The 144179-nt window shown below is 43.6% G+C and overlaps 1 protein-coding gene across 6 annotated transcripts; it reads left to right on the top strand.

Moving 5' to 3' along the window:
* The first annotated feature begins 43878 nt into the window (after nucleotides 1-43878).
* ELOVL5 (ELOVL fatty acid elongase 5) lies at nucleotides 43879-122149 on the top strand. 6 transcript variants are annotated; one of them, XM_053286369.1, is made up of 9 exons: nucleotides 45099-45323; nucleotides 45979-46102; nucleotides 92688-92753; nucleotides 95141-95328; nucleotides 102025-102102; nucleotides 108733-108904; nucleotides 112235-112359; nucleotides 113647-113781; nucleotides 119374-122149. In XM_053286369.1, exons 2-9 carry the CDS (start codon nucleotides 46099-46101, stop codon nucleotides 119503-119505), a joined length of 900 nt encoding a protein of 299 aa, XP_053142344.1. In that variant the 5' UTR covers nucleotides 45099-45323; nucleotides 45979-46098; the 3' UTR covers nucleotides 119506-122149. The 6 variants fall into 6 exon arrangements, with proteins under 6 accessions (XP_053142350.1, XP_053142347.1, XP_053142348.1 ...); XM_053286375.1 differs by lacking the exons at nucleotides 45099-45323; nucleotides 45979-46102 and adding an exon at nucleotides 43879-43897; XM_053286372.1 differs by lacking the exons at nucleotides 45099-45323; nucleotides 45979-46102 and adding an exon at nucleotides 43941-43959.
* The last annotated feature ends 22030 nt before the right edge of the window (nucleotides 122150-144179 follow it).

Raw genomic sequence — 144179 nt, 5'->3', positions numbered from 1 at the left:
GCTGAATATTGTTCTGCAAAAGTAGTGCAACAAACATAATTGTTTGTTTGTTAGATATGGTATCACAGTTTGACTTTGCCTTCCTAATTCTTGCTAAAGGTAGGTCAAGGACCAAAGGTAGGTCATGACCTATGGTAGGTCATTATTTCCTATGTTAATAATGTGTATTTTGAAAGAGCGCCTGACTAATGTTTGTTCAAATACCAACTCTGCTCAAGGTCAGCAAAATAAGAATGATGGTTGTCATTCCAAAAACAATTCCTCGGGGACAGCAGCCAGCCAGCCAGCCAAATAGATGCAGGCTGAAGTCCACATCTGTGCTTGAGAGCACCAAGGTAACAAAAATGAAAAATTGAGACTAATTTGACGTCTCCGTTTTTCAACATTTCCAGACTCTAGACTGCACTCGAAGAAGAGAAGAAATAGGAGGAGACATTAGTATAAAACCTGTCATAGGAAATGAACATTTCCTATAGCCTATGAACATGAAGCCTGAAACATGAATACAAAAATGTAGCAAGAGAATTACTCTTGACAAGCCTGGTTTATTTATTTATTTATTTATTTTAAGGCCAGGACTGAACTCTTTTAGCTGCACTCCTCAGCTCCACCTTTCTTGAATAGTTATGGTTAAAAAAGCTGGATTTGTTCTCGTTTTTCAACGTACAGTAAAAGTGTTCAAGCTCAGCCACTTCACATCTAGCTAGCACTTTGGTAAGGGATAGAGCCAAAGCTCAGTGGCAGAGCATCTGTTTTGCATGCAGAAGTCCCCAAATCCAATCCCTGGCATCTCTAGGTAAGGCTGGGAAAGAATAAACCTGTCTGAAGCACTGCAGAGAGACTACCAGTCAGTGGAAATAGTAGTACTGAGCTAGCTGGACCAATTGCCTGACTTGATACAAGGCAGTTCCTTATGTTCCCATGAGACCAGCTAGAAAACTCATGCATAAACTCCACCACTCTGTGTTTACCACTGAAAGAGCCTGGGAATTTTAAGAATCAGTTCTGTCTCCAACATGAACTTGTAATAAGTGAAAGAAAGGCATTTGGAGCTTATCTGACTTAATGCTGTTGGAGAGCAATAATCAAGAAGGCATATGCCAAGGCTTTAGCGGTGCATCCTGAATGAATCCATGGGCAAGTAGTTAGCAGCAATGGACAAAAAGAGCATTTGTTCAAAGATCTTCGATCCAGAGCTAGTACATTGATTATTCATCATTCAGTTTAGTGCACTGTTATCTCAGGGGAAGAGAACATGTATTCCAGCTTCTCAGTGAAGCAAAGCAGCCACTTGGATTGGCCCATCCTGTGACACAATGCTCTTCAGAGCACAGAGTGATCACAACTACTATAAGGTAGCATTGTGCCTCAAGGATCACATATGTTCAGGCAAACCAGTCATAATTACTCAGGTAAATGGAACTTGCAACTGCTGGAATATATATTTTTAAAAACATTTTCCAGGTAGTGCTTTATATCTAAGCCTATATGGTGGTTCTCTCCTCCACCACCCTGGTGCTCTCCGATAGGGAACCTGCGATGGTGTCCCCAGCTTGTGAGAGATCTATGCCAATTTATTAAAAGGGGGAAAGGCTCACCAAGTAAGAAGATGGAGAAAGATTAGAATTGGGCAGGAGCCCAGGTGTATGTCTGATCAGGAGCGAAGACAGGAAGGAACTGGGGAATTGCACCTGAGCATGCTGGGAGAAGGGGACGGACTTCAGCTACCTGAAAATACCTGAGATTTCCTGTCTACTGAGAGCAAAGGAGTGGAAGTTAACCCTATGTGAGTCATGACCTCCTACTTCGAGGGAGAAAAGGCTGCATATCAATCCTCATTAAAAGTCACCATATCCTTGTGAGAAATCACAATTTTTGTGGATAACATCTCTCTTATTCAGGCCGAACTGGATTCCATGGTTACTCCAGAGTCTATTATGGAGGTGTCCAACAACTCCTCTTACAGGATTATAATGGATCATTTTCAGGTTGTGACTCCTGAGGATGTGAACAAACTGCTTCAGACTATATGTCCTACAATCTGTTCTCTTGACCCTTGCCCAACTTGGCTTATTCCATCTGGTAATTGTACCATCGGAGGGGGCGGCTGTTTACATGACCACACACACACATGCGGTCAGGCCAGCCGTGGAGAGAGGCAAAGTTCAACCTACCTTCCCCCAGATGACCCTTTGCAGCCTGGGCAGTGCGCAAGCTGCGCACCCACATGACCAGCACTGCCAGGAACAGTGCTGATTATTCTCTGTTCCCAGTTGCGCTGGTAAACAGAGGCCAGGACTCATTGTCCATGCACCACGGGATTCCTCCAGGGACTGGGTGCTCTAAGTCCCTATCTCTGTGTCAGCGCAAACTGCAAGCAGATCACACTGATACAGGATCCCAGAGCTGGGGTTAAGGATGTGTTTGCACCCTTAACCTTGGCTAAGAACCAGGCTGCAGCATTGGGTTTGGTGCTGCACCCCCACCACCACCAAGATCCTGGCAGTTCTCATGGGCAACCAAGCCCAGGCTTGGCTGCTCATCAGAACAGCCTCAGGGTCTGGGAAATATTATCAATGCTTCTCCGAGGAAGGATAGGATGCCTCCTTATCTTAAGGAGGCTTTTATTGGGCCTTACTTGAAGAAATCTGCATTGGATCCCTCAGAGTTAGTGAATTACAGACTGTTTACATGACCACACACACATGCGGTGTAATATATACTTGAGTTTCTCTTTCACAACAACCTTGTGAAGTAGGTTAGGCTGAGAGAGAAGTGACTGGCCCAGAGTCACCCAGCTAGTTTCATGGCTGAATGGGGATTTGAACTCGGGTCTTCCCGGTCCTAGTCCAGCACGTTATTCCATTGCTTAATGATGGAGAAATAGGTTTGGGTGTCATCCGCATATTGATAAAACGCTGCACCAAATTGCCTGGTGATCTCTCCCAGCAGTTTCATGTAGATGTTAAAAAGCATTGGAGACAAGATGGACCCTGAGGGCCACCATACAAAAGCTCTTGCTTTGTAGAGCAGCAGTCTTTAAGTAACACCTTCTGAAATCTACCCAAGAGGTATGAGTAGAATCACTGCAAAGCAGTGCCCAGTCCCTCCAGGCGCTCTGGAAGGATTCCATGACTGATGGTATCAAAAGCCACTGAGAGATCCAAAAGGACCAACAGAGTCACACTCCCTCTGTCCATTCTCCAGTAATTCTTTTTTTATTATGATTATGATTATTTTATTATTTATTTACACAGTCAGACAGGTGTTATTGACTGGTTTGTTTTATCCAGACATTGAGTCCTTCCCAAGGACCTGTATCATTATCATTATCATTTTACCATTTTACCATTTTACATTTATTTTATCATTTTACATTTATATTCTGATCTTCCTCCAAGGAGCCCATAGCTGTGTACTGCATACTTAAATTTCTCCTCACAACAACCCTGTGAAGTAGGTTAGGCTGAGAGGGAAGTGACTGGCCCAGAGTCACCTAGCAAGTATCATAGCTAAATGGGGATTTGAACTCAGGTCTCCCCAGTCCTAGTCCAACACTCTTGCTCACAGTGCTCCCACCAAGGTTTTAATTAAGTACAGGGCCTTTGCAGCTGTGCCACTCCCTCCCTTGCTGATGGCTTTATTCCCTCCTGCTTTTTAGCCTACTTTCCAGTAGGCTTATGAGATCTCCCGACATTCTTTGTGTGTGTCCGTGTGTGTCCCCCTATCAACTTCGCAATGCCTGGACCAAAATGAACCAAATCAGGTACAGATAGGGAAACCCCAACGGCATAGTTTGTGATGATGTCACCCACCCCAAACCAAGATGGTGGTTGTGTGGACGTCTGAGGCGCAAGCTGGCTAATTTGTGGACTGCTTAACCCATTTGAACCAAATTGGGTACAGCTGCAGTGAGTGATACACAGGGACACCTCAACGGCATAGTTTGTGATGATGTCATCCACCTGATCCATGATGGCAGACACGTAAACTTTCGAGGCACAAGTGGACTAACTTGTGGACAGTCTAACCGATATCAACCAAATTTGCTGCAGCTGTAGGGACACATAGAGACACCTCAACAGTGAAGATTGTGACGATGTCATCCACCCCAATTCAAGCTGGCAGACACGTAAACTTTTGGGGTGCAAGTGCGCTAACTTGTGGACAGTCTAACCAATTTAAACCAAATTTGCTATAGCTGAATGGACACATAGGAATGCCCCAGTGGTGTAGTTTATGATGATGTCACCCACCCTGATCCAAGATGGCAGATGCATAAACTTTTGAGGCGCAAATGCACTAATTTGAAGACTGTCTAACTGATTTGAACCAAATTTGGAACAGCTGTAGTGAGTGACACACAGGGACACTTCAGTGATGCAGTTTGTAATGACAACATTCACCCCAATCCAAGATGGCAGACACATGAACATTTGAGGCACAAGAGATCTAACTTATCAGCCTTGATTTGCACCAAATTTAGTCCAGATGTAGAGAAAGTGAAAGGAAAGTAGGCTGATTAGTTCTTACTAGAACAACTTGTTATTTCAATAAGATTACAACAGTGCATATAGAATACTCAAGCATAGCAATTCTGTATGTAAGTATAACTGAAAGAAAAGATCCCTTAAGCATAACTTTAACATAATAAAATACAACCTGCCTAGGAAAAAAGAAAGGGAAGGGAAGAAACTCCCCAACTTCTTCTAAGGATATATATCATTATGTTTCAAAGCATAAACAATTCATAAAAATTCGACCAAATAGCTGAAAATTCCTCTTCTTCACCTTTCTGTCAGGGAAAAGAAACAGTTCAAATGCTGACAAGGAACACATGTCAGTTATCCAAAGTTGCAGTTCAGGAATGCATTTGTCCTTCCAGTGCTGTATTATAATCCTTTTGGCGACCCACCAGCCCCAGCACAAAGAATCTAAAATTCTTGATGTAATGCTAGATTCCATATGCTGTAGAGGTACTCCAACAACACATGAATGTCCTTGACAGGCAATGATTGCTGCAATGTCATCTTAACAAACCAAAGTGGAATAATAACTGGACAGGACCAAACCATATACATAAGTGTATGCTCATACAGATTACACCTCCAAAATCTATAAGTCTGCAACCATCCCTTGTCAAACATTCTATGAGGTGTCCAATAAACATAGAATAAAAGTTTCTCCTTCATGGCTTTATGATGGGAGTTGAAAATGCAGCTGTTTGCACAAGCTTTCAATGGACTCTTGTACTCCTTGATTGCATTTTTGCTGCTGTTTTTAAAGCTGTTTCAAAGCTTCCGTTTCATTTTTTTCCCCTGCCACTGCTTATCTTGTTTAAAGTTGAGCATATTTGATTAATTTTATACATCTTTGGTTTTGATTCTTTTATAAATCACCTTGAGCTTTCCCAGACAGCAGGCTTTACTGCGGGTTTTCTGCAAGGCTTTACTGCAAGTTCAAAGTTGCCCAAAGAAACCAACACAAAAAGTGGGTTTTTTAGCTCCATATAAAAATTGGGCTACACTCAGTATGAAGTGCTCCCCAATAGCTTGCAGGGACTTTGGGGTACATTTGGCCAATATGCGAACACACACCCTCCATTCCAGAGGAGATGCAAACTGTAAGCCGGGTGTACTACCTTGGTGTACATAACTTCCTTGGATATTATGATGGAGAGGGAAAGTATACATGGTATAAATATGTTTTTTAAAAGAGAGAGATCACACAGAGATTTTTTACTCTCTGAGAAATGGCCAGTTGTCTCAGACCCTGCCTGTACTCATTGTGTTTCATGTACTTTGTGTGTACATGAAACACAAAGCACTCCTTGAAGCCTCATGGATCAACAAGCAATACCAAGGTCTGGAATTAGCTTGAGGTGCCAAGAAATGAGTGAAGGCACAACTTGGCTCTTTGGGCTGCTGCTAGGGTGACCAGGTAGTCAAGGCTCCCCACACCTGCAATAGCTTTGTAAAAGATCTTCAGGAGGAACTCAGTTCTGCATACCACATAATCCCTCAGAAAATTAGTGCCAACATTGTCAGAACCTCCTCATCTACTGAATAAAATTAACAGCTAGTGTGTGTAGTGTGCATGTGAGATATATGCTGGGAAATTCCCTCCCACAGGACAGGAGGTCCAAACTTCTCCATCCTTCCTGACAGTCACTACCGTTACCGTAACATGATCCATCACCAGAATTACTTGCAAACAAATGAGATTTATTAAAGGTTGGTAACAACAGTATTTACGCCTAACACTCATAGCTTAACAGAACACAATAACTGACATCCATCACCTGAACAACTTAACTGAGCTGCTCTAGTCCCCCATTGAGATTTCATCCTTTTTAAAGAGAAAGTATTCCTTCATGATGATGATTGCACTGGTCTTAATGAGTGTATTGAAAACTCACCTGTTCTTAGTATGTTAAGTGAAATATATTTTAAATAAAAATTTAATAATCAGAATGGGGCCGTTCTGGTAGGGAGATGTGACTGCAAGTCCAAAGGGATTTTATATAGTCTCTGTAATAGTTTGACTGACTTGTTTCAGATATGTTTTTAATTAGTATTTTTATGAATTTTACAATAACAATTGCTGTAACAGGAGATTCATAGATATTAATCTTTACTGCACAGTGTAGTTTATCTTTTAATTTATATCGTTAGGTGCCTTTGGGCCAGTAGGTGAAAGGCAATATTGGGGCTGGCCTGTCTACTAGTCAGCCCTATGCATTAATTCTTGGGGGGGGGGTACCAAGGACATGTCTGACTTGCCGAGAGTACCCATTCACTCTCTTCACCAGAGGGAGAGTGGGGGGCAGGGGGAGAAAGCATGAATGAGCAAAGCCAGCCTTGCCTTTCTTTGCTCCCTCTCCCATTCTAATGAATGAGCAGCCTGCATGGCTCAAGTGAAAGCCGCGGCTCCATACTTCTAGACTGGGGTGGGCATGTCCAAGTCAAGCTTTGCCTAGGGCAGGGGTTCTCAACGTTGGGTCTCCAGATGTTATTGGACTTCAACTCCCACAATCCCGTGCCCCAGTGGCCTTTGGTTGGAGATTGTGGGCATTGAAGTCCAATAACATCTGGGGACCTAACTTTGAGAATCCCTGGCCTAGGGTATCAAAGACCCTAGTAGGAACTCAGAAGTCCACATGTGGCTGCAGCACTAAACCCAGCAGCCTGTGTGCAGCGTGCAAGCGTGTCCCACTGCCATGCGTAGTCTGCTCGGTGATGTGCCGCAGCCACACACGGACTTCTGAGCAGCACGGTGCAGCACCAGGAAATGTGGTGGGGTAGTGGAGGAGCAGGTAAGGACTAGCTTTACTTGTGCTTAAAGGTACCACTCCTCATTGCCCCAATGAAATGGTTCGTGCACATCCCTAGACCCTAGGGCCAGCCCTGGGCGAAATAAAAATGTAAACATAAAGATAAGTTAAGAACTGTGTTTAAGCAGATGCAGCTTTTCTGATCTCTGCATGACGAACGGTACCAGCCAAACATCTCTCTTCTATGCTGATCACAAAAGTACAGAAGCCCCTTTGTCCCCCGTTGTGTCCCATAGCTGCAACTAATGCCACTTTTGCAAGTAGGATTATTTTTTGTCACCAGCTGCTTGCAGCTTTACTCTGTGGCTGGAAGTAATTGAGCACTGAGATTCTTTGGCACATTTGGGGAGCTTCCAGGGCAGGGGACGGGTGTAGATCTAATTTGATCTGCCTGCCTTCTGCCAAGATGCTTCTAGGCAGTGATGGCCCTAAAAGAACCAGTTAGGCCTATTGTTTTGAGGTTATTATCTATGCATACTGGGTCAGTTTCCTCCATTAATTGTTTTCATTCTCACAGGAATGGCCATTTAATGCTTATAATAAGGGATGCATTCCAGAGAGTTGGAATACATCTTCTGTATGAGCTCCTTTTGTTGCAGATGAATTTGCATGCAATCAATAATAAGCCTGTTCCAACTGGAGCTGAAAAACAGCCTTACAATGCCAGGCCCTGAATGGATTCTCTGTTCAGAGCATCAGCCAATGAATCTATAGAGTACATGAGAACTCTGATTGGCTTCCACAGTACTGAACCTATCTGTTGCATTTTCTCATTCACTTTGCCTGCCATGGCCCCACTCTCAAGTTCTGGTGCATGCTCTTGAAGTGTGCTGGCTACAGGGGATAGTATCTAGTCCACTGGCCCTAAACCTTAAGCAACCATAATTAAGTATGTGAAACTTAAATTCCAGCACAACACTTTTGCTTATCTAAATAAGAAGGCACTAAAAGGCTCTGTTGATTATTCTACATTATCAGAAAATTCTACATTATCAGAAAACAAAGTCCAATTTATCTTCTTTATCTCCAGACAGTCTTGGAGGAAACTGATTATCTAGACCCATTTCAGACTAGCTTTCGGGCAGGCTATGGGGTGGAGACTGCCTTGGTTGGCCTGATAGATTATCTCCAATTGGGAATCAACTGAGGGAGTGTGACTCCACTAGTCCTTTTGGATCTCTCGGTGGCTTTTAATACTATCGACCATAATATCTTTCTGGAGCGTCTGAGGGGTTTGGGAGTGGGAGACACTGCTTTGTGGTGGTTCTGCTCCTACATCTTGGGCAAGTTCCAGATGGTGTCCCTTGGAGACTGCTCTTCTTCAAAATCTGAACTTTTGTATGATGTCCCTAAGGGCTCCATATTGTCTCCGATGTTGTTTAATATCTACATGAAACCACTGGGAGAGATCATAATGAGATTTGGTGCAGGGTGCTATCAGTATGCTGATGACATGCAAATCTATTTCTCCATGTCAACATCATTATGGAAAACATAATGATGTTTTGTTAAGGACATTATGTTAAGAACATTATGTTGGAAAAACCCCAACTTCAAGTATACGCTAATGGGATCTGAGCTGTCAGTGACTGACCAGGAGAGGGATCTTGAGGTTGTGGTGGACAACTTGTTGAAAGTGTCGAATCAATGTGCGGCAGCTGTGAAAAAGGCCAATTCCATGCTAGGGATCATTAGGAAGGTGACTGAAAATAAAACTGCTAATATTATAATGCCCTTATACAAAACGATGGTGCGGCCACACCTGGAGTACTGCATACAATTCTGGTCACCACATCTAAAAAAGGACATTGTAGGACTGGAAAACGTGCAGAAGAGAGCAACCAAGGTGATCAGGGGCCTAGAGTAACTTTCATATGAGGCAAGACTACAAAACTTGGGGCTATTTAGTTTAGAAAAAAGATGACTGCGGGGAGAAATGATAGAGGTCTATAAAATCATGCATGGTATGGAGAAAGTGGATAGGGAGAAATTCTTCTCCCTCTAACATAACACTAGAGTCAGGGGTCATCCCATGAAATTGATTGCCAGGAAATCTAGGACCAGCAAACAGAAGTACTTTTTCACACAACACATAATCAACTTGTGGAATTCTCTGCCACGAGATGTGGTGGCAGCCAACAACCTGGTTGGCTTTAAGAGGGGTTTGGATAACTTCATGGAGAAGAGGTCTGTCATCGGCTACTAGTTGGAGGGCTATAGGCCACCTCTAGACTCAAAGGCAGGATGCCTCTGAGTACCAGTTGCAGGAGAGTAACAGCAGGAGAGAGGGCATGCCCTCAACTCCTGCCTGTGGCTTCCAGCGGTATCTGGTAGGCTACTGTGTGAAACAGGATGCTGGACTAGACAGGCCTTGGGCATGATCCAGCAGGGCTGTTCTTATGTTCATGGAGGCGAGGTCTATCAATGGCTGCTAGTCGGAGGGCTATAGGCCACCTCCAGCCTCAAAGGCAGTGTGCCTCTGAGTACCAGTTGCAGGGAAGTAACAGCAGGAGGGAGGGCCTACCTGTAAGCTTCCAGTGGCATCTGGTGGGCAACTGTGTGAAACAGGATGCTGGACTAGATGGGCTCTGGGTCTGATCCAGCAGGGCTGTTCTTATGTTCTTATTAGGAGAGAGAAGGTATAACCTCCCTAAATGCCTGCCTGGAGGTGGTGATGGGCTGGATTAGGGATAACTTATCTGAATCCAGTTAAGACGAAGGTACTCATTGTGCGGGTCGGAACTAGGGAGATGTATTTATTTATTTATTGTTAAATTTATATACCGCCTTTCATTAAAGCAATCCCAAGGCGTGAGTGGACTTCTAGTGACCTGGAGTGAATCTACACTGGGATGACACACCTCTTCTCTGCAGAGTTGTTGATGTCAGGGACAAGAAAACCATCCACTATCATGGGAGTGCATTTCACTATTATCCATAGGAACAATCGCCACTTGCAAGAACATAACGGGTAGCTCGTGAATCTCACTGGGATGAAGGTTAAGCCTGCTCTCAGCTTTTGGTGACCCCAGTTACTGAAAACCAAATCTCTACTATCTCTATAGCCCCATCCTTTCGTGGTCATGCTAGAACAGGCTTGCTCAACTTTGGCCCTCCAGCAGATGCTGGCCTACAATTCCCATAATCCCTGGCTATGGGCTACTGTGGCTGGGGATTATGGGAGCTGTAGTCCAAAAACAGCTGGGGAGGGGTCAAAGTTGAGCAGGCCTGTGCTAGAATCTGATCAAATCTTAAGAGAATGTATTGAGAACTGGCACGGAGCCAGCGTGGTATAGTGGTTAGAGTGCTGGACTAGGACCGAGGAGACCCGAGTTCAAATCCCCATTCAGCCATGATACTAGCTGGGTGACTCTGGGCCAGTCACTTCTCTCTCAGCCTAACCTACTTCACTGGGTTGTTGTGAGGAGAAACCTAAGTATGTAGTACACCACTCTGGGCTGCTTGGAGGATGAGCGGGATATAAAATGTAAATAATAATAATAGAGATAGATAGATAGATTTACAGGGATGATTATTTTGATGACACACATTTTTCAGATTAATTTAATTTCAATTAAGGTGCCAATTAATTGATTTCAATTAATTAAATTGAAGAAGTAAGTCAATTGCAGGTTGGTTTGGACCCAACGTCATTTATAAAGCTCCCCCCACCCCTTTATGTCATCATAAAATCAAATGCTCATTCATGAATATTTCCAAGTGCCCATAGTGACTGACATTCGTGAGACATTTCATATCTGTTCTGCTGTAAGAACAGTGTTGGTGCTGGATTGGCCACTGTTACATTGTTCCTGCTTTTTAAAAAGGGAATTTGTTGTGATGCTATCAGTCTCGCAATGTCCTCCTGACTGGTCCGGGGGTGTAGGCTGGAGGCACGATTTGCTGAGCCAGTGAAGAGCTAGTGAGGATTGAAGGCCTTATGGCTTGCAGGCGCCCAGCCACTTCTTGGACTCTTAGGGCAGCCCTCCTCCCAAGGAAATACCCAGCCTGGTTTCTTCCTCCTAAGGAGACCCATCAGCAGAGGTGCAGCTGACCTAGGTAATTTTTGAGCAGGGGACTAGAGCCACCCCCCCTGCAAGATAAGCATAATCCCCCTACACACACACCGTTTTTACACATGGATTCTTGAGGCCCCAACAGCAACTGAACTCACAAGAATGTAAGGATGTAAAACCAGTATGGATGGATGTTATCAGCTTCTGCCATGCCACCTCTCATCTTCTTCTTCTGGTTTATTTTTACTGTTAAAAGAATCCCTGAACAGTGGCTGAGAGTTGTGCATTGGCGTGCCCATCTCCAGCAGGCCTTGTGCGAATTTCCTGAGCCTTTTGCAGGCGGGCAGAGACACGCTTGGGTGCAGGGGCCCTCTCCCTCTGCTCCAATCCCATTCTGTCCTCCTGCAAGTTTAGAAAAAGGCACAGCACTCCTTTCCCCCCTCCTCTTTCCCCCATTCCATATTTAGGCATCTGCATGATCAAATGGTGGGAGCAGCAAATTGGAGCTCAGAAGCAAAGCATGGCAAAAAAAAAAAAAAGAGGAGGAAAAAGAGCAGGGGCAAGAGGTGGGGGTGGTCAAGCCGGAGGAGGAGAAAGGAGCAGCGCTTTCCAGAAAAAGTATTAGATATTTAATACTTACTAACTTAATTTAAAGTTAATGCTCCACAGCACTTGTCTCCCGCCCCCAACCCCACTGCCTTTGCCCATTGAAAACAACCAGCTTCACTATGAGGTTGTCACCATGTGGCTTTGTTAGCCTTCTTTCTGGGTGCTTCATCATGGGAAAGGCATTCATTCCCCATGTTTCCAGGCAGAGCAACTAACTATGCCAAGAACACCGGCAAGGTGTATCTTGTGGGATTAGTGACAGCCAGTGGTTTGATCTTGTCTAGCCGCCCGGGGAAGAGTCACCCTGCTCCAGTTTTTTAAAGCTGCTGAAAGCAGCAGCATTGCAAAAGTGTATGAATCTTGCATGGGGAGGGGGAGAGAGAGGACGAGCCACAGGCTTGCCAGCAGATGAGGCGAGTCAGGGACAGGCGAGGACTCAGCCACAGCCATTTATTGTCCTCACTGGAGACTGGAGCAGTGGCGACTGATGGACTCAAACCATCACACACGTTCGGGCGATAACTCAGCTCCCCGCCAGACAGAGGCCTGCGGTGCGCTGCGCTACTGCAATGCAGCTGGGGGCGGGACTTGCTCTAGAAATGTGCCTTATGAAATTGACTCTTGCAGCCCCGTGCACGTTTTCTCAAGAGGAGGGCACACAGAGTTCAGTGGGGCATCATCACACAATAGCGTGGTCTCGGTCACCTAGGCTGGTGGTGGCGCGGCCATGCTACGGTGCCCCCGGGACATTTTTAGGAGAATCGGATGGGCAGGGAGTGTGGGCGATGAAACTTCCACCCGAAAGTCTGGGGGGAAGGGCACCTCTGCCTTTAGGAGGGAGGTCCTGAACAACCAGGGGCACACTTTATATTCAGAGCCAGGGCACCACCCTGGGCTGGCATTGCCTCTGTTCCTGGGGACCCAGAGGTGATGGAGGGGACTCTAGGGAAAGGGCTGAAAAACTCCATCGGGGTCACAAGGTGCTTAGTGTCCCAGGAATCCCCAAAGAAAGCGGCTAGCTCAGGCTCCTCTGATTCTAATGGTTCTGTGCGATGCCGGGGACCCGAGTGGGGGAAGACTCCTCCTCTACACCTTCAAATTGGTTTCACCCTCTTCCTCCAAAACTGTTTCCTCTGAGTCAGTGTCCAGGTGAATCCCAACACATGTGCAGACTCTGCAGAGTGTGACACAGTGGCTGCAAAATTTCCCTTAAGGGGCACAAAATCCACATCTTTTAAAAAATATTCTTTGTTGCTTTCACTGCAACAGATTACACGTCTGTCCCAGTGGAGGCTCTTCACTTAGGGCAGGGTGGGCAATGCCCCCCGCAAAGGCCAAAATGTCCAAAGAAACTAATAAAAATGGTCCAAAACCAATAATAATTGTCAGCCATTCTGTCCTCTGCCAGCATTTCAGGTCTGACTGACTCAGTCACTGCAGCCCTGCACTTCCCTGCCTGTAGCTTGCAAGCCCGCAGTGTTGACATATAGTGGGCGCTGGTAGTAAAATTCCTTAAACACCTATAAGAGCCCATGAAACAGTTTGACATAACAGTGTTCATAAGGCAGGAGCCAATCCCAAGGCTTGCCTTTGTTGTCAAAACATGGGCTGAATTCAAATAGCCCTATCAGGAAAGACATCATACTGATTGACAGCTCCCTCTGCCTCTGACTAGCAATCAGTGTGGCTGGGGGCTGTCCTTGTTCTAGTCTTTTGAAGGAAGAGACGGGCAATCGCCACTCACTTGTGGACAGTGTGCTGAGAGAAGAGCTTGCTGAGAGACCATTTATTTTGCTTATTGAGCCTCAGGTTATGTGAGTTAAGTTTATGTAATTGTCAGATTGTGTGCATTTGGGCACCTTTGAGGAACTAATCGACACAAAACGTGTAGGTAGCCCCCTGCCCCTCTCCTCAGGTCTGTACCTGAAGCGATCACTTTGCCCGACCACATGAAAGGGCCACCCCTGCTAAATGCATGCTTTGTTTGCACTTGTATTATCATGAAGTTGCAATAATTACTAATTTCCTGGCAAGTCTGCCATGATTTAAAAACCATCATTTCACAAATTGGGAATCTAATCTTCCCATAGTTGCAGTCTGCCGAGATTTCCTATCATCATTTGGACAGTTTTATTTATAAAACAGAAGGGGTAGCTTAGAAGCTTTTTACACCCGCCCCCCTAGTTACACACTCTGGGGCCCTGCCAAGCCACATCCCCCCCACTCACCCCCCAGCACCCACCAATTTCTTTGTGCGGGACAGCGGAATAGGCATGGCCCCTCCCGCCCCTGGAAAGAGCAAGCTGCAAATGTGAGAAATAATTATAAGCCCCTCATGCCAGTACTATGTGGAAATAACAACTTGGTCTGTGGAGGGTTTGGGTGGGTTTTTTGTTTGTTTTTAGCATTTTTAAATACAGCAAAGCTGCAGAGCCAGACAGATGGTTTTCTAGGCATTCAGGGTTACAAGTAAAAAGAGAGAGGGAAATGATCGATATATATTTTACAACTCTCTGTTAGGCATTTCTGAAATAGTAAGAAGTGACAGGTGGGCCAGGCTTCCAGAGAGGCCTATGCATAGGCCTGGCTGAAGCCTGAAGCTCTCCAAGGCAGGCCTTGGAGATCAGCAGGAGCAGACAGTCAAGAAAGGGTAAACTCTCCTCCCAGCCCTATTGCTTCTCCTGGAGTCTTGTGCTCCTCCCACGCTTGGAATTTGTATGGAACTGCAGAGGCCAAGTAGCTGGCTCTGTTGGACTGAGGGTCTCCCTCCCACCAAGAAGGGAAGTAAAACATTTGCTGTTTGAAAGTAAACCCTTTGCTGTTGGGTGTGTGTGTGTGATTTGTTCCCCTTGGTCAAGCTACCATGTTGCTCTCTCCCCACGAACCATGTGTGTGTTGCACATGGGAGAGAAATCCCATCTTCTCTGTGTGTGTGGTGTGTGTTGTGTGAGAGAGAATTCTTAACCTTTAAAAAAAACAACCAACAAAACATTTCCAAAGTATGCCAAAACATGTACTCATGGCATGTTTTTATAACTGTCTGAAAATGGGTGTCTTTGAGTGCAGAGGCTTTTACAGGTATGTTTCTTGGAATGACATAGCCACCTAATGGCGCAGTGGAGAAGTAACTTGCCTAGGGAGCAAGAGGTGGCTGGTTAGAATCCCCACTGCTATGTTTCCCAGACTCCTATATCAGGCAGCAGTGATATAGGAAGATGCTGAAAGGCATCATCTCATACTGCATGGGAGGAGGCAATAGTAATCCCCTCCTGTATTCTATCAAAGAAAACCACATGGCTCTGTGCTCGCCAGGAGTCAACACCAACCCGATGGCACAACTTTACCTTTTACTTCCTATATGCCCACAGCAGTTAGTGTTGTTTTGTTTTGCTTTTTTGCTCCACCCCTGCGCCACCCACTTTGGCTCTGCCCACTTGCCTGGCACCCACCCAGTCCCAGGAGTCACCAGCCACCACTGGTCTGTCCCAGAAGCTGACAGCTACCCACAGCCTCCCACATTAGCCACAGGAGTATTGTGTAGAAAAGGAGCTGTTAAGAGTTCTTGTACAAGGAGTTTTTTTCTATTAGATTTGCACATTTTGAGGTGCCACTGAAGTTCATTAAGCAAATAACCAAAAGCATTCTTGTAAATAGGTCATTAAAATCCACCTTGATCAAAACATTCCTTGCATTGTTACTCACTTCCTGAGCTTTCAGTATCCTAGCTCCTTTACTAGATGCTAGCTGGCTGCCAGTTGGCACACTACAAAATGTTTTGATTAAATAAGTAATGCAACAGTATAATATTTAAGGCATATGGTTTTATTTGAGGGGCAAACATAGGCAACAAGTGGCAAGTTGAAAATTTGTCTTAATTAATGGCTAAAAAAATACCTATAATGCCACAAACCAAAATGTAATATTTGAATAGTTACGGGTGTTTATTTTTCATTCTGGATATATATGGCAGCTTCCAAACAGACAAACGAGGCAATGATTCATTGGTAATATAAACACTGACGAGGACATGGATTCCCACTTGAGCATTCATCTCTGTGCCAGCCATGGTCATTATCCTGATTCAGTAGCTCCTGTGTGCATATTGAGTTCCCATAATCACAAATAAAGTAGCATCTCTGCACACACTTCCTAATGCACACATAGTGCTGTCTTGCCATTGAACCAAATGTGCAAGCCTCAGCACTGTGTGTGCATCAAAAGTACTGTGTGTGCATCAAAAGTAATCACAGAGCCAGAGGTGTACCCAGGTAATTTTGGAGCCTGGACCTAAAGGCCCTCCCCCCACCCCACTGCAAGTTAAGCATCATCCCCCTATACACACACACACACACCATGAAACACGCAGTATAACACATGGGTTCTTAAGGACACAAACAGCAACTGAACTTACAAGAATGTAAGAATATAAAACAGGTCTATTTATGCAAATTTGCATTAGCAGAAACATTTCAACACACAGCTTAACATATTCCCATCCCACATCTTTCTTTCCCTGTTCCCCCCTCTGTTTCTAAGGCACCTGTCACAGGTCACAATCACACCCAGCCGCCTGGCGCAGTGTGAGCCAGCAGTGACCACACCACCCAGGACAGACTAAAGAGGATTTGGTCCCTGGGTGTGTGGAGGCCCTGGCCTTTGGCCCCAAAGTCCAGGGGTAAGAGAGCCATTGCACAGAGCGCTGGACTGAGGCTATCATTAATAAGATTGCAATGACTTGAGATTTGACTACCCAAATGGCTGTGGGCTCAAGTTTCTTTAGGCCCTTTAGAGGTATAAACAGGATTTATTAACTCCCTCCTTCCCAACCTAAGGTTGGGAACTGGCCCACAGGGCAACAGGGCACATTCCCGGTGCGCCCCACCCACGGGGCGGCCCTGTGCCCCAACTTTTGAGCATTCTGCTCAAAACCCGGCACCCTCCCCACATACATTCCACCGCCCTCTCAGTGCCCCCAGTCCAGCCCTGCACCCATTGTACTGATGACAGGTCTTTCCTTGGAGAGTCTCCTGCACACTCTCTCAACTGCAGCCCTGGTGTAGAAGAGAATCCTTTTTCTGGATCAAGTAACAAGACCGGGATGTGGATAAATCATTAGGGAATGAGGCCATAGAGGTCAAGCATCTGCCTTGAATACACCAAGTCTGGCCTTGGCATCTCAAGGTAGGGCTGGGGGAAACTCCTGTAAGAAATCCTGGAGAGCTGTTGCTAGTCAGTGTAGACAATACTGAGCTAGATGGACCAGTGGGTTGAAGGTATATGACAGTCTCCTATGTATATATGTATTACTAACCTGAGAGAGATTAATATTTTCAGAAGCTGCTAGATTACATACGGGGGGGGGCAAGTTCAGTGTTGGTAGTAGACTGGTTGCACACAGGGGCTTTTCAGCTTCCTCCCATGCCCCTGAAGAGGTGAACATCTAGGGACAGCAGAAGGTTCTCTGGAGCTGCACCCCATGAAATTCAGAGTTGCTGCGAGAAGGAAATGTCTCTTTTCCGGAATGGAAGCACTTTCACTCTCATACTGGATGAAGATATTGGATCCTGGCCACAGAAAAGTGGAGACCCTATTCAACAACAATGAATATACTCATAGGCTTCAATAGGAGCTATAAATAAGTGCCTTATATTATTTCTAAGTGTATCTTGAGTGCATTAAGAATATAAGAAGAGTCCTGCTGGACATGACCATGGCCTATCTGCTTCCCACAGTGGTTAACTAGATGCCCCCCGGCCCCCTGGGAGCCCATAAGCCATGAAGTCCTCTCTCAGTTGATTTGGTGACTAAACTAAAAATGAATACTACTACTACTACTATTCATGGTTGCTCCTCTGCAACTGGTATTCAGTAGGCGTGTGCTTTGGTTTTTGAAACAAATGGGAGCTATGAATGAGCTCAGTTTCCATGTGGTCTGAAATAAATGTGATGTGAAACAAGTGGGGTTCATGTAGGCAAAAACAAACAAAACCCCACCCTGCTGCAGTCTTCTAGGACCCTTTCCTACATGCTGTGAATCTGTGAATCATACAATTGTAATGCAAAGGTTACCAGATGGGGATACATACAGAGAGGCAAATACATAGACATGGTCATCTCACGAGTCATCTTCCCTTTGGAAAGTAGGCTAAAAAACAACCCTGCATTCCTAAATGCTCAGTTACATTAATGATCAAAGTAAAGTGGGTACAGAGAAAGCGGGCCGGCCGAATCCTGCATCCAGAGCGATTAGGGGGTCAGAGATGTATCCTCCTCAGGATATACTTCCTCAGGAATCCCTATAGGCAGATCCTGCCTGGGAGCATGATGGATATATAGGGTTACAGATTAGGTAATGGCTATTTGAACACCCCTTTGTTCGAAGGAATGTTGGCTGATAGTCCAAGAGGCCAGCAGATGTCTCTGGATGGGAGAGTTAATGGCCCTGAAGTATCCTGAATGGGAGAAAGAACAAAGCAGACAGGCCGGGTGTGAAACAGAGGGAGGAATAGACTGAGTTTTGGAGAGGTTAGAATGGAGAAGCTGAGCTGAACTGGCGCACCATTGTATTTCTGGGGATTTAATTTAACTGGTTGCTGACTTGTAGGAATGTTCTGCTATTTCAACTCCATCTTCCCTTGTCACCTCAAATTGGCCCAGTTCTTCAGCCGCTTAACCTGAGAAGCTCAATTCCAGAAAGGGTATATGGTCAGTATCTTCCTCCATGAAGAAAGACGCAAAGAACTCATTCGGCTTCTCTTCAATCTCCTTATCCTCCTTAATAATCCCTTTCACGCCCTCATCACTAAGGGGCCAACCAGCTCCCTGGCAGGTTTTCTGTTTCTGATATATTTAAAGAAGTTTTGTTATTCGCCATGACATTTCTAGCTATACGCTCCTCAAACGCCCTTTCTGCAGCCCTTATTGTCTCCTTGCATTTCCTTTGCCAGAGTTTATGTTCCTTTCTGTTCTCTTCATTTGGGCAGGACTTCCATTTTCTGAAGGAAGTCTTCTTCCCTTTTATAGCTTCCCTGACTCTACTTGTTAGCCATGCTGGCATCCTCCTGAAGTTGGTGGTAGCTTTCCTCCTTCTTGGTCTACATTCCAACTGAGCTTCTAGTATTGTGGTTTTGAATAAATTCCATGCTTTCTGGAGTGATTTGACCCTCCTGACTTTCCCTTTCAACTTCTTTTTTACCAGTCCCCTCATTTTCTAGAAGTTTCCTCTTTTTAAGTCCAACACATCTATATTGGACTTCCTTGACAATTCTCCACTTGCATATATGCTGAATTGGATCACACTATGGTCCATTCACACTACGGCCCTGCCCAATAGTTCTGCAACTCTGACATAGCGCACCAGGTCCTGGGCACCACTCAGGATTAAGTCCAAGGTTGCCATCTCTCTGGTTGGTTCCGCAACTAACTGTTCTAAGGCACAGTCATTTAGCATGTCTAGAAATTTGGCTTCTCTTTCATTACCTGAATGCGAATTTACCCAGTCTATGTATGGGTAGTTGAAGTTACCCATTATTACTGCCCTGTCTCTCTTTGACACCTCTCTTATTTGCTTCTCCAACTCTAGGCCACTCTCAGCGTTGTGATCTGGGGGGCAATAGCACGTCCCTAGTAACACATTTCCTTTCAGTCCTCTTAATGTTACCCATAATGATTCTGTGGAGGACTCTGGTACACCTAGCTGTAAATGAGCTGTAAATGAGCAAAGGACTCTGGTACACCAAAGCTGTAAATGAGCAAAGTCAGGAATGCACTAAAACACCAGTCACAAAGCTAATTGCAGTAAAAGCAGGTAGCAGGTAATCTATGATAATGTCTCGCACATCTTTCTTGAGTCTTGTCTGTTGATCTTTTGATCAGAGTTACTTTTCCTCCTGAACTTGCTGGAGGGAAAAGGTATAGACTGGGAAACTGTCACTTGCCCTTCCGTTACCTAGGAATGATAGAGGAGAAGGTCTCCTTTTCCTTCTGTTTTACCGACCCATTCATGCCTTTGTGGCCTCTGCAGCTATTATACCATTCCCCACTTATTTACATATCTAGCTGAGAATTCAGTACTTAACAGACCTGGATTCCTGGTAGCAGAGTCAAGAATCTCTCTCTCTCTCTCCCGCCCCGCCCGCCCCCCTCAGAAAGAGGGAGAGAGACAGAGAGATGGAAACATGCATAGCTCTGAAAAAGCTGGATTCCATTAATTAGCGAAAACACACTCAGTACCATCTGTATTGTATTTCTGACTGTACAATAAATCACACAAGAAATAAGCTATCTCTGAAAGCAGCCTCATACATTGTAGCTACAGAAAGTCCGATATGCAAGGGAAAGGTATATGCAAGGATGCTGAGCATAAACTGGAACAGAGACTTTCATGTTTCTGTTGAGTAAGCAGTGATTGAGTCTAGAATATACTCTTATTAAAGCAATAAAATGGCGTTCATGCAACTCTCAGCTTGCCTAATTATAGCATTAAGGTAATGTTGTGCTATAATTATGAGTGCCCACTGGTTTTCTTCTATTGTCTAAAAACTGAATGACACCAAGAGAAGTAGTGCGCAGGTGTGATAGCTACCTGCTGTAAATGTTAAATGTTAAATATGTTGTGAATGTGTAAGAATGTGTTATGTTTTCAGTCAGGCACAAAATGCCCAGCACCGCTTCCAACTAGCTCATGATCCCCTGGCCAGTTTGGACGACACGCCGACCCTCAGTTACACTTAACTGAGGTTGGCATTTCTCATTGTCCAAATGTGGGGAAATGCTGCAATGGCATGGTTCTGTTTTTCAGTTGCTTAGCCAGTGCCGGCTTCCCAGCCTGGCTGAGAATACATCTCCCAGCCTTATAAAACAAGGAGAGCTGTTCCTGGCCGCACTGAGAATGCGGCACTGGCCAGAATTGGTTTGCAAATGGGGAACATGGTCCCGCTTATGAGCAAAACCATGGTCCCTGCATCTGACATTAGATGCCGGGGGTGTGGCTGGGATGCCAGGCGTAGCCCCTGAACACAACAGCCTGGGTTCTTTTAACCTCCTTGCATAATGGTGGCTCTGGCCCTGTCCCTCACACATCTAAATAAACTTTTGAACCCACTTTTCAATGCTTTTCCTTGGATGTGAGGGGCTAATATTTGATTATGGATTCAGGTGATCGACACTCATCATGTGGTGGCCCATTTCAATCTCATTGTAGAAAACATGAAAATACATGCAGAGCTGGTCAGGCACCGTGTCCAATTTACCAACCTGCGACTTGCTGGGTCCATGTGATCCCCACCCCATCCCCAAATTTCCCCATGATTATGGATGCCTAGTAAAAGATTATTCACCATTTGGCCAAATGCTATGGATGACTGCCTCCCTCTTTGTTTGTTTGTTTGTTTGTTTGCATGCATCCCACAGTAAGAAGTAACCACCACACAGTCCATGATAGTATTTAGCCACCCCATGATGGAGCATTCAGACTGCTTCGTATAAACAAGTAGCCCAGAAAACATCATTTGTGAGCAGTTTTCCATATGAGGAATGATAGTGTTCAATCAGCTTTCACACAAAACCCATGAGAGAAAATGGAGCCACTGTTTTACCTGAATTATGAAGAAGGAAATAAACCTCCTTAAAAATTATGAGGTGAGTCATGTATGGAGAGGGAAACATTCTTTATTGCTCAAGACTGGCACAGGGAATTTCAAAACAAAACATGTCTGTGGGCATTTAGCATCTGCTTTTTATCTGTGTGGTTGCTGTTCGCCACTGGAATTATGAGCAGGCTATGTTTGTTTTTTAAGGAAACAAACCATGCCACCACTTACAAGAATACTTTCCTTTTGGCTTGTCCAGATTTTTCTGGCATGAATCACTGTTTGTTCCATGCAATGGGATTGCACTGGGTCCCCCGCCCCCTGCACTGGTTGCAGCGAGAGAGAAGCAAAAAGGCTCTGGCTATGATTTTCATCTGCAGAGAGAACGTTGCTGCCACAGTGCAGAATGAAAGTGAACTCTGATTGTGGCAGAAATGCAAAACAAACAAAAAGACCCCAACACGCCCCCCACCAACAAACAACCCCCCACCCCGGATCTTCAACACATAAAATGAAGATTTCTATGGGGCAGTGAATAATGTTTCAGAGCACATAAATCCCAACCCAGCAGTCTTGTGGAAATGCAAGCTCTGATGGACATGTAGGCTCTGGTGGACATATGGAACTCCTTACTTGCAAATGCTTCCATGTTCACCTCAATGGAGTAACCGCTTCTGTGCATGCTGTGGGATGTGCATGAAGAGCTGCCAGCTGTGAACAGGGCAGCCAGCTTGCACATCTGCAGTCCCTGTGGTACAGCAATATTGTTATAATTTTATAATGTTCAAACATTTTACATAAGAGTGATTTACATAGCAAAAGAAAACAGAAGGTAGTTCCCTATCTTAAAAGGGCTCACAATCTTAAAACACACACACAGCACCAGAAACAGCTACTGATGGGGGTGGGCACAAAGCTATGCTGGGCTGAATAGGGACAGACTCACCAGATGGCTGTCGGGGCCAGATTCCGGATCCAGAAACAACCTTCCTAGCGAACCAGTATGATGGACTGCTAAATATAGGAGAGCCAATGGTGCCTTTTAGTCATGATAGCTAACTGGAACCTTCAGATGCTGAAGACCAGTTTCTGGGCAGCAACAGGGGGCAAGGACTCTTGCCTTCATGCCCTGTCCGTGGCTTCCTCAGAGCAGTGAGTTCACCAACATGAGAAACAGGTTGCCAGATTAGACAGACCTTTAGTCTCATCCATCTGGGCTCTTCCTTGATTGCTTTTCTTTATTATGGCCTGAGGCCAGCAAAGAACATATTTGACAGTAATTAATAAATCAAGCTAAATACAAATCTTTAACCATTGTCCGCCACAACCTAGAGACTAAAAAGCAAAGCTTGGCTACATTGTAGTGACCTGGAACTTATAATCTGCTAAAAGACGGGATACATAAAAACCATCAGAGGACCCGGGAGTTCTAGAAAAGGGGAGGTCAAACCATGACGTAATTTGGAATAAAATCTGCAGTATAAAAAGCACACGTGTTATTGACTCAATTTCTCCCGCACCACAGCGACAGTTGTGTAATGGAAATTTTACGATATCTGCCCTCCAGAAGTGCTGAGGGGAGGAGAAACAGGCATTAAATCTTGCTGTCATAAAAGCCCATTGTTAATTGGAATGTGTGAATGTAAATAGGTAAGAGGCCACAGCTATCCCATCTATCTCACCAGGGAGTTATTCACACAGCTTCAGGCTTCAGGGTAAATGTTGAGCGAAGCCACTTCGAAGTACACTCGCGGCATTGAGGGAAGCAGCCCCTCCCCTCTGCTCTCGGTTTTCTTTTGAAACAAGTCCACATGGCAGGCATCAGTGTTTTGCTTCCAGACAATGGGGGCGGGGGGAGCTCCCTGCAGAGATAGATCTGCATTTGTGAAGAGAGTATCCTTCTTATCATGCTAATGATTCCACCTCAGTGCCTCTCTCATTTGCTCTGGCATTTTCAGAAAAAGTAGCTTAAAACCAGCATTTTAAAAACCTGGAAATATGTTGAGATAAGCTAGAATTTGCATCACAAAGCCCAGTTTGTGTGTGGAGTGGATCCAAAAATCTTGAAGGGACTTCAAGGTAAGTTTGGCTGGTGTGTGAACGCACACACTCTCTTCTGAAGGAGATTCGGGGCAGAAGCCTTGTGTGTAAAGCCTCCTGGTATCTTTCAAGAAGTAGGTATCTGACTCAAATTAAACGAGCTTTAAATCTAAAAAGCATTGCACGATTACTTCTTTGGCCTTCTCCCTATTTAGCATACACAAAGTGTCTGGAGATAGGCAACAAGTGAGGATTTTGTGGATGATGCATTTCCGCCAGCTACAGTGAAAAGCATCACTCAGGGTAATAGGAGCTTACAGCCCCACAGGGGGAGAAAGAAAAGATGAGTATGAGGTTAGTTCAGTTACATGTACTTAGGCTTAGTTTTAGAAAGTGATGTGAAGCAATGGTAGTGCCAAAGACTGCATGGAAAAGATAGGTTCTAATGATGGATCTGAAGGATAAGAAACACATCATGTAAGTGTCCCATGAGGGTGTTCCAGGCACAAGGGACAGCCAGGGAGAAAAGGCAATGAAAAACGGGAACAAAATACCATTGAGAGTTGTGCTCAATGTCACTTGGAAAAATCTGTGGATGTATGTTCAGGTATATAGTTTGAAGTGTGTGTAAGTGTGTGTGTGTGTGTGTGTGTGTGTGTGTGTGTGTGTGTGTGTGTGTGTAAACATCACTTATACAACATATTGTTATGTCTGATGACTCACTATTTCTTTTGTTAGGCAGATTATAGGATGCCTGGGTGATATTTCCTCAGTGGGAACTAAGGGTTAGGAGAGATCTGGAGAAATCTCTTGAGTGTCAGCCATCAAAGAAGGTGACTCTCCCAAACTAAGAGGAGGGGATGATATAAAAGGTGTGTGCGTGTGTGCGTGCGGGGGCGCACATGCACGCACACACGTGCACATACAAACAGGAGTTTGAAGTTTCAGCACAGAGAGAACTATGCTAAAATAGACAACTGAAGGCACAGAAGCCTTCGACAATAGAGAACAGAAGGGCACCTGGGAGTGCAAGGCCTCTCTCTGCAGATCTGCTGTGTGGTAGCAGGTCTCCTACCTGGTAGGAGGGCATGCTGTTTGCTTCCACCTGATGCTCTGCTTGCACACTTATAAATAAAACAAATATTATTAAAACATCACATACTTCCAGTGATATCTCCTCCAAGAGATCTCAAAAGAGATAGTATCATCTCCTGGCATGCTCAAGGAAATTGGGACACATATTGTCAGAATTCTCTAAGTGGTATTTAAGCTCCAGTGTCATCCCATTCTTCATGCATTTTAGTACAATTCTTCATACCTGTCAAAAGTGTACAGTGTTGTTGACAGAATAAAGATGTGTTGTCTGCCTCTGAAATGTATGTTAGGCTGCCCAGTCAGTCCTTGGGGGGCTTCTACCAGAAGACAACTCTTGAGAACAGAGGCTGAGCCAACGCTTTCTCCATATGTGATGGTTCCAGTTTGTTGATCTCCCCAGTGCTAGAACTTTGCTGTGATTCAGCACTCTGAGAAACAGGCTGCAATCAACGCTTTAGTTCTAGGACTTGCCTTCACTGATGCTTGCTACAGTTCAAATGTCTATAGTGATTCATTGGTATCTCCACCTTTGTATCTGCTTTTAAAACTGTTGCTGACTTACAAACAAACCCTAGCTTTATACAGCACTAAGTCATCACCTGTCAAACCAGGTTGTCACCTTTGCTGCTGTTATTTTCTTCGCGTATTCTGTTTGGGCAGGAGTTATATTTGTCTGCAGCCCTCTTGGGACAGAACTAAATGATTCAACCATTATACGTAACAAAGCATTGAGGGCCCTTTTTGTTACCAAAAAAGCCACTTTGGGAGGACACAATTTTCAGCAGAGAAGAAAAATAAGGGAGGGGAAGATGCTTAACACTTTCCCTACTCACCATGCTTTTGACACAGTCTCCCCTCCCCCCAAATATCTTTTTCCCCATCTGCAACTTTCATCCTTGCAAACCCATATTTGGAATTCTGTGGACATAGAAGCAAGTGGCCACGTGGGAAGGAAGATGTGATGGGGAAATGGCATGTGGGGTAGGGTTAAGCATTCCTACCAGCAGCTCTTCTCTACTAATTGTTCCTTCCCAAAGCACCTTTTCTCTAACAAATGTGAACAACTGGGTTTTGTTACACTCATTTGCATGTAATGTTTAGTTCTAATTTAGATCATAATTAGTTGTGATAGCTTTTCTTTTAATGAAGGGGGGGGGAACCCTTCACCAGAATTGTACAAATATACTAAGTTCTGGGGGGAAAAACTGAAATACACAGTGGCACAAAACAGTGCAGGGGGAAGGGTAGAAAGGTAGAACATTGGCTTCCTTTTTATGCAGTCAGTTTTTGTGGGTGAACAACAGAAGAGCCATAACAAGGATGCAGGAGTCCCAGACAGTACTCAGCAACCACCATGGCCAAGAGTGAGGTTAATGTGGTATGTATGGGTGATATCCAAGCTAATGGCAGTGCTACTAATACAGGTCTGCTCTACATGACATCAGAGCTGATCGGCCGGTGGTATTAAGAGCACAGAAACAAGCAGAGAGGTGAGAGGATTTCACAAAAGCACAAAAATAGAGCCCTTTGCGAGTTAGAAATATGCTGTGTTGCTATTTTTTGCTGCGCCTTCAGCTAGGACACCAGCACAGAGAGAGTAATTGTTTTTGCCTTCAAAAGTCCATATACTTTAAAAATGCAGTCTCAGTCTTTTAAAGATTCATTCCTTTTTTAACAAGGGGAAAAATCATTATGCTTATGCAATGGTGCATTGTAACAAACATTTAAAGACTTAGCATGTATAGGTTCCAAAATATAAAACTTCCACTTTTCAAAACAAAAGTTCAGACTAAAACAGAGACCAAAATGTGACCTACATGTTCTTTCAGGGAGGAGGACACTGCCTCCCCTTTAGTTACGTGCCATGCCTGACCTTCAGGCTGATGAACCAGAGCTTCTGAGCATCTTCCAGGCTTTCTTTCCCTCTTCCAGGGCCTGTGGGTGGAGTCAGGACAGGACTAGGACATACAGGCAGTCTTGAGCTTGGCAACAATTATTTAGCCTTCAGCTTTGACAGCTCTGTACCAGTGCTTCGGCAGCTCTCTATGTTACTTTGTTTAAAAACAAACGCCCCGATTTAAAATACCAGTTCTTTCGAAACTGTGAATCAAACCCTGGCTGTAGTGATGCAAAGACCAAATTCTAGCTATTAAGTCACTAAAAGAAATCTGGCTGCATGAGTTTTGAATAGAGATGTTGTAACATTCCCATACACCTGTAGTTCCAGCCATCCACATATGTTAGAAACAATAGCCTTCACTGGGGGCCCTCGCATGTCCCACCTCAGATGTGCGTGTTCATGAGCAGGCAGCTGTGTGATCCTTGTACATCACACATTCCATGCAACAGGAATTCTGTTTTTCAGCCAACGATGAACACTCTTTTTATATGCCTCTCCCTACCCACTTCTAGGTTTTTGCCCCATTTCTTTCCCTTGTGGTTTATTGATTCATGTATTCGCTGTTTAAAATGCATATGCCACCTTCACACCTGACAATCGAGCACTATAAAGCCATACAATGAAAAAAGCACCTAGTGAAGCCTGTGTGGAAAGAGGGACTGCAGGGATGTGACAGGTGCCCATGCCCAGCTCCCTTAGCCCCTCTGTATGCATCGCACATACTTCATGAGTCAGGATGTCCAGCAGCATCTTGAATCAATTAACACAATTAAACAAACCCACAGTTAATCAGCAGAGCAACAGAACAAAAACAGAGACACCAATCCGCGACGCACACATCCTTCTTAATCAAGGGATTGTGAACACATCCTTATTCATCAGAAAGAAAGCACGAGACAGGACAGAAAGAGGCGGCATCAGCTGCAGAGGAAGGTATTTCTTCCGTAATACAAGGCAAACGAAGAGCTGGCATGAAGCACCCCTGTTCACCCTGATTGGCTGCCCTGGAATTAGGATGTCCAGAGTCCAGACAACAGCTTTCTACACCTTCTGTTCTGTCCTGTATTGTTAGCAGCTGAATGAGAGGGAGCCATTCAGATGGTGTTGTGTAGCATCCCTGCATGCAGATGCAGAAATGGGGGCAGTTTCACCTCCTGAGTTTCTGTTTGTCAAAAGTACAGGAACACCCTCAGAAAAAAAGATTATAAACTCACAGACACCTACATCTGAGAGCACAGGCAGTCCTGGGGAAAGGCAGCCATCTTTTCTCCTGAGATACCCCACCTTAAGCCAGCTAAAAGAACCATACAGTGTCGCATGGTTCCTCCAGTCAGCTGGGAAAACCTGCAGGAGCTCTGTATAGGATGAAGCCCATGCTTATATCTGCTCCCTAACTGGATGCACTGAAGCCACACATCTGACCCCCTATCTTAAATCACATATTTATAGATATATTGAAAATTGACTGTATACACTATTTTTCTGCATTTAAAAAGATGGATTAGCTAGACCACAGGCTGGGAAAACGGGTTATTCGTCAATTTGTTCTGAGCTGTGCCTTGCAAATCCTTCCACACACTCTGTGAAAAGACAGGCAGCAGAAACATCATCAGTTGACTGTATGATTCTCCCAGATTGAAACAGTTGCAAAATAGCTTTGAGGCCAAAATAACATACTTTCTATCTCATATAACTCTCTTTTGAGAGGAAGCAGGTCCTTATGTTGCACTTGCTTTCTGATGTGATAAAACAGCATAAAATGGAAATAAAATATGCTGCTTGGAAGGAAAAAGGAAATATTTAAATTATTTGACCTGCATTGGTTGCTGGCTGGATGCTAAAGCCTCCTTGCTGTCACATGGCACTACCTGTTCCTTGCCTGGCCCTAGAAGCTGAAGTGAATTCATTGTTCCAATCTAGTGCCTCAACTTTTAGCTAAATATTGCAAGGAGTCTAGTTTCCCCAAAAGGACATTTTCTTTGCTAATGTGAATTAGAGGGGTTGGATCAGAAATTTATAAACAAACAGCAGGACCACAAATGAGAACTGGACCAAAGGATGCTGAACGTAAGCAGGAGTGGGCTGTCAAAGTGGTTCAAACTGGCAATGTCTGTGTGATATGATTCACACGTCAGTTAAACAAATGACGTGTGAAATGTACTGTATAATGCACTCTGTAACAGTCTCTGCTTACAATTTTTTGTCCCTCATATTGATTTAAAGGGACTGTAATGATTCCTATATCCACTGCCACCACTGATCTTCCATAGGCCTCTCCTACAATAGCTAATAACCTCCCAGAGACATAAGTTTTGGGCGGTATAGAAATATGTAAGATAGATAGATAGATAGATAGATAGATAGATAGATAGATAATTGCCCTTGATAGCAGGAGAATGCCATAGACATAGGGTGTAACTCAGGGGCGTAACAAGGTTGGCTTGGGCCCAGAGACAAGATTTTAAAATCCCCCCCCCATCACCACCTTCCTCTCCTTCTCCTGGCCCAATGTAGACTCTGCTAACTATCCCAACTAGTTAAAAGGTGTAAATAACAGCACAGCAAGTCTCAAGATAGGAGAGCTATGCGCACTCCTCTCTATTAAATACATTTCTACATTTCTATTTCTCTTGATATCGATTCACCATCTTGATCACAGAAGTACTTGCACGTCTGAGCCCATTTCCACTTTTGTTATCACTGCTGTTGTGCTAGGAGAAGGCAGGCTGGCATAATTTGACTCAGGGGTCAGCATGTGGTGTGGTGTGATGAACCCAGCCCCAAACCTGAGCACAGTGGGGGAATGTTTCAAGAGGACAGGAAGGAAAGAAAGAAAAAAGGCGCATTTCCTGCTCTGAATAACTTTGCAAGGCAAAGGTTCACCTTCTTGTCTCCCTGGAGCCTTGAGAAGGTGGACTCCTGTTAGGGACAGGAGGGGCATATAGTGCAACATTTTGTTTCAGCTCCCAATCGGCACGCTGTCATTCTGAGCAGACAGATAGCTGAGGCTGCACATGTACAAAGTGCATTTTCCTCACCAGCAGCAGTGGGATGGGAGTAGGTGGTAGGACATAGAGGAGGACATTTCTAGGCAAACTTGAGGCTGAACCACCTCGGTTTCCACACGTTGAAGCTCTTAGTTAACATTCAATCAGTGGATGACGACGTCCTCCTCCTCCTCCTCTCCATCCAGCCAAAGCGCAACCTACCTGGTGAAGACATCAGGGAAGTGGGAGCAGCGGAACTTAAGGCACGCTCCAGCTCCTCCAGCTGGAAGCTGCTGATTCTGAAGGTGGTGTGGTAGCGGCGCTGCTTCCTCTTCAGCTGCCCAGCTGCGAAGGGAGCCTCGACGGCGCCGGCCAGCTGCCGCCCCCTCTCGGGCAGCACTGCAGTTGCTGCTGGTGCCCCACGCTGGTGCCCCGGGGCTCCAGGGCAGGCGTTTCCCAGGGGCCGCCACGAGGTGGGGAATGGCGTCCTCCTGGGAGGGAACGCAGCCCCCCGCCCACACGGGCAGCTTACTTGAGAGAGTAAAAAAAAGAGCAGGACTCCACGGGGCGCTGCCTGTGTCTTTGCTAAAGCCTAGACTAGGAAGGAAAGGAGGATGGAATAATGGCGGCGGCGGCGGGCGACCTCTTCCTTTCTTGCTTGGCAGCACGTGCTAGGCAGCAGCAGCAGCTGAGCCGATCATGCGCGTTTCTCTGCACGAGCGCAGCAGCCAATGGGTAGGGAAGGAGGAGGAGCCCCGTCGGACACAGAACTAGGCAAAAGGGTGGAGGGTGGGCGGAGGTAGCAGCAGCAGGCAGGCAGGAAATACGGCGGCGACGGTGCTCTCCGGAGCTGGACCAAAGGCGGAAATTTTTTAAAACATTTTTATTTTTTTAAAAAAATACACTTAAGGAAGCTGGGCCCAGCGCTGGGTGGGGGAGGCACGTGACATGTCTCTCGGGTGCCCCCTAAGCTGTGGGGCCCCCAGACAACTGCCTCCCCTTGCCCGATGATCATTACGCGCTTGGTGTAACTCCAATAGAGAAAGTACAAATACTTTAAAAATAAAGATAATTTATTTTTTCACAAAAAAAAGAAAAGATGGCCCTTTCCAAAAATAACACAGTTTAAAGCACAACCAGTTCAAAATTACAATCCTTCAGATTCTGCCAGGCTCTTCCTTGGCAGTTAACTTCCAACTGACAATACTTCCTAGCTTCTGAAATCCAGCTCCTCCAGTCATTCCCAGTATCTAACAACAGTTGCCATGCTTACCTCACTAAACCCCAGGCCAAGCAACCTATACAACTTATAAACAATTGTTAGCTAGGGAGTTTTTCACACAGGCATGAAAAAATTATAACCATTGTTTTATAGAGTCAAAGGGTCAATTTTAAAACTGCTGCTTCTCAGCTATTTTTTACCAGATCTGCACCAGATTTGGCAGTGTGGTGTCACTTCTCACCTAGCAGCAAGTGTTCAGGTAGACTGAACAGTTTTGATTTTATGAACAAAAGAATGTTCAAGGAGTTTGTTTGTTTTAAAATGGGGCATTATTAAAATATGCAGCTCCGCTTCAAGCCTGAAGTGATGAAATTCCTTCCAACAGAGCTTTTACCATGTAATTTTTCTGAATGTATAACAATCTGTATTAGATCAGAAGAAAAGTCCCCTGAGCTCTGATCTTCATAGGGACTATGATATTGCTCTGTGTGAAAGGGTTGGGTGTCTCTGAGCCATGCAGCCCCAGTTACCCAACCAATTCCTATATTCCTGAGAAGGAAGAGAACATCCTAACTGCAGACAGATGCCAAGATAACTATCCTTGGCAGGTCTGCTGTGAAAACCTGGAACCAGCATCCATAGTTTGGAGGAAATTTATCTCAACATAGGGAGATTTTGTTGGAAGCAGAAGGGGGAGATGTTTAAAAGAAGTACATTTCTCAGGAAACTTTAATCAAGTACAGAACCCACCTCTTTTGCCATTTTCAAGATAGCTGTACTTTCTGCACAGTCTGCATAGTGGCTTGAAAATGAGGGCTACTTTCCAGTCATAACGTATTACGATTTCCACCCCCTCTCTTCTACTAGATGGCTGAACAGTTTTACTTGGTAGTGTTACTGAGTTGTGGTAAGGGTTCCAGTGGCCTATTTTCTATTTTTAGCACATCAGACTTGTTCAGATAACTTCAGCTTCCGTTTGCGGGAAAATTTTGTTCCAGAAAGGGAAGAATGTATATGCATATGAGGGGAAATGTCATGAAGAGAACCTATGAACACTGCTTGGAACTGAGCCACATTGGCAGATATAACACAAGCCTGTAGCACAGGAATGCTCAAGCGTTTTAAACAAGTGCACACCTTCTGTTCAGGTACCCCATAGAGATTTTTAGAATGTGTGTGACTAAGTGAGCCAGTGTGGTGTAGTGGTTAGAGTGTTGGACTAGGACCGGAGAGACCTGCGTTCAAATCCCCATTCAGCTATGAAACTCACTGGGTGACTCTGGGCCAGAAATGTATCTCTCACCTACTTCACAGGGTTGTTGTGAGGATAAACACAACCATGTATACTGTTGCAAGAGCAACGGACAGCCCACAGGGTGAGAGGCTGGTGCTGTCTGTCTGTTGCTGTTGAGTGCCTGCAGCAGAGGGAGAGGGTAAGACCATCTGCCAGCCCCCTGCCTAACCTGTGGGATTGTAGCTGCTCTGCAAGATCAGGGCTCAGGAGCGACTCAGCAGTTCCTGCTTTCCATCTGACCAGGGTAGTCATCTCTGGGCCTATAAAGGGACACTGCTTGTGGTGGCGGGCCTGCCACTGGCGGGGTCACCCCTTTGGGGGAGCCACTTTGAGGGACAGTGAGTGTGAGGGCCAGGTTTCCTGGCCAAGAATTCACATGTGGGTCGGTATTTAATGTAGTGGCTTCTGTTTTAATTAATCCTGGTTGATTTTGTTTTAATTCTGTTTATAAATGTGTCTGGGCTTATCTGGAGATGGGGAGACAGGGAGAGTATCCACTGATCATTGGATGGCAATTCTGGTGGTGGTGGGGAACAGAAGAAGTAACGTTGGCAAGTCAGCAGGCCGTTACAGGGGAAGGAGACTTGGAAATCTAATAGCTGTTTCCCATTCTGGCTGTCCTGCCAGCACTTTGACCTTGGGGAGCAGTGCCTGCCAACTAACCTTGGAACCTCACCTTGCTCCTTTGTAATGCCAGGTCGATCAATTTGTTAATCAGAAACCATCCATTAGTTGATTCTGGATGAAGGCACTGACCTGGTATGTATTACAGAGGCCTGACCTGCCAGCACTTTGACCTTGGGGAGCAGTGCCTGCCAACTAACCTTGGAACCTCACTTTGCTCCTTTGTAATGCCAGGTCGATCAAGAACAAATCAGAAACCATCCATTATTTGATTCTGGATGAAGGCACTGATCTGGTATGTATTACAGAGGCCTGGCAGTGTGGTCCCAGCTTCTCCCTCCAGGGGTACTCTGTTGAGGAGTGGGTGAGGGACTGTGGGTGGAGAGGTGGAGTGGCTGTGGACTATAAGAAGAACCTTTCCCTTACCAGGATCCCTGTCGGACCATATCAAATGTGTGTACTTAAGTTTGGAGACCAGGGATAGACTGGGACTTCTGTTGGTGTACCGATCATCCCGCTGCTCAACAGAGTCCCTAACTGAGCTGGCGGACTTTTTCTTGGTGTTGGAGTCCCCCAGGCTTGTGGTGCTGGGGGACTTCAATGTTCACTTTGGGACTAATTAGTCTGAGGCAGCACAGGAGTTCATAGCAGCCATGACAACTATGGGCCTATCACAAGTGGTCTTGGGACCGACGCACATTGCTGGTCACACACTTGATTTGGTATTTCACGCTGATCAGGGTGGTGTTCCATGGGTGGGGAATCCTGTGATTTCCCCATTGTCATGGACGGACCACCACCTGGTTAAGGTTGGACACACAATCACTTCCCACCTTTGCAGGGGCAAGGGACCTATTAGGATGGTCCGCCTGAGAAGGTTATTGGATCCAATAGGATTTCAAGAAGCCTTGGAGAGATTTAGTGTTGGCTCTGCCAGTGATCCTGTTGATGTCCTGGTGTAGAATTGGAACAGCAAACTCACTGGGGCAGTAGACATGATCGCTCCTAAGCATCTGCTCCAACCCACTTCAGAACTGGGTATAAGGAAGAACTACGGGGGCTGACGTGGTGAGGTAGATGACTGGAGCACAAGTGGAGAAAGACTCGGCTCGAATCTGACAGATTGCAACATAGAGCACAGTTGAAGACATATACTCAGGCAATATGTGCGGCAAAGAAACTATTATTTTCTGCCCATATTGTATCTGCAAGTTCACGTCTGGTGGAGCTGTTTAGGGTTGTGAGAGGGCTAGTTTGTGCCCCTCCTCCCTTGAATCAGAATCTGGAACCATTGATTACCTGCTCTGACATGTTTAATGAATTATTTGTGGGGGGAAATCTCTCATATTCGGACTTAGACTCCATTTCCACAATTACTTCAGTGTCTGATGTGGAGGTGTCCAGCGACTCCTTTTGTGTGATTAGATTGGATCAGTTCCAGTTTATGACCCCTGAGGATGTGGACAAGCTGACTGGAACAGTGCGGCTTACCACCTTCACCCTTGCCTGACATGGCTTTTACTATCTGCCAGGGGGGTGGTTGTAGAGGGCCTGGTAGAAATTATAAATGCTTCTCTGAGGGAAGGCAGGATGCCTTCTTGTCTAAAGGAGGTGATTATTAGACCGCTTCTGAAGAAGCCTACCTTGGATCCCTCAGAGTTGAGCAACTACAGGCCTGTCTCCAACCTTCCATGGCTGGGCAAGGTAATTGAGAGGGTGGTGGCCTCTCAGCTCCAGACAGTCTTGGAGGAAACTGATTATCTTGACCCATTTCAAACTGGCTTTCAGGCTGGCTATGGGAGACTGCCTTGGTCAGTCTGATGGATGATCGCCAATTGGGAATTGACAGAGGAAGTGTGACTCTGTTGGTCCTCTTGGTGGCTTTTTATACTATTGACCATAGTATCCTTCTGGAGTGTCTGAGGGGGTTGGGAGTGGGAGGCACTGCTGTGCAGTGGTTCTGCTCCTACCTCTCAGGCAGGTTCCAGATGGTGTCACTTGGAGACTGCTCTTCTTCAAAATCTGAACTTTTTTATGGTGCCCCTCAGGGCTCCATATTGTCTCTGATGTTGTTTAACATCTACCAGGAGAGATTATCATGAAATTTGGTGCAGGGTGCTATCAGTATGCTGATGACACCCAAATCTATTTCTCCATGTCAACATCATTAGGAGAGGGCATAACCTCCCTAAATGCCTGCCTGCAGTCAGTGATGGGCTGGATGTGGGATAACAAACTGAGACTGAATCCAGATAAGACAGAAGTACTAATTGTGTGGGGTCGAAACTCAAGAAACAATTTTGATCTGCCTGTTCTGGATGGGGTCACACTTCCCCAGAAGGAACAGGTACGTAGTCTAGGAGTGCTTCTGGATCCAAGCCTCTCCCTGGTGTCCCTTCTATCAGAAGTGCCTTCTATCAGCTTCGGCTGATACGCCAGCTGTGTCTGTTTCTTGAGATGAACGATCTCAAAATAGTGGTACATCTGCTGGTAACCTCCAGACTGGATTATTGCAATGTGCTCTATGTGGGGCTGCCCTTGTATGTAGTCCAGGAACTACAGTTGGTCCAGAATGCGGCAGCCAGGTTAATCTCTAGGTCATCTTGAGAGACCATATTACTCCCATATTGAAGGAGCTACACTGTCTGCCGATATGTTTCTGGGCAAAATACAAGGTGTTAGTCATAACCTATAAAGCCGTAAACAGCTTTGGCCTTGGCTATGTAAGAGAACGTCTTCTTCGTCATGAACCCCACCGCCCATTGAGATCATCAGGAGAGGTCCGTCTGGTGGCTGCAGCTCCAAGGCTTTGGAATGCGCTCCCTACTGAAATAAGACCCTCCCCATCTCTGACAGCTTTTAAAAAGTCTTTAAAGATGCATCTGTTCACCCAGGCTTTTAATTAATATTGTTTTAATGGTTTTAATGCTGTTCTAAAATGTTTCTTTAAAAAAAATTAAATTGTTTTAAACTTTGGGGGGTTTGTTTCAACTAATGTTTTGCTTTTTCTGTTTTTATTTTGTTGTATATTGCCCAGAGACGTAAGCTTTGGGTGGTATAAAACATGTTAAATACATACATACATACATACCCCTATGGGTACTAGTAACCCCCGTTGTAGCGGATGCCATTAGCTCAGGGCCATGCCTTTGACTATTGCTCTCCTTCTGTGTGAGGCTTCACTGACCCTTAACATCAGGGGCATAACGAGGCTGGAGTGGGCCCAGAGACAAAATTTTAAAATGGGCCCCTCACTGATACACACACACACACTTCACATGTGACTTGCCTCTGGGGGGCCCCTCGAGGTGTGGGGGCCCCCAGGCAGCCGCCTCCCCCTGCCTAATGGTAGTTACGCCCCTGCTTAACATGGAATAGAAACCATCCTGTCTTCATAAGGGATCCTGTAGTGAGCTTTCATAACTGGTACATAGCAATGCTGAAATCAGGAAGGGAAAGGTTAGGAACAACATCCATCCCTGTTCGCCACTAGGTAACAAAGGGCCTGAGTATACTCCTCATTCTCAACAGGATTAAGCTATTCTTACCCAGCTTATTTTTCTGGTGGATGGAGGTGGGGTGGGAAATAAGGAAGGGAATGTGGACTCAGGTGTTTGTATTCCATTTTGTAAAATATCAAATAAGGCACGAGCAATCGAATTAAGAAGTCACAAGATGGTTTTTAGAAACTAAGGTGGCAGTTTGTTCTCTACTGGTCTTATTTTTTCTATGACCTTATAATAAAAGCGATGGCTTCAGCAGTCTCCTCTGTATAATAATAACTGCCAAGTTAGGGACACAGAATCAAGAAAAATCTTGCTCAGAACCACTTTTCCACACAAAGGGAGAATAATTACATTGCTAGACATTATTTTAAAAACTGCATAAAGGGAAGGGTTGGGGTTTTTTTATTTGTTTTGGATGGTGCAAAAACGTAATTCAAAGGTGGGAAGGAGTAGATACAGAAAATCAGGCCTGGATTAGTTTATCTCTCCAGTATTTACATTAGATGGCTTTGCAATAGCGTCCACCTTGCTGACAAGGAATACTTATCCTACCACAGTAGGACCCATATAAAAAGCATTTGAAAAGCAGTTACTTTGAGGAGTGAATAATGGATAACAGTGAGTATGACCTAATCAATGAAGCATACATTTTAAATAAGAATCCTGCAGTTAACATAGTCTATTGATAACTATGTTATTAACCTTCAAGCAGAACTGGCATGGTTGGAAATGGAAGCAGCATGATTTTCGGCCATCTAGATAACTGCTTCTTGTATTGTCTGTTTGGTAGTGTAGAGCACATCCGGAAACATGGGAAGTATCCAGGATACTCCTCCTTTACCACAACTACCCTGTGGTCCCCAGAAGACTATTGAGTTGACTCGCAGTCTGAATTTGACTCTGTCCATTGAGTGAACTGGCAGGAGATCAGATCAAAACCCCTTCCCATGTATATAGGAGCAGAAATTGATACCTGATCCCCTAATTTAATTAGAGGGCACATAGCTTGATGGTAAAGCACTTGTTTTGCATGGTTAAGGTTCCATGCTCTGGCTGTGGTTTCTCCAGAGATCCCCAAGACCCAGTGGTACTTGGCAGGAAGGTCCAGATGTCAGACTCACACTTGGCCTACACCAGGGATCCTCAACATTGGGCCCCCAGATGTTATTGGACTTCAATTCCCATAATCCCCAGCCCCAGTGGCCTTTGGTTGGGGATTATGGGAGTTGAAGTCCAATAACATCTGGGGGCCCAACGCTGAGGATCCCTGGCTACACAATACACATACAGCAGAGTGAGATGCTAAAGTCCTGAGTTCAGCTGTGCCACTACAGACTGCAGGTGGGTGTGTGTGTGGCATTTTTGAATGGTCTCCCTCATCTACATTCCCTCATCTAAAAATCCATGCCAGAAGAAAACAACCATAGCAGAGAGACCACTCTGCTGGTTTTATGTAGCAGGAAGTGAGGTTTTGTTCTTTTCTTTTTTTTAAGGGCAGCATTCAACAATTGTATCCTTCACAAGTCATTTGAAATGGTACAGCCCATTTTTTTACCCCAGGATTCAACATCGTTCCCACTTCATTCTGCTGTATATGAAGATGCAGCCTCAGTGTAGAGAAGGTCTTGATGCAAATGGAGAATTATTACACAAAATTATAGGATTCACAGTGCCCTAGGAGTACACCCGTTAAGTGCACAACAGCTAAAAAGTTAATTCCATAAATGCATGTGTAGTTCTACAGATGCAGTATATGTGTAAGAGATCAACTGATATTTAACTCAATTGCAAACTCCCCCTCCCCACTCGTTTTCATTCGGGAATCTCAAAGCGGCATACAAAGAATGCATGCTGATTGTATGCCATACAAAGAACATAAATCAGTTCCTTCAAAACATAGTGTTATTCAAAACAAAAAACTTAAAATCAGTCACTCGCAACAGAAAAACTTAAAATCACTCACTTGTAACAGAAAAGCCTGCTAGAATGAAAAGGCATCTACTCTCTCAGGGGTGGCCCAAGGTGTTCTGACACCTAAGGCAAGGTGCCAAATGCTGCCTTGTCCCCATGATCCTAGTGGGGGGTCAGCGATCTTTCAAAACCAATCCTTAAAAGCTTTGGATGTGGTGCAGGAGGGAAGGTTGCTAGCAGCCTCTTCTTCACTCCTTATGCTTCTTGCCAGCAAGGGTCAGATGGTCCTGAAGAGCTGCTCCAATGGGAGTGAGGGAGGCATCTTGCTGCCTGCTGGTGCTCCAACGAACTGCTGCCCGAGGCAACCCCCTCACCTTGCCTCATAAAAGGGCAGCTCCATACTCTCTGTTTAAATGCCCGCTGTGCTTAGTTCCCTTAAGGACTATCATGACTGTCTCTTTCCTTGTTTCTTCAGTCCCATCCCAGTGATCATGTTAGTGAGATGCCCAATGAGTGGTAGAAACATGTAGAGAAATATGACCTAGAGATGACAGAGTCGTTGAGTTTTCATTTGCCTCAAATCTCAGAGGATGTGTCCCTGCTTACTGTTACTGCCATCCGATTGTGCTATGCTGGTAGCTGCTCACCTCTTGGACCCTTTCAGAAGGGAAGCACTACAAAAATATTCTTCTCCAGGCAGCTCTCACTTCCTGGTTTGATGGAACTTGGAGTAGAGTCTCAGCCAAACACTTTAACAAGCATACAGGTTCATAAGGGGAAGTATTTCTGAGCCCAGGTTGGGTTTGACAACTTACTGACACCAGTGCAATCAATTCACCTTATATTCTCCCTCTCAGAGAATCATTATTTTACACTTGCAGTGTGTTCTGTTCTCTGTGTTAAAGAAACATCTTGGCATACCTTAAAATGGGAGAATTTACCAAAAAGAGAAGAATAGGAGGATATTCAAAGGAAATGTGTATGTGTATGTTAGGTATCACTTCTGTATCTTTTCTGCCTTAATTCAAAACTTAGTCTCACATCCTGGTCTGGTGATGTTCTATATTATTGCACACAGAGAGTTGCTCCCATCCTCAACAAAAGTTGTTTCATATACTTAAGGAGGTCTGATGAGTGCATTTATTTATTTGTTCATTTATTCATTCAGTTTCTATACCACCTTCTAAAAATGGCTCAGGGCGGTTTACACAGAGAAATAACAAGCAAGATGGATCTCTGTCCCCAAAGGGCTCACAGTCTAAAAAGAAACATAAGACAGACACCAGCAACAGTCACCGGAGGTCCTGTGCTAGGGGTGAACAGGGCCAGTTATTCTCCCCAAAGAGAATCACCACGTTAAAAGGTGCCTCTTTGCCAAGTTAGCAGGGGTTAACAGAAGAAGAAGCTTCCACAGAGACCCACACTGGCCTGCAAGAATTTGGGGGGCAGCCCTGTCTTCACCTTCTCATGGCCTACCTGAGGTCCTCATGTCCTGAGAAGAAGAAAGCCCAGGTCAAGGGAGTGCATATAATCAGCTCCTGAAGAGACCAACACTGATCTAAAACAAAATTATCCCATCTTTTGTAATGTTTGGTGCCAATTCAACATTTTAAAACTAAACTCCCTTGAATGCCAAGGCAGAAAGTCAGCATATAAATGTAATAAACAAAATAATAGAGCACTATGGATCAGGAATACAAATACAATGTGTGACTAGATTGATAAGTATGTTCCTATGAAAAAAGTGTTAAAACCAACAGCATTCATTTTCAAGTGTCATAGGATCACAGCTCACACAAGGAATCCTAGTTAAGGAATGCCAAGTTATTTAATGAAGAGCTCTATCATGATCATTTAAATCCAATTCAGAATCTGGCAGATAAAACCTGGACTGCCACCAATGGGCAATTTAACATCATCAAGCTGGGAGACATGATTGAGAGAGTCTGGCTAAGGACTGACTCTGAAGGGCACTTCATAATTGCAGTGCTAATGGAAATACTCCATCAGTACTAATATATTTAATATATCTAAAAAGTCCCCAAAATAGGTGAAATGACTTCACTACAAATACCAGATCTGAAGGTCACACCATTTCAAATCCTCTTAGCTACTCACAACACGGGGGGAAGAGGCAGCTGCTATCAACCTCAGCCTCCGTATAAATCCTGTGCTGTAACAATCTGCTGATGGCCAATTTGCCGATGGCAGTACAGTGCACTCACAATTATTTATTTAGCATATTTATACAACACCCCAAAACCGACATCTGTAGGTGGATCACACAAGTTTAAAACAACACAAATTTAACTAAACAATTAAAAGATTTAAAACTTGATGACCAGTCTGGTTAAATGGGTGCAATGAAGTTTAAGAGATCCAATCTAGGGATGTGAATGGAACCAGCACCTCTCGGTTCGAAGGTGTGTGTGGGGGTATATCTTTAAGTATGGGGGAGGGTGCTCTTACCCCTCCCACCTCATTTCCCCCACTGGCACGGTCTTCTAAAATGGTCTGGCGGGGTGGCAGCATACCTCCTTGATGCCCCAGTGCCTCCTCAGACTGGAAGTGGCTGGAAATCTCCAGTGTGCATGGCATGTGTGTTCGCATTGGGCACTTCCAGCCACTTCAGCTCCAAGGAGGCACCCGGGCAACAAGGAGGTATGCTGCCACCCCGCTGGACCATTTTAAAAGACAGCACTGCTGGGGGAAATGCTGTGGGAGGGATAAGAGCACCCTCCTCCATCCTTAAAGATATCCCCCCCACACACACTTTCAAACTGCTGGACATTTGAACCAGTTCAGAGGTCTGTAGAGGGGCCTCTGAAACCGGTTCATGCACATCCCTAATCAAGTCTTCAGCCACAAAGTGAAGCCACATTCGACAGTCTTTAGAACTAAAACATATATTATCGCCAACATGCCCCACTTACCTAGTATCACAGAATCACTGGATTTTAGAATTGGAAGGGGTTTTGGAGGTCTTCTAATTCAACCTCCTGCTCAGTATGGGAAACTTCGACAGCATCCCTGATAGATGGCTGCCCAGCCTTTGTTTACAAACCTCCAGCAAAGAAGAGCCTATGATTGCATGAGGCACTAAATCAGCTGCCTTGTCCTTTCAACCTATTGGTTCTGGTCCTGCTCTCAGAAGCAACAGACAGCAAGTTCACTCCTTCTATGTGACAGCCCTTCCAGTAATTGAAGACTACGGTCATATCCGCACTTGGCTTTTTCTTCTCCAGGAAGTTTTTCCACACAGGGCTTTTAAATCCCTTTAACTCGCATCTCCTCCGGATTGGAGGGGGTGTCTTCACATATTGGCCAGATTTACCCCCAAGTCCCTGTGAGTTATCAGGAGCAGTTCACACACAGTTCGGATTTTTCACTGTGCAATTAGAGTGTAGCCCTGATTATATCCAGGATAAATAAACCCACTATTTGTGGGTTTTTGCGGGGGACAACTTACAGGGAGTTTACAGTAAAGCCTCCCTGTAATCTCCTGGTAAAGCCTGCTGTGTGTAAAAGTCCCAGGGCATTTTTCACACAGGGCTTTTAGTTCACATCTCCTCTGGGAGATGAGGGGGTGCATTCACATATTGGCCAGATTTATCCTGAAGTCCCTGGGAGATATTGGGAAGCACTTTACACACAATTTGGGTTTTACATCAAGAGTGCATGCCAATTTCTATCCAGGGTTAAAAAAAATCCACTTTTTGTGTTGTTTTTTGGGGGCAACTTCAAACTTGCAGTAAAGCCTGATGTGTGAAAAACACCCAGGCTAAACATACCCATTTCTACCTGATTTCCAGGCCCTTCAGGGGTATAGCTAGGGGAGGGGGGCCCATGTTCACCTCCTCCCCAGTGGCCCCTTGGAGTGAGGGATATAATGAAGAACATAGGGAGGGGTGCAGCTGGGGGCCCCCAGGAGCTACAGGGCCCAGGTTCTTTGAACTCATCTACTCAATTATAGCTTATAGCTACACCCGAGACCCTTCACCATACTTGCTCTCTCCTATGAACTGGTTCCAGCTTATCTTCCTGTCTTTCGCTCTTTTACGGCAATGTCAGGCTGCCCTTGGCCACTGCTTCAGATTTAGAAACTTCAGATGCAGAACTTGGTGGTCCTTCTGCTCCTGGGAAGTCCAAAGGCAGCCACACTGGCACTGACTCCCTATTATCTTCTAGACAAAATTCAAGGTGTTGGTTTTGACTTAAAGTGTGGCATCAAGTCGACTTCGACTCCTGGCACCCACAGAGCCCTGTGGTTATCTTTGGTAGAATACAGGAGGGGTTTACCATTGCCTCCTCCCGTGCAGTGTGAGATGATGCCTTCCAGCATCTGCCTATATCACTGCTGCCTGATATAGTACCAGCAGGGATTAGAACCAGCAACCTTCTGCTTGTTAGTCAAGCATTTCCCCGCTGCATCACTTAAGGTGGTGGTTTTGACTTAAGCAGTCCTAAATAACTTTGGTGTGGCCATACATACCTAAAGAGTTCACCATCTCCCCTCTATCCCATCATGCTCTTTAGCACCAGCTGAGAGCAGCCTCTTAATAAATCCATCAAGGGCTAGGCACTATTTGTGGAGACATTTCTGACCAGGGCTCTTGGTGGTGCTGGCAGTGCTATAGAACTTCTGTTTAAGGTTGTTGATACCATGGCTTTGGGCCATGCCATCAACAACCAAGCCATTCTGATTGTGGCAATCAGAAATTTAGCAGGTACAGTGAGCTTTAAAAGTATGATCTTATATAAGTGCCCTATGTCCCCCTTTCCTAGTCCTCCAGTGGCCTGTGAGGCTGCCCGGGGAGGGACTTTTGACCTTTTTGATTTCATTTTAATCAGCAAGGCCTTCGACAGAAAAAGATCCAGATTGGTACAAAAGGTGTTTGCACATGGGAGACTCTGGTATAAATCTCCATCATCAACCTCCCTGCAAAGCTTTAAGCTAGCCATACAGAGATGTTGTGAAGATAATGAGGGATATATGCATCTGTCCCAGAGTGACCCTGAGTCCATGGGAGAACTCCTCCAAACTGTGCAAGTCTGGTGCTCTGGCCCTTGAACTTGAAACAAATCTATAGAGGTGCTGGGCATTCCCCCCCCCCCATACCTATTGTTTTCTTAAGGACATTTTCAAAAGCATGCTTAAGCCTCCCTCTCTCCAGCTATTTGTGAATGCCGGGCAGAGCGCAGAAGAGAGTTTTAAACCTGATTAGGCACTCTAGGCTCTCCCTTGGCATCACAGAAACAGGAAATGCAGGGAAGAAAGAAGAGTTTTTATTCTCGTGTGCAAAAAATGCTCTTAGCCGAAGTGCAAAGGCGCCCCCTCCCTCGTTGCTTAGCACACCCCAACAACCATTTGTCCTGCCAGCAGCAGAGTGCACTGAACCGAGTTTGGGGTTGCCGGCCGGGTCTCTGCACTGGAATAACCCCCCAGAAGGCCCGAGGCACTCTTCGGCGCCTCCCCCTCGCTGCTCCGATTGGCCACCGCCGCCGACGGGTAAATGGGGTGACCCGCGGGCTGGGGTTTCCAGCGGCGAAGGGAAACAAGTGAGCTCAGCCGGGAGCCGCCCACTGCACGGCGGGGGGGGGGGGAACGCTGGGGAGAGACAGCCGAGCAGTGGCCGCGCCTTCTCCCTTCCATCCCGCTGGAAGGAGAGGCGAGCTGCCCTCTCAGCTCCCGAGACACGAACTGAAGGCCAAGATACCGCTTTGCAGCTCCGCGGGGCAGAAGAACTTGAAGCGCAGTGAGACAGCAGAGGTGGAGCTGAAAAGTCCAAGGCTTCTGCGGGCAGGGCGGGGGCCGCGGGCTACCCCTCCGGGGCAAGTTACCTACGCGGCCACGCCACGCACCCACCCACCTTCTTGTCCGGTTCTTTCCTCTCGCCACCCCCCTTCCCTCCAGGTGTTCAGTGGAAGACTCTGAACCCCTCCCCGCCATCCTTCCCACCCACTGTCCCAGGCCGGCAGCCCGCTTCTCCACGCCCCTTTTCCGGGGTCAGAGAGACCTTGCTGTCCTCCTGCTTGGCAGGCAGACTCGTTCTGTATCCAGACAAGTTTCCCACGCTGGCGTTGCCTCTCCCACCGCACTGTTACCACTCTCGCCGTAATTCTAAAAGTACGATTTGGAATGAAGCAGCAGTGTTACCAAGTAACTTGTTCAGGATCAGCGTGCGTAACGCCTTCTCGGTTGTTTTGTTCTCTTCCCCTCACGGTATGAGCCGCTAATCCCGTCAAATAGCTGCTCTCATTGAAGCCAGAAACTTTAGGCTGGGATCCTTAAAGGAGCTCTCCGGTTCTTAGTTCTCTGGAGTCAAATTGTTGAAGTCTGCTCTAGACATCTATACCACGTTAACTCAAAAGTAAGTACCACGGTGTTCAGTTGGGCTTACAGCAGGTAAAATGAACATAAGATCGTAGGCTCACAGAGCAACCCTAGTCGTGTTACTCAGAAGTAAGTCCCACCAAATTAGTCGGACTCAACACTTACTCCTAGTAAGGGCGGTTAGGATGGCAGCCTTGGAATTTCTCGGCAAAAAGCTTCGCGCGCGGCCTATTCGATACAAGTTGTTCAAGATTCACTGCTATTTAAGCCTACAATATTTACACGCGCAGCCCAGATCCTGTGCGGAATTTGGCGCTCCTAAATCCATGGAAATCTACTGGTTTTCACGCTTCTAACTCTGTAGACGATTGCAGTCTTTCTTGGGAGTAAACCCCTTCTGACCTCAGTGGGAAAGCCAAAGAAACCTGTACAGGCTTGGGCAGATAACGGTGCATAGGTCTATAGCCATAAGGTCAAGAATCTGCCCTGGCTTTTCTGAGCCCAGCACGCGTCGGGTTCTCCCTCCCCCGAAAATTCCATTGTCCCTCAGTTCCTCCCCCTGCAATAGGCATCATGACGTCATGAGCCCCATCTTGCCCGGTCTCTTCCTATTTGTCTCCAGCCACCATCGTTACGTCACCGTCAGCCCACAATTTAGTCTGGGGACCGCGCTCCTTGTCCTCCCCTCTTCCTGCCTAGCGGTGCCCGAGCTCAGGCCCCACCTCTTCTTCTTCCCTTGCCCGCCTCTGCAGCGTGACAGAGCCGGCTGGCTACTGCTACCGCTACCTCTCCGCCTTTCTTTCTGTGCTGGGATCCGCCGCCGCCGCCGCCGCCTTTAGCGTTGCCCACTGTCGAGTAGAAGGTAAGGAATCCGTCTGGCGAGCTACTCTGAGGAGCTCACAACAGGGCTGGGCCTGGATGGCAAGAAGGGACTCCTCCGAGGTGGGGGATGCGCAGCTGTTGCTTTCCAGGGCGGCTGCTCCTCTCCGGACTCTCTTTGCCCTCGTAGAGAAAGAGAAGGCGAGCGCGCCCTTTCCTCCCTGCCCACGGCGTGTCCGGCCAGGGGCCAGGCTGCCGCCTCCGCCGCGGGAACCCACCCTGTGCTGGAAGAAAGGGTTGGAGCGCGTGGGGACTCCGGAGTTGCCGGATGACCCCCCCACACACCCTCGCATCAGCCCATGAGAACAGCAGCCGGTGGTTGGCTGGAAGCCGCTGACAGACAGCGGTGGTTGTTGAGGGGGCTACGCGGCGGCTGGCGGGAGGGTGGTGTTTCAAAGCAACGTTCACTGAAAGGGCTGGGAGGTGGGGGTCCCTGCTGCGCGCGCGTGTGCCTGCGCTGCCCGGAAAACAGCTGGAAACCGTTCCAGGCAGGCATTGAGTCGCGGCTACACGTGCATCCGTCCTCCTTTCGCTCCCCGTTATTGCTTCCAGCAAGAAGCTGAAAAGCAGAAGCGGGGGCGAGGCGGCCTAGCTTGAGCAAGTTGAAGGTTGCAACGCTTCTGACTCCTCCCCGGCAGGGAGAGATCAGCAACAAGTGCTGCAGCTCCGCGTCCTCCTACAGACGTCTCCTGGCGGCTTACACTTTGCACCCCAAGCTCGTGATTTCTCCGAGGAGTACGTAACCATTGACAGACCGCATGGGTAGGTTTTAGACTCTGACCCTGAAGGCGCTGCTCGGAAGTGAGCCGCTTTGAAATGCTTTTCCTCCGCAGGAAAACTGTCCGGGTCATCACGCTTTTAAAGAGACTTGCTTCCGAGTAGGGAATCAAGGCTTATAGACCACCGCGTGATGGACCCTTGCATTTTCTTTCACTGCCGCAGCTACTCATAGGTTCCACCCACGTCCGCTCGTGCTGAGATGGGCACATACTCTCCAGTTGTGCGCTTGGCACTTTTTCTGCACAGAAGTGATGCCCTTGTGGGGCGCGGAGGGGTGAATAAGAAAGAGAAAGGGGGCAGGCAAGCAATACTTCGGATCGGAATGTTGGATCCACAACTCCAGTGCAGTTGAACATGACCTTTGAATTTTTTTAAAAAAATGTTATCACTGTGTGCAAAGAAAAGGCTACCTCGTTTGACTTACTTTCTGCTCAAGGCATGCTAAGATCCTCTAAGACTAACTTTGGTCCTCCTGCAGTGGTTGGCCTACAACTCCCATAATCCTTAACTATTGCTTACTGTAGAAAAGGATTATGGGAGTTGTAGTCCAAAAACAGCTGGCGGGCCAAAGTTGTGCAGTCCTGCTCAAGTCTGTAGTTGTCTATGTGAACTATAGCATAAGAGCAGGAACCCAGCAGTAGTGGTCCTTGGACAGCCAAGCACTCTAGAGCCTACTTCCTAACAGGAAAAGAGTGTGCATTTTTTCTTGTCACTGGAATCTCTTCCACAGGAAGGAAGGACCGGGACTGGAGCTATGGGGGAGAATCTACTTCCTCCCCAACCATTCAGTGTAAAAACAAAACACAAATGACAAAAAACGTCTGAGGGGGGCAAACATCCCCATTTGTAAGGGAGACTTTAAACGCTGGTGTAACCATGTGACAGAAGAGTTGTAGTGTTTCTAAAATACAGTCACTGCATGGTTTTAATGTTAAAGAACTCTTGAGTGCCAACAATTTCTGTTGAAGTATATGGGAGGTAGGTGCCCTTTCATCAGCTAAGACCTGTTAATCTTACTTGGCCCAGATTGTAACATGGTTAAAACAGAGAACAGGAAGGAACAAGGTGTGCTGCACAAGAACTGCCTATTTTCCTTAAAGGGGTGGGGGACTTAAGGAACTTTGAAAAGCCAAGTAAACCGTGTTTTGTTACTGAAAAAGGCAAAAGAATGCAGCCCCATAATGAAGTTTGTCCCCCTTTAGTCAGCTTAATTGTGATTGCTGCAGCAGGACAAACTCCAGAGTCACTGGGAAATAGGAAAAACAGACAATCTTGTGATACCTTAAAGACCAGCACATCTATTGTATTGTAGATTTATATAGCTTTTGTGGACTACTGATCAATATTATTATTATTACTATTATTATTAATTCAATTTCTGTGCTGAATTATTTATTTGATTTATGCTGAAGTGTTACCTTGCATTGACAAGTAAATATATACATGGCTAAATCAAGGAAAACAATGTAAACCATGAAGTTAAATGACCCAGAAATGCAAAAAGTATGTGTTCTGATAATTCTATGTAAAGCTTAAGTGTCTATGTTAAGAAAGACACAGTGAGGATTCACAACAGCTGCAATTGATGATTGTTTTATTCTTGTTCTGAATCATCACATTTAAACTTTACATAGCCATTTGACTTCACTGTTAACATTGTTTTGCTGTATGGGTGTGCATAAAATAAAATTCCTACCAACAGAGGGTAACATTTCCTGCATCTGCTGAAGTGGATTGTAGTCCATGAAAGATGCTGCTACAATAAACTTGTTCATCTTAAGGTGCCACTGAGATTCTTTGTGGTTTTTGTTTCTGTGGATTAGCATAACTACCCCTTTGGTAACTGTGAAATAGGAGCTGTGTTTACTTTCCACTTGGAGGATTATGCAAAGCAGATAAAAATCTTTTGGTTTTTCACTTGAGACAGAACTGAGTACTTATATAAGAACTCCATCTTATTTATTTATGATTTCTCTGTGTAAACCGCTCTGAGCCATTTTTGGAATGGCGGTATAGAAATCGAATAAATACATAAATAACTTCTAGACTTGTATTCTAAACGTGGTCTGATTATAAGTTCTGGAGAACCTGAAAGCTGGCTGCTCACAACTTTATATCATTTTGCTGGTTTTAATAAAAGTATGTACTATTTAACAAATTTCTGTACCGCCCAAAACTTGCATCTCTGGGTGGTTTACATTTCATTGGGCAAATATATTGCTACAGAAGCATCATCAAAACAATTTCTTTCTTTCTTTGCGGGGGTGGGTGGGTATGTCTTTTCCATTTATAATAGAGAGAGGTGGATAAGATCAGATATTCATAACATTTACTTAGATATGACTAATGTCCGTATTGGCCAGAGACACTGTTTAAATGGCCTTTCTCTTCTGTCTACAAGGAGGGAGTAATTATTGCCACTGTTCAGTTCAGGTGTTCCCTCTTCCCAATGGCTGTTGCTGGTGACTGCATGTGTGCATGGGTGACAGGGAACACTTTCTCATATCCCTTGCTAAGTAATTTGCTTTGAGCACTTCTTTGGGTTGTAAAGTAGTGTACAAGTATTTTTGAACAATAATATTTATATGAGGCTGTCGGTCAGTGGTAAAGCATCTGCTCTGTATACAGAAGGTCCCAGATTCAGTCCCTGGCAGCATCCCCAGGTAGGGCTGGGAAGGACTCCTGCCTGAAACCCAGGAGAGCCACTGCCAGTCAGTGTAGGCAATACTGAGCTAGAGGGACCATTGGTCTGACTTGGTATATGGCAACTTCCAATGTTCCTGTCAAACATCACACCTGAATAACCAATACCAGCTCTGTTACCATGTCAGATGAAAAGCCAAAAACCTCTGTACTAGAAGCTTAGCTGCCTGCTAGATGCTTGAATGCAAAAGATCCGGTATTACAGGGATCAACTCTTTGTTGATAAGGAAAGGCAACACCATTGCTTGGTCAGCAAGGCGGCTTGCTCTCAAGACACAAGATCCTTCCTAGCCAAGGGGAAAGATGCTGATTACACAGCACTTGAAGCACCCGGAAGAAGAGACCGGCAAGGTCTCGCATCGAGGGCCTGGCAGAGTGCTATGGTCCTGTTACTCGCACAGCTGTGGCACCAGGACTAATGCTGGTATGACATCGTAGGTGCACTCCCAGCAACTGTAGGCATGTAAGACAAGGTAGCAACAGCCGCAGTGGCTCTTGCCGCTCTGAGGTCACCCACCAGTCAGGATGCTACACATCCGTGACACCTTCAGATTAGCTGTGCATGTGAGGGATCAATCGGTATACAACGTCAGCATGAACACACTGATGATGCTTCTTTGCCCATTCTCCAAATACCTGTTCCTCACACAGTGTGCAAGCTGCCAGAAAGAACCCACTCTGCTTCCCTCATCAGAGGCCTCCATGTCCCAGCGGGTAGAAAAAGGAGGGCACTAAGTGATGCCTTCCGCAAGTTTTGGAGCTTCAAGATCTGTAGGCTGCTACCTCAGGCAGGGATTCAAATCCCCTGGAAATGCAAACACAGCCAGCCGCAGAAAAACAGGAAAGGATGGCAGCAGCCTGCAGAACAGAAGAATCCAGGGCCAGGTGGAGAATTAGGAGGACTGACTGCCCTTCTAATCATTATAGCCCGTCAGTTCTGTGGCCAGTTTATGTAGGACCCATAGGTCACACATAGGGCCTGAGGAGAAGGATTTGAGCCACGGGATCCCACATAGGCCATGTTCAGAACCATGCACAAACAGGTGTGTAATGGTGTCTATGTTCAAGGAACAAGCATTTTAAAAGGGAAAGTGAGTGGAGCCATGGGGACAAAGAAGAACACTCAGTGACAACAGCAAAGTTTTAGGGAGACAATATTGGTAGCTGCCTGGGGGAAATTGCAGTGCAGTGGTATGTTGGAGAGGCAGAAGAGAGCTGGTCCTGTGGTAGCAAGCATGACTTGTCCCCTTAGCTAAGCAGGGTCCACCCTGGTTGCATATGAATGGGAGACTAGAAGTGTGAGCACTGCAAGATATTCCCCTCAGGGGATGGAGCTGCTCTGGGAAGAGCAGAAGGTTCCAAGTTCGCTTCCTGGCTTCTCCAAGATAGGGCTGAGAGAGATTCTTGCCAGTAACCTTGGAGAAGCCCCTGCCAGTCTGTGAAGACAATACTGAACTAGCTAAACCAATGGTCTGACAGTATATGGCAGCTTCTTATGTTCCTAGGTATGATTCCTGGCACTGGGTCATCCTGGCACTGGGTCATCCTGGCACTGGGTCATGTTTATAAGGTATAGCTAACCTTTTAAATGTCCTGTAATAACTTTAAATGGAAAGGGGAGGTGTCAGGAAAATCCAGGCCAGGAAAACAGCATTCTGGCATCACAGCAACAGGAGCAGATGGAAGAGAAGTTTGCAGTGGGTCCATCATGAGCAGCCTAGCCCATGGCATGCTGTTCTGGCCCATGCCCCGGCCTAGGGATTCCAGCTATGTCCCAGTCCTGACAGAGCTGTATCTGTCCTATCTGCACGTGGACCAGCTCTGGCTCAGCGTATAAGGCTTCAGGTTCAGTCTCTGGCTATGAAATTGCAGAAGAAAAGGTCAGAGGGGAGAGGAGAAAAGAAGTCCATGCCCACACACTCCTCCATGCAGGGGAAGTCAAAGACATTTTGCTGCCTGAAGCAAAAGACAATAGGAACCCTACATCAGGTAGTAGCAGTAACATGCAACACCAAGCCATGCAGTGGCAGCAGGAGCTTTCTAGCTTAAGTAGATGGACAGGGAGAGAAAAAGCTGTGCAGCCAAGCAGGGGGAAAGGAACAGGAGCAGTGCAGGAGCAGTGGCAGCAGGGTGGCACCAATGGTGATAGGAACCTGGCACTTGGTAACCCATGCTCTTTCCATGCACCCATGCCTGAGACAATTAATGGAAATGTTGCCACTTCTGCGATGCAGCAGTGAGAGATCCCATCTGAGTGACTAGCACATAGACTCATTCACATGTTGGGCAGGTTCTCAAGATCAAAAGAATCCCAGCTTACCGTAAAACCCCAGTCATTGAGCCACACGTGTTCCTGTGGAACATGTCATGAGAACTTGGAAATTTTCATCGATCCTAGATGATTGGTGCTGCAAACAGCTGGCATTTAATCAGGATCAACCAACCAAGTTCAGAGCAAAGATTAACGATCCCAGTTGAATGTTGAAATGGTCGTGTCTCAGATCTGGGTCTGGAGAGAAAATCTTGAGATCTTATGACATGTTCCATGGGTACGTGTGCAGCTAGGTGTCTGGGATTTTCTGATACACTGGGATTCTTTTGATAATGAGAACCCACCATTGTCTGTGTATTTCTCCCCCAGTTGCCTCTCATGTTTGCCAAGAACAAATCCCAATACATTGCAAGCTGAGGCTGATGAACCTCTTCAGGGGAAAGTCTGTATAAGTCAAAGTACAAGGTTTCTATCTAAAATATATTATAGGGAAGCCTTGTACTTTGACATACACAGACTTTCCACTGAAGAAGAGGTTCATCAGCCTCACAATGTGTAGGGACTTGTTTTCTACAATAAACAACGTTTATTGTACCATTGCCTTTTTGTTCGTTCTGATTTTTGCCAGCCTCCTTTATCTCATCCAACAGCACCTCAGCCATGCTCATTTGTTTAAGTGCTGTTATCTGTGGATTATTTGCCAATAGTTTATGCTAGGCATATCCTCGCTGCCCTTCAGTCATATGGCATCAATACTGCTTGGTTTATTAACATAGCAGTAACCAGGATATGAGGGGTGTGATGGAAATCAGAAAGGTATTTATCAATGGAACTGCCTCTTAGTCTTGCTGGTATGTTAATGGAAAGACAGATGCAGACACTTGGGTGTGTGGGGTTTTTTTTGTTTTTTGTTTACTGTCCCTCCTATTGTATAGCCCTATTAAGAAAACTAAGTGAGAACCAAGGGAAGGTATCCTGTCTGCTAACTACTAGGGAAAGGCTTCTGTTGAAATCTTAATTTAGTAATGAGATTGCCACAGAATCACCGGATTGCAAATTATTGTTGTTTTGCAGGGCCTGTGCCTTTTCAAAACTGCATGGCAAACTGCTAGCTAGGTATGGTTTTCTTCATGTCCCAGCTCCACTCATCAGTTGGTAGACCTCTATGATACCATACCACTTACATACCACTTGGTGGTGGTATGTAATGTAATCATGGAGAAAATACTTCCCTGCCTATTGGTTGGATTGCCATGAAGCACCGTCTCCAGGTGCTATTTGTTCAGCTCTTTGTCCCTTGGTTCTGATCCTGCAAGAGATAAGACATTGTGAGTGCCCGGCCAGAAGTACCAATGAGTGGAGTGGAGTCAGAGATGCTCCTTAGCCAAGGTGGCTGTGTTTTTCTTGTTAAAATGGGAAGAGTTGTTAAAGCCAGTACTGCTGGCTTCTGGGAAAGTTTTCACAACCTAAAAACATTGCTAATGAAAGAAAAGGATTACTTGCACAAAGTCTTGGGTGGCAGATACTATCCCACTGGAAGGAATCACTGAATTGGGTTCAACTCTACTAGTAGGCAGAGTGAGGCAGCTGCTTTGGGCAGAAGCTCTGTTAAAAAACATTAAGTGATCAGTTGTTTGCTTTCTTTTTCCAGTTGTTTATGGCAGAGAGAAAAGCAGACTTGGATGTTCAGTCTCTGGTGCCAAAATGTCTGGGGCGGCCCAGAGTCTGATGGAGGTTTGCTTTTCATCCTGGGACTGGAGGCAGAGTTGATATGGACATACCTTTAATAAGGCCACAACAGGTTTTTGTTAGGTTGCAAACTTTTGGACCGGTTGCAACTCAAAATGACAAATTAGATGCTTAAATGTGTTTCTTTCCCCACTCTTGGACCAACACACCAGCAGTGCACTGAACACATGGATACTATTCATGCAAGGAAGCTGGAAACGGATGTCCAGACAAAAGGTGTTCCCTTCGGTTGGGTCAGTGGCGTACTCCCATGCCCCCCACTGCAGTGTCTGCATGCAGTCATTGTGCTTGGTTTATGTTGGTATCAAGGGCTGAATAAAAATCTGGTATAAATTTTGGGTACATATCCATCCTTGCTCAGAGTCTTGAATATTTTTTCTATTTTCCTGGTCTAGCAGACTCACACCTTGGCCTAATCCTGAGGGCCGAACTGCATGTTGCATTCAGTAGGTAGACTGACCCTGCACTTTTATCATCACTCTGCAGGGATCCAAGCCAGACATTATTTGTGGTTGCCACTAATGCCCTCTCTTCTCTCGGATCCTTTTCTGGCACACAGGCAAAGGGCTTAGGAGAGGATCGTCTCTTCGGTCATTTGCACTGAGAGATTGAGATAATAAAAAACCCTCTCCTACTGGTCATAAAGGATTCCTGCTGTTTGTTTATTTATTTATTGTTAAATTTATATACTGCCTTTCATTAAAACAATCCCATGGCAGTTTACAGCAAAATTTAAAAACAAGATTGTAGAAAGGACACAATTAAAGCTAAAAATATGAAACAAATCTGATTAAAAATTTAAAACACATGCATAAAAGCAATACAGAGTATTGTTTCTTACCTTCTCAGAAATGGCAGTGGAAATCATACCTCTGGGTAGGAGGTCTGAGTAGTGTTGGGTGTCCTGCTCACCAGAGAGCTGGAAGCACACACCAGCAAGTGGATTTCAGCCTTTGCCCACATACCACAGCCCTGACAAAAATGGCTTCTCTCCCCTGCATCCTAAAGCTGCTCTTTGCCTTGGAAGGAAAGCTACTATTGGGAGTTTCTCTCCCAGGAATAGTGACTTTTGTGTGAAGCGGTGCTGTTTTATCTTGAGGCTGCTACTGTGTGGGTCAAATACCCCCTCCCCATGCATTGTAGGTTTTTAAAAAAAAGATGCTGGACCAGATTAAAGGTTTAATGTAAATGGCTCTGAGGTTGGTGTTTATAATTATTGATCACAGATTTCAAAGCACTGTGTAGCTGTTACTACAGCCACCCTGTGAGGAATAACTAGGATCCATCCATAAATCCCATGATTTGGAATGACATGTTTGGCAATCCATGTTCCCATATCCCCATTTGCTAAGGGAATAAGAAGGTGGGAAAATCTGCAGAAAGGATGATGCTGTTTAACCCCTCCTCTGCCTGCAGATTCTTTGCAAATGCCCTCCAGTGGTGTTTCCACACACACACCCCTTCAGCTGGGCTGTAAAATCAGAAGGAAGCCAAGTTAGAAGTAAAAGTGAAATAGAAGTTAAGCCTGTGGATTCTCTTAAGTCTCCCCTCTCCTGCGTTTGACTTAAAAGGGAAACAATATGTGGGTTGAGCCTTGTGTTCCACTGTTAGTGGGTAATTCCACTCCAAATTTGGATTTTCGCTTAAGTTGAAAAGGTGTTTATCTGCCTGCACAGTGATGGTGTGCAGTGCTCTATTTCTCTGTCTGCCTTCCACGAAGTCACTTTATCTTGTTCTCAATTCTGTGCTTAAGGGAAACAACTTCCTCATTCAGCAGTATGCTTTCTCATTTCAGTCCATCACATGTGGAGGCTTGTCAAGGTAGAACTCTAAGGGATATTTCAGACTTCTTTCTGAACTGCCGGGCACTTTGTTCTTCTCATAAGAGTAGATTTGCTGGATCTGGCCCATCCAGTCCAGCATCCTGTTTCACACAGTGGCCCACCAGATGCTTCTGAGAAGCCCACAAGCAAGAGGTGAGGGTATGTCCTCTTTTTAAGTCCCTTTTAAAGCCATCCAAGCTAGTGGCCATCACCACTTCCCCTGGCAGAGAATTCCATAGATTCATTACACGCTGTGTGGAAAAAGTACTTCCTTTTGTTGATCTTAAAATTCCCAGTTTTCAGTTTCATGGGATGACCCCTGGTTCTTGTGTTGCAAGAGAAGGAGAAAAATGTCACTCCCTCTACACCATGCATAATTTTATACACCTCTATCATATCTCACCTTAGTTGCCTCTTTTCCAGACTAAAGACCCCCCACCCCGATGCTGTAGCCTTGCCTCATATGGAAGATGCTCTATTAGCAGATAGAAAGAAGAGGCATTCATTATATTTTTTGGCATTGTGACACTTTGGAATGAAGAGGTAGCCTCTCTTTTGATACAGAACATTTGGGAATCCCATGCAAGAATCAATCTTTGTTCTTTTTGCCTGCGAAGGCTTTTCATAGTATTGTTCTCAAGAAGAGTCCCCCTGTTAATCAGCAACAGAAAGCGCATCCTTGAAGAGAAATTTGTACTTTTCTGTTGATACATCGAAACAACTTTGCCTGCCTGCTCATACATGCCTGTGTGATGCAGTCTGTCAGGCTACTCATTTGAAAAGAATGGTTACTGTCTTCAGATAAATCTATTTCTTTTTGTTCAGTACACTAGTTACTGGTGTGTTTCAGTGGAATTTCCAGTGACTGCCGCTCGAGAGTCTGTTAAACTGAGTTGCCCCTGTTACAACTGGACAGTATGTTTAAAGGTCACACATGCATTTGTTTCACATTTCTGTAATGGAGTGTTCTAACTCTTGAGATGACCTTCTGTCTGGAGGCTTGCACCATTGATAAGGGCATAGAAACAGCCCCACCCCAATCCCTACCCTAAACTTAATTTTTCTGCATGTAAGCACTGACTTGATCAGATGGCTACGGATGTATATGTTGTGCCTCAATGTTAATGAATGAGAGAGAGACCAAGTTACTCTTGTGCTTTTTCACAGGGAAAAAAAATATTTTGGTAAAGCTCAAGGAACTGTTTCAATTGAATAAATATTATGTGGGTCACTTGGTATAGAATTTATTCTAAAGCGTTGTGCTTAGTTGCTGTGGTTTTCTCTCTGTGTGTGTACACGTGTGCACGCGTGCATGAAATAATAGACATGGTTTCTGATGGATATTGGGGGGTGGATTACCAGCTCACGTTCTGTTTTGAACACAAAGGCTTGGATCCGAAAGGGCCCTTCTGTGTGCAGAAGACAGTTTTTTTCCACCTGGTACTACAATGTTGCTTGAGATACTCGTCTCCTTGCTCAAGACCTTGTGCAACTGCTTGTGAAGCCTCTTGCACAAGAAAACTCATAATTACCATAGAAGCTACCTATTATAGTAGAACTGCACTGCTGACCCTTGGGCAAGTGTTTGTAGAGCAGTGCTAGTGCTCCCTTCTGCTTATGATTCTTTGGAATCCAACCCAGTGTTTTTAGAAGTTCAGAGGGCAGTAGTGCTTGTTCAAGACCTTGGGCAAGTGCTTTGATGTGAAACTGCTTCAACAAGTAGATTCATGATAATTGCCATCAAGCCCATCTACTGCAGTGTTGCTGTGCACTTGTCTTGGACAAGCGTTGAGAACAGTGCTAGCAGCTATTTTCCTTCTTCTCAGAATGCTTTGAATCTAGCCCACTCAGCTGTGTGTGCACACAGATCCAGATTAAAATTACATCTCGCTACTTTTGTTTGTAAATTTTGTTCCATCTTGTTATAGCTGTGCAGTGCTACCACTTAATGCATCACACTTACTAAATGCAGCAAATGTTTCATACAGTATAAATTATCCTTTATAGAATACAGTTCCATGCAAGTGATGATTAATGAAATCAGGTGTAATGCCTACAGTTTCTGAGAGGTGAGCTCCATGTCCCTAGCATCCTTGTCATATGAATGCTTGGGAAGGCCGTTTTGCTGCCTCAGCACTTGATCTGGTGCAAGCTAGTTGATGTTCTTTACCAATTTTGAGCTGTGGACATTTGGTTCGGCTCTGTGCTGAGTTGATTCTTTGCATTCTCAGCGCTGCATTAGTGCAAGGGGTGTCGCCCGACTGTGATTCTGTTCACAGAAGTGTTGAAAAGCCAGTTCACACATTTGTAATTTGGAGGTCAGCTGTTCGCAGTGAGGCAGCAAGTTGGGTATCTCTCCACTTTGTGTGGTGGGAAAGGTGATGTCTACATACCATTCTTCCCCCTGCTTTATCAATGTGGATGTATAGCATTAGATGTTTGCATGTAGGTTCCATCTCTCTTATTATACATGCCGTGGGGGTGCCTGTGGCCACTGCTCTATCAAGTGTTTGAAATGAACTGTCTCCTAATTTGAACTGGATCTTGGAATCCCTGTAGTTACACTTCCCTTCCTTAAAGAAAAAGGCTTTGCATGTTTGTATCTGCATAGCTCTGTGTGATGGCGGCACTCAAGGAAAGCGATTCAGGTCTCCTGAACATTCTTAGAAGTTGACACATATCTCATTTCCTCCCTGGTTGAATCTACCTTATTTAGCACTTTCCATATAGCACTACCTACCTCATTTACCTTTTCCATATAGGGCAGTGTTCTTTATTGCAAGGCCTGGGAGGGAGCCAGTGGCTACTCCCATTGACCCTAAGTGCAGCTCCCTGACTAATTCTTCCTTTAAAACAGTTCTCTTCTGGCTCATAATGTTAGTGGCTCACATCTTTCACAGTGTAATGAGGAGGCTCTGAGTCATCCGTGCTGCTGCAGGGTCTTAAGGAACCACCAGCGATCTTTGGATTTTGTGCAAGGCTGCAAATACTTAAAGTAGCATATCCATGCTCCGGGAGTGCTACTTTGGTGGTTTCCAGTGTAAGTAGGCATACTACCTTGAGTATTTGCACTCTTGCACAAAGGCATAAGACCACTGATGGTTCCTGAGGAGCCCACAGCAGTGTGGGTGACTAAAAAAGCCCTTGTTATGCTGAGCAATGTGCAACTTGTGGACCAGTGAATATGTGCCAGTGGGGGCCATACACACATCTTGTCGTGTGACTCTTTGAAAATCATTCCATAGATGGATTCTTCCCTTACCCCCAACTAAATACACATACAACGAGAGGGATTTTTAGTTCTGGATGGGGGAGAGCACTAGGTAATTGACCCAAGTATTCCCCAAACAAAATATTGTCTGATTAGGGAGGTTTTCTAGTTTCAACAAGAAGGGTTAAAATAAAATATCATTTGCAGATGTGGCTACAGAGTTTTGACTTGGCATGTGTGGAATCCTGTCTTAAATTCTGACCCAGATAAGAACTTCTGGGGGAAATATGTTGTACACCTCAAACATTGATTCATGCTGCTCACTGACATTTCATAATCTGAAAATTCAGAGTTGGACACTTATATTCTGAGTTGGGTAATTGTGAGCCCTGCTGACATAAGATCAGCCCTGCTGGATCATGCCCAAGACCAATCTTGTCCAGCATCCTGTTTCACACAGTGGCCCACCAGATGCTGCTGGGAAGCCCAAAGGCAGGAGCTGAGGGCATGGCCTCTTTCCTGCTGTTACTTCCCTGTAACAATTATCCAGAGGAATCCTGTCTCTCATGCTGGAGGTGGCCTATAGTCCTCAGACTAGTAGCCATTGATAGATCTCTCCTCCATGAAGTTATGTAAACCCATCTTAGGACCATCCAGATTGTTGGCTGTTACCACATCTTTTGGCAGAGAATTCCACAAGCTGATTATGCATTGTGTGAAAAAAGTACTTCCTTTTGTTGGTCCTAAATTTCTTGGCAATCCATTTCATGGGATGACCCCTGGTTCTATTGTTATGTGAGAGGGAGAATTTCTCCTGTGACCCTAGAATATCTCATGGGATAGGCCAATGCATCTCATCAGCAAGGGGCTTGCCACTTGTATTTGTACTTGTGTGCACTGTACACAGTTACAATGCAAGTGAACAGTGCAGTCAATACTGTGCTAGATGGATCAGCACTCTTGACTCTGTATAAAGCAGCTTCATACAGTGGGTGCAAATTTAGTTCACAGGAAACAATCAGGACTGAATCACTTATCCAAGTTTGCTTGCATTAACAAAATGTTAATAAGATACACAAATGCTGGGATTTCTATAGAAGAAACTGGCGTGTTTGATCTTGAACACATAAGCATTTAATTCCATCTCTGTGAGGGAGGTCAAGATTGCTCTTGTTTTATTGAAAGGGGGACAGAGCCTGAGAAGGAGCCATTCAACCAAAACCAACCTGCAAGTCTGTGACTGAGTGAACTGGAAATCCAGATCCAAGTTCAGCTATTCATTGGACCACACAGTCTCTGCTATGGGTTAATTATAAGATGGATGAAACACATGATCCACACGCTCACTTGATGCATCTGTTGCTAGACTGTCACTCAGAACCGCAAGTGGAGAAAGTAAATGGTTGCAAAGCTCTCTCATTAAAAACAAATACACGTGAAAAGGCCCTTAACAATCAAAATCAGCACATCAGAGAAACGGAAAAGCTAGAAAGCTCTCCCACCCTGTGTTAATTTTGAATATTAGCTGAATTTATAGATGAGGAAACATAAAACTTTCAGTTCCCCCATCTGTAGCCTCAAGTGATACAGTTTAGCAACAGAGGCCACTAATCATGTAGTTGGGTGCCAGAAGTTTATAACAATATATCCAAGTTTTCTGAAAGGCAAAGGTAAGAATGTAGATTTGAAAGGGAGGGGAGTGGAGAGACTAGATGCTAACTCCTGAGTGGCATAGCCTTGTGTTTAATTCCAAAGCAGGTAAATAAAGTTAAGAGAATCTCAGTGGGATTGCTGTAAAGGTGGTGTTTGGTAAGGTTAGGGTATCTGTTAGTGTTGTTCCAGGCTTTTATCATAATCTCATGATCATGCCAAGCCTAGAAGAGGAATACAAATTATGACAACCACAGTGTTGTGAAGAACTTGCTTGCAAGAGTTAAACTTGACTATATTGAGTTTTTAAAAGAGCTAAACATGAAAGATCAAAGCAAACGAAACAAAAACACAAGTTTCTCATTACAGAGGCACAATTAAGGAGCAAAAACCTCCAAGGTATGTTTAAAAACCAATAAAAGAAAATGTGAGAACAAGAAACCATGCAAGTAGGCTTTGTGGGGAAAATGGTGGTTTCCTGTGCAGAAAAATACAACTACCCTGAATGATGTCACGGGGGACACTTCACCCTAATCAACATGCATCCATCCTTTCCTGTAATCCTAGCTTTGAAGCTAACTAGGAACTGAAAGTTGTTGTTTATGCCTAGCTCAAAGTCAAAAGCTAACTCCTGCCAATTGCACAGGGTGGCACACAGAAGTAAACCCTAGCTGACGGAGCCGGAGCCGGCAGGGGCTGGGGAGCTCGGGGGCCACGAGTGCGCAGGGCATACTGGGGAGAGCCGGGAGGCGGCTTTTTGCCTCCCAGATAGGGGTCTACTTATGAGTAGGTGCAAAGGCACGGCTACTCATGATTGTAAAAAGCAGGTTTGCGGAGCACTCACTCCACAAACCTGCTTTTTACCAGGGGTTCTAGAGCGGGTTAGCCGCTCCAGAACCACCGGGCTCGGCTGCGAGCCCGGTGCTTCTGGCGATCAGCAAAAATCAGGTTAGCGGAGGCTAGCCCGATTTTTGCTGATCGTCAGAATAGCCCTGATGTGTAGTGCTAGTTCATGCCAATAGGACTTCGTTAGAAAAGTCTGCATGATTTTCATGACCTTACTTGATGTCACTTTCTTAAAACCTTGTATCTCTTTTGTCCTCTTTTACCTTCTGTAAGAACAAAAATGTGTCTTTAAAAAAAGACCAAAATACCCTATTTTTAAAAAACTGGTATTGATTTCTCAGCTCTCCATTTACTGTAATATGTCTCTAGATGGCGAGCAACTGACATAATGTTAATGGGCTCTTCTATAATTATCTTCAGATTCTATGCTTGTGTCGAGTTCATCTTTATTTGAAGTACTTTAGGTATAAAGGAGCTGAAAATGTGGGTTGTACCTGGCAAGGAGGATAAGGGAGGAGAATATTTTCCTGTACCTTATAATGGTTCTTACCGTAACTGCAGGTGGATAGTGAGTGGGCAAGTGCCAAAGTGTGTGGATTTATTCACTTGCATACTTTAAATAATAAATTTATTTATTATTTCTCTATGTAAACTGCTTTGGAAACTTTTGTTGTGAAGTGGTATATACATAATTGTTGTCATCATCATCTCTTGGGTTTCTGATTGCATCTTGCTTGCTCCTCCTGTCTGTACCCTTCCTTGGCACTACATAAACCATAAACTCAGATACAGTGAAAGCCACATTCTTAAAGCACTTCACAGGGTTGGGTCATTTCTAAAGACTGGTTTGGTGGCTTGTGGCACTACCTAGTCTGACTGGTGCCAGAATAGACACAATGCCATATGGGGAATCACGGACCAAAAACTCCAAATGGGAAACAACAAATCTGTGAAATAGTCTAGAAGGTCAGTGTATATGGCACAAACATATATATAAATGTACAGTTTATATGACAAATACCAAACCATTCATGAAAACAGCATATAAAATGATGGCAATGATGGAACAATCAGCAAATATAAATGTTCAAAGTCCAATCTTCACAGCTAGAGTACACAACATGAAAAATACTTTGAAGCTGGAGATGGCAAAAATCTTCATTCTTCACAAGTGTGAGGTATATAAATCCCTTAACAGGCATCCTAGGTTACGTTCACCAGTTTCGAAAACAATCTTCCTCAGAAGTGTGTCACATCTCTATATAAACAACAAACATTAACGCAATATACATTCCAAAACTTGTTCCTTTGCTTCAGTGAAAACAAACCTATCTGGAACAGCCTTGCTCTGTCAAACCATAACAAGTATCTGCACGAGCATGCTTGCTTGACTCCTTACCAAACTCAAAGCACACTCAAGGTTAAAATACACATCGGCTAAATCATCCAATTAACAATAGGTGGAAAGGATTTACTCAGTATATACTATATTCTCAAACAGTGATGAACAACACGTGTCCACAGAAAACTAGAAAAATCACAATTTAATCCTGTGGGAGAGCACGTTCTGAATTTATAGATGAAACAAGCTTCTTTCTGGAGAAGAATTCTCTGAATAGCTTGCTTTTCAAAAAAACAACAACACCACACACACAAACAAACTCAGAGAATATTTAAATAAAACAAAAAACCTCAAGTCATCCTGTGAATGAGACTTATCCACAAAATGTTGAACTAATGTGGCATCCAGTATTGTGTATTTAATCCTAGACCTATGCTCAAGTATATAGGTCAATATGGGCCAATTGTTCCATCTTTGCCATCATGGTATATGCTGGTTTCCTGAATGGTTTGGTATTTGTCGTATAAACTGTACATCAGAAGCGTAACTACTATTAGGCAAGGGGAGGCAGCTGCCTGGGGGCCCCCACGCCTCGAGGGCCCCACCAGAGGCAAGTCACATGACTATATATTGTGAAGTGTGTGTGTATCAGCGAGGGGCCCATTTTAAAATTTTGTCTCTGGGCCCACTCCAGCCTTGTTACGCCCCTGCTGTACGTACATACTTACTTACTTATTTATTTATGTCATATACATTGACCTTCTAGACTATTTCACGGATTTGATGATACCAGAATAGAGCTAGTAAGTGAATTTCTGTTTTCTCTTTGGGCTGAGTGTATGTGTGTGTTTGGTGCTTATATAACATTGATGCTAGATCTTTTTTAATGCTACAAGTAGGATTTAGCTGGGTGATTGGCAGCCTACCAATAGCTTTAGAAGCACTTTCCCTCCTTTTAAAGATTGGAGTAATCTTTGATGCTATCTCCAGTTTAGGGGACCACACATTTGAAAGACCAATAAGGAAGTTAATAAAATAAAATGCTGGGAGAAAGCCAAAGTATACTGTTGGGCTTTCTAAACCTTGACTTTTACTGAGGCATCTACCCTTAAGATGGTGGTCAGGACCCACTAAAAAGACTATTGAAGCTGAGGCTCCATGCCAGAGCAATATATGGGGTCACAAAGGATTGGTAAGCACAATGGCATGCTGGTTGATGGACAGTAGCTGCTCATTAATTTGTCTTATTGGTGCATCTTGCTTTGCCCGTTTCCTACCTCTTAGTGAAAAAGTGGTTTGGACTCATGTCATGTCCAGTATCTGAAGTGATCTGGAATTCAACCTGACAGTGGATTACCTGATCTTTCCCTTTCCCCACTTGAGAGCTGGAATGATTAATGAGGTAAGAAAAATAGGAACTTGTCTGGTTGGGGAGTGTGTGCAGGAATCTGAGAGGCAAATTATTATTTGGGAAACAATTAAATGAGGGCAATATTATTGTTGGACTAATCTGTTTTGTGAAACTTTGGATAGCAACCTGAATAGGAGACAAATCCAGAGAGAGAATGTTTTCAGTTCACATGGGGCACAAGAGTAATAATTGAAGGTTTGGTTTTTGCATTGAAATGCAAGAAGACCCCTGGTGGGTCAGACTAAGGTTCAGAGAGTCCAGAATTCTGCAGCCACACACTTGCCTCTGAAAGACCACAACTGTGGCATGCAGGTGATAGCCTTCTTTGGATGTTTGTCTTCAGAATCCTCTAGTATCCAGAAGTATGCTGCTTCTGAGCATGGTTCTATTTAGCTGTCATAGTTAGTTGTGGATAGACCTATCCACCATACATTTACCTAATTTTTTAAAGAAACCTAAGCTGTTGGCCATTATTGTACTCTGTGGCAGTGAATTCCATATGCTAATTCTGCTTAATATGAAGAAGAAACATTTGCTGCACTGACCTTTGAGGCTGACTGAATTTTGTTTTTTCTCTTTTTGTGACTGAAAACATGGGAAGTTTGGGGGAGACACTGGCATTGCAGCAAATGCTGAATCAATGCAATGCTAATTTTTAAAAAGAGAACTTTTTTTGTGTGGGATTTGCTGTTTTGGTGATAAGACTCAGCTGTATATTTGGGTTGTAGCCTTGAGCAAGTTGCTACCCTGCGCCTAGTCCAGCATTCTGTTTCCAAGAGTGGTCAGGCAAATCTCTCGAGTACACCATGAACACAGTCTCATTTTCTTGTTTGGGGATGTGAATAATAATAATAATTATAATTACTATTATTATTATTATTATTATTTGCTTTGCCTGCAGAAGGGCCCAGGTTCAATCCCTGGCATCTCCAAGAAGAGCTGCAAAAGACTCCTGCCTGAAACCTTGGGAAGCTGTTGCCAGTCAGTGTAGAAAATACTGAACTAAATGGACCAATGGTGTGACTTGGTCTAAGGCAGCTTCCAGAGTTCCTATGTATCTGGATGTTCCCTCTGGCTTCCATGGCTGATGGGAGAGCTTTCACTTACAGAGCTGAGACAGAGTATGTTGGAAGAGCTTTGAGTAGGTGGAATTGAGCAAAGGAGTAGGGATGAGTGGCTTGGCTTCCAGACTTATGATAAACCTTATCAGAACAAGTCTGGAAATGAAAGATAGACATACTCGTAAGTAGATAACTAACCACTTGCAAGTAGATAACTAACCACTTGCTTGACATTCTAGCCAGTATCTCTTGAATCTAAGATGTTTGGAAACCTGTCTATGCACGCGCGCATGCATGCCCGTGAGTGTGGCATAACACATTGTGATGTAATAAACCCAGAGAAAAGAAACTGTTCTCATTAGTGATCCACTTGCATGAACAGTGTTGCCTGTACTTCTGTGAAGTTGTGGCTTCCTCTCCATGAAAAGAAAAACCACAGCTTCTTTATTTTCACAGAAGACTGTACACACAAATAGTTCATGTGCAGAAGCAGTTGTTTCAATGCAAGTCTGGCCTAATACATCATCAGAACAACTCTTTGAATGCATCCAGAAGCTACACATGCACACAAGGTGGGCCTGCCTATATAGCTGGCTGAACTATTTCCTGAGAAGTTTCCCCGTTTTGAATAACTTTTTCTTCCTCTCCACCCCTTAACAAAACTTCCTTATACTGAGAGAGATTTTCCTTCAGTTTACGAACATTGCTTGTTAGCTTTGCCACACTGCATTGTCATAGTTCTGCATTTACTGGCAGCAAATACCACTTAACACTGTGGGGAGGGAGGCTGCATTATCTATTCAAGTGTGGGGGATGGACCATCAATCTTCTCCCCAGTCTATGTTAAATGCATGTGTTGTTTTGTCACTTTATTAGCAGACAGCTACAGTAATTCTGCTCCGAAACAAGCTGAGTTTTTCGCTGTTGAATGCTTACTAAATTTTGTGCATCACCACCACCACTTTCTCTCTCCCTCATCAACAAACTCAACTCTGTCTACACTCAGTACTTGGCTTCTCTGGCTGACATCCAAACTAGTGTTGCACATAAAAAGCTGCATATCCCTTGAGAAGTTTGCAGAGCTACATGAAGTTGTGGTGCTCCATGATGTTGTGTGACTGCTAGTGAAAGGCCTTCTCTGGGACACATATACAATTGTGTAACCTGTTGGTATCTTCTGCTAGCACAAAGACTAGTCTGAAACAGGCATTCCTTTCGTTGCTGAATGTCCTTACGCTAGCACAACACCAGTTGGGATGAAGCCCCTGTTGGACTCCTTAATGGCTGGTGAATGGTTTTGAAACATTAGCTTTGCTTCCACCCATTCCTTGCTGTGGAGGGACTTGCATAGCTAGAATTCTTCAGCAACTTCTTGAGCAGGCTGTATGGCCAGGGTACATCTTTCTTGCATTTTTGAGTCACTTCAGCAGCAGCATCTGTTTAAGAAATCTAGAGGCGATCCAGGCTTTATTCCTTCACAACAGCTATCCTGAGATCATGTTGACATGTATCTGCCTCATCCTGTACTGGGCATTTAGGTAGGGTTTTTCCCCTTCTTTTTTCAGCTTCAGCGTAGTTTTCAATGCTGTCAAGGTCATTTTGAATTTTATTTCTGTCTTCTGAGGTCCTGGGTATATAACTCCCAGTTTTGTCATTTGCAGTTCTGATGAGGATTCCCTGTACCCCTTTATCATCTAGGTTTCTGATAATCCTTTTGGAGAATACCAGCCCTGGGCAGAATTCTGCAGCACCCACTCAAACTGTCCCTCCACTTCATGAGGAGCTGTTGGTGAACATTCAGAGTAAAGTTTGCCAACTGAAGGTGTTCTCAATTAGCCTGTGTTTTACATGTATACTAACTGAAATATCATGGGGATCTTTGTCCAGTGCTTTGCTGAAATCAAGATAAATTGCATCCACAGCACTCCCACAATTATCCCAGTCAAAAAAAGAGGTAAAAGGTTATCTGGTAAGACCTTCATTTCTCCTGCTTCTTGAATATTGGGACAACACTAGCCCACATCCAGGTTTTCTCATATATGGTAGAGGTTCTGAGATTACATCAGCATTCCTGAAATCCATAAATGAGTACATCATTTTTAGTATCCTAGAATGTACTGGGGATGTAAGTAAAGTTGTGCCTTCTAGTCAATGTCGACCACAGAGCCCTGTGGTTTTCTTTGGTAGAATACAGGAGGGATTTACCATTGCCTCCTCGTGTGCAGTATGAGATGACGCCTTTCAGCATCTTCCTATATTACTGCTGCCTGATATAGGTGTTTCCTGTAATCTGGGAAAAATACCAGTGGGGATTAGAACCAGCAACCTCTTGCTCGCTAGGCAAGTCATTTCCCTGCTGTGCATCCTTGAAAACCTGAACTCTCTTAAGGTAGCTTGGTATTTCCTAACCTCATTATCTCCAGCTGCAATCCTGACCTTAGAACTATTCACAGAAATTGCACATAGTACACAGTTTGGGAAAAGATGCAGGCAAAATAGGAGTCGTTCTGCCTTCCCATTGTCACTTGCTAACATTTCACCATCCCAACTGAGCAGTGGGCCTTTCCTTTTCTTGTCTTTCCCATATATACCTGAAAAAGCACCATTTGTTGCTCTTGGCATCCATCACTAGCTTCTGCTCATTCTGAGCTTTTGTTTGTTCTTATGCTGTCTTTGCAAATCTTGACCTGCTTGTTTGTAGTTGTCCTTGACCTGTCCTGTCCTTGTATTTCTTGTAGGTTTTCTTTTTTCAAAATTTATTTTGTTTTTAGGCAGCCATGTTGGCTTTCTAATTGGATGTCTCCCATTTTTCTCTTTCATTGGGATTGTTTGTGGTTGCACTTTACTAACTCTTTCAGAAACTCCAACACCTCTGGCACTCTTTCACATTAATCTAGCAGTTCAGCATCTTCCTAAATCACTGATGCCTGATATAGGTGTTTCCCATAGTCTGGGAAACATACCAGCGGGGATTTGAACCGGCAACCTGTGACTTCCTACTCATGTCATTTCCCCACTGTGCCATTAGGTGGCTCATTCACTCCCAAAGTTCTCACTAGTTCAACATCTTTGACAAATCAAGGTTAGCCTGTCCCCTCACTTGTTCATCCACATGATGAAAGAGGAAAGTTGTTGGAGATTCTGTGCTTTGTGGAGTTTTGTCTTCCAGCAGCCATCAAGTTAGCTGCAGTGCATCATTACTATTCATTTTTGCTCCCTTGAAACATCTGTAACTAGTTTCAAGAAAACACGATCCATCTCCTCTTAATTGCTAATGGCAGTTACAATGCCAGCTACAATGCTTTTGTTTCATTCTTCATTTGTTTATATGCAGATGCTCTCTGCTAGGCTACCATGTGCACACTTTTGGATTTCTGTGCTAGTGTTCACCTTTTTAACTCACATTTGATACTCCTCTCTATTGCATTGATTCCTTTTGAGAAAGTTGATATCCTTCAGTTACTACATTCTAATCCTAAAGTCATCCCACCAAATTTCAGCTATGTCTGTCAAGTTTATTTTATTTAAAATATTTCTATACCACCCAAAACTTGTGTGTCTGGGCAGTTTACAGTTGTAAATACAGCTGTATTTACCTTCCTGTACCAGGAGTCCATGTCTTTGCATTAATGTGCCAGCATCACAAGCTGTGGATATTATGCTTCAGTGACTCTACTACTAATTTATTGTGGGGATTGCTATGCAACCCTACAACTTCTCCAGTTTCTCCTGTAGTGCCCAAGTAAGTATACATGCCTTCTGGACTCTACTCCCCCCCCTTCCCCCAGATTAATTGTAAAGTCTCTTTGATCGGGTTCATTGGGGTTCTAACAAGCATACTTTTGCTAGTCCTTTTGAGTTACAGCCCCATCTCCTGCTAGTGGACCTCTTTTAAGGAAGCTTAGACCAGGATTCCTGGAGCCAGTGTGGTATAGTGGTTAAAGTGCTGGACTAGGACCAGGGAGAATCGAGTTCAAATCCCCATTCAGCCATGATACTAGCTGGGTGACACTTCTCTCTCAGCCTAACCTACTTCACAAGTTTGTTGTGAGGAGAAACTCAAGTATGTAGTACACCGCTCTGGGCTCCTTGGAGGAAGAGCGGGATATAAATGTAAATACAATAAATAAATAAATAAATGGAATCTTTCTTGTCAACACCATAGGCATAGACAGTCATTAGTCTGAAGTACTTCACTCTTTGTAATATGGGAAGAATTAATGAGACCACCACCTAAGCCCTATGGTCCATCCTTTCTTATTTCTTTCCAGAAGCTTGTATGGAGCTGCTGCCAGTCTGTGAAGACAATACTGAGCTAGATCGACGAATGGTCTGACTCAGTATATGGCACCTTCCTGTGTTCCTATGGTACATTCATAGCTGTGCCTGGCAGTGTCATTTGTTCCCAGATGGATGAGCAAGAAGTGATAATGATCCCTGAGTTTGAAAAGTCATAATATCTTTTTGTCGCATATGGATTAGCATACTGCTCAATGTGAACAATGGAATTGATAACTGGTGCATTTCTTGTATATCTGATAATAATGGTTTCATTCCTTATATAAAATAAGGATGCATAGAAACAGCTAGAACCATAAAGCACATTGCTCTGAATTGCTACTCAGTTATTTTTTTACAGTCAGTCTTGGGCATATACTGCTGAGAAGTTTCAACAGTTGCATTTGTGCCAGATGTCTGGTGTTATGTTTATATCCTGCCTGATATGTATATCTCTGGGCAGTGTACACTATTTAAAACACAATGATATAGAACATTTTCACTTGATAAAAGCAATTAAACAGTTTAAAATTTATTTCAGTTAAAAGAGCCTGAAACAGGTGTGACTTGAGGCAGTTGCCTTTTAAAAGGCAATTGGAGATGGAGATAGTCTTATTTTGACAGGGAATGTATTCCAAAGCCTCAGGGCAGCCACAGAGAAGGCCCGTCCCAAGTCACCACCAAATGAGCTGATAGCAACCATAACTGAACCTCCCCAGATGATATTAATAAGTGGCAGGGTTCATGGCAAAGAAGGCACTCTCTTAAGTATCCTGGACTCAAGCCGTTAAGCACTTTATAGCTAATAACCAGAACTTTGTATTTTGTTCTGGAACATATTGGCAGATGATGCAGTTCTTTTAAGATTGGTGCTATATGGTCCCTTCAGGTTGTCCCAGGGACCAGTCTGGCTTCCGCATTGTAGCTTCTGGACTGTGTACAAAGGCTTCCACGTAGAGTAGTCGAGCTTGGGGGTTACAGCATATGTACCACTGTTCTAAGGTCATTTACCTCCAGAAGTGGGCATAGCCGACATATCGGCCAAGGCTGATAAAAAGCGCTGCTGGCCACTGCCTCAACCTTAGAAACCAGACAGAGTTTTTAATCCAAGTGCACTCTCAAACTACGTACCTGTTCTTTTTGGTAGAGTATAATCTCAACCATCTCTCGGGTCCTGACCCCCCACAATCAGTACCTCTGACTTATTTGGATAAAACTTCAGTTTGTTATCTCTTACAGAGCCCATTACTGCCTCCAGGCAGGCATTTAGGGAAGTTATGCCATTTTCTTATGAAACTGATATGAAGAAATAGATGTGTTATCAGCCTATTGATAACACCCTTCACTAAACCTCCTGATTATCTCTTCCAGTGGCTTCATGTAGATGCTAAAGGGAATTGGAGATAGTATGAAGCCCTTTTGAACTCCATACGTTAGTTCTCACTTTGCAGACCAACAGTCTCCAAGTGACACCATCTGGAATCTACCCGAGAGGCAGGAACAGTGCCGCCCAATCTCACCTCTCTCAGGCAGCTAAGAAGGATACCATGGTTGATGGTATCGAAAGCCTCCAAGGGATCCAAAAGGATCAGCAAGTCACACTTCCTCTGTCAGTACCTAGTTGGAGATCATCCATCAGGCTGACCAGGACAGTCGCAACCCCATAGCCTGCTCAAAAGCTGGTTTGAAATGGGTCTAGATAATTTGTTTCCTCCAAAACTTCCTGGAGCTGAGGTCACTACCCATTCAGTCACCTTGCTCAACCATGGAAGGTTGGAAATGAGTCTGTAATTCACTAACTCTGAGGGATCCAATGCAGATTTCTTCAAGTAAGGCCCAATAAAAGCCTCCTTAAGATAAGGAGGCATCCTATCCTTCCTCGGAGAAGCATTGATAATATTTCCCAGACCCTGAGGCTGTTCTGATGAGCAGCCAAGCCTGGGCTTGGTTGCCCATGAGAACTGCCAGGATCTTGGTGGTGGTGGGGGTGCAGCACCAAACCCAATGCTGCAGCCTGGCTCTTAGCCAAGGTTAAGGGTGCAAACACACCCTTAACCCCAGCTCTGGGATCCTGTATCAGTGTGATCTGCTTGCAGTTCGCGCTGACACAGAGATAGGGACTTAGAGCACCCAGTCCCTGGAGGAATCCCATGGTGCATGGACAATGAGTCCTGGCCTCTGTTTACCAGCGCAACTGGGAACAGAGAATAATCAGCACTGTTCCTGGCAGTGCTGGTCATGTGGGTGCGCAGCTTGCGCACTGCCCAGGCTGCAAAGGGTCATCTGGGGGAAGGTAGGTTGAACTTTGCCTCTCTCCACGGCTGGCCTGACCGCATGTGTGTGTGTGTGGTCATGTAAACAGCCGCCCCCTCCGATGGTACAATTACCAGATGAAATAAGCCAAGTTGGGCAAGGGTCAAGAGAACAGATTGTAGGACATACAATCTGAAGCAGTTTGTACACATCCTCAGGAGTCACAACCTGAAAATGATCCATTATAATCCTGTAAGAGGAGTTGCTGGGCACCTCCATAATAGACTCTGGAGTAACCATGGAATCCAGTTCGGCCTGAATAAGAGAGATGTTATCCACAAAAATTGTGATTTCTCACAAGGATATGGTGACTTTTAATGAGGATTGATATGCAGCCTTTTCTCCCTCGAAGTAGGAGGTCATGACTCACATAGGGTTAACTTCCACTCCTTTGCTCTCAGTAGACAGGAAATCTCAGGTATTTTCAGGTAGCTGAAGCCCGTCCTCTTCTCCCAGCATGCTCAGGTGCAATTCCCCAGTTCCTTCCTGTCTTTGCTCCTGATCAGACATACACCTGGGCTCCTGCCCAATTCTAATCTTTCTCCATTTTCTTACTTGGTGAGCCTTTCCCCCTTTTAATAAATTGGCATAGATCTTTCACAAGCTGGGGACACCATAGCAGGTTCAGTATCGGAGAGCACCAGGGTGGTGGAGGAGAGAACCACCATGAGAACCACAATGAGCCCCTGGTGGCGCAGTGGTAAAACTGCCGCCCTGTAACCAGAAGGTTACAAGTTCGATCCTGACCAGGGGCTCAAGGTTGACTCAGCCTTCCATCCTTCCGAGGTCAGTAAAATGAGTACCCAGAATGTTGGGGGCAATATGCTAAATCATTGTAAACCGCTTAGAGAGCTTCGGCTATAGAGAGGTATATAAATGTAAATGCGATTGCGATATAGGCTTAAATATAAAGCACTACCTGGAAAACGTTTTTTTAAATATATATTCCAGCAGTTGCATGTTCCGTTTACCTGAGTAATTATGACTGGTTTGCCTGAACATATGTGATCCTTGAGGCACAATGCTACCTTATAGTAGTTGTGATCACTCTGTGCTCTGAAGAACATTGTGTCACAGGATGGGCCAATCCAAGTGGCTGCTTTGCTTCACTGAGAAGCTGGAATACATGTTCTCTTCCCCTGAGATAACAGTGCACTAAACTGAATGATGAATAATCAATGTACTAGCTCTGGATCGAAGATCTTTGAACAAATGCTCTTTTTGTCCATTGCTGCTAACTACTTGCCCATGGATTCATTCAGGATGCACCGCTAAAGCCTTGGCATATGCCTTCTTGATTATTGCTCTCCAACAGCATTAAGTCAGATAAGCTCCAAATGCCTTTCTTTCACTTATTACAAGTTCATGTTGGAGACAGAACTGATTCTTAAAATTCCCAGGCTCTTTCAATGGTAAACATAGAGTGGTGGAGTTTATGCATGAGTTTTCTAGCTGGTCTCATGGGAACATAAGGAACTGCCTTGTATCAAGTCAGGCAATTGGTCCAGCTAGCTCAGTACTACTATTTCCACTGACTGGTAGTCTCTCTGCAGTGCTTCAGACAGGTTTATTCTTTCCCAGCCTTACCTGGAGATGCCAGGGATTGGATTTGGGGACTTCTGCATGCAAAACAGATGCTCTGCCACTGAGCTTTGGCTCCATCCCTTACCAAAGTGCTAGCTAGATCTGAAGTGGCTGAGCTTGAACACTTTTACTGTACGTTGAAAAACAAGAACAAATCCAGCTTATTTAATCATAACTATTCAAGAAAGGTGGAGCTGAGGAGTGCAGCTAAAAGAGTTCAGTCCTGGCCTTAAAATAAATAAATAAACAAACCAGGCTTGTCAAGAGTAATTCTCTTGCTGCATTTTTGTATTCATGTTTCAGGCTTCATGTTCATAGGCTATAGGAAATGTTCATTTCCTATGACAGGTTTTATACTAATGTCTCCTCCTATTTCTTCTCTTCTTCGAGTGCAGTCTAGAGTCTGGAAATGTTGAAAAATTGAGACGTCAAATGAGTCTCAATTTTTCCATTTTGTTACCTTGGTGCTCTCAAGCACAGATGTGGACTTCAGCCTGCATCTATTTGGCTGGCTGTTGGCTGCTGTCCTCGGGGAATTGTTTTTGGAATGACAACCATCATTCTTTCTTTGCTGACCTTGAGCAGAGTTGGTATTTGAACAGACAACATTAGTCAGGCGCTCTTTCAAAATACACATTATTAACATAGGAAATAATGACCTACCATAGGTCATGACCTACCTTTGGTCCTTAACCTACCTTTAGCAAGAATTAGGAAGGCAAAGTCAAACTGTGATACCATATCTAACAAACAAACAATTATGTTTGTTGCACTACTTTTGCAGAACAATATTCAGCTTTCAGTTACCACCTGGTTCCCAGCTTTCTCTAGGCCATCAGCTGACTAAGCAGTGACTGGGGAGTTCTTGATGGGTGGGAAGTGGCTATGTTCCTGGACTGGAACAAGGCCCAGCTGATGCATGACTGCAGCAACTTGGGAGCTCCTTTCCCATGGCTTGGGGTGTTTCTGATCTGGTATGTGAGGTCTGTCAGAACTGGAGGGACGGAACCAGCCACAAGGTTCCTTCCCCAAGCTACGGAGTGATGTCTGCTTGAGAGACTTGTAATTGGCTCACACACACATACTCTCTCTCTCTCTCTGCTGAAATGGCAGTGGACCAAACTGTAGGAAAGCAGCTTCAATGCCCCTGAAGTAGAGTGATGTTGGGCCTTAGTGTCTCATCTACTTGTAAATGGGGGATTGGAATACTATATTTCTTTATCAATCATATTAATTTACCACCTGGTACATGCACCTCTAGGTGGTGTACACAATCCAATCCAACACAAATAAAAAAGGATAAAAACCAACAGTTTAAAACTAATTTTAATTAAAAGCCTGAAAATACAGGTGTGTCCTAGGGATATTTTTAAAAGCAATCATTGATGGAGAAGCTCTGATTTCGACAAGAAGCATATTCCAGAGCCCTGGGGCAGCTGTAGAGAAGTCCTGGTCCTGAGTTGCCACCAGACAAACCGGTGACAACCATAAATGGACCTCCCCAGACAGTGTAAGTCCAGTTATAGGCAGCAGTTAATAGGCAGCAGGGTTCATAACCAAGGAGGCGCTCCCTTTAGTATCCAGGACCCAAGCCATATTCATGGAGCTGAAGCATTTTTCTCCCGCACTCCTCCATCTTCCTCAGTGTACTGACATGTTACCCTGTGTGTTTCTTTGCCCCTGCTTTGCATCCTTGGTTGCTGTTAGAAGGGACAGAGAAACTCGTAACCATGATGACATCTGGACACAAGGGAAGCTTTGCAATGCATTATGGAGGGGGGAGATGGGAATTGAGGGTCAGTTTTCAGTGGCAGCCCTGTGTATAGCTGTGCTCTGAAAGTACATATCCCTTAGATTGCAAACAACCCAGAAAGAATAAACCTCTTGGAAATTTATACACACACACCTGGGATTATATCTGGTGTCAAGTTGCATGTGCTCTTGAAATTACAACTGATCCAAAGTATACAGAAATTGGTTTTCAGCTAGCATAGATATCCTTTTATTACAACAATATACAAGCCTATTCAATTGCTGCTAATACAATAGAACTAGTAATGCAAATAGCCCGCACCCACCCATATGATAGCAGCAAATCTTGCATGAATGTACATTTCCCCTGGGCTTTCAATAAATCATGTGCAAGACATTTGAGACAGCTATATCAAACACCTATTTTGGCTTGGCTTTGTCACTATCAGATACATTGTGTAATGCTGAGTACGTCTGTTTTATTTAGCCTTTGTCCAGAGAATAAAACTCCCTGTCAGTAACTTGACTTCCTTTATAAATGTCTTGCACTTTTAATAATGTTACCAAATAGAACTGTTCAAGACCAGTTTTAAGAAAGAAAGAAAACATACCACTTCCCAAACATCAGTGGCTGTTTGTTCCTTTGAAGGGCTTGACATTGTGCCCCACCAAAAAGTCTTTTCATTGGGCCTTAACTATTTGCTAGTGTACCTTGGCTGTCACTGGGTGTTGTGAGCAAGCCAGAATGAGTTGGCTCTACAACAGCTGACAAGGAGTAGCCCCTACATCTCACAATTGCATACCCAGGGAGAGGGGGCCTGTGTGTGCTTTATTTATTTTATGTCCCACTCTTCCTCCAAGTTGCAGAGTAGAATATATGGTTATGTTTATCTGCAACAGCCCTGTGAGGTAAGTTAGGCTAAGAGATAAATAGTTGTCCAGAGTCACCCAGTGAGCACCATGGCTGAGTGGGGATTTGAACCTGGTCCTAGTCCAATGCTATAACCACTACACTGTGATGGCCACATTGTATGCCACATTGGTGGGACTGCAGGGGCCAAAACAGCAGATTGTTTGGGGGGAAGGAACTTTTACTTTCCACAGCCCTTCCCTGTAATTTTCCTATATGTTTACTAGGTTCTCAGTACTCTGCATAGCCAGTATGAGGCTTTCCAGCTGTTGTTGGACAAAATTCCAGTTTGTTGCAGCTGGGGATGCTGTGAGTTGTAGTATAAACAACAAACACAATGTGTACAGAGATCCCGACTAAATAATTACAAAAACACAGTCTTAAATTTTTCCCCAATAATATCAAATGATTGGCAATAGCTCCTTAAATTCAACATACAATAGACTCAAAAGATTTTATGTATGATGCCAAAAGATATCCAAAACCACATTATAGCTGCCATTTTTCATCTTTTTTTAAAAGATGGTCACTTTGGGATCAGGACACACGTTTTTAAGCTATATCTCAAATGTCTGTATAATTAGAGGAAATGACATTACTCAAACATAAATAGCCTTCAGTGTGAGAGTATCTTCAGTTGTTTCTACCTTGCTTGAGAGTTTTATTCAGCTGGCAGCCGGTATGGAGCTTTTGGAAATGTTCTAAAGAAATAATTGTTATATGCAAGGCCCTTTATAGGTAATATTCACAGTATGCAAATCTTCTTATAGTGATCTTTAACCCTACATGACTAGTTATTTGACAGCTGCTAATTGACAGATATCTTTTGGCATTTATTTATTTATTTATTTATAACATTTATACCCTACCCCTCCAGTACATTACTGTTTGGGGCAGCTCACAACATGCATAAATTTTTGTGTGACTATCATACATTGAATTTAAGGAGATATGGCCAATCATTTTATATTATTTAAAAAGTTCTTATCAACATTTTATATGCTTATGTCAGTTTACATTGTTTAAATGTTTTTCATAGTTTTTGTATTAAACTAGCATGTGATAATACTATTTATAGATAGTATAAAGGTGATATGTGTTCACAGTAGAGATTTTTTTATGGTTTGAGAGTTGTAGTACAACTGCTGGAAAGTCTCGGGCTTCTGGGTTTGATTCATTCTCCTTCCTTTCATGCTGAATTTCATACTGTAAAAGTTGTGCCATCGAGTTGGTGTCAACTCCTGGCGACCACAGAGCCCTGTGGTCTTCTTTGGTAGAATACAGGAGAGGACTTTGATTGGGGATTATGGAAGTGGAAGTCCAATAACATCTGGGGACCCAGCATTGAGAACCCCTGCTCTAGTTCATCTAGGCTTTTGAAAAGGAGAAGGCAGAAGCATGCAAATGTGAAAATGAAGGGGGGAAATCGCCATATGACCTTTTCTGCCCCCCTCCCCCACCACCTCTGAAGGTTGTGTGAACTGCCTCTGCTTCATATCCATCTACTTAATATATCTGTGAGAGATGTCGGGTTCTTCATGCCTGCCTGCCCCCCCCCCTCAATTTCATGCACTGGGAAATTATCATCTGAACCAATCCTCTGTCTTTCTCTGGTAACTTTTTAATGGTCAGAGGCATGCAGAGAGCAACAATAATCTCCCTGTCCTTCCTAGTCCTCTCGCCTTAATATTAGAAAAGCAATAAAAATGCAGTTCTGAAATGACCTTTTTGCTTTTGTTACAAATGAGAACAATGTTCTTGGAGCTGGACTTTGACATATCTATCTTAAAAAGTTAGTACATTGTTCTACTTTGCCACCTTGTTTCTGTGTTCTGGTTGATGTATTTCTATTACCGTTCGTGTACGAAGCATTCTTTGTACTTGGCAACTACCCTTAGTCTCTCCTTCAAGCCCCAGATATCTATCACATAGGAAGCATTGTCTACCAAGAGACTGAAATGTAAGATAATGCCTGGCACTGGGTGACTAATGACACGTGGGGGTTGGTGGGTTGGAGGGGATTTTTTGGAAGGGGGGGTCGAGGGAGAAGGAGAAGCAGGTTTCCGAAAATATTTGTGCTTGGTGATGTGAAATGATTTATCAGAATGAAGCAACCCAACAGCATGTATATGACTTGCCTGGATTCACAAGGGAAGGAAGGACACTGAAATGGTGCAGTAGAAGTTTATTAAAGAGACCCAAACATGTTTCAAATAAAGGTTTCTTCAGGGGAAGTGGTTGCCTAAGTAGAATATGCAACTTTTAAGCAGCTTACAATTGAGTCAGGATCTACTCTTTAACAAACCTCTACGGCACTATTCCCATTTCCTTCCTTCCCGTTTGTTGGCAGTGTTAACAGGGATTCCCAGATAATGTTGACTACAACTCCCAGAACCCCCAGCTGCAATGGCTTTTGCTCAGGGATTCTGGGAGTTGTAGTCAACAACATCTGGGAATCCCTGTTAGAGGGAACATTGTTGGTGTGGTACTTGTCCCTCATGTGGGCTTCTGTCATAAAGGACAAATATGCTTTTGGAACCCAGCAAGGGGAAGTTCAGCTTTAGAGTGATCTGAAGAAGACCAGCTGTGGGCAAGGAAATAACTGAAATCTCCACTTGCCCAAACACAAACATGCACACTTTATTTCTCATCACTCTTTCCTGAAACAGTGTGTAAGGGAGTGTCAGGTTGTATGTAACCTCTAGTTCATCAGGCTTTTGACAAGGAGAAGGTAGAAGCATGCAAATATAGACCTGTAGAGAAGCCATTTTGTCTTCCTGCACTGCATCTGTGTTTTGTGGCTTGCTGTATCCTGGACATGAGCAAACTGGACACGATGACCTGCTTTCTTTAGATGCTTCTTCTACAAGCTAAGCATGGTGGAGTCCTAATTTTCAGGTGGAGCCAAGCAGTGTTTCCTCTAACAGTGATTTCCAGATGTGGACTACAACTCCCATAATCCTCAAGCAAAAGCCATTGCAGGTGGGGGTTCTGGGAGTTGTAGTCAACAGCATCTGGGAATCCCTGTTAGAGGGAACACTGGAGCCAAAGTCTGGAAAATAATGGGCTTCATTTATAAATGTACCCAACTTGCATTGCCCTGATGCCTTTAAAAGTTAACTTGTTTGCCCGTGATGATTGTCTTTTATGTGTAACTTCAAATCCAGACTACTACAATCTTTTTTTTAATTATTACTTTCAAATTCCACAAGAATGCAGACTCTTTAAAATAAAGGTGTCTGAAACAGAGGAGAGCAAAACTCTCCATCTGACTGTACCGGGCTGGAAAGTACTAGGCTGTACTTGTTGAATAGAAACAGAAGTCTAGTATGAATTGTCTGTGGTGGTTACTAAGGCTTTTGGGTGGGTGTGTGTGTACACCAGGCCTGAGTACCATACTGACTGTGCGCTACTACAATTCATTCCCTAATTGTTGCCTTTGAGGGGAATTTTTAATTTTCTGTTTCCAATGCATAGTCTTGATTTCAGGCAGCTTGGTCTGCTTGTGCTTACTGGGGTGTTAGAGATGCAGGATGTGTTTTGGTGCCATGTTACAATAGCAAAGGGAGGGAGAAAGTGTGCACTCCATGCAGCAGAGCATCTGCTGACTCATTCACCTCTTTTGTGCCTGGTTTACTGAGGTGGTAGCAAAAGTGGCAGTAGCAAGAGAGAGGCTAGACCAAAGAAAGCTTCTGAGCCTGCTTGTTTGCCTGTCCAACATTTGCCTGACAAGCTAAGGTTGAGCTCAGTCTTTAGCCCACTTCAGATGCTGCATTCCTGATTCAGAACAAGCAACCAACTGTACTGCTCCATTTTCCTTCTGCACATTTTTGGCACATAGAAAACTTCCTGCCTTGACATGGCATCTGCAACATGAAACTGTGGCTGGAGTGCTCCCCTACAAACCAGGATTACAAACCTCACTATGATATCTGTCTGTTAGGAGGACTCAGACAACAGTGTTCTGATTCAGATGTCTGGTCAAACTAAGATTCAATGAACCTGCTTCCATGAAGCTGGGTGTGCAAAGAAAAGGCCAAGCACTTGAGTTTGCCACTCATTCCAAACCATGACTTCTTTGGACTGCAAATGTAATGTCTTTCATGCTGTCGTTTAATTTGGGTTTAGTGTAAGAGTTGCAAGGCGTCTGTGTAGGGAAGAGTTTTCAGTTGCTGTTCATGGTTTAGGACAGTGTTTCCCAACTGTCTTCATCCTGAGTCACACATATATATTTATAAATGGCCGCACAGTGCCCCCTCCCCAACATGCATATGCACACACCTTTCTTTGTGGGGGCAATGCTGGTGTATCCTTTCAATTTAATGTCCCTCCTCCTCATTCTCATATAACATTTTTTGTCTGTAGCCTTCTGTCCTGGAGCTACTCACCCCATAATGCACTGGGAAGGACACATAACTACTGGTGCATAAGGGAGCAAGCTAACTCCAAAAGCAGAGAGTTTAAACTCACTCCCTTATGCACTATGAAGAATGTGTCCTCCTCGGTGCATTATGGGGAAAGCCAGCTCCAAAGGTTAGGGAATGTAAGCTCCTTGCTTTGAGGTGACTCGGCGTCAGCGTGTCACACAAGGCAGTGTCCTGCAGTCCATAGTGTGCCATGGAACACTGGTTGGGAAATGCTGTTTAGGAGAAGCCACTTGGTAATGTGTGGGAACCTGGGCGCTTTCCAGATTAGCTGCTGAACAGCGACAAAATGCTTCTGTTCATGCAAATCGCATTCAAAACATAAATAGCAAAGCGCAGTCTCACAAAAACCAACAACCTGAAAAAACAGCAACCTTTTCACACCGGATATACAACATTTTATAAACAAATCGCTGTGATTAAATCCGAAACAGGGCATTGGAAATGTGAACTGCGCCCTGCTGTCAGTGTAGGGACTGGGTCTCACAACACAGGAAGTGTGGAAGCACACTTCAGAGATACGCTGTGATGCTGTTGCAGGATCTAATCTGGAAAGCGTCCTGGCTAATTTATAACCAATCCTCATTTCATATCTTGGTTGGTTGTAAAGTGTGTTTAGAAAACATTTGGATTTACTATTTTATCTAAATCATGAAGTTGAAAACTTCTGAGGTTTTGCAGTTGTCATGCAACCCCATAATTTAGCAAGATATCTGAGCTGGTGTGAAGGGTGAGGCAAGAAATAAGTCTCTATCAGGCTTAGTTATGGATAGATCTATTAAGCTTGGCCTCTGCAATGGGGAAGTAACTTACATAGGAAACTGCCATATACTGAGTCAGACCATAGGTCCATCTAGCTCAGTATTGTCTAAACAGACTGGCAGCAGCTTCTCCAAGGTTGCAGGCAGGAATCTCAGCCCTATCTTGGAGATGCCAGGGAGGGAACTTGGAACCTAGATGCTCTTCCCAGACTGGCTTCATCCCCTGAGGGGAATATCTTACAGTGCTCATACATCAGGTCTCCCATTCATATGAAACCAGGGTGGACCATGCTTGCTACGACAAGACCAGCTCTCCTCTCGCCTAGGAAGTAAGAGGTTGCTGGTTCAAATCCCGGCTGGTATGCTTTCCATACTATGGGAAACTCCTCTATATCGGGCAGCAGCGATAGAGGAAGATGCTGGAAGGCATCATCTCACACTGTGTGGGAGATGGCAATGGTAAACCCCTCCGGTATTCTACAAAAGACAACCACAGGGCTCTGTGGGCTCCAGGAGTCAACATCAACTCCACGGCACCACTTTACTTACCTCAGCATGAAAGTTATGCATCAGGCAAGAGTGATCTAGACGCCTTAGCTATCTGAAAGCATTGTTTGCTCATGGCTGCTATGTAAATTACTACTGATAACTTTCCTCTAACGCCACTTCATTTCCAATACCTACAGTCCTATGCCCACTTACATGGTGAGTAAGCTTTATTTAATTCAGTGGAATTTACTTATTTAAACATATAGAATCTCTCTCCCCCCCCCTCCCCCCTCTCTCCTAAGGAATAAAGGAAGGAAATCATGTTCATTAAATCAATCACCACTGAAACTTTTTCTGCCTAGTTAGTTGCCCTGCCTTTTATCTATAAATGCAGTTTTGTAAAAACTCTTACAATATGGTCAGAGCGAAATTTTAGATCCTGCACTTTTACAGAAGATGTAGGATTTTATCTATAAATCCCATCCTCAGATTCTTTAAGGCTGAAATCCTTTTCAGAGGTTCATGCTACATAGGAACTTGGTTGAAATATGTCCTAAAATGTTCTTCTGTTGTTTAAGGTAGTAATGTAGCCCTCCTGAGTTAATAAAAGTGAACTTTGGCACCATTTGGTTGTGCACCTCTGGTTCACAGAAAAAAAGTTACAAAATTCAATTTGAAATGGCAGTATATCCTCCTTAGCATATTTTTTATTGTCTTGGTATAACTAATGCTTGATGGAGTGATGATGAAACAAAATGTGGTGACCTTGCACTGTAATATGAACATCTTCATTAAAAGCATTATACTTCACAAAAGACTAGGTAAACCACATTGCAGAGAGTTCTTTACAGGATATTATTTATCCCTTTTTTAAAAAGATGACAAAGTGCCTTTGTTCAGAGTAGGAATATACTCTAATAGTATATCTGTAAAGGAAATGCATGAAGATCCAATGTTCACATTTAACCTCTTGAGAGATGTTTGTTTTTGCATCACTACAGTTTGACGCTAAAGAAGGCCAGCGGTCATACTGAGATGCAGGAAATTATCCAAACACAAAGATTATGTGCTGTCCTTTTCTTTCTTTATTTTTTAAAATACTTTTAATTCAATTTTTCACAACATAAGATACATATATGCACACAAAAAAGAAAAAGCAAAGCACAAACAACAACAAAAACATGAAGACTTCCATCTCATCATTAGAACAAGTATCAGTTACAATACCCAAGTCTTGCCTGTAATTTAATCGTTCTCCCCCCGGAAATCACGGAAATCAGCTCTAGGGCATTTAAAAAACATTTTTGTTACCACTCAAGAGCCTGATAGAAATCCATTTTATAATATGTTTTTAGGTAAATAAGAAGAGGGTCCCACTCCCTTTTAAATACTTCAAATTTATTTCTTAATAATGCTGTTAGCTTTGCCATTTCTGCCAACTCTAACACTTTAAGTATCCAAACCTCTTTGCTCGGCAATGGATGTCTTTCCATTTGTATGCAAATGTCAATCTTGCTGCTGCTCTCAGATAGGATCCAGTATTTCCTAGGCAATAGACTATTATCAATACCTAATAGTATTGTTTCTGGGCTCTTAGGGAAAGTCATTTTAAACACTTTCTTAAGCTAATTGTATATTAAATCCCAATAGCAAGTCCACCATAAATGTATATTAAACCCTCCTCTTTTTTACACTTCCAACATTTGTTTGACATGTTCTTGTAAATTAAATCCAACTTCTTAGGAGTTAAATGCCATCTGTACATCATTTTAAGATTATTTTCCTTTAAATTAGAACAGGCAGTGTATTTCTGTGCTGTCCTTTTCTTATAACGGGCTACCAGTTTGAAGAAGGACTCTTCAAATTCTTAGCTACACGACAAGCCAAGTTTGCCATCTGAACTGATCCGCCATTAGACTGATCAGTTCAGGTGGCAAACTTGGCTTGTCATGTAGTTAAGAATTTGAAGAGTCAAACACTAGTTCAAGCATTCAGTCTTTTCCCCTCAAACTGCCCCCACCACCTGCTTGTTCTTTCGCTTGTTGCCACTTCCTGGGGAAAACTAAGCCCTGCAACCAGTCATCTGAGAGGCTGATGACACAGCCTAGGTGTCCCAAGCACTCTATTGGCTTTTCCAGCTGAAAGAGCAAGTGCTAGCAGCAAACGCAGCAAGCCAGAGAATGTTTTACATTTTCTTACATTCAAGCAAATGTCATTTTACCTCATGTGTTCTCAGTCCCAGCCATAGCTGAGTGCCATTTGGAAATCTAATTCCCTCTCCCTTTACCGAACAAACACTCTAACACAGAGGTCCAAAGTGTTTAGCTGGCCTTGGTTGGGTGCCAGAACCTTTCCCTGACCTTGCACTGTGCGCTTGAGGAGATCGGGATTACCACACAGTTGTAGGAATGATTCTGGGATGCCTTTTGGTGCCACGGGCAGGGGCACACTCATTGGCAGGCTGGCAGGGCACAGGGCTTGACAGCAGATTGGTGGCCATCACAGAGACAGAGACAGCACTTGCCCAAGTGCCCATCCATGTGGCTTTCCTCCTTGCTCCCCATAGTCTGCCACTCTCATGAGAGAGCGTTATGTGGGGCAATGGGCTCGGTCTCCTGCAAGATCATGTCTGAGATGGGTCATCAAGACTCCTTCTCATGAGCAAGACCTGGAGTAAATATCCCCCAAAGGGGAAGAGGCTGGCTGCCCCCCCAACCTATATGTGAAAAAATTAGAACTTTGCTGCTTTCTTTCATACCCAACACCATGTCTCTTCCGCCCCCACAAAATGTTCCCTTCCTGGTGCTGTAATGGGATACCCTGCTTATGTTGCCAATTGGAGTGTTTGTGCTTGTGAACATACATGATTTCTTGCTCTCTTCTCTTGGAGCAGAACATTTGGTGCCCATTGTGTCATCTCATGCCCTCTCCCTACTGCTTGCCAGGTGCGGGGGAGCAAGGGACAGAGTGGGTATCGGGGCTGTCCGAGAGTGACTGTGTTGCTTGACAGGCAAAGTCCAGGATGGGTTATGGTGGCATTCCTGTAGCTTAGCAACTCCATAGCTGACAGGAGGAGCAGAGCTGACAGGTGGAGCAGAGGAGAGGCTGCCGGCGAGAAGCTCTGAAAGCATGGAGCAGCGACATCTTTGGGCAGGTCTGCGCTGCCTCCTCTATGATCACTGTTTGAAACCATGGTTATAGCTGCACCAGCAGTCAGACGTAACACTTCGGCAGCCAAACCTCAGATGTCATGGCAAATCTTAGAGATAACTGAAGGTTCAAACTGGAGTTTGGTGAGGCAAACCAGAGGTCACTTTCAGTCTGTAACCACAGTTTTGTTCATTCGGGCATAACGGAGTTACAACCTTGGCCATGATGAACTGTGGTTATTCATTACGTTTGAGTGCAGCCCCTGACTCTGCTGAAGGCAGCCTTCTTATATTCTCCCACTTCCCTCCCATTTTCCCAAACCATCCAATCAGCACAAGTTCCCTCCATTTTTAAAAACATACCAAATACAATCAAACTCTCTTCCTTCCAGGATCCTAACAAACTCTACCCCTTCCAAAAACAAACTGTAGAATAGGAGCTGTGAACTTCTGACCCCTGCACAGCTCTTTAACATAGGGAGCAAGCAAAGTAATTGTTACAGAAGTTTTGTATACAAAAAGAGGAGGTTCCTTTTCCTTCACAGATACATTCCTAAATTTCTAGCATACTTCCTTTAATTAGAGAAAAGTGTGCTTCTTAAAAAAAAAAAAAATAGGGGCAGCATGCGCAAATGAATACTATTCTTTCCTGGCTGTCAATGTAGATTGGCTTCCAGTCTGCAAGTGGTGGCTGACCTAGCCAGAACTCTTGATGCTTTGATCATGTTGTGTTCTGAAATGTCTTTTCCAGGGCTCTCTTCTGCAAGCGCAGTCTACCATTTTTTCATTGGAAATTGTAGAGCAAAGCCTGAATGATTAATATCCCAATATAATAGTTAAACATTCAAATGTTGGCAGGTGATGCTCCTTGGCTAGCAGAAGTGTGAAAGTAGTTCTCTAACTAACAAAAGAGATGTATGAGGTATTCGGTTGAGCTTCTCTAAACTTCAGCTTCTGTACTGCATTCTCCAGTATACCTCTAACTTTCAAGCGGTTTAGCTAGTATGCACTAACTATGCCGACGCAGCTTACAACAGTGATTCTGCATGGCAGGCAGACCTATGGAGGCTTACACAGTTTCCAGAGGAATACACACTCTTCTCTGATCTCTTCCCAAACAACTTAGTGCAAGAGGCTTCATGCCTCACCTTTCCTTGTTCATTGTGCAGCAAATTAGGAAATCTCATACTGAAAGCCTTCAGTTTCTTTCCTTTCCAATAACTTGTCATTTACGGCCAAAGCAAACTGTGAGTGAGAACTGCTACAGGAACTTGCTCTCCTTTTGGTCTTGGGCACACCTATGTTTTCAAATGTGAGTATTTCTCCTTCAAAGAACAAGGTACCGTTTAATGGGGTAAAAAGAATGTGCTAGCATTCCTGAATGGGGCAGACCTTTATTGTAGCATAAGTTTAGGCTAGAGTCCATTTTATCAGATGGGTTTTACACTGCAGTGACAAAAGACTCCTTATTGAATTTTAATTATGCAGGTATGCCATTTGGGGCCTTAGGAAGACCTTGATATTTGTGAGGGTTCTGTCCCAAGGTACAACTGCAGATATGGAAACCACGAATATGGAAGCATTCGGGCTATGGGGAATGGGGGTTAGATTCCTGGTTAGATAATAAAATAATAAAAATAATAAAATAATAAAATGATTAAAATAATAAAATAAATTTTTTAAAATGGATTTTTTTGTGAGGGGCAGCTGTTCATAGCTGCTCCCCCTGAGTTGCTCTCTGCCTTGAATGCCCCAAAACTGGCAAAAAAAATTTTTTTAAACAGTCATTTTTAGTTATTTTATTTATTTAACATATTTTTATACCACCCAAAACTAATGTCTCTGGGTGGTTTACAACCAATAAGCAAACAGAAAACTTAAAACATTAGTTAAAACAAAATAAATGATATAGAAAAAGTTAAAACACGACAATTTAAAATTTTAAAACAATATTTTATGTTAAAACTATTCAAACAATATTTAATTAAAAGCCTCTGTGAATAAATGTGTCTTTAAAGACTCTTTTAGAGTTGTCAGAGATGGAGAGTCTCTTATTTCAATAGGGAGCGCATTCCAAAACTTTGGGGCAGCAGTGGAAAAGGCCCGTCGCCAAGTAGCCACCAGACAAGCCAGTGGTAACTGCAGACGGACCTCTCCTGATAATCTCAGTGGGCGGTGGGGTTCATGACAAAGAATGCATTCTCTTAAATACCAAGGGCCCAAGTGCTTTATAGGCCTGGAAATTTATCAGCAGCCAGTGTAGCTCTTTCAATATGAGAGTAACATGGTCTCTCTGAGATGACCCAGAGACCAACCTGGCTGCCCCATTCTGTACCAATTGTAGCTTCTGGACTACATACAAGGGCAGCCCCACATAGATCACATTGCAGAAGTCAAGTCTGGAGGATACCAGCATATGTACCACTGTTCTGAGGTAGTTTATGTCAAGAAATGGACACAGCTGGTATATCAGCCAAAGCTGATAGAAGACACCGCTGGCCACTGCCTCAACCTGGGGTGCCAGGGAGAGGGTTGGATCCAGAAGCACTCCCAGTCTACATACCTGTTCCTTCTGGGGAACTGTGACCCCATACAGAACAGGCAGATCAAATTCATCTACCAAGTTTCGACCCCACACAATAAGTAAAGTGCAGTCAAGTTGATTTCAACTCCTGGAGACCACAGAGCCCTGTGGTTTTCTTTGGTAGAATACAGGAGGAGTTTATCATTGCCTTCTCCCATGCAGTATGAGATGATACATTTCAGCATTTTCCTATATCTCTGCTGCCCCATATAGTACCAGCGAGGATTCGAACCAGCAACCTTCTGCTTGTTAGTCAAGCATTTCCCCACTGCACCACTTAAGGTGACTGCACAATGAGCACCTCCGTCTTATCTGGATTCAGTCTCAGTTTATTATCCCTCGTCTAGCCTTTCACCACCTGCAGGCATTTAGGGAGGTTATGCCTTCTCCCGATGAGGCTGACATGGAGAAATATATTTAGGTGTCATTAGCATACTGATAGCACCCTGCACCAAATCTCCTGATGATCTCTCCCAGCGGTTACATTCAAATTTTAAACAACATCAGAGGTAATACGGAGCCCTGAGGGACACCATACAAAAGTTCAGATTTTGAAGAACAGTCTCCAAGTGACACCATCTGGAACCTGCCCGAGAGTTAGGAGCGGAACCACCACAAAGTGGTGCCTCCCACTCCCAACCTCCTCAGACGTTCCAGGAAGATACTGTGGTTGATAGTATCGAAAGCCACCAAGATGTCCAAAAGGACCAACGGAGTCACACTTCCTCTATCAAGTCCCAGTTGGAGATCATCCATCAGGCCAACCAAGGTAGTCTCTACCCCATAGCCTGCCCGAAAGCCTGTTTGAAATGGGTTTAGATAATCAGTTTCCTCCAAGGCTGTCTGGAGTTGGGAGGCCACCACCTGCTTAACTAACTTGCTCAACTATGGAAGGTTGGAGGCAGGCCTGTAGTTGCTCAACTCTGAAGGATCTGAGGTAGGCTTCTTCAGATGTGTCATAATAATTTTAGGCTCCGAAACACAAAATAACCTCTGCGGTCATTTCCAGCCACCCCCGACCCACGGATATGCGAGTTCGACGTGCTCTCCCCCGCCCCACGTATGCCTAGGTTGGGTATCTCTTACCCGACTGCAGATAACGAATCCATGGATATCGAGGTCCTTTTGTATTTCCAAATTCAAATAAGTGATTTTTGAGTGGTGTGGGTTTGTTTTTTAAACAAGTCTAGAGTTTTGAGATTTTTACAACTCCTGATTTGTTTCTGTACCAGATTATTTCTGGTACAAAGCTGCAAGTTAAGAATTTTTGTCACCTACATACCCAAATATGTAGACAGATCTTTTGTATTCCGATTAACGTATCTTTTGTATTCCGATTAACGTATCTTTTGTATTCCGATTAACGTATCTGTTGTCTTTGAATGGCTTTTTAAAAATTCCACTGGCTTGAATGGATCCTCCATTGGCTCTTTTTTCTTCTTTACATGACACTTTAAAAAGTAAAGGTAAAGTCTGTCGTCAAGTCGATTTCTACTCCTGGCACCCACAGAGCCCTGTGATTTTCTTTGGTAGAATACAGGAGGGGTTTATTATTGCCTCCTCCCACACAGTTGCCCTTTCAGCATCTTCCTATATAGCTGCTGCCCAATATAGGTGTTCCCCATAGTCTGGGAAACATACCAGGGAGGATTCAAACCGGCAACCTTCTGCTTGTTAGTCAAGCATTTCCCCACTGCGCCACTTAAGGTAACACATGACACTGTAGGTAACAGCAATATTTTGGAAGCATAACTTTTAGTTCTATAAATGTAATGGGAAGAGAACTGATATTTTCCTTTTCTCTATAACTCTGGGGAACAAACACTAACTGTAAGGATGGGGATGAATATGTGTTGCAAAAAATGGGAACTGCTTCCTTGTGACAATAGGCCTGGTTTTGTAACTTTTCCAGTAATGCCTTGTGATATCATTGTGATTGTGATTGTCTAACATGAATACCTGCACTTGTTAGGGAGGTTTCAGCAGAAAGCTTGTGGAATGCATTTGTCTTCTGACTTGTGAAAGAGGCAGGGCAGTAAGTGTCTTTGTACCATACTTCCCTTTTCTATCAATGCTGTCATGCCTTCAGTACTTTATATGTCAAATACTATGGTTTGGGGTGGGGGGGGAAACTGGTCATTAAGCAAATATTGCAATGCAGATTTTATATATATTCCACACTCAACTTAAACCTTGTGGCTTATTCAGTGATGGTGTTATGTAACCAAATCGTTACTGGATCCACCAATAGGATGACCGTGAAGAGGTTCAGATGGCAAGCAGGTTACTCATCTGGGGATATGCAGCTCCCTGGGGATCTAATTACAAGAGGAGGCAGAAGACTTTCTAACTCTACTGCCTAGGAATGGGATCCTTGATTACCTGTCTTGTATCATGCTGCATTTGCTTATACTAGTAAATCCAGCTTGCATTTTACAAGCATGGGCATGCATTCCTGACTGTTCTCTCTGCCCCCTGGACTGGCAGACAGCCTGACTAAATTTACTCAAGGGAGTCCCATTTAAATTAAAAGGAAAAGTTAACTTGTCCTTTTGCTGTCAGTGGGACTCACTTGAGTAAATTTAATCTGGATGTTGGCTACTGTTGAAGTGTGTGAAAGGGGCAGTGAATGAATCATTACCCACCATTTTGTTCCATGTGTTGCTTGACTAGCGCTCTGCAGCAGTGTTAACCTTGCTTTACAAAGTAAATGTCACAATCTGTATTTTGACTGTTTGAATGTAAAATCCCCCTTTGTCTGCTCTGACCTTTTTAAAAATTGAGGTGCCTTGGGCTATGCGTATACCAAACGTCAGCTTTCTGGATTTTAACGTACTTTCTGGAAGTACATTAATTATTCTGGGAGTAACACACATAGTTGTGCAAATACTATTTTATGATTTTTCTCACAAACTTGTATACATCAGATTCTGAGTTTTGAACATTCAGGGGCATATGTCAAGTCCTTATTCTGAGGGAAAGCGTAAAGTCCCATTCCCCTTTTCCCTGCGTCAACCGTGAGTTCTAAGTTGTTGGTATTGAAATTTCAGATTTCTAGCTAATATTGAAGTGCATTAAGCATTTGGTGGCACACTTCATATAGTCTGTTTTTTATGAAGAAAATATCCTGGTTTTCATATTTCTGTAATGACTGGGGTTTGGGACTATGTATGTACCAGATTCCAATTGTCTAAGTAACGTTGGAAGTACCTTTTTAATATTCTGGTGTCTATAGTCCTCTCTTAATTTAGATACCCCCATGATTCAGTTAGCGCCAGGTATCACGTTATTACATAGATATTTTATATAAAGACATCTGAGACTGACTCTCTTTCTCTTCATGGTAGTATTGGAATTAAGGAATGTGCAGATACAAGCTCATACATAACAAAAAGGTGCAAATGATCTAACTTGGGTATTGGGAAAGCTTGAGAGCCAGATGTGTTCATTTGTCATGGGGCAGGATATTGGACTGTGCAAGTTTGAAACTAGCTGGCATGGGACAAGAGGTTATTGGCAATAGCAGCTGGAAATCTATCTTTACAGTTTGAATTCTGCTAGTAATGTGTTAGCACATAATAAATACTCTTAAGCTGCTTGCATGATATATTTTAGAATAGCAGTTGAATCCAAAGGGTTGTGAACTCAAGTTCATGTAATAAAAATTAGCTAGCCTTTTAAGATTCATGCCAGCCATGCAGTCAAGGTTGTTAGTGTTTGGCACAAAGACAGGACCAACAATCCTGTGGAACCTCCCTCTTTTGCCTTGGAGAAGGATGCTAGAAAAGAGAGCAACTTGGGATTTACCACCATTTCCCCTCCTTGAGACCTGGGAAAGGTTGTATCCCCTTCAGATGGGGAGGGAGTCCTCAGTAAGAAAAAAATAAGGTCCTTGAGGAATTCTTGCTTTACCACTGTGTTACCATAGAAAGTGTCCTATCCTGGATAGGCTACAAATACTGGTTGACATCAGTGCTCCCTCTAAGGCATGGGCATGTGCGCACGCTCACAGGTTTTTTTTATGTCCGCTCAGTTAATTTTAGATCCCACTCAGGTTGAATCAGGAAGGCCCTATTCTCAATGCAAATGCTCACATAATGCCTTGATTCTGTTGCTCAGAACAAAATTCATTCCACACAAAGACAGAAAAAAAATTAGAGAGAATACTGGTCAACATCCTGACGAATGGTATGCTTGAGGAATGATATTGCACAGATGAGTTCTGCTACATCGGGAGCTTGAATTCCAGACTAGTATTATGCTGGCATAATGCTCTTGAGCTAGTTTAGGCATATAGTGCAAGGAAGTTGCACAAAGAAAAGAACATCTGGTCAAGAGTAATCCTTGTGCTAAGAGAATGTTAGCAAGTTGCACAGCACTTGGTCAACAGCTGTTCCGCAACTTTGTTGAGCAGCCTTGTACTGCCCTTGCACTGTTAGTCAAGATGTCAGCCATTATTCTCACAAAAACCCCTTTTAACAGGAGTTTGCACAAATTCCAAGCTGACAATATGAATAGTCCAAAGATGCAAACTAATACATTCCTTATCTCTAAAATAAAGTTTAACTACCTTACAAAAAGGAGTGGGACCCTCACAAACAATTGTTGCCTGTTTTTCTCAGTGCTGATGGTGCTTTGTACTTGGTGTTTATATTCCGTTTGATAGTTTATAGGAGTGTGTGTGTACATATGAAGTGGCCTTGGACTGCTGGATATTACTGCTACTGTGCATTGTCTATTATGCCAGCTTTGTTGGCGCAGATGCTTTTAACTAGTGCCAAGGATGTAACTTTTATGCAAACATATGCCTTACTACTGAGCTGTGACCTTTTCCCAAAAAGGAAACTGCTAATGCAGTACCATAAATGGTGGTATGTTGCAGACAGTTGGGCCCAATACACACCTGTACCCTGATCTGAATGCTGAGGTGGAAACAAACAGTAAGGAGCTTCTCACCTTCAAATAATGCCGAACTGTATGATTGACAAATATTGTCAATACAAAATTGTCATACAAAAACTGTATGATTGACAAGTATGGTGCAGCCCTCGTAGGAGTTTGCTTCATAAGAAGGGTTCAGCAGTACTTCTCTGGAAGAGGACTCTACAGCACTGTAAAATATGGCTTGTAGTGTTGTACATACTTCTGTTAGGGTATGCTCATGAACTTGTTCAGCATTTGAAATCCTTGGTGAAAGGAATTGTTGCAATGCTGAGGGTTTTACTCGTCATTTACTTTAAAATTAGGCTAAAAAGGTGACTCAAAAAACTATTTATAACTAGGATGGGATTGGCAGGAAGGAAGAGTCCCTTTTTAATTATATCTTGTGCTACTACAACTCACTTTATAAAAATGCTGTCCCAGTTTCAGGCTTTGACTTGTTGATGTATCCTATTTCTTCTTTATGTATCCTATATAATTTCAGCACCCTCTCACATTTACTGTGATAGTCCCACAGTTTTCAGCTACTGGATGGAAGAGATCCCACCACCACCACCGCCCAGCTATAAGATGCATTAAGACAGGATCTACAGTGGGGCTGACAGAAGAACTTTTTGCAGTTGTGGTGCTCTGCAAAGTTGTTCTTCCTCTAGCCAGAGGTGGGCAACCTGAATAAAAGTTGCTCAAGGAGTTCTCACTTGCACATATATGGGCGTGTGCACGTGGTTGTGCAGCAGGTTGTGCATGGGACTGTGCTAGTGCAAGAACTACTTTGGAATATAGATGGATTTTTTTACTGCAAGACTAGCTGGGATTCTACCTTAAATAGTTAGAACTCTCTCAAACATCAGAACTGATAAACACATGTCTGTCTAATGTGTGGGAATTTTTCTAAATCTCCTTTTACCTCTCACATGATACTGTGTGCATGTATTTGTATGGGGCAAAGTGGAAGAGCACCATTCATATATTCAGTGCACATTTTAACCATCTATAAAGTTCTATATTTGTTCTGCAATCCTGGGAAATGCAAAATATTCTGGTAACACTACATGTGTGTCACTGGTCTCTCTCACACATGGGACGCTGGGGTCTCTTTCTCACTCGCTTGCACACATGCCATTTGGCCAGTCTTCAAGGCAAAAAAAAGCAACATTTAAGACAAAAGTTAATTTTCTTGCATTTTATTTGAGTGCTAAGTATCCAGAGAAACATTTTAATCTTATGTTAATTATCTTAAATCTTACCTTGGTATGAGGAACTTCCATAGAAAGGGAGAAAGTACTAATTTTTCTTCCTTTTCCCACTACCTAGGTTATACAATGGAATCCCTGGATAAAACAATCAATAACTATCTCGATGTTTGGCTTGGACCAAGAGGTATGATGTTTATTTGGGACTGAATTGTTCAGTTCCAGAGGGTTGTCAAATGTGTTTGTATCTCTGAATAGACTGAAACTTGCAAAACTCATCACTTAGACATTGCACACTGGTCATTTGAATAAGGACTGCCATCCTTGGCATGTTTATCTGGATGATGATCATGATAGATGCAAGTACTTTAATCCATGGCTTTTTAAAATTGGATTTTAATAAAAGAGGAGTTCTGATTTATGCTGTCATAACCTTGGTCAGCTTTATTGTTTGGAGAAGTGGCATGTTATAATAATAATAATAATAAAGGCTTTCCAGGACAAAACTAGAAGAGCAGGTATTCCCTGGAACCAAAACCGGTAACATCAGTGAGTAAATAGCGTGCTGCTATACTAAATCTTACTGTACACATGAAGTCACAAAAGAACTTCTCTTAGGGCTTCAGTTGACCTAGTTCTTTGCAATTTCATCCCCTCAGAGTTCAGGCACGAGTGAAAGAGTCACTTTTTCATGTTTAGTATATACCCACTTTGTGGGCAGAGGCACTCTTACCCTGGACTTCTGAGCCGAAGCCCAGGGCCTCCACACCCCCTGGGGTCCCCCAAATCCTTTTGTCTGTCCTGGGTGGTGTGGTCACATTGAAATACTGTGTGTGTGGATGGCTGGGGGGCTCCAAAAGCCTTTAGGTCCAGGCTGCAAAATTACCGAGGTTCACCTCGGTTTGTGGGTAGATACCAAACATGTGCAGACATGTACAACTTGTCTGGCACTTGCATTGATCCTGTGTCCACAGTCAGCTCAGGGTTACATCAGCAGAGCTGGCGTGAGTTCTGAGTCCTGGTGTCTTGACTATCCTGCAAGGCTGGAATCCTATATTAGCATTCAGTGCTGACGTTGGCATGTGAAACATTGGGATGTGGGAGCCAATTCACATCATTCGCCTCTTCTAAAACTCTCCGTAAATGAACCTCCCAATGAGCCTCATAAACATAGTATGTCAGTTTCACAGCAAACTTGTGGAAAGAATAACATGCTCTTTGCTTAGTGGATGTCAAGTGATTAAAGGCACTATCCAGCAAACATTCCATTGAAGTGGAAGGAAAGCTTCAAATTAGGTTTCTAGGGTCTGCAGATCAGTGCTGGGAGACATGCCTTGCATGTTTGAAGGGTCTTCATTCACTGGACTTGGGAGATGTCTGCTTGTGGCCCTTGAAAGCTGATGCCAGTCATTTAATGGTGTCTGTTTGCATTGTAAACCTCCCTGAGCTATTTCAGAAGGGCAGTATAAAAATCGAATGAATGAATGAATTTGTTACAAGGCAGCTTCATAAGTTCATGTTCTTAAAATCAATCAGATTGAAAATGTTAACTTCTAGCTGTGTTGTGCCCCGAGTTTGGATTGTGCCATTAAAAGTGAATGCTCAAAATGTTTAAAAAGTAGATCTGCTTACAGTTTGGTTTTTTAAATTATTTTTAATGAATTTAAAAATTTTTGTAATTGCCTTGGGTCAACTTCAAATGGCAAATGAGAGAGCTCGATCTTAATTTTTATTTTTTTTTTTGCCATGAATTGGGTGATTTTTAGATTATAGAAATCAGTGAAGTTGTGAGAGTAGCAAGTAAATAATGAAATGGGCTCCCTGGAGGGAATAGAATGCAGAAAGGCACTAGCCCTCTCTAAATGTGTTTTTTTAAAAACGCATGGATGCTGTATGTAAGTACGGTTACTGTGTTTCCACAGTTTCAGCTTTCCACTGTTATAGTATTTGTCAGAAGAGATGAATGCTGTAAGCGTGGAGATGGGGCAGCATTTGCCAGTGCTTTCAGGATGCTGTATGCAAGTACTTCATCCCTCTTCTTTAACATCTGAAGAGGACTGTGTCATACCTGAAAACTTGGGGCGGTGGTAGAGGTGGGAAAACAAATTAATCAAAATGGGAGAAATGAAAAGCACCTTGGAATAAATACACCTGGAACTGAGATTTGTGAGATAAGTATGAAGGCTAGGATCAACTGCTCCTTTGGGAGCTGCATTTTGTAAGGGGAGCATAATTAGTTGTTCTTCCCTTAGCAACAGGACAATTAAATAAAACCTCACTACATGTGGGGTTATTGCATAATTCAGAACAATTGGCTTTTCTGACAGTATGTGCCAGCTCTTATTCCTCCTGCTTCTAAAGCCCTGCTAAAGAAGTAACAAACATAGCACTGGCTGTCATCCTCAGACCCTTTTATTCTGAAGTAGTGGCACTTAAGTGGCCAGCAGCTCTGGAATATTCACATACACATACTCTGCCCTTAATCATGACAAGTCTTAAATGTTTCACTAGTCTTTAACATTTGCATCTACTAAATCTCTAGATTGTAACTCTTGCATTTGTATTCTTTTTCAGATCCCAGAGTAAAAGGATGGCTTCTTTTGAATAACTACATGCCTACCTTTATCTTCTCTGTCTTGTACTTAATAATTGTATGGTTAGGACCAAAGTATATGCAGAACAGACAGCCATTCTCATGCAGAGGTATTCTAGTGGTCTACAATCTTGGGCTTACACTTTTGTCGCTCTATATGTTTTATGAGGTAAGATATTGAGGAGCTGAATATTTGTTTGAGAATTTTGTGTGAGCAAATGTTATATGTTCCTCCTGTATCTTCAATTTTATATTTACAACCAAGAGTGCTAGAAACTTGAGAGGCTAAATTCCATGTTGGGTAATAGTATTTGCCAAGAAATTTAGGACTGACAAAAAAGACATAATCTTTTTCACTCAGCACATAATAAACTTGTGGAATTCTCTGCCTCAGGATGTGGTGACTGCCAGCAACCTGTATGGCTTTAAGTGGCATTTGGATAAATTCATGGACAGGTCTACCAGTGGCTACTAGTCTGGTGGCTATAGGCCAGGCATCCCCAAACTGCGGCCCTCCAGATGTTGCTGAACTACAACTCCCAGCATCCCTAGACACAATTTTTTGTGGCTGGGTATGCTGGAAGTTGTAGTTCAGCAACATCTGGAGGGCCGCAGTTTGGGGATGCCTGCTATAGGCCATCTCCAGCCTCAAATGCAAGATGCCTTTAAATACCAGTTGCAGGGGAGCAACAGCAGGAGAGAGGGCATGCCCTCAGCTCTTGCTTGTGGACTTCCCAGAGACATCTGGTGGGCCACTGTGTAAATCAGGATGCTGGACTAGAAGGGCCTTGGGCCTGATCCAGCAGGGCTGTTATGTAACCATTGCTGCAAAAACTTATTTCTGTGGCCCAGGTCATAGTTACTGGGCTGCCGAGTCACTGGAGGAGCAGGCTCATGTCCCTTCCCCACCAGTACACAGTGTCCTATAATGGAAAGACTGCAGGTTTTGTGCATTCAACCATACCTGTAATTATTGCACACTGTTATAAATTTCAGGAATGCATAGCCTGTATTCTCTGCAATATGGCGTTCAGTGAAGCATACAGTTTTAAAAATGCATAGATCCATAAACCTAATGGTCTTGCACTGTGGGAAGTACAGGGAGGGAGGAAGCACGTTCTTCTACCACAGCAAGGGACTTGGGAGCCTGGTCATGTATGAACCAAGCCATAGTTAAGGATTGCATTTTAACAGCAAAGGCTGGTAGATGCTATTCAGTCAAACTGCTTTGGGAAAGAAATTTGTCCTCTCATCCCCCTATTGATTTGTTCATAACTAAAGGAAGAAAAAGAAAGTATTGATTTATCAGAGAACTAGTTTGTCTTTTAATGAAAATAATAATAATATCATTCAAAAATTAAATATATAGATACTCAAGAGTAATACGTTCTCCTGCCCCCACAATGTAATGGCCAGTTTGGAGTTGAATTCAAAACATACATTAGGCTGGTTCTCACAATCGAGAACTGGGTAAGAGACGCCTCCTACCCAAGTTCAACAGTAATCATGTGCTAAGCAGGATCTGGGTCAGAGAGCTCCATTCTAACCAGCCGCTGTCCCCAGTTCTTTAACAAGGTAGGAGAGAAGCCCTCCGACCCAGCTGCGGCTTAGCACATGATCCCTGCTGGCACCTCTGAACTTGCTTCTAACTTGCACATGAGCAGAAAATGGGAGTGCACACAGCCCCCAAACTTGGGTAGGAGGCGTCTCCTATCAATTAATATTAGAACAGTACTTTTGTCAGTTCCTCAAATTTTCTTGTTCTCTTAAGACTTAAAACTGAGAGTTTGTGCAGTGTATATTTGGCCTTTTTCTCCCCTTCCCTGTCTCCTCCAAACACAGTGTCGGTTGACTAAATTAAATGCAGTGAAAGACCCCATGTGGCAAAACATGCCTGAGGCAGATCAAGGGCTTTTCATATTCATATTAAAATGCAGAGTTCATATAGTTCATTTCTTGGTCATATCCCCACTGGTTTTGACACACATACTTTGACCACTTAAAAAACTTTAACACTGAGCCTTCTGTAGCCTGCTGATAGAAAAATAGTTGGCTATGTGCTGCTTACTTGCAATTAATGCCCTAATTGATCAAGTACTCCCAGAACCTACAGTAGGTACAACTGTTTTTTGAAAGTTCTGCTACAAAATTCCAGAACAACTGTGTTTGGAGAGTTGGGATAATCCAAGCTTTCTGTATGCTGTTCTTCTGTTTTCCTGTTCCAGTCAGATAATCTTTGTTTGACCACAATGTAGGGTGAACAGTTTGTCATGGCTGATAAGCAGCCAGCCTTTCTCTTTCCTGTGGCACTCAGAGGGAGCCCCGAGTTATGTGCATGTTGCTCATGAATACCATTTCCTTCATGGAAGGAAGGAAGGAAAGCCAAGTTTGCTTTCAGCTTTACACTCTGGCCCTCAAGGCATATGGTGTCACCTGGGTCTCTTGCTGATATGACTAGGACCAAAATACATACAGAACCAACAGTAGTTCAGCTCTAGTATGAGACCTGGTGTTGCCTGTCTGTGTACCTTTGAGGTAAGGGAGTGGGTCTATGAAGGCAAGGCCGTTACATGCCACAAGCTGGAGTTGGGAGCACAAAATCACTGCCAGTATATCAAGTGGCCATGGATTTCCAGCAGCATAGATGAAGTGGTCTCCTGCATGGCCTGCTTGACCATAGATGTAGCCTAGGCCACCCCAGGCAGCTGTCCAATTCAAGGAAACCTACCATACAAATGTAGGTTCTTGTGCTATTTTTTGCATGACCATCTCCCTGTGCAAACCAAGCATACCCCAGATATCCTAAGGTCGAGGGGGATAGTCTGTTTGCACAGGAATACCACTGCCCTTCCTAAGGAGGCAGGGCTACTTTGTCAAGAATGATCTGAACACTACAGGTGTTCTGCCTGTTTTGAATGGGGTTGCATTCTGCTCAAAAAAGCAATTGCACAATTTTGGGCTGCTTTTGGATCCACAATACTCTCTGGATGTCCAGCTGTGGCCATGAGTGTTTTTGCCATTGCCCAGCTTTGACTGCTGGGCCTATCTGGAGCACATGACCTAGCTTCCTTTACTAGTCAGGAAGGTTCTATTTAATCATCATTTTCTATAAAAGTACATTCTTGTCTAATATAATCTTAATATATATTTAGAGATGTAGGTTTCATTTTTAGAGGGTAGGTACACACTTCTCATAATGCTCTTTCATTTGGGCAACCAAACCTTGCATTTCATTGTTGCACTGCTTGCATTTCACATGCGTGCCTTTCTTACCCACAGGTACAGAAACTTCATTAAAATATTCCCAAATGGGGTCTGCTGCCAAGCTAGGTGTTTTCTTTCTAAAATGAAGGATATACTCAGAAAAGGTTTCCTCTAGTGGTCAGAGTGCTGGACTAGGACTGGGGAGACCTGAGTTCAAATCCCCATTCAGCCATAAAACTAGCTGGGTGACTCTGGGCCAGTCACTTCTCTCTCAGCCTAACCTACTTCACAGGGTTGTTGTTGTGAGGAAAAACCTAAGTATGTAGTACACCGCTCTGGGCTCCTTGGAGGAAGAGAGGGATATAAATGTGCTGCTGCTGCTGCTGCTGATGATGATGAATGTTTTCTGTTTAGGGGTGTGCAAAACACAAACTTGGTTTGATTCAAACCAGCCTGCCCCCTCAAAAAAAGAGGGGGCCAGTCAAAGTTCAAACTGGGCCTAGTTTGGATTGAACCAGTTCAGCCTGGTTCGATCAGTTCGAGTGTTCTGCTTATAAAGGGGAATCCAGTATGGATTCCCCTTTACAAACAAAGGGGGGATTCCCTATCTAAGTAGCTAAAAAGGGGTTTGGGGATGGGCATGAGAGCACCTTACCCTTTGTGGTGGCTGCTTAGCAGTGGTCCCACCAGCACTCCCCCCCTCCATGTGGCAGACCAGCAGGTGGCTTAGTTCTGGCCTCGACACATGTGTGGAGCCCATTTATATCACTGCAAATGGCCTTACATTTATATCACATGTAAATGGCATCCGTGAAAGCTGGACCTGGCAGCCTGCAGTGCTGAGGGGAGGGGGAGTGCCAGCAGGGCTGAGAGGGGGCTCCACTGCCCCAAAGGGTAAAGTGTCCTCTCGCCCACTCACCCAAACCTCTTTTTAAATACTTAGATGAAGAATCCACCCCCCACACACACACACTTTGCTTGTAGAGGGGAATCCATACCAGATTCCCCTTTACAAGCAGACCACTCCTCTGCCCTTGCGTATGCAGAATGTACTTCCACGAACATGACATAGGTTGAGATATCACCTCACAAGCAGCCAAGACTAGGCTAGGGCAGCTAAGACCAAGCTTGGCTGCCTGTCAAAACCCACGGGAACCAACGGGCTTTTGGTGGCAAACCTGCCTAGGGAGCCCACCTCTTTAAAAGAGTTGAGGGAGCAAGCACCCCCTTACCTGCGTTTGTAACTGTGTGTCAGCACTGGCTGCTTTCAGCCGGTGCTGACACACTGATGGGCACCTGCCAATCACTGTGGGGATTCCCACAATACAGTGCTCAATGGTGTGGTGCATTGTGGGATTTCCAGGGGCTGGGACAATGCATTCCAGTCTCCAAACCTTCATGCTGCATGGGGCAGTGGTAGACCATCTGAGCATTCAATGCACGCACCCAGACAGTCCTCAGCAGTCATCTGCGGGGAAAGTAAGTTTAAGCAGTCTTCACCACCTCCCTGCCTGCCCGCCCAACGCCCCACCCACCCAGTCATGAGAACAACCTCAGAGTGTGTTAATGTTGTATTAAGTAACCCATCTTGGTGACCTTAAGGTCAAAAAGCAGAATAAACATGTTGTCAACAAATAAACTTGTTTTGGTTAATGGGTTTATTGGGGCAATATAGTTTATACTAGAAATGGACTGTCCACAGATGAGATAAAGGATATGATGTAGTTCAGAATTTCCATCGTTAGACTCTAAACTCCTGTAGTGATTAAAGCCTTTGTCTCAAGGCAAGCTCACGTGAGGGAAAGAAATGCTGAATCATCCCTGCTGAGCTGCCTGGCTAGACTTCTCCTAAAATTATTCTGTATTAGTAGGTTTGAAGTTCTGCCACCACCTCTGTTGTCTTATCAACAGAGCTTGAACCTCCCTGGGCTTGGGGTGGAATCCCAGGGAAAACTCTCTTTATTTTGCTGTTAGATAAGTACAAAAATCTTCCATGTTCAAGCCTAGATGTGTTGAGAAAATGGATAGCTGCTGTACTGAGGATGTGTTTGCACCAGAGGAATCCCCCTTTGGGCCCCCACTTTTCCTGAGTTAAAATCAACTCGGAGAGGCTTCTAAAAAGAAAAGAACCAAAAAAAAAGTTGTATTCAATTACTACAGACTGCTTCTGTCTGAGGCTTTTTCAGCTTTTAGGTACGGTTAAGAATACTTAGTAGGGTCACAAAAATAGGTTGCCAATGCACATTTAAATGTTTATAGTCTTTTGCAACCCCCTAGGTAGGATGGGCGTAGGCTAGTGTTTCTTATTTTAATTATGTTAGAGGTAAACAATAATAGAACAGTATCAGGAATATGCAAAATTGCAAACATCAAAGAAATATAACTTTCTAACACAAAGTCTGACTAAACAAACTTCTCCCTATGCTAAACTTCCTGAAGCCATAAGCCCTGACTCCTTGCCTTGAACTCGCCAAATGCCTGATGAGAATTCAAGCTTCCTGCTCTCCTGTATTTTGAAGATCTTCAGAGTTATTCTCCTGCAGCCAACCTCCATGGCCAAATGTCCTTCTCAGCACCCCGAGCCTAGCTTCTTCTCTAACAAAGAACTCCCTTCTTCCTGGCAACAGCTCTCTAGATCCCACTCACCTGGTGTGCTGATTGGCCAAGCCCTGGAGTTCACCTGCATGTCAGTCAAGACAAGGGTTCACTTCCAGTTAACTCTTTTTGAGGGAGGGGAAGCTGGTCACTACAACTCCTTATTTGGAATAGTTCCAATTTGCCAGACTGACTTGAGGATGGTATCCTTGCACAGTCTTCCATCTTGATTTCCACCATCCCTGAAAATCAGCCTTATCCTTGTTTTGAACCTTCAACATATTCTCCAGAATGGAAGCTGGCCATATGCTCTGCTCTTAAAACCCCTATATTAGGGAATAAGCTCCATCACACTCAGTGGAACTTACATCTGAGTAAACATGCATAGGATTTGCCCTCACCTTGCATTATACTTGTGAGTATTCACTTGGAAAGAGTTCATATAATAAAATCTAAAATTATACTTTTAAAATGTTTTCTGTAAGAAAACTTTGAACTCAGCAAGGAGTCTTAAAACAGAATGTTGTTGAAAATATGGAATTGGACTGTTTGGAGAAAATAGACTTTTGTCTTCACCTACTTCATAGACATCTCCAGTAAAGGAGGGGAGGGCTACCAAACTCGAATTTGCTTGATTAACTCTAACATGTTTGTCATTATTAAAGCTGAAGACAGATGATTTTTTTTTTTCTGGAGAGCTTGAAGGCCATTTGAAACATGGATAATTGCATGTGATCTGTCACTCCCCGCCTTTTTTCTCTGGCAAGCGGATTTTGCAGGGATTTGGATTTCAAAAACCTGCTTGACCAGCGACAACCATGGGACAAAACCGCATATGTGCACCATGAGAATGGATGCCTTTCAACATTCCTGTCTCTTATGTTTGATGACATCGCTGTTGGTGGGGCTTTACTAAGGTTGCATGACTATAATCTCAGTTCTTACACGTAAAAAAACAAAACAAAACCTACTACCCTTAAAGCTTGTAAGCATACTAGTAAACTTGTAGCATCTAAAAGTGAAGTGTTTTCAGCAACTGATTTGTGTTCTTTCTCTTTTTTGTTAGCTGGTGACAGGAGTATGGGAAGGAGGATATAATTTCTTCTGTCAGGATACACACAGTGGAGGTGAAGCTGATATGAAGGTAACATTATAAGCTGCCTGTGCTACTGTGACTTCTGCATCGAGAGTGAAGGTCGGCACACTTCTTATATTTGTGTGCAGAGCATACACGGGAGAAGAACTGTGTACACTTCTGTGTTGGTATAGCTGAAGGAAAAGCTTGTTTTTAATTTTAGAGAACTTGATAGGGCCCTGAAGAAAAAGAAATAAACTAGGATAGTGTGCCCAAGGTTAGTACATCATAATTCTTCCTAAATCTATCAGTGATTGATTGATTAAGTGCCATCAAGTCGGTGTCAATGCTTATCGAGTGCCATCAAGTTGGTGTCAATGCTTAATTCTGAGGAGACGAGCAGAAAGATGTATGGTTGGTTAGGAATGTGCTCTTTTTTGAGGCTTATGAGAATGGAGTAAATGTTACTAGTTCACAGTACATTGCCAGACTGGGGCTTAATAGTAAAGAACCAAACCTGTGGGGCAGAGGATTGGCCTTCAAGTATAATTTTTCTACAGTTCCTAAAAGATGGCTACCATTGGATAGGAATGTGCCCCGAACTGGTTATCTCAGTTTGGCTTGAATCCAGACTGGATTCTAGCCACCCTGGGTGGCTTGGGCTCAATCAAGCTGGGGCCAGTTCAAGTCCAGAACTGGGGGTATACTTGTTAAGGGGGAACTGATTGATTAAATGCTGTCAAGTCGCTGTCTCCTCTTAGCGACCACATAGATAGATTCTCTCCAGGATGATCTTTCTTCATCTTAGCCTTTAAGGTCTCTCAATGGTACATTTATTGCTGTCGTAATCGAGTCCATCCACCTTGCTGCTGGTCGTCCTCTTCTCTTTCCTTTAGCTTTCCCCCCAGCATTATGGACTTCTCAAGGGAGCTGGATCTTCACATAATGTGTCTGAAGTATGATAGTTGGAGCCTGGTCATTTGTGCCTCAAGTGAAAATTCTGAATTGATCCATTTGTTTGTTTTCCTGGCTGTCCATGGTATCCTCAAAAGTCTTCTCCAGCACCTAAGTTCAAAAGCATCAATACACTGGTATATAAAACAGGGAGTTTTCACATTGTATACAGATATCCCCTAGGTTTTTAATTACACAAGATATGCAAGAATGGCTGTGACTCCTGTGTGAGAGAGACTTGTGCTGGTGGTAGCTCAGGGCCGGGCTTTCTCTGTAGCTACTCATGGGTTGTGGAATGCATTCTTCTCAGAAATTTGTGGTTTAAATACATTACTGGCCTTTAAGACTTATTTGTTTCGTTTGACCTTCCTTTTAAAATCATTTTGTTTTTAACTATTTTAAATTGTTTGGATCGTTTAGTTTTTATGTTTTTAATTTTGATTTCTGAATGAATTTTTTGTTCTGGTTTTGTAAACTGCCCAGAGCCGTTGGATGAGGTGATCCAGAAGTGTAATAATCAATTAAATAAATATAACACTGGAGAAAGATGCTTGTTTGGGATAAAACTGCATTGTAGAAGTTTGAGTTTAGTATCTACTCATGCAGTGGCTGACTTTTTCTTCTCAAAATTTTAAGGGCAAGGTTGAGGCACAACCATTCCTTTGTAAAACTTCTGCTACAAGGGAATGGAACCTGCATCAAGCTGCTGCTGCTGCTGCTAATAATAATAATAATTCAATTTCTATACCGCCCTTCCAAAAATGGCTCAGGGCGGTTTACACAGAGAAATAATAAATAAATAAGATGGCTCCCTGTCCCCAAAGGGCTCACAATCTAAAAAGAAACATAAGATGTTGTGCTGCCTTGGCTAATCATTTTGCCAGAGTGAGAAGGGGCGAGCTTGAAAATCTCATTCTTTTCTTTGAAGGATGCAGGAAAATTTGTCATGCCAACACTGTCAACATTACAATAGCTTGCCTGATGTCCCAGAAAGGTTTCTTTACCTGTCAGTGTCCAACAAGCAAAAATCTTATAAAGGCTATTCTGCAGTCTGCCTACTGTCAGAAGTAAGTTTAGACACAAAACTATTTTTAACTTTGTCTCTAGTTGGGACATAATGCCTCAAAATTACCCCACCAATTTTAACAAACGAAGGAATAAGAATCCTAATCATTTAATTCCTCAATTTTCAGTTCTTTTGTTTCATAGCACTAAACACTCCTAAGGAAACACTTACTGGCATTTGCATGTGACAGTTTAAAATGAAAGAATGTTAATAACTAGTGACAAAGAATCAAGTATCTAATATTCCTCCAGAGGATAGTCTGAGACGGGAGCATAGTGTTCAGCTCATTATATAATATGATAAAATTAGATTGTGAACAGCAGCAATATTTTTAAACCTGAAAAGAAAGAAATAAGTGAACAAGCAGCAGCATTTGCAGAGATGGTGGATGTCTTCAGACATGTGGAATCATGTCTTTGCAGGACATTTGTGAGCCTGTCTCCCCTTGCTCAAGAAGAGCAGAAGTCTTAAAGTTCTGGTCTTGGATTAGAACAAACCGGGATTTGACATGCAAACCCTACAACTCGATGTTTATTCTTACTAGAGTTTATGAACAAGCCAGGATATGAAATTGATCCCAGTTTCATATCTCGGCATGGCCATAAACTCTAGTTAGACAAAGTCAGGTTTGGATGTCATGTCAAATATCAGTTTGTTCTAAATCAGGACTGCAAGTTTAAAATATCCTCCCTTCACATGAGCCTGAGGCTTGTGAACAACACCGTGATTAAAACTTGGTTCTGTGTGATGTCTGAACTGGGCTAGTGGGTACTTCTTTAATGACAATTCTGGGCTATTTGCGACTTTCTCTAGGAAAATTAGCAAATACATTTTCACCTGTGTTCTTTGTCCTGTACCAAACTGGGGGTTAATAGGTTTTCCTGATGCACGTTGGTCTTTTAAAATCTGGAAAATATTTTAAATGTGCAGTAGTCCAAAGGGTGAGGAATACCTTCTTAATGGAATCTTTGGCACAAGGGCTCCCTCCAGATGTGTTTAGGTAGGTTTTGATCTGATGGCTGACAAATGTTAATTCTAGTTAGGTTGTTAACGTTACCAGCAACCAGTAGTCTAACTTCTTAGGTAGGGTTCTTGAATCTTTGGCTTTCTGTACTGCAGAATTTAAAGACTGTTCTTGTGATGTTCTGAACTGTCATATTAAGATGTCAGTCCCAAGAAGAGGGTACTACGTTAGACTGCAGTGGGGTTTTTGAATGTTCCCTCTAAATTTAAATCAGCAACAATTTCCTTGCATTTATAAAATCAGGACGAGGGCTAGTTTAGAACCTAGGTGCAGGATATTATTAGAATAACATATAATCCCCCCGTCTTCAGTCTGAAGTGGTACAGTCCTAGCAGGCTGTATCACGTGATTATCTCGATGTGTCTCAGTTGAGACATAGACTTTGAAATAATGATAAGACATCTCTCTAATTTTTCAGCAATATTTCCTTTTTCAGTTTGCAGAATCTCACTATCATAACATCCCATATATTACCCTTCCTTGGAGTTATTCAGAGCAGTATAATATTGGTAACAATCCTATTAGGGAGACTAGTCTGAGAGAAACTGGCTTGGCAGTTTTGTGACTAAGCAGAGATTTGTGCTTGGGTGTCTTCAAGCAAGGCCCAGCACTCTGTCAAATACACCACACTGGCTCTGAGATAATAGCCTAATTGACTGCTGTAAGAGCAAAGGATAAAAAAGAAAGTCTCTCTTGGATAATGTGAGGATGGTGTAGGGGCTTAAAACTGACGACAGAACGCTCACTGTTACAAAATGGTTCAACTTGCACACTTACTGGCAGGTTGCACCCTACTCTTTCTTTAATTCATGAAATTATGGACATTATAAGATACATTTCTCTTCTAGCATGGGAGAGGGGTTTAATTGGAGGAAAAGTTCAAGGCCCCCCCCCATTTTTTTTATTTTTTTTTAAGCATGTTAGGCTCAAGGTCAACTTCCTTTAGAATAGAAAAGTATTTTAGGAGATATAATTAAAATTTCTCCAGAAGAAAAAGTTGTTCTTCAAATCAGATACCCACCATATATTTGTAGATGATCTGTCTCCTCATCTTTCTGATATATTTGTGTCCAAATACTCAGTGTTGGACTAAACTAGGTAGATGTGACTTTATTTATGTTATTACCCTGACATGCTTGCTTTTTTACACATAAATAACAAGTGCAAGAATGTTATATTAAGACTAGGGGCAGGGGAGACTAAGCTCCATGATCTCAATCTAGATCAGGCTTCCAGCAAGTGCTAATTGCTCTTGAAAAAAGGTTCCAATGAAATCTGCCCCCCCCCCGTAAATGTCACCACTGGAAGGCCCAATCTGTACTGGGCCCTTGGTAGCAGGCTTGAAGCTGTTCTATCTATCTATGTATCTATTTATTTCTCTTGAGACTTACCCGTGGCTAATCCCATGTGTGGCAGCTCTCGCAAAAATTAGCAGCAGCAGCCGATTAGCCACGGGGATGGGGGAGAAAATGGCGATGGCGGCAGCAGAGAGAGCAGTGAAGCCTCCCTCTCCAGCCCGCCTGCCAGCCAAAAGGCAGAAGCACTGGGGGGGTGGTGGTGGCAGGGGGTGGATAGGGTGGCGCAGCCTCCCTCTCTGGCCCCACCTGCTGGGCACAAGGCAGGAGTGCCAGGGGTTGGAGTGTCAGGGGGGACAATGGGGGCAGGGAATGGGGGAGAACTAGAGGTGCAGATGCTCTGCGCCCAGCCCAGCTAGTTTATCTTATTTGCCACAGTCCATATTGGGACTTCTTGTGCATTATAACCATGAGCAGCCATATCAGGGCCAATGAAGTTATTAAAGTATGGTCCTCAGACATACTGTATAGTTTTACAGTTTTATGGCCTATAATATATCCTTAACACAGGTTTTGGTATATTTGTGGGACCAGAATATTAAGTCTTGTCACGGTTACAAGAGTATGCACAGAGATGGATCTCGCCCATATCACCAATCCTCTGTGCCTTAGTCTCTCCATGCTGGAGAAAGCAATCTCTTTTGGAGAATACAGTAGTATTATCTTCTGTTTGTTGCTCAGATTGTTCTTCAGAGATCACGGTAGCAATATAGAGACTAAATCTCTCCCTTGTGTCTCCCTGTGCACCTGAGGTATGCTTTAATAGGTGTGGAAATTATTGTGCCTTTTTCTTTAGGTATGGTTTCAGCTTTGTGGCCAGAATCCAAACTGCTGCCTCAGGCATTCCCAAGGCCTTGAATCTGCCCAGTGGGACTCATGACTCTTCTTTGAACAACATGCATACTGTACATTCTGCTGTATCACAAACTGGTTTTGAAATTCCCCTGAGTATTTTGGTGTGGACAGAGTGTGTATAGTGTGTTACAAAATCCCAGCAGAGATTGTAGAGTTGGTTGCACAGTTCTCAGAACTGTGGCCAATATCTGTGGTGCTATATCAGGAGACCCAATGGATGTTGCATCTGGGTTCAACTCTCAGCTGTCGCTGCACCTGCCCATATGGATAGGGCAGGTGCAGCTCATTCTCACTCTACTTTTTCTGCCCTGGCTGCCTTGCCCTCCTTCACCTAGCATTAACTCCAGGCATGCATGCTGGTTATTTGCCCAATTCCCTAACCCAGCCAATGGCCAGCCCATGCACCTGAGGCTAACACAGTGGTGAGGCAAGGGAGAGCAAGGCAGCCAAGATGGAGCAAGAAGAGTGGGGACAAGCCACACCTGCGGCTTATTTTCCACCCCCACCCCCACCCCAATACAGCGTACAGGCCACCATTGGGCTCTAAACAGTAGTCATGAGCATATTGCTGTCAGACGGAGGAAAGGAGTAAATCTGGTAATAGGAATAGCCATGATCTTAAGCTTGCAAGTTGCTTATGTTATGACAATATAAATCTTGGAAAGCACTTGGTGTGTTAAAAATAAACTCTGCATGGCAAATAACTGCCTGCAGGGAATCATTAAACAACCTCGTAGTAAAAAATTCAAATGCGTGCTTCAGGATCTACAGGTGTGTCAACTCTGAAACAAGACTCCCACCATTGCTTTATATTGGGCACTCAATTTCCCATTAAGCATTGACCTGGAGACATCGCTTTAGGATCTTGGAGGCCACAAGAAACTATGCACTGGCAGGGTCTTCTGCCTTGCTTCACCAGCATTCTCTCACCCAGCATCCATGTTTTGTCTCCTGCCTATAACGGCCATGATCTGCTTGCCACAGCAGATGGGGAGAACAGTGGATCAAGAATGATTAGAATAGTGGGCAGGAGTTGCTACTGCTGCTCACACTCTTTCGAGTTTGTCGCTATGTCAGGGTGAGCACCTGACAACCCTGTTTTCTGTTGCTGTTACAGTTGGAAACTGAGGGCAGACAACTGTTGCATATTGTCGGCCAAAGTTAGTTAAGACTTCCTGATGGCCAGGATTGGATACTTCCACTTTCAAGTCACTCTTTAGCATGCTGTTGCAAACCTAACTTGGTGCTGTCAGCCTCTGAAGAACATTTTGGCCCATTGACCATTCATCACTGGAATCTTGGGAGGAGGAGGCTATTCTTGGGTCAAGGAAATAGGCCCTTAACTGATGTATGTTAATCCATGACACACGAGTTTGTTGGTTTTCATTCATTTGTGGTGATAAAATGGAGCAAATGCCTGAACTGTGTTTTCCCCCCCTCTCTAGATCATACATGTCCTCTGGTGGTACTACTTCTCAAAGCTCATTGAATTTATGGATACATTCTTTTTCATTTTACGGAAAAATAACCATCAGATCACTGTTCTTCACGTCTACCACCATGCAACTATGCTGAACATCTGGTGGTTTGTTATGAACTGGGTGCCTTGTGGCCACTGTAAGTAAACTTGTAACTCTTCATGGGGACCTGTGTGTGTTTCCTGAAAGAGCTGTGGGTGTGTGCAAAGTGTGCTTCCCAGAGAAACATGGTTTGCTTGGAAGTTTACAAGAGTGACATCACAAAACTCATGCCTGTTCTTGGCTATAATTTATAAACAAACTTCAGGCCCACAGGCAGATATGTTGTGGTGAGAGAGTGTAGAATTATTGTAGAATGTAAATACAGGTACCCTAATCTGTTTATGTTTTAAAAATAAGTGCTTCTCAGTTTTAGGTGTCCTTGCATGCATTGGCTAAAACCCTGGAAGGTGAGAGGAAAAGTCCTAATAAGCAGTCTATACAATACAACCTCTGTGCATTTTTATTTTATATCTCCACAACAAAATGGGCTGAAGATTATTTTCCTCTTCTTTTGAAATGAAAGCTCAACATTCAGAGAGGAACCTAGCATATCCTTAAGAGGGTCAGGTCACCACAGCTCACAACGCTATGGCCCTGGCCAGCTTGAAGGCTTGCTGTGTGTACAATTTCTAGTAAAGAGAGCTCAAAACCTAAGTTTCTGGCTGCTAATGGGTGCCCATTCCTTTAATTTGTTGCATTACACAGAGTGGCAGTAGCAAAAAGCTAAACAAGGCCTTCCCCCCCCCCCCACCCTCATGCAGCTTGCCGTGTGTGTGTGTGTGTGTGTTTTTTTTTCATAGCTTTGAATCTTGCCAAATGTTACTTCTCTCCTGCAGTGTTGCTTGGGTTGGGTGCATGTGTCGTTTGTGCCCTGAAAATAGGAAAAAACTCCTCACAAGACCATTCTGTGTACTGTGAGAAATTGCTAAAGCAAAAACAAAAAACCACCAACCTCTACCACATGACACTGGCCCTACATGGGGTCCATATCATTTGAAAATGTTTTTCCTATAGCTTGTAGGGGCAGTCACCACATCAGTGGTATCTGGAATGCAGAAAGCAGCTGCAGCTGCCACACCCATTCAGCAAAAGAGAAATGTTAAGAAGCAGTGATCGTACTTGGATGCCCTATCTGGACCAGGAACCATGCACAGAGACTTACATGCAGATGCACATCTGGATGTCCATCTGTGCTGAGAAAACCCATTCAGATGCAGAGCATCCAGTGCAGCCTTTGTTCAAACTGTACTAAATGGCTCTCTTCCATCTGCGTTGGTATGTGGAGGGGTGAACACTCCCTAACCACTGTCTCGGGATGAATGCGTGTTTGTTTCACACAACTGTATCTGAACTGTGAGGGATACAGTTGTGAGGGGGCTGAGGATCTCTTGCAATTTGTAAAGTAAAGTGAAGTGTGCCATCGAGTCGGTGTCAATTCCTAGCAACCACAAAGCCCTGTGGTTGTCTCTGGTAGAATTCAGGAAGTGTTTACCATTGCCATCGCCCGTGCATTGTGAGATGATGCTTTTCAGCATCTTCCTGTATCGCTGTTGCTCGATATAGGTGTTTGCCATAGTCTGGGAAACATACCAGCGGGGATTCGAACTGGCAACTAGCTTGCTAGACAAGTCATTTCCCTGCTGCGCCATTAGGCTACTACCCTGCAATTTGTAGCTTCCTCTCAAAACCCAAGCTGGGTTTGGGGAGGGGCTCATTACAATTAAAGCAGGTGAACCCAATTTATGTAGCCAGTGTGACCTCAGATCACCATTTCATAGCATTTTCAGCTCATCTAAAAATGTTTTCTTCATCATTACATTTTGACTAACAAAATAAATATCATCTTAAAGATTTTTTTTTTCTTTTGAGTAAATAAAATGTATTTAACCTCTGTTTTTCAAGGGTGTCATTTGAAATCTAGAGTTGTCTTCTATTCAGGAAGATATGGAATACAACTTAAATATCCTAGACTAATGTGTGTGTATATTTTATTTATTTTTTATTTGATTGTTCAATTGTTATACCACCTTTAATAAATCATCCCAAGGTGGTTTACAAAAGTTAAAATACAATAAAATTCCATAAAAATAATTTAAAACCTTAAAAATCAGTTAAATAGTAAAATCCACCACCCCCACCCCCCCAAAAAAAGACAGCAAAAACAGGAGAACTGAGGGGCCTGGTAACCCCTAAGGAATGAAAGCCTGAACAAATAACAAGGTCTCTTGTTGTTTTTTAAAAGAAGCCACAGATGTCAAAGAACAGACATTCACTGCATTCAGAGCATTCCAGAGCCTGGGGGCAACAGCAAGAAGGCCCTGTCCTGTGTGCATGACAATTTAGTCTCTCTCAATGTTGGCACACACAGCAAAGTATTCCCTGATGGCCTTTGTTGGGCAGGTGCGGGGAACCCTTGGGAGCAGGGGGTCCTTCAGGTATCCAGGGCCCAAACCATTAAGGGCTTTAAAGTTAATAATAACTAGCACCTTAAATTGGACTCGGAAACAAATTGGCAGCCAGTGCAGCTTTTTCAAAATGGGTGTAATATGCTCTGAGTGAGCAGTTCCAGAGAGAACCCTGGCAGCTGCATTCTGAAGCCACTGAAACTTCTGAATATTCTTAAAGGGTAGCCCCATGCAGAGTGCATTGCCGTAATCCAGCTACAATGTGACTGAGGTATAGATAGCTGTGGCCAGATCTGCCTTCTCAAGAAAGAGCTGTAGCTGGCAAACTAGCCGAAGGTGTGCAAAGGCACCCCTGGCCACTGCCTCCACCTGAGCATCCAAAAGCAGAGCTGGGCCCAGCAACATCCTAAAGCTGCACACTTGCTCTTTCAAGGGGCATACAACCCCATCCAGAGTTGGTTGAATTGCCTTATCCTGATTGGCTCTTCTACTGACCAGCAGCACCTCTGTCTTGTCTGGATTCAACCTCAGTTTGCTCAGTCCACACATCCAGCCCACCACTGTCTCCAGCCCCCAGTTCAGCACATCCACTGCTTCCCTAGGATCTGATGTCAGAGAAAGGTAGAGCAGAGTGTTATCTGCATATGGGATGTGGGTTTGGGGCAGTATAAAATATTGATGACATTTCAATCCAAGCCCCCGATAACCTCTCCCAGCAGTTTTATGTGGCTGTTAAACATCATGGGGGACAATACATAGCCTTGCAGGACCCCAAAGGCCAAGGAGTTGAGCAGTCTCTTCATTAAATTAAAAAAGGAAGGACCATTTCTCCCCACCCACCCTTTTGTGTTTTCTATTCATACTGTATTTAATCCGAGTTGAAATTTTTTGTCAAGAGTTCAGCTAGATCAACTTCATGAGAGGGAGAGAAAGGGAGGGGGGCAATTGTTAAAATCACTTTTGCTGCAGTCATTATTGTTACAGAGGAATGTTACAGGTTTTCTTCTTCTTCTCATTTTTAGCCTATTTTGGTGCCACTCTGAACAGCTTTATCCATGTCCTCATGTACTCCTACTATGGATTATCGGCTGTTCCATCCATGCGTCCATATCTCTGGTGGAAGAAGTATATCACTCAAGGGCAGCTGGTGAGTTGCTTTACACCTCTGTTCTTCCTTTTGGGGCTTGAAGCAGCTTTTCCCAAACTGAAGCTAGCAAGCACTGTGTGGGGAAAGATCAAATGCCCTTCTGTAAGCAGCTCTGTGCAATCAGGGGACCTGGGAGTAGCCTGCAGTGATAACCAGAATTTTTATTCTAGCAATGAACATGCAGTGCAGGCTTCTGCTCTTGGCCTGTGTTGCTGCAATCCTGGGTGATAGAAGAGGCTCTATAGCGGATTAAAGCCTTTGTCTCAAGGCAAGCTCACGTGAGGGAAAGAAATGCTGAATCATCCCTGCTGAGCTGCCTGGCTAGGCTTCTCCTAAAACTATTCTGTATCATCGGTAGGTTCAAAATGCTGCCACCACCACCTCTTTTGTCTACAGAAACTCTCTGGGCTTGGGGTGCGATAACCCAGAAAAAAACCCTCAATTAATACAGTTAAGAATACTTAGTGGGCTTACAAAAATAGGTTGTCTTCATGCATGCTTAAATGTTTAGAGCCTTTGGAAACATCCTAGGTAGGAATAGGCATAGGCTAGTGTTTCTTATTTTAATTACGTTACAAGTAAACAATAATAGAGCAGTATCAGGAATATGCAAAAGCACACACACCAAAGAAATATATCATCCCTAACGCAAAGTCTGACTAAACCAACTTCTCCCTTTACTAAACTTCCCAAAGCCATAAGTCCTGGCTCCTTGCCTTGAACTCACCAAATTCCTGATAAGAATTCAAGCTTCCTGCCCTCCTATCTTTCAAGAATCTGCAGAGTTATTCTCCTGCAGCCAACCTCCATGGCCACATGTCCTTCTCAGCACCTCCAGCCTAGTTTCTTCTCTACAAAGAACTCCCTTCTTCCTAGCAACAGCTCTCTAGGTCCCACCCACCTTGTGTGCTGTTTGGCTGAGCCCTGGAGCTCACCAGCCTGTCAGTCAAGACAAGGGTTCATTTCCAATTAACTCTTTATAGGGAGAGGAGGCTGATCACTACAGGCTGATCAATACTTTTTTCAACACTTATTAGAAATACTAAACATCACTTGTACAGGGCAATCAGTGCCACTCCAGCCCTACTTGGAGAGGAGGATGGAATCCTGATGCTAGCCTTTAAAGGGGCATTATACCAACTTCTGTGACAGCCAAATACTAGAGGCAATTAAAAAATCTTTGTATTCCTGCCCAGAGATACTAATTTGGAAATGGCTCAAATGTGCTGTGATGGTGGTTTTTCTGTTTTATCATATGCCAATTTGTTTTTCCCCATTACTTTACAGATTCAATTTGTCCTGACAATCTTCCAGACAAGCTGTGGGGTTGTTTGGCCTTGTGCATTTCCTATGGGATGGCTGTACTTCCAGATAGGCTACATGATCTCCTTGATTACCCTTTTCACAAACTTCTATATTCAGGTAAATTAAGTTTACTGTAGCTTGATCCCAGAACAGAACAAGAAAGCTTATTCTTCCTAATATCTTATTTTGAAATTAATTTTGAAATCTCATGTATGTATCACATTTCTATGCTGCCTAGTATGTGCATCTCTAGGCAGTGTACAAAGTTAAACATACAACAAATGTAAAAACAGTATAAAAACAGTTGAAATTCATAAGACAGAATAAAAGCACATTGAGCAGTTTAAAATGTTCAGTTAAAAGCCTGAGAAAACAGGTGCATATTGAGAGTCTTCCTAAAAGCAAACGGAGAAGGAGATGCTCTCATTTCAACAGGAAGCATATTCCAAACCCCCAGGGCAGCCACAGAGAAGGCCTGGTCCTGACTCACCAAATGAGCTGGTGGCAACTGTAACCCAGCCTCCTCAGATGATCTTAATAGGCGACAGGGTTCTTGACAGAGAAGGCGCTCTCTTAAGTACCTGGACCCAAGCCTTTCAGGGCTTTATAGATAATAGTTGCAAGTGAAGAGACAACAGTCCCATGGTGCTGTAAACTTATTTATTTAAGCCCAACGCATTTCGACAAGCTCACATTAGTAAGATAGCAGCAAGTATGCTCCATCAACTTTGGTAGTCCAAGATATTGTTTCCTGTTCTTGAAGAAAGGTGTTTTTTTTAACAGGATTACGGTGGATAAGATTTTGCCCTTGAAGAAGGCTTCGGCCGAATGTGTTGGGCTCAAATAAGTTTACAGCACCATGGGGCTTTTGTCTCTTCATTTGCAACTGTATTTGGTGCTTTTCATTTTTCTTCACCTACCTTTATAGATGATAACCAGCATTCTGTATTTCTCTCAGAAACATCTCAGCAGCCAGTACAGTTGTTTTAAGATTAGTATTATATAGTCTCTTTGGGTTGTCACAGAGACCAGTCTGGCTGCCACATTCTGTACCAATTGTAGTTTCCGGACTAGTTCCAAAGGCAGCCCAACGTAGAGTGCATTACAGTAGTCAAGCCTAGAGGTTACCAGGATATGCACCACAGTTGTAAGGTCATTTTCCTTCAGAAATGGACATAACAGACGCCACCACCTCAACCTGAGAAACCAGGGAGAGCTTTGGGTCCAGGAGCACTTCCAAGCTATGTACCTGATCTTTCAAGGGGACTGTAACCCCATCCAGAACAGGCAGTTCTAAACAGTCTCTTGGGTCCACAGTCAGTACTTCCATCTTATTTGGATTCAGTTTCAGTTTTTTATCGCTCATCCAGCCCATGACTGCCTCCAAGCAGGCATTTAGGGAAGATATGCCATTTCCTGATGAGGTCGACATGGGGAAGTAAATCTGGGTGTCATCAGTATATTGATAACACCCAGCACCCAACCACCTGATGATTGCTCCCCACAGTTTCATGTAGATTTTAAAGAACAGTATGGAGCCTTGTTGAACTCTGTACTTCAGCCCTCGCTTTGCAAAACAGTCTCCAAGTTACACCATCTGGAATCTACCAGAGAGGCAGGAATGAAACCACTGTAAAACAGTGCCACCCAATCTCACCTCCCTCAAGCGACCCAGAAGGATACCATGGTTAATGATCCCAAAGGATCAGCAGAGTCCCACACCCTCTGTCAATAGCCAATTGGAGATTTTCCATTAGGCCGACCAAGGCATTCTCAACCCCATAACGTACTCAAAAGCCAGTTTGAAATGGGTCTAGATAATCTGTGTCATCCAAAACTGTCCTGAGCTGAGAGCAACCACCTGCTCAATCATCTTGCCCAGCCATGGAAGATTAGAAACAGGTCTGTAATTAGCCAACTCCAAGGGATCCAATGAAGGTTTCTTCAAATAAGGTCTAATAACAGCCTCTTTAAGACAAGGAGGCATCCTAGTCTCTCTCTGAGAAACATTTATAATATTTACCAGACCCTCTCTAATGATACAATTACCAGATGAAATATGCCAAGTTGGCCATGGGTCAAAAGAACAGGTAGTAGGACACATACCCCAAAGCAGTTTGTCCACATCCTCAGGAGTTAAACTGAGATTTTATCCACCAAAATTAAAAATTAAAAAAATTGAAGACATTGCAGTGAGTGATGAACCAAGTTCAAATTCAAGGGAGAGGGGGCCTGAACCAGCCCCCCCCCCCACAGACACAATCCTAGACAACTCTGCTGGACATGAATATGTGGAAGTAATATGGAAAGAAAAGAACCACTTCTTTGCCACCTGCACTACCAGAGTATAGATCTTCAAATGTGCTCTATGTTGCAACCTGTCAGACTCATGCCAAGTCTTCCTCCAGTTGCGCTCTAGTCATCTACCTTGCCCCTTCAGCTCCCGTAGTTCTTCCGAATACCACAGGGCTGACTTTGAAGTAGGTCGGAGAGGACACTTAGGCATGATTGTTTCTACTGCTCTAGTGAATTCATTATTCCATATTTGCACCAGAGCATTAAAAGAATTGCTAGCAGAGCCAATTCCAAACCCTTCCAAAGCTTATTGGAATTCTATTGGATCCAATAACCTTCTGGGGCAGAACAACCTAATAGGTCCTTCACCATTGCAGAGGTGGGTTGTGGTTGCAAGTCCTAACTTAACCAGATGGTGATCCATCCATTACAATGAGGAGATGACAGCAGTCCCCACCCATAGAACATCACCCTGATCAGAGCAAAAGACCAAATTGAGCATGTGATCAGCAGCATGCATCCAGAAACCAATTGGGATAGGCCTTTAGTCGTCATGGCCACTATGAACTCGTGAGCCACTCCTTTGGGACCAGCTTCCAAAATGAACATTGAAGTCCCCCACCACCAGCAACCTGGGCCACTCCGGTGCCAACTTTGCAATCAAAGTCACCAGCTCACTTAGGGACAACGTTGAGCAGTGGGGTGATCTGTACACCAGTAGAAGTCCCCTTCTATCTTTAGTCCCTAGACTTAGGCACACACATTCAATATAGGCCAATTTCCTGACATGGACCCTGGTTAGGAAGATGTTATTTTTATAGACCACAACCACCCCACCTCCCTGCCCACTTCCTCTCACCTGCTCCCCCACAGAATAACCCACCCAGAGAAGCTGGGACCAAACAGACCAGGTCTCCATTAATACACACCAGGTCAGCTTCTTCATCCATAATTGAGTCATGGATGCTCTCAGACTTATTTTGGACCAACCTGGCATTACAGAGTAAAGGTGAGGTTCTGTGAGATGTTGGCACTGTTCTCCAAGTTCAAAGAGGTGGTAGACCTGCTGGAAGGGAAAACTCTCTCTGTCTCAGCCTATGGGGCAGAGTTGGCCCAGCTGCTCAGTGTTAGAGCAATTAGGAAGGGCAGAACAGCCGATAAACTCTCAGCATCTCCTTCAAGTTGCCTCCACATGCTTCCCTATTGTGCAGTTTGGGAAGATGAGTTGTCTAAATAAGATCTGATGGTGCTGATACAGTAACGTGTGACAGAAATTTCTGATATGGAAAACTTCATCTGATGTTTTTAGAAAAGCTCTTGAATAAATCCTGACAAAACTGAAGCCCAATCCTGGTTCTACCATAAGGCAGGCCGAGACCCTCCCCTTGTTCTACGCACAACAACAGTAGGGGGAGTATGGAGCAGATTGAAAAGAGAAAGTTCACTCCCTTTTAAGCCACTGCTTTCCAGGAAGAAAGGAAGTCTGTTGCACAGCTTATATGCATCATGCAAAGAGTTGGCTTCACTTCTCTGTATTTGAATTCCCTGGGCATGAATGACATGCCCAGGTCACGTTTTATGGGTTTCACATGGTAGGGATTTTTTAAAAAAATGAAACTTACTGCCATGGAAATTTACTCAGCCGGTCGCAATGACTTTGTGGTTTTTTCATGATAGCCCCAGTACGGAGAAAGCTAATTATGCTTAAGTCTCATTGGATCATAAGATCATTGTTCATCACAATTACAGTAACTTGCCCCACTGATTTCAGCACAACTGATTTTCTCTAGCCTGGGGGTAGAAGCTACAGTATAGAGTTGTGCACTGCATTAGGCAGTTTCTGTAATTAGTAAAACTCCATCTCCTGAATCACGATAGATCTAGTGCACGCTGTATGAAATGGCTTGTATCCATAGTCAATATAGCCCCTGCTCACAGAACAAGAGAAACTGCATATAGTGGTTATAGTCGCTATATATTGTAGGCACATAGGCCATACTTCTAATAGTGGGGAGGAGGATGTTTATGTTTGTTTCCAGTAGCAGGAAAGAACTTTGGATGTGGGACAGTTCTTCTACTCTAGGGCTCTGTTTTTGTTTGTTTATCTTTGTGAAAACAGTATTTTGAATAGCAATGTGGGGAGCGTCCACACTTAGATGTTAATAGCCCCAAACCAACAATGGGATCTTTATAACTGCATAATATATGCATGATGACTGGGCAGGACATGGGGGAGTCCTACTGATGGACTCCCATCAGTACCCAGATATGTGGAACTTCAGTATCTTTACTGCTAGGTGAACATACTTTGGGTTGGCTTTTGTACTTTGGTGTTATTGGCTATACCTCCAATAACTTTTGTTTTTATATTTATTTATTTATTAAATTTATATCCTGCCTTTCATTAAAAACTATCACAAGGTGGTTCACATAGAAAAAAATAAAACAGGACTATAAAAATTACACAATTAAAATATTATGCTCAAATATAAAAACAGATCTAATTAAAAAAATTAAAATACATACATAAAAATAACCATACAATCTACAAAGAATATTTTCTGTTTGACTGTTATATTTGACTGTTCCTACTTGAGATCGACTCTCTGCTTATTGTCCTGTACCAGAAGACTGTTTGTTGCAAAGATGTCAAGAGGAAATAGGTAGTGTGGGATATAAGGTCTTGTTCTCACACCTGTTTCCCAAATAGGTCCGTACAAGTCAATAGAATAGAAATGTAAACTGGAAATTGTGAGTGGCAATTCAATTGGGTTATTCTTTTTTAAATTTTTGAACAAACAAACCACTGTTCATGCATGATAGAGCATTCCTGAGAGGAAAGGAGTGGTTTTCTTCCACTTTTAGCCTGCGTTCCGCATGGAAAGAATTATGAGATCGCCTGTCCATCCATGTTATGTATCCTCACTCCCCCGACCCCAACAACTTTGCAATGCCTGCACCAATTTTGGTAGAGATGATGTGCCACGTAGGGACACACAAATGATGTGGTTTGTGATGTCATGCAGCCTGATCCAAGATGGTGGCTTCACGAAATGTAGGTGCTTTAGTTCATACCTAAATTTGTTTCTACTTCAGGTGATTGACTTCTTAGGCTGAGGCAGAGGGTAGCTTTTTCAGAGACTTTAGAATGGTGTGATGGCTCTGTCACTGTCTGTGATGTACACTGGAAAAAGAGTATGTACTATAGTCTCTGATCAAAGAGACTATGGTTACGTGGACAAAATAAGGTGGCGGGGTGTAGATGGGAAATTATGCCCATATAACATGTTTCTTAAACATTTCTGTATGTCTCCCTGCTTCAAATCAGTGTGAAGGTGGGGTGGCTTAAATGCATCAACTATCTCTTGTTGCTGTGACAAAAGCTCACTCCTGACTTTTGTTTGGTTTTTTAAGACTTACAACAAAAAGGCAGCCTCCAGAAGGAAAGACTACCAGAATGGCTCTGCGGCTGCTGTGAACGGGTACACAAATAGCTTTTCTTCCCTTGAGAACAATGTGAAGCAACGAAAACAAAGAAAGGATTGAAGGCAAAACTGAAAAACCATTTTGATATTCCAGGCGGCAACAACTACAACAAAAAATCATCTGATTGTAAGCACAATATGTGTTGTGCACTGATAACTCTTGATGGCTACTGTAACTATTCCTGCCTAGAATAGAGGCAATTTATGTAGGACTTAACCAGTGCAAAACATCCTAGAAACTATTCAGTAGACTAAAAGTTGGTGATGTTAATAATACTGGTTGGTCCAAGATCCAAGTATAAACTGTGGAAGGGAGTATTATTGTAGAGTGTGTGTGTGTGTGTGCGTGTGCGTGTGTGTGTGCGTGCATGTGTGTATGTATGTGTATATATGTGTGTATATATATATACATATATAGACACTACTGTTGCCTTACTAGTCAATATGATAGGTGCTGAATTATGATTCACAATTTCAAAACTGTAATCCAAACTCATATTTTTAAACTGTAGATAATGCATGTGATTGTAATTTGTATAATAAAGTTATTTGTTTTTTATTTTTTATTTTTCAGTAGTTTAAAACACACATGCCTTAAATTGAAATAAAAGCAGGGCCCAAACTTAATAATGCTTTGAAAATGTATGGAGATATTTCCCTCTAGGAGTGACTTCTCATAAGGTATTCGGGTATCAGTACCCAGACAGAGATGTGTTGCGTCCGTTAGAGAGGGCACACAGGGGTATAAATTGAGCCTTTCTCCCTTCAAAATGCTTGTGACAACCTGGAAAAGCCTAGGTAAGCACTCGCTTGCAAATGTTTCACATGTGCCCTTGATGTGAAATGCCTGAGCTCTGTGTTCGGGAATCACAATTACAACATGCATTGTACAGAAACTACTCTGAGATGCTTCACTCCTTTCAAGACTTGGTCATCAAAGTCACTGTTCTTCTGTACTGTGTAGGATGCAGTGTTAAACGTCTGCTACATGTTACGGTGAAACGGCACACTTCTGGAGTAACTCTTCTTCATCTGTGTGTTTGAAAGGAAAGGGTCACTGCAAGGGCACAGCCATTTATTTCTGTCTGAAGAGATCTTATTGGATTATGCTTGGTGTCTTTTAGTTCCATGTCTTCGGCTTTCCTTAAGCTATCACATGCCTGCAACAGCCTTTTTTTTAAAATTTGTTTTTGTTTTGCATAAGTAATGGCAAATTCATTGATGCTTAAGCAGTATATACAACTTAATGCCAGCTCTCTAAGCATTAGGGAATGTATGAGGTGGACAGGATTTTACTCCCTTATAAAAACTGGTTGCAACTTGGAGAATTTGCTCTGTGCTTTTAAAAGTTCTGGTGAAGTTGGAGAAGAAACAAATGTGTCCTCTCTTTCTTAGGTCTGCCTTCAAATGAGACTGCCTTCATTTTGAGGGAGGAACTGGGCAAAAGCCACAGCTCCCCATAGTTGATGGTCTTAAACACACAGCGTGAATCTCTGGGATGCAGCCTTATCTAACTTACCTGTGACTTCCTTAACTGCTAAGAGATCTGCTGGGAATTGCAGCAGTTATAATGCATCCATGTTCTCAAAAACAATTGTTTGATTAAAACTACACTTTAAAAGTGACTTAAAAGTAATTTTGAGATTTTGATTTTCCATGTTTAAGTTGACATTCCTGTTGCTATTTGTATAGCAAATATTGGGTTGGATCTTAAGAACTGCGAGCGGGTTTTCTCTTCTAGGGCAGGGGTTACTGACTTCTTTCCTACTGCAGCTGCCCATGACCTTCAAAAAAAGCTGATCCTTGGCGTCAAGAGACACTTGAATGCAGTAGGATGTGGCATGGAGCTGAATCTGGAAGGGGGGAATCAGCAGAAATTTGGGGAGGCCATTATATGAGCGGAAATGCTTTCCGCTCCCTCAAGGAGCCCTTTAGATCCATCAGCCCATTGACTTTAAAACATGCCTGCAGCAAAATATTTTGATTAGGACTTCTTGGAGGGGGGGGGGGAGTTACAAAATCTGCAAGTTGGACCATGCCAGATTTTTATTGTTGTCACATGAAAAACCCTTGGAAACACGTTGGTGATGAGTGTCTGTTTCCTTGTGTCTGTTCTGTACTTCCCCACGTGTACTTCTTTGGCTTGTTAAAGGTTTATTTAGAAGTGTGTATTGGAATTCCGGTTTGTAAGAATTCCCCCTGCACTTGTAGTGTCTGTTGTAAAGCAGGCATCTGTAACAGATTGCTACATAATATGATGGGGTTCTAGCCTATTAACATGTCGTTTGTTGAACTTTGTTGTGTTTAGCCATCTTATTGCTTGTATCCCTGAATTTATATATTAATTATGATTTGATATTTATATCACTTTTATCATGGTTTTTGCACAGTTGATGTTAGGGAACTAATAAGTTCTCTCTACTAGCCTTGTGGATTTTCTTTTGCATCTTTTTGCAAAGAGAGACAGTATCAGATCTTGGGTTTTAAAATATATATATATATAATGCTCTCAAAGTATGTGTCTATGTGTCTTGGTTTCTAGGTACTGATTTGCAAAGTCTTTACATATTTCATACAGCAGCTTCACCATTCCAAATATGCTGTCTAAATATGTGTGCTAAAAATTAAAAAAAACCAACCCTAGCTTGTCTGAAATATCTGCATTGTTAATGTTTTGTTTTAATTCATTAAATCATTCTTGATTACCCATGCCTGCATTTCAATACTGTTACAGCTTAGTGGATCTGATACAGCTTTGAATTTATGCTCGCTTCTCATAGCAAACAGGCTCAGTGCCTACATTTTTCTAATGGGGCAAACAAATAACACTAAGGGTTTTTGTTTTTTAATTGATTTATCTACATAGTGCCACTTGCTACTCGGGATGTACACAAAACTGGAGAAGCCATACTGGACCAATCTAGTTCCATGCACACTCAGTTCAGGGTCAAACTGAGCTGGTTTGATAGGCTTGGAAATCTGCTGGTAAAGGGGAATCTGGTAAGGATTCCCTTTTACCAGTAAAGGGGGAAGCAGGGGAGCTTCGTAGCTGGGGTGGGAAGGGATTCAAAAATTACCTTTTCAAGTATCAGTGGCAGGGGGTGGGTTTCCTGGGCGGCTCCCCACTCCACCCCTGCTGGCTTCCTCCTGAGTCGGCAGGGCTGGTTAGGCCCCAGTTCAGGCCTCTGTGCATGCATGGAGGCCATTCCATTGATGATCATGCCTGGGCAGAGGCCCAAACCAGGCCTACCTACTCAGGGGGAGGCCGGGGCGGGGGCAATGCCAACCCCACCCGCCCCACAGCTGCTACCAGTGGCACTTTAAAGGTGACTTTTTAATCCCCTTCCCCGATCAAGGTTTAAGGAAGGCCCCCCCCTTCCCCCTTTACCAGTAGATTCCTGAGCTGGTTCAGCTTGACCCGGGGCCAATCGGGTCCAGTCCGGTTCTAATCAATCCCCTTTTATCTGAGCGAGCTCGCTCACCTCTAGTTGGTAGTAAGTGTTCTCTTAACAGTAATTAAGTACAGGAGTGGTTTTTAAACTGTGCCCATTTTACAGTTTGGATAGGTTAAACCGAGCCAGATTGGTGTGACTACAAAACAGCTTTGGGAGGGTGAGATTTTGACTAGAGGAAAGAGGGGTATTCTTAACCCTTTTCCCACCAGATTTTCAGCTTCAAATCCTACCCTAGTTACTTTTCCATCTAAAGCTTAGATGGCTTTAAGGGGAGTTCAAAAAACTCATGGAGCAGAGGTCTTAGTGCCTATTATTTTATTTATTTTTATTTGATTTGATTTATATACCGCCCTTCTAAAAATGGCTCAGGGTGGTTTACAACAGAATAAAAACAACTAAAACCAGTTAAGAATTAAAAATCAAAACTATAAAAATAGAATAAAACCAATTTAATTTAAAAAATTAAACAGTTAAAAGCCCTGGAGAAACAGGCCATTTAAAACCGTTTACAACAATTTAAAAACCCTGGAAGGCCAGGCCAAACAGATAGGTTTTAAGGGCTCTCGTGAAAGACAGTAGTGAACTCAAATTACAGATTTCTGCCGGGAGTGCACTCCACAACCGAGGAGCAGCTGCAGAGAAGGCCCACCTCTGAGTCGCCATCAGACAAACCAGTGGTAACTGGAGACGGACCTCCTCAGATGACGTTAATGTGTGGTGGAGATTATACAGAAGAAGGTGCTCTCTAAGATAATGGTGGTATATAGCTTCCATTTTTCAGAGGTTGTAAAGCTCCGCATACTATTGCTCCCACTGCAAGGAGGAGCCTTCATGTTACATAGGAATCTGCTTATACAGAGCCAGGCCATTGGTCCATCTAGCTCCGTACAGTCAACACAGACTGGCAGCAGCTTTTCCAAGGTTTGCAGGCAGGAGTCTCTCTTTCTCCTATCTTGAAAATGCCAGGGAGAGAACCTGGGGCCTTCTGCATGGGTGTCATTGGGAGAGGAGCAGTCGTTCTGCTTCAGCACACATGTGAGGTTCTGCACATCTGATGTGTAGAACACGTCTAAGGTCAAGAAGGGAACCTTGAGGAGAACGTCATGGTCCACGTTCATGCTGCCATTGCTGGGGAGGGAGGTGGGGAGAGGTTAGAGGTGAGCTAATGCTGCCGCTGCTTAGTTAGGAAGGAGTTGCACTCAGGCAGCCTGCAGCAGGTTGCAAGCAGAGTTTGGTGGGGTAGGGTGGATTCTGGGGGGCTGCCTGCAAGGACCCCGACAGGGTGACGCTTGCGCAGAGGGGCATTGCCCCTTTCATGCCTTTTCATTGACCACCAGATTCCCTCCCCCCCCACCCTGCGCCTGCCCAATATTTCGACTCTGCGCATTCACATCAGTCTCTGGACCTCAAGGCAAAGAGCGAGGAACACAGCAGTAGCCCTGGACAAAACCATCGCCTGGAGCTGTTCCAAGATGCACGCAGGGGAGGGGGGAGTCCATACGAAGAAGGGGGGGCACAGTGACCTCGGGCAGACAACAGCCAGGTGCCCCCAGCCAGGGGTGTTGCCAGCCCTACAGGATAGGATTGGAGTCTCCAAACATCAGCCTCTATCTCCAGGTCAAATTTTAATGGAAATTTTAATGGCTTTGTTGGAAGTTAACTCTGCGCTGTCTCTTGTCTCAGACAGTGAAGGACAGACTAGTAAGTCAGAGGGCTAGAGGGTCAAGACATTGGTCATCCCTTCTCCACTGCTCTGACACTATCCCTTTGAAATGTACATTGGTAATCTTAGGGATTAACTTCCTTCCTCTCTCTTTCTTCCCTACCTGCCCTTCTACCTTGCAACATGGCAAGGCTCTCTCCCTGCACCATGTGTGCAGAGAAGATGCAGAATCCATCTGCACCCAGCTAGACAGATAGATTAGAGATCCCAACTCCTCACTTTCCTATCTAGAATGGAGTTCCTTAATAAATGCCTTATATATTGATTTGAAACTATGAATTGGCTCCAAGCTACTTTACTCTCAGCATACACGCATGCCTAACCAAATTCCGCTGTGTTGTGCCTCTGTGCACTCTGCTATAATGAAAAAGGGATTCTCTTACCAGAGAGAATTTCCAACACTTTTGCAAATCCTTACAATTGGTTTATTGTGTTTTTATCTGTAACGTAACAAAGAGAAACTGAGCCAGAGTCCTTTTATCCAACCAGGGCTCTGTAGCTGTAAAGGTGCTTTTTAAGGTTTCTTGCACCTGGGGGTGCTTTTTGAATTATCCTTGCCACTAGGTAACTACAATTTTAAAGTGTGCCATTCTAAACACCAGTTGGAGTGATCTTTGGAAGTAATCTTGTAAAGTACTATTTCTTTTTACCTGTAACTTAAAGCTGAGAGAGCGTCAGACTGAAGCAGTCTGTAGTATTTTGAATACAGTTTTCTCTTTTTGTTCCTTGTATTTTACCTGCCTCTGAGTGGATTTTTGACTCAGGAAAAGGGGATTTTACTCTGGTGCAAACATGCCTCAACACTGATTGCTCAGAAACTCACATTACCAAGTTTTCTCTTCACATGTAGGCTGCACATGGAAGGTTTTCTGTATTTTTCCCTTGGTAAAGAAGGAGAGTTACCCTGGAATTTCACCCACACCAGTGGGTGGGAATAAACTCTGTTAAAAAGTGGGCATAGTGGCATTGATTGGACTACAAAAGGAGCAATTTAAGTTTTAAAGGAACAGCCTTTGTTGAGCAAACATGGAGGAAATGATGCAGCATTTTTCCTTTCCCCACATGGGCTTGCTTTGAGACAAAGGCTGGGCTTAAATCCTCTATTCGCTATATATAGGCCACCTCCAGCCTCAGAGGCAAGATGCCTCTAAATACCAGTTCCAGGGGAGCAAGTTAGCAACAGTACAAGAAAGGGCATGCCTTCAGCTCTTGCTTGTGGGCTTTCCAGATTCATCTGGTGGGCCACTGTGTGAAACAGGATGCTGAACTGGATGTGCCTTGGGCCTGATGCAGCAGGGCTGTTTTTATGTTCTTATTCCATGCTGTTTGAAATAGGCACAACCATCTCTGTGGAAGGGAACAGTGTTATTTTGACAGTCCTAGAGAATAATAAAATGTGTTAGCTACCATTGACATTGTGTCTGCTCATTCTTGCTGCTTTATCTTTGTAATTCATGGATGAATGTGAGAAAATGTCCTGCATGTGAGACTTCACAGATCTGTAATCCATGTACAGGGCTTTCTTGGATACTGCCTCAGTTTATAATTTGCAGCTAGAACAGGTGACAAATGAGGTATTGCTTTCAGAGGAGACTCTGCATTGCTGTCCTTACCCCCATATTGACCCATCTCCTTGGATTCTTTTCCAGATAAATTAGGAAATTACAACCATCTGTTGGGTCTGAGTAAAAAATCCTTCTAAGGCACTTTGGAGACTGTGAGCCAAGTTGCTTTTCTGGATATTTCACAATTGTTGTGATTGGTCATTCTGCTCCATCCAACTAAAACAAGTATTTTGAGGGTCAGGGGCTATGTGTATTCCACAGAAGAATGGAAAAGAGTATGGAATTGAAATCAGAGGATCCATTGTGGCAGTAAAAGATGGTTTTGAAAGTATGTGGGGACTAGGGCTTACAGGATCCCACCGACCCACTCACCCCCGCCAAGATTCTTGTGACTTTATCAGTTGCATAAAGTCACAAGAATAAAGTCACAAGTCACAAGACTGAAATTAGCAGGTAAAGCTTTTGCTGACATGTAAATTCAGTGATGGAGAAAGCATCACATGCTTATGTCTAGCAGTTACACAGCTGTTAAATACTCAAGGGCTATGCTAGGGGAGAAGTTGGCAACTTCTAGGGGATGCTGTTTCAGTGCCTTCTGTAGCTCTTTACCACTTCCTATAACTAACAGAAGCAAAATACATTATGCAAAGGAAGATATTATTAGGCAGAATACAAATCTGCCTAAGTTCACAGGATGTATATCACAGGATTTAGCCTTTCCTAGTACTGGATATTTACTTCTTAATTTTTTTAATATTGTAAGCCAACTTGGGGGATCTTGGATCCCAAAAGGCAAGATGTAACTGTAAATAAAAAGATATGCTCATATACTTAGATCTAATGCTAGTTGTACATTGGTGAATATTTTCTTGTGTCTTTCATGCAAAGATTAATGCTTGGGCATTGCATATTTATTTTTGATGTATTGTACAGCACCTAGTGATTTTAGATGTCTTATCATACATTATAATTGCTCGTGCTTTACACAATATATGCAGATTGCAGAAGACTAATTTTAGCTCTTGTTGATTTTTATACACACTTGATGGCATTTACATATTGCTTGTCAATAAAATGCTCAAAGTAGTTTACAAGACATTTGTGACCATTCTTTGAAGTTGAATGAGCGCCTCCATCAAGAATGGATCTAGTGCATGGGCTTTGTATACTTTAGCAGGGTCAGTTGCATCTCCTTGTATTACCTTTCTCAGTTACTCAGTCTTCTTCTATCCTGAGGATTGGAGGGAAGCACCAGCAAACAAGTTGTGTTTTGTGCTGAGAAGGTTGGGCCACAAGTTAGATAGGCCTGCAACACCACTGCTGACATACCAGGTATGGTGCTCTCCCTGTAGTTCTTATGAAACTCATCTTGGAATCTCTAAAATCTCCCAGTGAAAGCTTTTCTGTAAGTAGAGCTGTCATCTATTATTTGCAAGGTAACCATTCTAATATGCCTCGTAAGAGTTCTCTGCAGTGCTGACAATCAGAATATAATGTCCTCTCACAAGGCAAGGAGGAAAACATCCCCTTCCTATCTCATCTGGTGCTTTTCTATGCAGGAAAACTGGGGAGAGAGGATAATTCAGGTTCCCTTTAGTGTACTTTGATTTATAATAATTTTACAAGCAGGAGGCCATAAGGGGAAGGAAAAGGGACAAAGATACTATTTTTGTATTCCTTTATTGTCCTTTCCCCCTGCAACAAATTGGAGCTGGAGGGGTGACTGGGTTCAAAGAAAGCTTCAACCTCCCTTCAAGGCTTCACCTCCCAAGCAACAGTAGAGTGGAGAATTGGCAGACAGTCACTGGCAGGTGGGAGGATGGCAGAAAGATCTCTTGAAGATGTAGTGCCACTGCTGCCACCTCTTAGTTCCCCAGAGCTGCCAGGTGGGTTGGTGGGACCTCTGGAGAGGTCAGTGCAGTATCCTTGGAGCAGTGTACAGAGAAGAGGTTGTGATGAGCTGTCCCACAGTGACCCTATCCAGCATTTGTGTGGGCTAGGGGGAAGCAAGCTGTGTTCACTTGCTCTCAATCAACACAACCCTCCACTTCCACAGGTGATATTCCCCAGTAGCAGGAAGGAGTGGGGTGGTTTGGGAGGGACTGCTTCAGTCCTACAATTTCTCTGCAGCCCAGTCCTCCCTGTTTTCCACAGTGTCTGCACATGGACATCCCACTTTATAAACTGATAGATTTATCTTACATATAATGACGCTGCTCTAGGAAGCTCAAGGTGGTGAATAGTGTAATTTATTTAGAAAATCTCAAGACTGTTTTTATATTTAAAAACAAACAAAGCAGCTACATATAATAACAGTAATAACAATAACAAATAGAAAATAAAAGCACTAGCAAATTTAAACAGCACTAAAACCAATGGTCTCAAAAGGCTTAGGAAAATAAAAGGTCTTTGCCCAGTACCAGAAGGACACCCATATGGGTGTTAGGCAAGCTGCCCCAGAAAGAGAATTCTACAAGTGGTACACCCCAACGGTGAGAGAGCCCTCTCCCCACCCACCTCACCTATGAAGATGAGGAAATCTGCAAGAGCACTCACTCTGAAGGTACCTGATGGAATTCCATTACTAAATCTAAGATTTAATCACTACTTGAATACCACTCTCTGAGGTCCCTTGAGGAAGGTTGGGATACAAATAAATGAATAACTTCCGAATACTTTGTGGCAAATTTGAATGTTGGTGAAATGCATGTTCCAGTCTATACCATTAGGGGGGAAATAAGGATTGTTATTATTTTTAATTAGAAAATATCACATTAATTGATTGATTGATTGATTGATTGCTGTCAAGTCAATGTTGACTCTTAGCAACCACATATATAAATTCTCTCCAGGAGAATCTGTCTTCAACTTGGCCTTTAAGGTCTCTCAGTGGTGCATCCATTGCTGTCATAATCGAGTCCATCCACCTTGCTGCTGGTCATCCTCTTCTTCTCTTTCCTTCAACTTTCCCCAGCATTATGGATTTCTCAAGGGAGCTGGGTCTTCGCATAATGTGTCCGAAGTATGATGGTTTGAGCCTGGTCATTTGTACCTTGAGTAAAAATTCTGGATTGATTTGTTCTATGATACATTTGTTTGTTTTCCTGGCTGTCCATGGCATCCTCAAAAGTCTTCGCCAGCACCAAAGTTCAAAAGCGTCTATGCTTTTTCTATCTTGTTTCTTCAAAGTCCAGCTTTTGTATCCATAGAGTGGGGGGGGGAACCATTGTCTGAACGATTCTAATCTTTGTAGGTATAGACACGTCATGGCATCTAAATATCCTTTCCAAGACCTTCATTGCAACCCTACCAAGTGCTGGTCTGCGGCATATTTCTTGACTGCTGGATCCTTTACTGTTGACTATCAATCCTAAAAGGCAGAAGCTATCTACCACTTCAATGTCTTCATTATCAATTCAGCAATTGGTTGCTGTACCCATTGTCATCACTTTAGTTTTCTTTACATTTAGTCATAGTCCCATTTTGTCACTGTGCTCCTTGACTTTCATTACTAGAGCTTGCCGATCATCCACATTTTCAGCTATAAGAACATAAGAACAGCCCTGCTGGATCAGGCTCAAGGCCCATCTAGTCCAGCATCCTGTTTCGCACAGTGGCCCACCAGATGCTGCTGGAAGCCACTGGCAGGAGTTGAGGACATGCCCTCTCTCCTGCTGTTACTCCCCTGCAACTGAAACTCAGAGGTATCCTGCCTTTGAGGCTGGAGGTGGCCTGTAGCCCTCCGACTAGCAGCCGATGATAAACCTCTCCTCCATGAAGTTATCCAAACCCTTCTTAAAGCAATCCAGGTTGTTGGCTGTCACCACATCTCGTGGCAGAGAATTCTACAAGTTGATGATGCATTGTGTGAAAAAGTACTTCCGTTTGTTGGTCCTAAATTTCCTGGCAATCAATTTCATGGGATGACCCCTGGTTCTAGTGTTATTGGAAAGAGAGGAGAATTTCTCTCTCTCCACTTTCTCCACACCATGCATGATTTTATAGACCTCTATCATGTCTCCCCACAATCATTTTTTTCTAAACTAAAAAGCCCCAGGTGCTGTAGTCTTGCCTCATAAGAAAGATGCTCTAGGCCCCTGATCATCTTGGTTGCCCTCTTCTGCACCTTTTCTAGTTCTACAGTGTCCTTTTTTAGATATGGTGACCAGAATTGTACGCCGTACTCCAGGTGTGGCCGCACCATCGTTTTGTATAAGGGCATTATAATATTAGCTGTTTAGGAGAGATCCTTTTGGAGCTCCTCACAATCAGTTTTGGATTTCACTAGCCGAAAGAGTTTGGTATCGTCTGCAAATTGGGCCACCTCGCTGCTTACCCCTACTTCTAGATCATTTATGAATAAATTTAAAAGCACTGGTCCCAGAACAGATCCCTGGGGGACGCCACTTCTTTCTTCCCTCCATTGTGAAAACTCTCCATTTATACCTACCCTCTGTTTCCTGTCTTTCAACCAGTTAGCAATCCACACATGTACTTGTCCTCTTAGTTTTTGAAAGTCCAGGTATACTATGTCAACTGGATCACCTTGATCCACACACTTGTTGACACTCTCAAAGAACTCCAAACAAAGAGGCAAGATTTACCTTTGTGGAAGCCATGCTGATCCACTCCCAGCAGGGCCTATTCTTCTGTGTGCTTTACAATTTTATCCTTGAGGATGCTTTCCATCAATTTGCCTGGAACGGACATTAAGCTAACCAGCCTGTAATTTCCCGGATCACCCCTGGATCCCTTTTTGAAAATCAGTGTTACATTTGCTACTCTCCAGTCCTCCAGTACAGAGCCCGATTGCAGGGATAAGTTATATATTTTAGCAAGGAGGTTGGCAATTTCACATTTGAGTTCTTTGAGGACTCTTGGATGGATGCCATCTGGCCCTGGTGATTTGTTAGTTTTCAGTTTTTCCAGACAATCTAGAACATCATCTCTCGTCCCTTCTATTTCACTCAGTTCTTTAGCTTCCATCCCCGAAAAGCCTGGTTCAGGAACAGGTATATGCTCAGTATCCTCTACCGTGAAGACGGATGCAACGAACCCATTGAGCTTTTCTGCAAACTCCATATCCTCCTTAATAATCCCTTTCACTCCCTCATTGTCTAATGGTCCAACCACCTCCCTGGCAGGTTTCCTGCTGATGTATTTAAAGATGTTTTTGTTATTCCCCTTGATTCTTTTAGCTAAATGTTCCTCAAACTCTCTTTTTGCCTCCCTTATTGTCACCTTGCATTTCTTTTGCCAGAGTTTGTGTTTCTTTCTGTTCGCTTCATTTGGACAGGCCTTCCAATTTTGGAAGGAAGACTTCTTCCCTTTTATAGCTTCCTTGACAGTACCTGTTAGCCATGCTGGCATCTTCCTGGAGTTAGTGGTACCTTTCCTCCTTTTGGGTATACAATCTAACTGGGCTTCTAGGATTGTGGTTTTGAGTAAACTCCATGCACTGGAGCGAAGTGACTTTCCTGATTTTCCCTTTCAGCTTTCTATTCACCATACTCCTCATTTTGCAGAAGTTTCCTCTTCTGAAATTCAAAATGTCTGTGTTAGACTTCCTTGGTGATTCTCTCCCCGCATGTATGCTGAATTTGATCGCACTGTGGTCACTGTTCCCTAAAGGGTTGATGACACTGACATCACGCACCGGGTCCTGGGTGCCACTCAGAATTAAGTCCAAGGTCGCCTTCTCTCTTTTTAGTTCTAAGACCAACTGTTCTAGGGCACAGTCATTTAGCGTATCTAGAAATTTGACCTCTTTGTCATGACCTGACTGTGAATTTACCCAGTCTATGTCTGGGTAATTGAAGTCACCCATTATTACAGCCCTGCCTCTTCTTGACGCCTCCCTGATTTGCTCCTGCAACCCCCAGTCACTGTTAGCGTTTTGATCAGGAGGGCGATAGCACGTCCTCAGCAGCACATTCCCTTTCAGGCCTTGTACTGTCACCCACAAGGTTTCTGTGGAGGACTCCAGTCCACCTAGGTTTTCTACCTTGTTAGATTCTATGCCTTCTTTAACATACAGTGCTACTCCACCTCCCTGTCCTTTCCATCGAGTTTATATCCAGGGATAACAGTGTCCCACTGGTTCTCACTGTTCCACCATGTTTCTGTTATGCCCAGTATATCTATTTCTGTGTTAGCAACCAAGCACTCCTGCTCACCCATCTTGGCTCGGTGGCTTCTGGAATTGGCATATAAGCACCTATATGCTGAATCACTCACCTGATTAGCGATGGGCCCGGACCGGTCCGGAGGCCATTCTAAAGGCCTCCGGAACGGTCCAGAATGGTCCGGAACTGGGCGGTCCGGTTCGGGTGGGTAGGGGACTTTAAGAGCAGGTGGAGGGTGGAGCGCGCAAAGTACTTCTGGGAGTTTTGCAGAGCAGCAGCAGGGAAGGGGCGGCAGGGAGGTATCCTGCCGCCCCAATTACTACTAAACTTACGGCACCAGAATGGGAAAGAGGCGGGAGGGGTAAGTAAACCCTCCACCCACTCTTAAAGCCACCCCCACCCCAGTGCCGGACCGCAGTTTGGCAGTTCCGTGCACACTCCTACACCTGATGTATGCTATCTTTCTTCTGACTCTTTGACCAGCTGGCACAGGCTCCTGCCTGCTCTTTATGAGGTTCTGCTCTGTCCTCTTCTGTTTTATCTGAATCCTTTGCACCCTCACATTTTAAAGGATGGCTTTTGCCAAACAGGATACTGCCCAGCTCCCGTCGGCTGTTCCGCAGGCATCATTTTAAAAGCTGCTCTGAAACCTTTTTGATTTTAAGCGCCAGCAGTCTGGTTCCATCTTGGGTCAAGTGCAGCCCGTCCCTTTTGTACAGGCCTTGCTTTCCCCAAAATGTATCCCAGTGCCTAACAAATCTAAACCCCTCCTCCTGGCACCAACATCTCATCCACGCATTGAAACCCCTCAGCTCTTCCTGTCTCACTGTACCTGTGCATGGAACAGGTAGCATTTCTGAGAATGATACCTTGGGGGTCCTGGACTTCAATCTGGCTATCAGAGTGGTGCCATCAGCATAGTGCAGGTTATTGATGTTTCTTCCTCCAGCTTTAAAACTATGCTCATCTTCCAATCCAGCTTCTCTCAGTATATGTTCAGCATATAAATTGAATAAAGGAGAAAGTATACAGACTTGTCTTACTCCTTTGCCGATCTGGAACCAGTCTGTTTCACCATGTTCTGTCTGGACTGTGGCTTCCTGTCCTGTCTATAGGTTTCTCATGAGAACAAGATGTTCTGGGATGCCCATTTTTCTAAGGATATTCCACAACTTGACATGGTCGATGGAATCAAAGGCTTTTCTGTAGTCAATAAAACACATATTGACTTCTTTCTGGTGTTCTTTGGCTTTCTCAGTTATCCAGCATGCATCAGCAATGATGTCTCTTGTTTGTCAGCCTTTTCTGAAACGAGCTTGAACATCCGGCATTTCCCTTTCCACACAGGGCTGTAATAGGCGTTGGATGATCCTGAGCATTATTTTGCTAACATATGAAATTAAGGATATTGTGTGATGGTTTGTGCAATCAGTTAAGTCTTCTTTCTTTAGTATGGATATGTAGACTGACCTCTTCCAATCTGTTGTTCACTGTGGTGTTCTCCAAATGTGCTGGCATAGTTTGGTTAGAGCCTTGACTGATACTTCTTCTGTTGCCTGCCATATTTCTGTAGCTATTCCATCAGTTCCTGTAGCCTTTCAACTTGGTAATGACTGGAGCGCTGATCTAACTTCATCTTCCCATAATAAAGGTTCCTGCAAGTAGGGAATATCTACTAGAGTATCTTGGATGCTGACATCCCTGCTGTACAGATTTTCAGTCTACTCCTTAAATCTCTGTTTGATCTTCTCTGAGTCAGTTACTACCTGTCCTTTGGCATCCCTTAACACACCAATTCAAGGTTGATCCTCCCTCTGAGTTCAGAGATCTTTTGGAAAACTTGCCTTGTTTTTCCGTGTCTATTTCCATTCTCAAGGTCTTTACAGATGTCATTGTAGTACTGCTCCTTGTCTCTTCTAACAGCTTTCTGAAATTCCCTATTAAGTTCCTTCCTGAGGTCTTTATCTTTCTTGACTTTGCCTTCTCTCCTCTTCTGGGCAATTTCCACTGTCTGTTCTGACTTCCATTTTGCTTTCTTCTGTTTCTTGATCTTTGGCAGTCTCTTTTCACATTCGTCCTTAACTTCTTTGATTTCATTCCACAGTTCCTCTGGTTCCCTATCAATGAAGTTCAGAACTTCAAAGCAGTTCCTGATGTTCTCCTTGAAAATGGTGGGTACATTCTCAAGATCTTATCATGGAAACTGGATAGATTTGTTTTTCCACTTTAGCTTAACTTGGAACTTGCACATGAGTGTTTCATGATCTGTTCCACAATCCGTCCCCGGCCATGTCTTTGCTGTTATAACTGAGCTCTTCCACCTCCTTGCACCAATAATGTAATCAATTTGATTTCTGTGTATTACATCTGGTGATGTCCATGTTTATAGGCACCGCTTTCAGTGGCGTAACTGGGGGAGGGGGCAGCCAGGGAACCTGCCCTAGATGCCACTGGGGGGGGCATGCCAGTGCCTACCACCCCCATCCCATTGCCCACCTGCCCAGCCCCAAGGCCCCTCAGCCACTTGCCCTCTTTGCCTTCTCGCTTGCTTGCCTTGCCCTCCACCTACAATCAGAGCAGCCTGCAAACTGCAACACAACTCCTTCTCTCCCTGCCACTCAGCTGATCGGAGGCTGGGCGGGGCTTCCAGAGAGGTCTCCCTGCAGGCGTCCCTGAAGCCTGAACTCGAGTGCTGGCTGCTCTTACCCACCACTGTTCTCTCTGCCCAACACAGCCTTTGCCTGCTTCATGGAGGTATGATGTGAATTCAGTTTTGTGGTTATCCCCCCCCACCCGATATATAGGGATCTGTTTGCTATAGGGCTTTGACTGCAGGGCAGGGGGGACTGAGAAGTCTGACTATTTAATGTGAAACAGATTGGAAAAATTTGATCCCTTAAAAAAAAACCTGTATAAAAAGCCCTATAAGTGGCAGGAAATTGGTAGAAAATTACAAAAACTTCTGGAATATATTATATTATATTATATTATATTATATTATATTATATTATTTATAAATGTACTCATGTTCAAGTTGTTTTGCAACCCAGAAGGTCTGAGAACTATGAAGCATGTGTTGTGCTTTTTATTTCTGTTTCTTTAGAAATGCACTATATGTCCAAGCTGGTTGGACATGTCCAAAAACCTCACTCACTATTTACACTGTATATCATCAGTCAGTATGATTCTGTAATGATATGAAATGTTAAGGAGGCCCTGGACATGCTGATTTGCCCCCTAGCCCCACACCCCACTAGGGATGACCCTGCTTCTGAGCACCTGCAGAGAGTGGTTTCTATCTCAGTACAGCGAGAGACCACAACCAGCCCTGCTTCCACATTGGGGAGCAGGGAGAATGACCTTTAGGACACAGGGCGTAACTTCAGGAGCTCCTTGAGCCCTGGCATGTCTCATCTATCATACAATTTTACCGAAAAAAGGCAGATTCCTCAATCTCCCCCCACCCCGTTCTTTTTCACCTGAGGAATGGTGCTAATTCTTGCTCTTTTCTCTATTTCTCCCCACCTATCTTCCTTGCTTCAGTGGGATTTACTGATCTCATATAGGGAGCAAAATATGCTGGGAGCACAAATTGGTTTGGTTTGGTTTACATCCCTGAGCATGTGCAATCCTATATGCACTTACCAGGGAAGGACAGTTGAATGCAATAGAGTTTGTTTTTAAGTAGACATGCTTTTCTTGCCAGTAAGTCCTTTAGGTTTCAATGAAATGTACTTCCAGCTAAATGTGGTTAGATTTGCTACCTGAGGCTGCAATTCTCCACACACTTACCTGGGACTTTTACACACAGCAGGCTTTACTGCAAGTTTACTGGGAGGCTTTACTGCAAAATCGAAGTTGTCCCAAAGAATGAACACATAATAGTGGATTTTTTTTAAACTCTGGATATAAATCAGGCTACACTCTAATGAGCAGTGAAAAACCTGAATAGTGTGTGAACTGCTCCCCAGTAACTCGCAGGGACTTTGGGGTAAATCTGGCCAACATGTGAATGCAGCACCTCCATTCCAGAGGAGATGTGTGTTATAGGGCTTTAAAAGCCCCATGTGAAAAATCTCCTGGAATCAAACTTTACTGAATTTGTTCAGAATTCTGAGAAAACAAACATAGGCTCACCCTGCATGGTTGAAAGTCTCCTTTGCTAATCTGCAGCGAGGGGGCCATTTTAATAATTAGCGTTGCTAGTGTGTTCTAGGCATTAAAAGTAGCACAAATATATAGTACTCAATTCATATCACTATATACTGTGAAGCGTGCAAGTGTGTATTCAGTGAAATGTATTTCCAGGCAGCATACTTATTTTGAAATATCAAATTTAAATGCTTGGGGTCCTGGGGTGTGTGGAGGCCCTGGACTTTGAGGGGCTGGGGGCCCATTTTAAAATCTCATCTTGGCCCATTCCAACCTTGCTATGCCCCTGGCGGTCACTACACATGGGTTTCTGCACAACACCTGCACAGAAGAAACTTCCATGTAGAAAATGTGTCTCTTGTAAAGTGACCCTGAATTTTCCATCCATGACTGGGATATCTGAGAGTTACAGTCAATAATAAAAGAGCAGCACACTGCTTGTGACAGGAAGGGGCAAATTACAATGATTTCTTAGTTTGGCAGGGGCTGGTTTTGGCTCTGGGAGAACTTGGCTGTCTGCTCCTGTTGCAAATTCCTCTGTCTAGTGTGGCAAACTAATGTATCCTCCTCCCTCCTGGTGTCAAAGTAAGCACTAGTGTGGTGAATGCACATATATCCCATCAAGAGCCAACAGTCATCATAAGACAAAGGCTGGCAGGAATCATCCAATGGTTTATAGTCCCCCTCCCCCCCACCACCTTCTTCCCCTCTTTTGCTAGTAGCTATTTGGGCAGGTGATCCTCTAGGACAAAGTCATGTTTTTTAAAAAGCATGAGATGAGACAGAAAATGACACTTGGAATCCTCGCATAACTCTTGAATGTTGTTCTAAATCTTTAACAGAGATGGCTCATGTTTTCAGGTTTTGATCAACAACCATGTCTAGATGGTACAGTGTTCCTTTTAACAGGGATTTCCAGATATTGTTGACTACAAGTCCCATCATCCCTGTTTGGACAGGGGCACAATTTCAGTGCTTGCCCTAGGTGCTGTTTTCCCTAGATACGCCCCTGACCACTTTGGTTGTTTGAAGAATGTGTTAGCAATGAAGAGATCATTGGCTTGGCAGAAACTAACAAGTCGTTCTCCTGCTTCATTTCTGTTTCCTAGGCCATATAGGCTGACTGTGTTTTCCTCCTTACCTTTTCCAACTTTGGCATTCCAGTCTCCAACCACCAGCATCATATCTTGCTTGCATGTTCTGTCAATTTCATACCGAATTTGAGCATAAAACTCATCAACTTCCTCTTCTTCTGCATCAGTCATTGGGGCATAGACTTGAAGAACTGTCATGTTAAAGGGTTGTCCATGAAATCTAATTGATATTAGTCGGTCACTGACCGCATGGTACCCAAGTACTGTCATTGCGATATCCTTCTTGACTATAAAAGCAACACAGTTCCTTCTTTGGTTTTTGTGTCCTGAGTAGTAAATGGTATGATTTTCTGACTGAAAGTGTCCTTTTCCAGTCCATTTTAATTCACTAGTGCCCAAGATGTCAATCTGTAATCGATTCATTTCATCTTTCACTGTGTTGAGCTTTCCCATATTCATGCTTCTTATATTCCACATTCCCATTGTAATTCTGTCTTTGCAGCTTCAGATTTTCTTTTCTCACACGTCAACATTAGATGCTATAGATGTCCAAAAGGCTTTAGTCTAACCGCGTCATAAACACCATCGGTACTCTGAAAGATCCTCAGCTCTTCCTCAGTAGCATGTTGAGTACCATCCGACCTGAGGGGCCCATCATCCGACCAGCACTACATCAACAATCATTCCATTTTGTCTATCCATGTTGTTTTCTTGGTAAAATACAGGAGTGGTTTACCATTGCCTTCTCCCATGCAGTATGAAAAGATGCCTTTGTCGTTGTCACTGAAGTTATCATCCGCCTCCAGCACCTTCCTATATTGCTGCTGCCCAATATAAATGGCCTGCTTGCTTCAGCTGGGCAGCTGGGATGACCTTTGCGCTTTGGGTGACCCTACTGGGAGGATACCTCCCTCTGTACTTTGCTCATCCCTCCCAGGACCATTCCCCACCCCCCACCACCACGCTGAGGCAGCATAGCTGGACTTGGGCGGGATCACAGTGATACTCAACACAAAATTACGCTATACACACTCTGGCTGCTGCTAGTAAAGTCAGTATCAGTTCCAAATTCCTGGCTTCTTTTATATAACCAAATAATAATATTCTTGGATCTTTGGGGAGTGCATATCCAGTTTTTCCTGCTATTTTCTGTTGGATCTCACTCCAAAAACAGTTTATTAATAGCCATTTCCACATCACATGGAATATATCTGCTTCTAGCTAACATCCAGCATTGACTTATGGTACAAATTATAAATATGCCTAACTGGAGTCAAATACTCATGGAATTGGACCTTTAAGACGCTCCTCCAGCTATTGTAACAACCTCTACCATTCCCTTATTTGACCTTTTAGCAAGGGGAATTTTACTATGTGTTTTGCCCATGTAAGATCTCTTAAAGGCCCAAAGCACTGTATCAGTTTTGTTACAATACTATGTAGCTGCAGAAATTGAAGCCTGCTGTTTTCTCCCTGATTTGTTCATATGAAATCAGAGTTTCATTCACCAATCCATCTTTTATTTCAACTAAATCTAAATTATCCCAAGTTGATATGCCCCCTAACATTTATAAAATTATAAAATATTAAAGGCAGAGGTTAGAGGAGACAATCCTGGGCTTACTTTATTTCTTACTAATGATCAAATTCCCAATACATCCCTTGTAATTATTGGGGACACCCCTGATCTTTTCTTATTTTGATACCAAAGCATTTTGTTAAAACCAATCTTGTTCTCTTCCTGCTCTGCTTTAATTAATTTCTTCTCTTTTTTATACCAGTCTGATTTAGTAGCTAACTGGGCTGCATTATAGTATATTCCTATATTGGGTAAACCTGCTCCTCCTGTGATAACTTATTTGTATAATATTGTTTTACTAACCCTGGGTGGTTTATTCATCCAGACATAGTTTATAATCAATTTTTGCCAATTTCTGAGAATAGACTGTTTACACTTCAAGGGGATATTTGTAAACAAAAATAGTATCCTGGGAAAGATGTTCATTTTTATAACTATTTTATCCATCATGCAAATATGAAAAGTCTGCCAGTATTTCAAATTGTTTTTTATATCCAACCATAACTGTCTATGGTTATATTCATTTATTTTTCTCAAGTTCTTTTGCACCCAAATACCTAAATATCTTATGGGAGTCAGCTTTATTTTTATTCCATACTTGTCAGCGATATCCTTTATTATTTTGGAAGTTAAGTTTATACTTAGCCACTCTGACTTCTCCCAATTTACCTTATAACCAGAGACTTGACTGCCTCTCTCTAACATTTCAAATTCTTTCTTTCTTTCTTTCTTTCTTTCTTTCTTTCTGACATATTTTTATACCATCCAAAACTTATGTCTCTGGGAGGTTTACAACAAGATAAAAACAAAAGTAAAACATTAATTAAAAACAAAAACAAAACAAGAAATTTAAAATACAACAATTTAGAATTTTAAAACAATATTCTAAAAACAACATTAAAACAATCAAAACAATACCAGTTAAAAACCTGGGTGAACAGATGTGTCTTTAAAGACTTTAAAAGTTGTCAGAGATGGGGAGGCTCTTATTTCACTAGGGAGCACATTCCAAAGCCTTGGGGCAGCAGCAGAGAAGGCCTGTCCCTGAGTAGCCACCAGACGAACCGATGGCAAATGCAGACAGACCTCTCCTGATGATCTAAATGGGTGGTGGTGGTCATGATGAAGAAGACGTTCTCTTAAATACCCATGGCCCAAGCTGTTTAGGGCTTTATAGGTTATGACCAACACCTTGTATTTTGCCCGGAAACATATCAATAGCCAGTGTAACTCCTTCAATATGGGAGTAATATGGTCTCTCCTAGATGACCCAGAGACCAGCCTGGCTGCCGCATTCTGGACCAATTGTAGTTTCTGGACTACGTACAAGGGCAGCCCCACAGAGAGTGCATTGTAGTAATTCAGTCTGGAGGTTACCAGCAGATGTACCACTGTTTTGAGGTCGTTCATCTCAAGAAATGGATGCAGCTGGCATATCAGCCAAAGCTGATAGAAGGCACTTCTGGCCACCGCCTCAGCCTGGGACACCAAGGAGAGACTTGGATCCAGAAGCACCCCTAGACTGCGTACCTGTTTCTTCTGGGGAAGTGTCAAATCCACTGCCACAGCTGCTACCTAGCTTCTCAGTTGCAAACCTAACAGTGAAAAAGTTGAAGAAAGTGTTCCTGAAGCAGAACCTGCAGAACTCAAGCAGGTCATTTGAGACACTGGCTTACTACTCTTCACTTACACACCTTAAAACTGTCACTAGCTTGAGGATATATGTAGTGGTTGTTATTCTAGTGCAAAAGAAAGTATTTATCACTCACTCTGCAAGACTCTGCTTGGGTGAGGCAAGTAAAGGTAAAGACAAAGTTGTACTGTCAAGTCGGTGTTGACTCCTGGTGGCCACAGAGCCCTGTGGTTGTCTTTGGTAGAATACAGGAGGGGTTTACCATTGCCTCCTCCCACGCAGTATGAGATGATGCCTTTCAGCATCTTCCTATATCGTTGCTGCCCTATATAGTTGTTTCCCATAGTCTGGGAAACACACCAGCAGGGATTCGAACCGGCAACCTCTTGCTCCCCGTGCAAGTTACTTCCCCCCTGTACCATTAGGTGGCTGGGAGAAGCAAGTACTGGGTGCAAATTGCTCCAAGGAATAAGCAGGATTTTTCTGAAGTGCTATTGATGTTCTAACAAGGGACAATACAGTACAATGTGCTGATAAAAAGACTCACCCTTAACTTCTCTAAAGGAGCATAACTGTGGGGAAATTGCCTACGCAGAGGGTACAGCCAAAATTCAAGACTACTAAAAATAGAGGGTGCTCAGGTGGGAAACAATAATGGATAACTCTGGATGGGAGTGGGCATTTAAACCTGCTGCATACACTCCTATACATCTATCCCAAACACACCACTGTTTATTGCTGTAAGCACTTGAATCATAGGTATTGCCATTGGTATGCCAGAAGCAATAGCTTCAATAGAGCAAGCAGAATTCATTGCAACTATGATGATATCCCATCAGTGTGATTAATTCATGAGCAAGTTTCTTTAAAAGCTGACAAAGGAAGTCAATTTGGTAGAAAGTCAGATAAGCTTGCATCGTTGCTTCTGATGAGAACACAAGGTAGTTAAAATTTAAAGAGCAAGTTTGAGTTCCTTCCATGTCCCCAACAAAGTCAAGCAAAGGATTGTGTCTTGGACTATGATTTCACCCTGAAAATGCCAGCTGCGCCAGGATCCCATTTCTAGCTGCTTTAATATAGTTCCTAATGCTTGCTGTCGTTTGTTTTATCTCTTGATTAGTTCAGGTACCTTGATAAATATGAACAGGAAACACTGCTCTGTGTCCTTCAGCCCTATGGCAATGTTAATGGAGCTTATTCCAAACTGTCATATATTTCCCAGTGTGATTTTTCTTCACAGCTGGCTGAGCTCTAAACTAATTGAGTATCCACCTCAGCTGTGGGGGGACATGTTTCCAGCTCTCCTGCTGAGAAACTTGATATATCCCATGGAGCACATTAAAACTGACATCCTTCCAATAGGATTCACAGTATCTGAGAGATATTTGTAAAGGGGCTTTCAGGCTGCAGAAATTTTTGTTTCTCATCTTCTTGTTGACTGCTGAAATGTTCTCATTTGGTGGTGTACCTTCTTCATTTGGCCCTATCCTCCTCAACATCTTCCAGCCCAAAACACTTATTACCTCTTACCTCTCTAAGAGGTTCCCCTGTCACTGATATCTCTGGGGATATCTCTGGGACATGTCACATTCTTGTACAATGAATGGTTTGCTTCTGAGTGTACCTGCTAGGGAACAGCAGGGGTGGAGCAAGATGCACTAGATATCAGAGGCCTTAAAACTAATAACACAATAAATGAGTGAGCCATTTTGTCCTACTACAGGAAAAGACAAAGTGAAAAATAAATCCCTGCCCTACTTCAGTGAGGCAGAATGGTTCTGGAAAACCTGTACAATGCTAGCTATTGTAAGCACAAAAGCAAGACTGGGCCTTTGGTACCTCTACTAAAGTTAAATCTAAACACCATTCTGCTTTGCCTCATATATACTGCCCAGCTAATCATCTCTGTTGCATCAGAAATCTGGGTCCTCCCTCGGCCTTTGATAAGCAGGTGAGTTTAGGACTGAGAGCTGCATTTGGCCTTGATCTGTGTTTTACTTTTATGCCTTTGTTTAATTTGGTTTATAATACTTTGTACTTTGGAGGAGAATAATTTTGCCCTTTGGTCCTAGCTGGCTTTGGAAAAGTTTGCTGTTCTTTCATAATCCTCTCACTAACAGATATTTAAGAATAAAGAAGGTCTTCTGATCTTACATTTTGACAAATCCCAGTCTTACTGGTTTTCATCTAGGACCAGCCAGAGCTGAGATTCCAATACACACTCCAACAACTTGCCCCAAAATGGCAAGTTAGAAACTGATAGACAGTTATCCAGGATGGTTGGGGGTCCAAGGAAGGTTTCTTCAAGAGGGCCCTGATGACTACCTCTTTTAGTGGGACAGGGGCACCTCCCCCTGTTTTCAAGATTTTACTATCCCTACAACCCAGGACCCTAATCCATCTCTGGCTGCCCTTAATAGCCTTGAAGGGCAAGGGTCAATCATTCAAATGAAGGACAGGCTTCTTCCAAGCACCCTGTCTGCTTTTTGGGGGAGCACAAACTGAAATTCATCCATAACATTGGGACCAGATGGTGTCTGGAGCATTCAGTCCTGACTCTGCAAAAAGCATCCAAGTTGGTGTGGATACAAGTGATTTTTATCTGCAAAAAATACAAAGTGAATTGGTCACAGTGGGCTGAGGAGGGGCTATTCTGATGGTCCATGAGTCCCTGAACAGCTCTGCTGGATGATATTGAGCAGACACAATGTTGGCAGAGAAATAAGATTTTTTCAGCACCATCACCACCATAGAGTAGGCTCTAATTCGGGCTTTAGCTTGATTCCAGCCATTTTTGTTCCAGGTTCTACGACGATGATGCTCAAGCCATCTCCCAGCCTGTTTCATTGTCAATAGTTCCCCTGTATACCAAGGGGTTGCCTGGGATCAGTAAGTTGGGGGGGGGTGCTCAGGCATGACCATGTCAATCACCTGTCCCACCGCCTTGTTCCAGAAGGAGACTAGGGAATCAAGTCCTCTGCTCTCTCAGCAGGAAACTCCCCCAAAGTTGTCAGGAATCCTTTAGGATCAATAAGTCTCTGGAGGTAGACTGTCCTAATTCATCCGCCACCCTGCAGAGGTGTTCTAGGTTCAATCCAATTTTCAGCAGATAGTGATATGTCCATGACAACTGCACTAAGGCCTAAGTTTTGTATTAGAACAAATAGACTTTAGAGGATAATTGTGACATATTATCTTTTGACTTTGCATTTGAATGGTTTATTCCAAATTTCACTTTTAAAAAGAATTTGTTCAGAATTCTAACATTTGGAAACCTAAGTGTATCAGACTGTGGAGAGACAGTGTTCATTGGTGTCTGAGAAAATTGTTTGATACTTGCCACATATAACTGTAACAGTTTATCCTGAAGACTAATTGAATGTAATATATCAGTGCCCCAATGTCCTGG

This window comes from Hemicordylus capensis, chromosome 1 (assembly GCF_027244095.1).
Source record: "Hemicordylus capensis ecotype Gifberg chromosome 1, rHemCap1.1.pri, whole genome shotgun sequence".
NCBI classification, from domain to species: Eukaryota; Metazoa; Chordata; class Lepidosauria; order Squamata; family Cordylidae; genus Hemicordylus; species Hemicordylus capensis.
This window is presented reverse-complemented; position numbering and strand designations above follow the sequence as displayed.

Coding starts and splice junctions, on each gene's coding strand:
- ELOVL5 (XM_053286369.1), top strand. Junction 95,329..102,024: donor CGCTCTATATGTTTTATGAG/GTAAGATATTGA, acceptor CTTTTTTGTTAG/CTGGTGACAGGAGTATGGGA. Junction 112,360..113,646: donor ATATCACTCAAGGGCAGCTG/GTGAGTTGCTTT, acceptor ATTACTTTACAG/ATTCAATTTGTCCTGACAAT.